The sequence below is a fragment of the Crotalus tigris genome, unplaced genomic scaffold (genome assembly GCF_016545835.1).
Source record: "Crotalus tigris isolate CLP2741 ecotype Arizona unplaced genomic scaffold, ASM1654583v1 scf7180000019173.45859301935:6455823, whole genome shotgun sequence".
Lineage (NCBI taxonomy): Eukaryota > Metazoa > Chordata > Lepidosauria > Squamata > Viperidae > Crotalus > Crotalus tigris.
Genome location: NW_024097414.1, coordinates 592,800 through 714,789, shown reverse-complemented (window position 1 = coordinate 714,789; position 121,990 = coordinate 592,800). Strand labels below are relative to the sequence as shown.

The 121,990-nt window shown below is 42.8% G+C and overlaps 5 protein-coding genes across 14 annotated transcripts; all 5 read right to left on the bottom strand.

The window, feature by feature from the left end:
* Positions 1-875: 875 nt before the first annotated feature.
* LOC120315798 lies at positions 876-24,052 on the bottom strand. 6 transcript variants are annotated; one of them, XM_039360732.1, is made up of 15 exons: positions 21,166-24,052; positions 18,732-18,837; positions 15,851-16,782; positions 13,999-14,230; positions 12,804-12,961; positions 12,316-12,417; positions 11,546-11,746; positions 10,014-10,573; positions 8,215-8,518; positions 6,911-7,100; positions 6,229-6,359; positions 4,942-5,052; positions 3,770-3,967; positions 3,253-3,346; positions 876-2,885 (listed from the first exon to the last, which is right to left on the bottom strand). In XM_039360732.1, the coding sequence occupies exons 3-15, from the start codon at positions 16,719-16,721 to the stop codon at positions 2,825-2,827; spliced, it is 3,213 nt and encodes a 1,070-aa protein (XP_039216666.1). In that variant the 5' UTR covers positions 16,722-16,782; positions 18,732-18,837; positions 21,166-24,052; the 3' UTR covers positions 876-2,824. The 6 variants fall into 6 exon arrangements, 4 of the variants coding, with proteins under 4 accessions (XP_039216666.1, XP_039216668.1, XP_039216667.1 ...); XM_039360734.1 differs by having other exon boundaries at positions 21,245-24,052; XM_039360733.1 differs by lacking the exon at positions 21,166-24,052 and adding an exon at positions 19,332-20,199.
* Positions 24,053-39,411: 15,359 nt separating this feature from the next.
* Positions 39,412-51,726, bottom strand: LOC120315760. Of its 2 annotated transcripts, none has more exons than XM_039360627.1 (9): positions 51,556-51,726; positions 48,095-48,152; positions 47,749-47,839; positions 47,147-47,284; positions 45,143-45,664; positions 44,269-44,432; positions 43,457-43,544; positions 41,172-41,318; positions 39,412-39,809 (listed from the first exon to the last, which is right to left on the bottom strand). In XM_039360627.1, exons 2-9 carry the CDS (start codon positions 48,101-48,103, stop codon positions 39,601-39,603), a joined length of 1,368 nt encoding a protein of 455 aa, XP_039216561.1. In that variant the 5' UTR covers positions 48,104-48,152; positions 51,556-51,726; the 3' UTR covers positions 39,412-39,600. The 2 variants fall into 2 exon arrangements, with proteins under 2 accessions (XP_039216561.1, XP_039216560.1); XM_039360626.1 differs by lacking the exon at positions 51,556-51,726 and adding an exon at positions 49,860-50,002.
* On the bottom strand, positions 51,200-61,485 carry AMDHD2 (amidohydrolase domain containing 2). The gene is made up of 12 exons (XM_039360628.1): positions 61,409-61,485; positions 59,386-59,492; positions 58,882-59,018; positions 57,781-57,920; positions 56,702-56,756; positions 56,033-56,245; positions 54,861-54,949; positions 54,030-54,174; positions 53,511-53,618; positions 53,228-53,296; positions 52,761-52,862; positions 51,200-51,851 (listed from the first exon to the last, which is right to left on the bottom strand). The coding sequence occupies exons 2-12, from the start codon at positions 59,466-59,468 to the stop codon at positions 51,763-51,765; spliced, it is 1,230 nt and encodes a 409-aa protein (XP_039216562.1). The 5' UTR covers positions 59,469-59,492; positions 61,409-61,485; the 3' UTR covers positions 51,200-51,762.
* A 5,908-nt stretch (positions 61,486-67,393) lies between these two features.
* On the bottom strand, positions 67,394-83,309 carry ATP6V0C (ATPase H+ transporting V0 subunit c). Its single transcript, XM_039360568.1, has 3 exons — positions 82,943-83,309; positions 70,174-70,357; positions 67,394-68,312 (listed from the first exon to the last, which is right to left on the bottom strand). The coding sequence occupies exons 1-3, from the start codon at positions 83,019-83,021 to the stop codon at positions 68,105-68,107; spliced, it is 471 nt and encodes a 156-aa protein (XP_039216502.1). The 5' UTR covers positions 83,022-83,309; the 3' UTR covers positions 67,394-68,104.
* Positions 83,310-87,766: 4,457 nt separating this feature from the next.
* On the bottom strand, positions 87,767-115,452 carry TBC1D24 (TBC1 domain family member 24). 4 transcript variants are annotated; one of them, XM_039360838.1, is made up of 8 exons: positions 115,347-115,452; positions 109,729-110,768; positions 107,263-107,280; positions 104,589-104,747; positions 102,589-102,652; positions 101,960-102,055; positions 101,627-101,861; positions 98,693-100,217 (listed from the first exon to the last, which is right to left on the bottom strand). In XM_039360838.1, the coding sequence occupies exons 2-8, from the start codon at positions 110,691-110,693 to the stop codon at positions 100,063-100,065; spliced, it is 1,692 nt and encodes a 563-aa protein (XP_039216772.1). In that variant the 5' UTR covers positions 110,694-110,768; positions 115,347-115,452; the 3' UTR covers positions 98,693-100,062. The 4 variants fall into 4 exon arrangements, with proteins under 4 accessions (XP_039216770.1, XP_039216771.1, XP_039216772.1 ...); XM_039360836.1 differs by lacking the exons at positions 98,693-100,217; positions 107,263-107,280 and adding an exon at positions 87,767-88,016; XM_039360837.1 differs by lacking the exons at positions 98,693-100,217; positions 107,263-107,280 and adding an exon at positions 87,767-88,016 and having other exon boundaries at positions 115,262-115,386.
* Between the last annotated feature and the right edge of the window lie 6,538 nt (positions 115,453-121,990).

Sequence of the window (121,990 nt, the reverse complement as noted above, 5' to 3'; positions counted from 1 at the left end):
ATGCTAGCATCACAGCAGGTTCCAGATGTTGCAGAAAATCTAGCTAGAAATCTGGGTAGAAGCCTTGCAATTGCAACCTGGAGAAACGACTTGCTTCACAGCCTTGATTGGACTGGATGGCATTATATCTTATGGTGAATGTTGATATTAAGAGGTTACGAAATACACAGATGGATCATGCATCAAATTTCTCTCCAGCTGCCTTGATGGGATGTAGGGCTATCCTAACATTGTGGGCAAAGCTGAACAAATTTTAACCATAAAATTTTTGGAAGTGGTTGGCCCTCGCTTTCTTCTTCCTAGGGTTGAGAGATGGACGGGCTCCAAGTCACACCCAACTGGCTTCATGCCTAAAGCAGGACTAGAACCTACAGTCACCTGGTTTCTAGCCTGGTGCTTTAACCACTACCCCAAACTGGCTTTTATTCACATATGATTGTTATCATATTATTACTTTGTGATGAAGCATGTTGTGTGAACCCCACCCCTTGCTTACTGGCCATAAGTCACTTTTTTCAGTGCCATTGTAATTCTGAATGGCTGCTAAACAAATTGTTGTCAGTCAAGGACTTGTAGTGCAGGATGAACATTGGTCTCTTCTGTCGGCCACACAAATGTGCTTCTACTTAACAGCTTCCTAATGCTGAAGGTCTCCATTGCTTAGCATAACTAGAAAGGCAAAGAGAAGGGATTTCCCAATTTGTAGACGATCCTTGCTTTAATTGTGACAGGGAGAGTTGTAAGCCAAGCCATCCATTTTCCAAAGAAAGATGAAAAACAGAAAAAGTGAGAGGGAAAAAAGCTCTAAAGAATTGCCAGGAAGAGAACCTTCAGATCCTTTGACAGGTCTCATAACTGAAAATCAATCAGTAAGCTGCGTTCCAATTTTTTATTTTATTTTTCAGTCCATTCGTATGCCACCCAGTCATTCTGACTCACTGTGGCTCACAACAGAATAAAATACAATCAACCATAAATAAATTTCCAGCCTAGGGACAGCAAAAACAACATAAGATCTCCATGATCAGAGGAAAAAGAACGAATTAGCAATTAAACATTTATTTCACAACTCCCCGAATGCCAGAACTGGAAAAACCAAGAGAACAGTATGATTTTTAAAAATGGAAAAAAATGTAAGATGGTGGTGGGCAAAACTACGGCTCAAACCGCCACAGCTGAGACCATCTCCTCCAGCATCGTCAAGCCACTGAGTCACCACATCTTTGCTGTCAAGTTCATCTTCCTTATTTCTATAGAAGGAAATTGCTGGTTTTGGAGACCCCTATTCTACAGGATCAGAAAGTACTGTATTTGGATGGGCAATTTAATTAGTAATTGCTGCAATGCTAGCGGATCAGCAGAGGGCAGTAGCTGATTAAAAGTTAATCAGAAAAATTAAAATTAAAATTGCAGCTTCTACAAGCCCAGTTAAATCAAGTGTACCTGAAAGCAAATGTCACACCTACTCTTTGGATTAAGTTTCATTACCGAACTAAGTAACATCATTCATGCTATAGGAGCAAACCCCAATTCCTTCTAGCACTGATGATGCTACCTAGCTGGGTAACGAAACAGCTGCAAGAATACAATCAAGTTCAGAGAGCACTAAGGACCCCCTATTCACTTCTATAGAGGCATGAGAAGCTGGTTCTGGGACAGCACATTTCCGGAGATACTGAATTTATTTATTTATTTTTATTTATTTAATTTTATTTATATGCCGCCCAATCCCAAAGGACTCAGGGCGGCATATAAATTTGGCCTTTGCCCCATGGAAGATTGCCTTCACAATTTATACCACCTTCTCTTTGTGGCATTGTTTTATAAAAATAACATATTTTAATTTTAGCTGTGGTCTTCTTGCAGTGAGCAAGACATTCAAGTCTGCAGAGTTGGTAGCTAGGTGAGCAAGGTGACGGCTACAGTCAACTTTTTACTATACAAATTCCTGAGTTTCATTCTGGGGAAAATGGAATGTTTGGACAAGGCTGACCTCTTTTTATTTTTAATTTCTTTTGCTTACATACTGACTTTTATTGCTTAGGAAATGGGAGGTAAGCCTCGGAACCTGCCTGGCGTCCAGTTGCCTCCTTGCCCACAGCTTAAAATGTCACCTGAACCAACGGCTTCGTGACAATGTTTGCCTGGACTGATCTTTTCCTGTTTCCTGAACTAGGAAATGAACCTAAGATTTTCTCTGCATGGAAAGAGGCAAGCTCTCCTGAACGAAGTCCCCTAAAAAGACAAACAGTATTTGAGGCACGCATTGTCAGTGGCAACACACATCACAACTAAGACGGTCCATTGCTTAGGGGGAGTGAAGCCACCATAGACCTGATTAACAATCCATCAAGGTCAGCTAATTTCAAACAGATCTCTCTCATCAGGGTGAGCTAATCTCTCTCTCTCTCTCTCTCTCTCTCTCTCTCTCTCTCTCTCTCTCTCTCTCTCTCTCTCTCTTTCTCTCTCTCTCTCTCTCTCTCTCTCTCTCCCCCCCCTCTCTCTGATTGTGGTGGGCAAAGCACTTTACTCCCACTGATAAATTATGGGGAGAAAATAATCACATTTTTTTCATGGTGGGTGGGGAAAATATCATGGCACCCCACCAATTTTTCACACAAGCTGGCAGTGAGAGATGCCTGTAGGAACAAAGGTTTCTCACACTCCATGGGGGAACAGAAAAAACGTCACCCTCAAAATAAATACTCCAGGAATTTGACCCGTTTACACTGTGCTCGGTGGGCCGGAACGGTCTTCTGAGATTTACCTCTTCATTACATCCCAAAATAGTTTTTTTTCTTTACGGAGGCTCTTCCTGGTAGAATCAGATGTCTGATATGATCTCACAGCGATCATTCAGTTCAATGTTGTTGTAGTTCTGCGGTCTGGAAAACCCAGAAGGAAATAGGTTAGGAGAGTAGCATGAGTTTTATTTGCTTAATGAGATGAGGCTGTTTCTGCTCTGTTTCTCCTAACAGAAAGAACAGAGATGGTTGCGGAATCTAAGCAACATCCTAGAATAGTGTTTCTCTAAACCTTGGCAACTAACTTCAACTTCAACTCCCAGAATCCCCCAGGGACATGAGCACATACAATAGCTGCCCAGCACATTAGGTGGGTACCAGGTTGGGCAAAGGTACACATACAGGATAATGGAGACAGGTTCATACTGGATCAATGTTGTAGGTTCATGTTTTCGTTGCTAGCTTTGGCTTCAGCACAAATCCCAATAGCAGCTCTTATTTCTTTTACCTTTTTATACAGTAGAAAGTTCCACCGATTAACAGCAGTATAAGCAAAATGGAACCCAAGACCAAAAAAGCAATTTCCCAGCCTTCAAGTGAAGCTGTGGAAAAAAAGAGAAAAAGGTATTATTAATATAAAGGCTAGAGGCATCCGTGCTTTCTTTTCATGGTTTATTTATGGAATCAGTCACAATGCAAAAATTATGGAGAGAAAGAAAGAAAGAAAGAAAGAGAGAGAGAGAGAGAGAGAGAGAGAGAGAGAGAGAGAGAGAGAGAAAGGAAGGAAGGAAGAAAGAAAAGAAAGAAAAAAGGAAGAAAGGAAAGAAAGAAAAAAAAAGAAAGAAAAGAGAAAGGAAGGAAGAAAGAAAAAGAATGAAGGAAGAAAGGAAAGAAAAAAGAAAGAAAAAGAAAAAGAGAAGAAAGAAGAAAGAAAATTTTTTCCTTGAAGAATCTGGGGTCACCTGTGTCACTTTCATTCCTCCTCCTCTCCCCACATATCTTTGGTCACCACCTGATCGCCTCACCTTTAGCTATTGGTACCACCTCACTGGAAGATGCACAGGGTGCATTAGTTCGGAGGAATATCCCATCCACAGAAAATAGATTGGAACTTAGGGAGAATTTCTGTTGCCACTGGATAAGGAGCTGCCGCTCTTCCGGTGACGTGGCCAGCAACCGACCGGACAGTTTCAGTGTGGTACCAGAGCAGGTGAAATTCAGTTCTGTGGAAAGACAAGAAAGATGGATTAGCTATTCAGGCTTGAAAGACCAGGTCCACACATGAAGGTCCATTTAAACTGATTTATTATGTGATGGATTACAGACGCTGCGTTTGTCACCTGGAAGTTGACAGCCCGGGTTCAAGACCCAAATGCCACACGATGAGGTGAGCTCCCATTACTTGCCCCAGTTCCTGCCCACCTAGCAGTTCCAACGCATGCAAATGTGAGTAGATAAATAGGTACCACTTTGGTGGGATGCTGGCCACATAACCACAGTAGCCTCTTTGGACAACAAGGGCTCCCTCTGGGAAAGCAGAGATGAGCACCGTGTCCTAGAGTTGGACACAACTGACAGGGAAATCTTTACCCTTGTTGCTAAATTGCTAGACAATTGCTAGACAATTTAAGCCGAGGTGGCGCAGCAGTTAGAGTGCAGTACTGCAGGCCACTTTAGCTGACTGTGTTCAGCAGGTCAGCGGTTCAAATCTCACCAGCTCAAGGTTGACTCAGCCTTCCATCCTTCCGGGGTAGGTAAAATGAGGACCCAGATTGTTGGGGGCAATGTAAATATATATATATATATACATTGCTTACTGGTGTACACCGCTTAGAGAGTGCTTGCACTTAAAAGCGGTATATAAGTCTCATAAATAAATAAATAATAAATAAATTTAACACTGAATGAAAAACACAGGCAATACTGTTATTCCCCACACAGAGAATAATTTCTCCTTTCTCATTAAAAATTGCAAAACGTGATAGTGGGCAATTTTTATAGGAGCTCTCTGTACCACATTCTAGGCAGGTTTGGGTAGACCAGCTTCTGCATCCCTGCTTGAAACCAAGAGTGGAGGAACATTATTTACACTGGCTGTGCCTTTTCTGACACGAATATATTGTCCCTAGCAATGTTTTCAAGAAGCAATATCAATCGATACTATGCTATTTTTTTAAAAGACACGTTGGGCACAAACCTTGCAGAGCACAGAGAGAGATAGCACATAAGCAGCTATTTTCCATGGACCTCACTAGTATCTGCTGGAAGTGAGCTTCTAACTGTGGATTTTGAAGCCAGAAGGAACAGTCTATCAAGAGAAGAATAGCTATCTTAAGCACCTGATTCTGGGCAACGTTACAACATTTATATATAAAAATAAAGAACAATGTAAAGGTCATACATCCAAACATATAAAACATATTAAAAAGATTTGGTATAGTGGTGAAGGCATCAGGCCAGAGACTGGAAGACCATGAGTTCTAGACTAGTCCCACCTTAGTATGAAGCTGGGTGACTTTGAGCCAGTCACTCTTCCTCAACCCCAAGAAGAAGGCAAGGGCAAACCAGTTTTGAAAAACCTTGCCAAGAAAACTGCAAGGACTAGCCCATGCAGTTGCTAGAAGTAAAAAAAAAAAAGCTGACTAAACTGATGATGTTTACCTACTTTGGGTAATGAAACATCTGCAAGAAAATAAGCAAGCTCAAAGAGCACCAAGGACTCCTCAAAAACTGACTTAAAGCAAAAAGAAAAAAATCCACCCCACAAAAATTAGTGTATGTTTTGCATTGTCCAATGATACAAAAGCCTCTCTCTTTTTTGGTTGTGTCTACAGCAGGTTTAGCATCATGCCCCTTTCTGGGGGAAAAAACAGGGTATCAAGCCCCAAACCAAGAATGAGAATGTGCAGTTCTTCTAAGTTGAGTTCCTTATTGTTTCATCTTTATAGACAGAAGTCTTCCATGCTGAGAACTCTATTATCTGTATTGAAAATGTAGTTTAGGAACTATGAGGGACGGGTGGTCTTCACCCTCTTTCTCTCACTCATATCTAGGCTGAGTTGCCTCTTAGTCCTCTGGAATCCATTCCCCCCCCCCCTTTCCTGGAAACCCAGTTCCTCCCTACATTCTATCACATCATGTGTGGACTTCAAGTCCCAGAATTCCTCAGTCACCATGGGTCAGGCCCTAAACCAGGAATAACATGTGGTGATTCTTCCAGGCTGAGTTCTTTATTGTTTCGCACCCATAGACAAAATCTTGCCAGACTGAAGATTCTACTGTCTGCATCTACAATATACTCTGGGAACTATTGAGGAGACATTATCTTCACTCTCTTTCTCTCACACAGGATATCTGGACTGCATTGCCTCTTCTGAACCGCAGTCCTCCCTCCTCAGGATCTGCCTTCTCACCACCTTCCATCACACAAGGGATGACATCATTCTCTCCAGTTGCCCGCAAGAAAGAAAAAAAGACCACTTACTAGGTGTCCATAGGCACATTCCAAGATCCAAGGACAGAGACTCTTGAGGACAGCTATTCTCCATGCCTGGGGTGGGGTTGGAGATGAGAAAGGTTTCCTTGCAAAAAGGGCAATAACTCAAAGACCAGATTCTGCAAGGACACAAAAAGCAAGCCCAGAACATTTGTAGCAAGCAAAACATTACACGGGGAACCAAAACACTTACAGGCAAATATCACAACAATGGTTATAGGAAAGGATTTCAATAAATGCAGTTAAGACACAGTTGGGTTGTAGACCAGAAGGTTGGTAGTTTGAGACCCAAGCACCATGTGATGGACCCAACCCCTGCCCACCTAGCAGTTTGAAAGCATGCAAATGTAAGTAGATAAATAGGTACCACTTTGGTGGGAAGATCGCCTTAGTATATAGTGCTGGCTACATGACCACGGAACTATCTTCGGACAATGCTGGATGGGGGAAACCTTTATCTTACCTTTACCTTTAATGGGATGTGAGAATGATCTTGGGAGAAGGAGGAAATGTGGCAGACTAGACAACACTTGCATAAGAGACAATTGAGCCTACAGAAGAAATGTGGGCGTGGCAAATTCTCAGAAGGGACCCTCCTTAGTTTTTACAGAAAAAAAATGCAGAATAAGAGTGGAAAGGACAAGGCACTGTAGGAATACAAGATGCTCACCTTTCTCTTTTCCCAGATACAAAGGGTATTTGAGAGATCATCCCAGGATTCCACGTCACAAGGTATTCTATTTTCTCGGCAATATTTAGAGTACCGTAAGGAAGCCGCAGCTTTCGGCTGAATAGCGCCACCGTCAGGTTCTCCTGCTTTGGGAAAGAATGATTCCAGAGAATGGGCATCATCAACTGCTCTGGAAAGAAACGGGATCAAGTTAATGAAGGACCAGCATTTTTTTTTAAAAAAAGCCATAAAGTATTTATTTAAGAAAATTTATATTAGTGCCCAACTTATTCTCAGTGACTCCGGGCAGCTTACAAAGATTAAAAAAAAAACCTCATATAAAAACAATAAAAAGTAACTGCTGATTAAGAGAACGCAGGCAAATTGGACCGACAACCTGTTGCCAAACAGCTTCAAACTGAACTGATTTAAAATTTTCCCCTCTCAACAACTGTGTGATTTTTGCTAACTTTTTACACATTCTTGGTACTGGTTACTCACTTCTGTATTCATCCATGTCCATTTTGCGCCCCTAATTATCTTGTTCTCTCTCACACACACACTTTTAAAGTACCTAATTAATATACTTTTCACAATTGTCACTTCTTCACTGGCACAGTATTTCAATTTTTAAACATTTCTCACTAGCTACTCTTTTCCTTGTTTTAGCTCAGTAAAATGTAAAGCCTTGATTTAACGGGCCCTGGAAACAATGGACAAAAATCTTTGCAAGTACAATATACTTCTGTGAATTGGGGAAAAAAAAAACAACCCACCCACTGCTTTACACACTGATAACATGGCCCCAAATATGTAAAACGTTTTTATGCATGACAAAAATATGCCAGGCAATTCCCATTCCAAAGCACAAATACAGGTAGTCCTTGACTTACGGCCACAACTGAGCCCAAAATGTCTATTACTAAGCGAGACAGGTGTTAAGCAAATTTTGCCCCATTTCACAACCTTTCTTGCCACCGTGAATCACTATAGTTGTTAACTTAAGCAACAGAGTTGTTAAGTGAATCCGGCTTCCCCATTAACGTTGATTGTCAGAAGGTTGCAAAAGGGGATCACATGACCCCAGGGGGGCATTGCAACCGTCATAAGTACATGCCAGTTGCCAAGCATCTGAATTTTGATCACGTGACCACAGAGATGCTACAAGGGTTGTAAGTGTGAAAAACGGTCCTGAGTCACTTTTTCCAGCGCCGCTGTAACTTCAGATGGCCACTGAATGCATGGTTGTAAGTCAAGGACTACCAGGACACAAACAGAACAGTTTATTAGGACCAGCGACATACCATTAGGCTTAACACTCTGGAACATTTGTCCTGGCATGACGACAAAGAGACCCTCACTCCCAAATCTGCCTTGCAGGTGGATGCTGGTGTACGGCCGGTTATGGTTCCCGAAGAAGAAGTGCAGTGTGTATTTTTTTAAGCTGTCCCCGGGCTTCCCCTTCAGTTCTATGAACTTGTACAGTAATGAGTCATTGGCCAGGCCCACTTCGTTGATGACAGTGGAAGAATTATGGAGCACCTCTTTGGTGAGAGTCCAGCTGAGAGACACACAAGAGTTTTCCTGAAGTGGCGTTGTTTCAGTCACCTGGGAGATGGGCGGGAGAAGGCACCCAAAAGGTATTATGAGTCTGCAATGTTCTTTTTTTTTAAAGGGCATTTTCAAATTTCTAATGGCTCTCCCCAACTGAAGGCTCCTTATAGTCACTCTTATTTTCAGAACTTAGCCCTGGAGAAAAACATCTAAGGGCAGGGACTGATTGTATTTAATTATCCAGTTTCAAGGCCAACCAACTCTTTGGGAATTCCGGAGAACTTAAGAGATAAAAAGGGAAACAATATATAGAAAAAGAAATTGTGACTGAGCAGAAGAACAAACCTCCCAGTTATAATCCAAGCATAATTAAAATGGGCTTCAAAACTATGCTGTTCCAGGCCTGGGAGAGAACAAACATGTTTCCTGAATGTTGTAACAGTGGGAGATGCATGAATATTGGGAAGAATATTGTCTAATGGTTAAAGCACCAGGCTAGGAAATAGGAGACCATGAGTTCAAGTCTTGTCTTAGCCATGAAAGCCAGCTGGCCGACTTTGGGCTAATCATTAGGAGACAGTGAGTTCTAGTCCTGCTTTAGGCATGAAAGACAGCTGGGTGACTTTGGGCCAATCACCAGGAGATGGTGAGTTCTAGTCCTGCCTTAGCCATGAAAGCCAAATGGGTGACGTTGGGCCAATCACCAGGAGACGGTGAGTTCTATTCCTGCCTTAGGCATGAAAGCCAACTGGGTGACTTTGGGCCAGTCCCTCTCTCTTAGCCCAACCCACCTCACAGAGTTGTTGTGAGGAACATAGGAGGAAGATGTGTTGGATACGTTCAATGCCTTGGATTGTTTGTAAAAAATAATAGAAGTGAGATACAAATAAAACATGAACAGATGAGGCCAACATGTCTCCCAGTATCTTCCTTCTATCAGCATTCAGCCAGATGTTTGTGTGATAAGCATCCCATTTACCTAATTCTCAGAACTGGTGACACATTATTTCTGAACAGTCAACACAATCAGAACCCTAATGGAATAAACTCAAAGTCTAATTCAGTCCACATCCTGTTTCCTTCTGGAAAGCCCCTCAATTATCTCTTTATAAGCTTGTCCCACCTCCATCAACTGTGGTTCAAGTTGATAAGATGACTTGATTGCGCTAGATGCTGATGCAGCAGGCTGGAGTTGAGAGGGTTATCAGACGTTGCACAAAGCTGTCATATGGCTGTAGCTAACCCCTCCGTGAGCTGCTAATATGATTTGCAGCAGGGGTCTCCAACCTTGGCAACTTTAAGATTGGTGCGCCAATTCCCGGAATTCCCCAGCCAGAATTCTGGGAGCTGAAGTCCACAAGTCTTAAAAGTTGCCGAGTTTGGAGACTCCTGGTTTACAGCATAACATTAGCACCGTCAATTATGCTAACGCAAATTAGGGCTTGGCGTGTTAGATAAACATAACCAAGATGGCGTAAACAAGAAACACAAGCTAAAATGGAGTCTTGGCTGATCTCTGCGGCTCCTCTTAAACCTTCAGCCATGTTACCTGGAAACTCGTGGAATCTCTGGGCTTCAGGCTGAGGCATCGGCTGATGGACTCGTCTTCAGTGCTATGGGAATCATTTTCATGGAGGACATTTTGTCCAGGAGTGAGAAGAGCCACAAGCTTCTCTGCTTTATCCGTACCCCGGGCTCTGTATACCACAGCATCAACCAGCCCATCCACAGTCACCTGCATGTCGGTTTTATAGACAGGGTTGGGGTGGCGGTAGAGCGCCACGGCGTCTACACCATTTTGGATGGTGGCATCTGGCAAAAGAAATGAGGGCTTGGGGGTCACTCCAGCACTCCCTACAAGGAAGTAGCCCCACTCGTTGGTGGAGTAGCCTGTCAGGTTCAAGACTTTGTAAGCCAAGTTGTTCTTGCCGTTGTACAGAACAAGCCAGTAATTCTTGAGTGAAAACGGTGCTTGTCCTGGGTAGAAGAGCTCAATGTATTCTGTATCTTCTCGAGATCCAGGATTGTCTGCGTTTACTTCGTTGATAAGCAACTCCAGGGCTGGAATCGGAGGTGCTTCGGTTGTCCTCGGTTCTTCCGAAGTTAAATCTACAATGAACCAAATCTTGTCACTTCAGACTGAACATACAAACATTTTATTCTAGGGCAGTGGTTCTCAACCTTTTTAATGCCGCGACCCCCAGCCGGTCGTAAGTCGAGGACTACTCAACTGGTGCAGCACCGTTTGCAGAATGGGACTTTTGGCGGGCTCAGCAGGGCAGAGACAGCCTGGACAATTCCTATTGGCTTTTGAAAGCCAATAGAATTAGACTCTATTCAAGAGAGTCTATTCTATTGGCTTTCAAAAGCCAATAGAATAAAAGGGAGTAGCACAGCTAAGGAAAAGGGGGGAAAAAATGGCGGACTGCGTTGTTTGGCGACCCCCGTGTAATGGTCGTTCGACCCCAAATGGGGTCCCGACCCACAGGTTGAGAACCACTGTTCTAGGATGACTAGCTAATCTTTCTTTCCTGACCCCTGAAGAGAAGAAGGGGGTTACAGTTAGTCAACTTAGAAAGCTCTCCAAGCATTGCAACCAATTATTTAAAAATTATGGGCATCCTCCAGAAACAAAATCAAATCTATAAAATATAATCTAGCTCTTCAACGTGTCGTGGTTCAATTTACCATTCCACCTCAAAAGTTTTTCTCCTGAAAAGAGGATTGCCTGCCTTTGTTCACTTTGTTAGTGAAGTTTGATTAGCAACCGTTCAAAGTTACAACAGCAACAAGTCTTCACACTTACGACCGTTGCAGCATCCCTGCAGTCACATGATCCACCAGGCACATATTTACAACAGTTGCAGTATCTCGTGGTCATATGATCGCCAGGGAATTCTGGGTGTTGAAGTCCACCCATCTTCAAACTGTCAAACTGCCAAACACTGGCTTATCATAAGGCCAAGCAATTCTTGTGTTCCACACAATGGTGAATGGTGAATGCTTGTGCTGGGGGGGGGGGAGCTAAAAATCCTGGAAGCTGCATTCTGTTGTGTTCTCCCCTCCATCGCACTACTGTACCTGGAGGTGTGTGTGTCCCATCTGCATTGCTTGAACAATTCTTAATGGCTATGCTGTGGTTCTGATTTCCAAAATATAACAGTTCCTCAGTCTTCTCCAAGATTGAGAGGGCTTGCAACTCACGGTCCAGCTGTTCTGTTGACCGGGCACTCAAGAGGGCAGTGAAAACCAGTTCTCTGCCTTCACATGTTAAAACAGGATCTGTGCCGAGAGGAGTAAAATGAAAATGTCATTGTTGGTCTCAATCTGTACAAATTTCTTTCCAAGTACTGTCATTACCTATTTTAATATTAGCACTGATATGAATCTCTTTTAAATTTCACTTCATTTCCATTTTACAGTTTGTTACTTATATACTCAACACGCGCTAGAAGAGCAGGGAGTAAATCAAACCGTATTTATGACTATATCCTGGTTTGATTTACCCAAACGCAAATGGCTGCTTCATCATCACCTGAACTATTATATTCAGACTGTTGGTTTACACCATTTAAGGAACCAGCCAACCGAATCGTCTTTCCTGCCACAGATTACGCCACGAAAGAACAAGATTTCCTTCCTTTGGTTTCAGTCATTGCATGAGGACATTTCCCACAAATAAACTTATCCAGTGATGTCTTAGCCTCTTTCGTGAGGTGGTTAAGGATCTTACTGGAAGGTTTTGCAAAAACCTGGAACCATCGTCTTTGTTGGTTATTTCAGCCAGCTTTGTTGGTTCATTCGACACAGGGGTTGAAACACTCCAAGAGAAAGACCACACAGCTTTTTACCTTTGAAATACGCCGGGGAAAAACTGCAGTTGCATTGTTGCTCCAGAGACTGGGCCAAAACTCTCTGAATTGTGCTTTCATCCTGAGGTTTTTGTTGGCAATCTTAAGGTACAGAAGACACAGAAGGAAGATTAGCAGAAGAGACAGAGAAGATATTTGTATCTCCACTTAGTTTGCTTAATGCATTTACATCCTCCCTGTCAGGTGGAAAGGATCGGGACCACACATTATGTTGCAGTTAACAGAATCTCACAGGTTTGAAAGGACAAATCTTCCACGGTCTCTTTTAAAGCCTGAGAAACTACGAAGGGCTTCTTCTTCTTGCCCCAACCATTATTCAGCTGAGGGCTATGCTGTCCCTTACCTGACTCTTCCCTTGGCCTATTTCCCTGAGGTCTTTCCCACAAACCATTATACTGTAGTATGTTTGGTGCAATCCCATGCTTCAGTTCACAGGTCCCCCACTGTCTCCAGCAGGCAGCACTTACCTGCTATTTGAAAACAAAAGGAAACTTTTTGGCTAAAGCGCTTCTTCGGGCAGTCGTTGAACTGCAAAGGTGTGGGCTTGCCAAGGGCGTAAGAGGACGAATCGCGGGAGACGGAGCAGCAGACGCACCGGCTCACGGATGCACCATTCTGCTGGGATCTGATGAAAATTAAGAAAGGGGAAGAGAAAGGTCCATAAATAATCAGAGGGAAAGGCCGAAAGAGAATGTGAGAAGTAGAAAAATGGCTGAAATGATTTTAATAGTTTATCTTCTGCAAAATGGGCGAGGGAGATGCTTTGCTAAATGGAATGAGCTATTTTTTGAGAGCCCTTCTAACATGTTCACATTGTGGTTGATTTACAACCACAATGCAAGGCAGCTGTTAAATGAATCATGCCCTTTTTTGCCATGGCTGTTAAATTAATCACTGCAGCAGTTAGCAATAGTACTTAGCACTTAGACTTATATACCGCTTCACAGTGCTTTACAGCCCTCTCTAAGTGGTTTACAAAGTCAACCTATTTTCCCCAACAATCTGGGTCCTCAGTTTACCAACCTCAGAAAGATGGAAAGCTGAGTCAACCATGAGCCAGTCAGGGAAGGAAGGAAGGAAGGAAGGAAGGAAGGAAGGAAGGAAGGAAGGAAGGAAGGAAGGAAGGGAGGGAGGGAGGGAGGGAGGAAGGAAGGAAGGAAGGAAGGAAGGAAGGAAAATAGCAATAGCAGACTTCTATACTGCTCCACAGTGCTTTACAGCCCTCTCTAAGTGGTTTACAGAGTCAGCCTGTTGCCCCAAATAATCTGGATCTTCATTTTACCGACCTCAGAAGGAGGGAAAGCTGAATCAATCTTGAGCCGGTGAGGATCGAACTCGTGGCAGTTGGCAGAGTCAGCCTGCAGTACTGCATTCTAACCCCTGTGCCACCAGGGCTGATATGCTTTCGAAGGAAGGCATTCAACCGACAGGTAAATCAGACTGCAAAGTAAATCAAACTAATAGCACAACCTCCCTCGTGGTTGTTCCAGATTGCCGTGCTTTGCCATAAATGCATATTTTGGCTCCAGCAAAGTAGCACTTTTCACCTTTCTGTCTGCCCCTCATTCTCAAGTCCTAGAATTTGGGAATCTGTTTCGGCACGAGCAGGCTTCCTTTTGCAAGGATTAGCAGAACATTTCTGCTGGCATTCAGCTTCCTTACTGTTCGCTCACGTAGAAGAGAGTCTTCCTGGGGCTCAAGAGGTCCCGCAGCTGCGAATCCGGCTGTCCCACTGTTGTGTACACCAAGGCATCCAGAAGGCCTGATATCGGTGGGACACCGGAGCCCACCACAAAGTGGCTGATGGTCCCGCTGTACAGGGCAATGGCATTGGTGCCTGTTTTGAGGAGGGAGGTGCTGGAATTCTGGAGGGGCTGCGAGTGAGCTGCACCGCCTGAAAGAAAGAGAACTTTATGTGGCCTCTACAGGTAGTTGGGCAGGCAAGATGCTCAACAGACGAATCTGAGAGTCAAGCACGCCTTCCGAGAGAGAAGGCATCTTCTGGCAAGGTCAAGTGTCTATTTACATAGCTTTCTCCTCCTAGGAGAAAGGATTACAGCTTCTCAAACAAGTGCTAGATTCTCGCAAGGTGCTAAAATAAAGTCGCTTGCGTCTTGCACAGAGGAGGGCGCGCCGTGCCTGTAAATGGCAGCGTTCGCCTTAGCAACTGTAATTTTGTGCAGAAGCACATTGTTTTTAACACAGGGGTAAGCAACCTTGGTGCTTTTAGGACTCATGGACTTCAACTCCCAGCATGGAATTCTGGGAGTTGAAGTCCGTGAGTCGTAAAAAAGCCGAGGTTGCCTACCCCTGGTTTAACACGTCACGTGAACACAGTCATCGTTTCTGATCATGCTGCTTGGCTAAGCCAGAGCTTCCTAAAGGCAGGGAGTCCTCGACTTATGACCATAACTGAGCCCAAAATTTCCATCGCTAAGCGAGACAGTTGTTAAGTGAGTTGGCCCCCATTTTACATTCTCTCTTCCCACATGTGTTAAGTGAATTCCTGCGGTGGTTAAGTTAGCAACATGGCTGTGAAGCAAATCTGGCCTCCCCGTTGACTCTGTTTGTCAGAAGGTTGCAAAAGGGGATCACGTGACCCCCAGGGGACACGGCGACCGTCATAAATGTGAGTTGCCAAGCGTCCGAATTTTGATCATGTGACCCTGGGGAATGCCACAATTGTCGTAAGTGTGAAAAATGGTCATAACTCACATTTTTCACTGCTGTTGTAACTTTGAACAGTCGCTAAACGAACTGTTGTAGGTCAAGGACTTCAGGTATGCCTCAACTTACAACCACCTTTGGGGTCAGAATTTCCTAGTGTGATATATAATAATAATAATGATGATGATGATGATGATGATGATGATAAAGTTGGAAGGGACCTTGGAGGTCCTCTAGTCCCACCCCCTGCTCAGGCAGGAAATCCTATACCATCTCGGACAAATGGCTGTCCAGTCTCTTCTTAAAAACTTCCAGTGTTGGAACATTCACCGCTTCTGGAGGCAGGTTGTTCCTGACAGTTAGAACAGTTAATTGTTCTAACTGTCAGGAAGTTTCTCCTTAGTTCTAGGTTGGTTCTCTCCTTGATTAGTTTCCATCCGTTGCTTCTTGTCCTGCCTTCAGGCACCTTGGAAAATAGCTTTGTGGCAGCCCCTGAGATATTGGAACACTGCTATCATGTCCCCCCTGGTCCTTCTCTTCATTAAACTAGACATACCCCATTCCAGCAGCTGTTCCTCATATGCTTTAGCCTCCAGTCCCCTAATCATCTTTGTTGCTCTTCTCTGCATTCTTTCTAGAGTCTCAACATCTTTTTTACATCGTGGTAACCAAAACTGGATGCAGTATTCCAAGTGTGGCCTTACCAAGGCATTGTAAAGTGGTATTAATACTTCACGTGATCTTGATTCTATCCCTCTGATCTAGCCAATGGCTACTGATTGTGCTGGCCAATGGATCCTGGGTCAAAAACCGGACAAACAGACATACAGAAAGTATTTAGCCCTACCTGGAATTTCGGACAGTCCTGACCCCAACAGAAGTAACCCATCAGGAGAAGTTTCACCCTTGACCTCCATGACAGAGTAGATCTGTTGGGTGCTTCCTTCAATCAGCACCATAATCAAGTCCTTTACCACTTGGGAAGGGGGACCTTGGAGCTCCACAAACTCAGCGTCCCCAGCAGAGGATGCCAACTTAACCTCACTGATCAGCACCAAAGAGGCGTTCAACTGTGAGAAAGGGATGCAGTGGTTGTCTGAGCCTGGGGTCGGCGCTCCCACTTGGAAGAAGCTCTGAGAATCCGCCCCTTGGCATCTCTCCAGAGACTCATCATCGGTGGTCCGGAATAACGGGTCTTCCAAGAAAGGTTCCGTGCCAGGGGTCAGCACACGAACCAACTCGTCTGCGTTGTCCTTTTTCTTAGATTTATGCACCAAAGCATCCACCAGGCCTTTGTTGTCTACAGGCATGCCTTCGTACAAGTCCGATCGCCCAAAGTAGAGAGCAATTGCATCCGGTCCATTCTGGATTGTGCTCTTTGGGAGGATGATAGCTGGCCTTGGGACAAGGCTGCCAGACCCAATCAGGAGAAAACCCTGGTCATCTGTGGAGAAGCCACCAAGATCTATGACTTTGTAGGCCTTGTTTCCCTTTCCGTTGTAGAGGACTAAATGATATCCGTTCAAAGCCACTCTTTGTCCATTGACATGATAGAGTTCCAAATACTCCATGGTGTCTTCTCCGGGATTATCTGCATTGACTTCATTAATCAGGAGTGCTGGCTTCATTTTTTGGTCCATGAGGAGGTTCTGTGAATTCCCTTCACGTAACCAGATGCATAGAAGGAACACCGATGCACCAATCAAGCCAGATCCCATGACTGCCAAGACGAGCTGTTTCCCTAGGAGTCTAACAATCAGGTCCACTTTCCAACAAGATCTGGACAAAACAGAAGAGAAAATAGCTGGGAAAAACAGCAAACAGGATTCAAAGCGATAAAACTATTCCATCATCACAACCTGCGACGATGGATGCACAGAGATACAGACACCTCAAATCCAAACAGCAGTGACAAGCAAGTCTAAGGTTCTCCTGCAGTTATGTTCATTATAATTTCCCTTTTGTAATCTTATCCTTTCCATTAGGAAAACAGAAGAAATTAAAAAAGCCACAGGTTTCTTGTAAATCATTTCCAACCTGGCCATAACCAGGATTGAACCAAAACGATAGCAGATTTCCTTATCTTGGAAAGGACACGTATCTTGGAAACGGCAAGAAATATTGGATACCAATAAACTATAATACGTGTTTTTTCCTTTTCAACCTTCTTCTTATTTCTCCTTCCAAAGAGAAGATTGTAACTCCATGACCACTGGAGAGGGAATAACATCAATTCCAAATTAAAATGGAGACTGGAATAAAATTGCCAGTCCATGACCATTGGAGAGAGAGGAATTGTTTAGGGGAAAAAATACTTCTGAAAAAAAAATGCAAATGTGAGGAATCTCCATACTTGGATTCTCATATAGGGGGTCCTCGACTTACAACTTCAACTGAGCCTAAAATTCCTGTTGCTAAGTGAAACCATTGTGAATTTTGCCCTTCAGCTCTTGAATCCGTGCAGCTCTTAAGTTAGCAATTTAAGTGAATTCGGCTTCCCCATTGACTTCCTTTGTCAAAAGGTCACCAAAGGGGATCACGTGCAACTGTCATAAATATAAGTCAGTCGCCAAGCATCTGGATTTTGATCACATGACCGTGAGGATTCTGCCATCCGTTGCAAGTGTGAAAAACGATCATAAATCTTTTTTTTCCACTGCCGTTGCAACTTTGAACAGTCACTTAATGAACTGTTGTAAGCCAAGGACTGCTTCTATAGATGTCACTTGGAAGGTATTTTTATTCCATTCTATTTATTCCATTTTATTCCATTCAAATTTATACCACTAAATTTAACAGAGTCCTGTCCTTACAGCTGATTCGTATCGTATCATTTTCCCATGTTAATCTTATACTTTACAGGGATTATGTATAAGGTTATCTCTTAGACTATACGATGGGTCAATATTGGTATAACGCTAAAATATTAATAGATGAATTTTTATTGCCTCAAGTTATCTGTTATTTCCGTTCACTTAATAAAGCACAATAAACCCCTTTCAGCTTAGCTGGCCAAACAGACTTCTCTTCCACATTACATCAAAATATTTACTTAACCATGGTTGGTAATAAGCCATAATTGGCAAGACCACACCTAGTAAGCCATACGCTGCCATTCCCAAACCTAATTCCCCAAAGGACAAATAAACACGTTTACGATGATGTACGGGATAAAATAACTGATTTTGTCGTTGTTTAAACGGGTTTTACTATTAGAAAATGAATCTCGCCAGCAAAATGTGGGCGAGTTTCCTGCTCTTTTTTAAAAAATCTACCATAGAAACTGTGGTTTACACACAAAAGATTGTATCTCGTCCCCTTTGACCGCAGCTTGGATAAGCTCATATCCTGTTATTGGTGACAATAACTTTTAAATTAAGAATCTGTTTGTGTACAAATGAGTCAGAGAGGAAAAACATTGTACAAAATGCAATTCTAGCAGCTTGTCGCATTACCGTTCTTTGCTGCTAACACCTCCCACTAAAGTTAATTGCAAGAGCCCTCTTTTTCCCCAGTAAGTGCACACTTCAGCTTCTTCGAAGTTATCTCTAGGCGTAATTTTCTCAACAGATTAGATTTCTGTTACTTTTGGGTGTTTTTAAAATGTAGAGCATCTGAGCTATTAATGAGGAAGTTGACATTTCAAGTTTTATTCTGCCTTGGATAACCTTTGCTTTCTCCAATCTTGGCTCTGTGAAAACCAGGGGAACAATACAGTATTTACCTACCTGTCAAGTTAATTGGAGGGTTGAAAAGACTGTAATATTAAAAACAGAGGCGGATCCACCATGATACCAGAAATATGCCACTGCAGACACTGTAGGTATTCATCTCCTGGAACAGCAAAGAACAGAAAATAAAGAAGGACTGCTAAGCTGGGCAGAGATTACTTTGCACTAATACAGAAGAGTGATTATCATATTGATTAAAGTGTCAGCTTAGAAGATATAGTTCACATCTGCACTTGGTTACCCACTATACCACTACAGTCTGCACCGCTGAGCTTAACAAATATTTTTAACAAATCTTGGATAGGATAGGATAGGATAGGATAGGATAGAATAGGATAGGATAGGATAGGACAGGACAGGATAGGTGGAGTGGAGTGGAATGGAGTGGAAGAATGGAATGGAATGGAGTGGAGTGGAGTGGAGTGGAGTGGAGTGGAGTAGAGTAGAGTAGAGTAGAGTAGAGTAGAGTAGAGTAGAGTAGAGTAGAGTAGAGTAGAGTAGAATGAGTGGAATGCAATAGAATAGAATAGAATAGAATAGAATAGAATAGAATAGAATAGAATAGAATAGAATAGAATAGAATTGAATAGAAATTACCAATCTACCACCGTCTGCAGCACTGATCTTAACAAATCTTGCAAGACTGTTATACCAATCCTCTAGACATCGTTGTGAGAGAAAGAACAAACTCAGCAAGCCGAAGTAGGTTTGGTACCACGTCACTTGGCACACAGCACTTGTGGGAAGCCGCTATTATCTTCAAAGACCTATGAGTCAAAGCACTGCCAGTCAACAAAGCCGCTGTGTTTTATTAACTCAAGGCGAGGGTGAAGCTTGACAATCCACCCTGGTTGGCTTTCAGGATGGGTTGAAAAAGCCCGATTCCTATGGCCAAGCTATTGTAAAATGATTTATAGCTGGGATTTTCACTTGAAAGTTTAAATCATGGTATTCTTAAACAGCTGGGGTCAAGCCACAGCAAAGCAAAGCAAAGCACACAATGGCTTAGCCTAACATTTAAATATAGCCACGCTTTCCCATTCTAAGCTTCTGGGAGAACGTGAGTGGGTTATATTTTTTATTTATTAGATTGCTATTCAGCCTTTATTATTTTTTTTAAATAACCCCAGGCAATGAACATACTTCATACTCCTTCTTCCCCCTATTTTCCCCACTACGACAACCCTGTAAGGTGGGTTGGGATGAGAGAGAACGACTGGCCCAAAGCCACCCAATTGGCTTTCATGACTAAGATGGGGGGGAGGGCGCTAGAACTCACAGTCTCCTGGTGCTTGGGCCAAAGTCACTTAACCAGCTTTCATGCCTAAGGTAGGACTAGAACTCACCACCGGTTTCTAGCCTAGCGCTTTAACCACTAGATCAGACTGCCTTCCTTTATCCTGAGCACAACCAATAAATAATAATAATAGTAATAAAAAATAAATAAAGATAAGCAACCCGAACAAAACAAAAAACTAAAGGACACCTTTCTCAACCTTGACAATTTTAAGGCATGTGGACTTCAACTCCCAGAATTCCACAGCCAGCGATGCTGGCTGTGGAATTCTGGGAGTTGAAGTCCACATGCCTTAAAATTGTCAAGGTTGAGAAACACTGCAAGTTTAGTTCTTACATCAAGAGGAAAAAAAGCGACTGTTCCATTTCCACCCATCACTGCCCAGCTATGAAACAGAAGATTTCGTTTGCATCACAACCAAGCAACTTGGTTTGCTTAACTGCGATTTAAAGAAGCCCCCATTTATTGAGTTCACCCAGCATCCTGGCCCGCCACCAGAGCTGGCGTTTCAGAAGCGAAAGCCCCAGAGGAGCCGCTTAACGCAACGGCATCGCCCGTCCGGCGTGTGAAAACAAGAAACTTGACATTTCAACAGCTTCTGTTTTCTCCCCGGTTCGGCTTCCCTTCTCCTTTCCAGAAGTGGGAGCTCTGCCCAGCCAAAGGCAGCCCAGGAGAGAGCGCTCCCTTGGGGGCTCCAAGGAGGAGAACGCCCCCCCTGAGCCGAGCCGAGCGCAGGACCGCGAGTGCAAAGGCTGCTCGGAGGAAGTCCTTCCCATTCGCCGGCCTTGGGAAAGAGGAAACGTGGAAGGGAAAAAAGGAAGGTGCTTCCTTTCCTTCCTTTTCCTTCCCTTCCCTCTTCCTCTTCTTCTTTCCTTTCCTTTCCTCTTCCTCCTTCCTTTCATTCCCTCTTCCTCTTTCCTTCCCTTCCCTCTTCCTCCTTCCTTTCATTCCCTTTTCCCCTTCTTCCTTCCTTTCCTCTCCTTTCCTTCCCTCTTCCTCCTTCCTTCCTTTCATTCCCTCTTCCTCTTTCCTCTCCTCCCCTCTTCCTTCTTCCTTTCCTTTCACTCTTCCTCCCTTCCTTCTCCTTCCTTCCTCCCTCCCTCCATCTATCCTTTCCCTTTCCCTCCTTCTTACCTTTCCTTTCTTTTTCGAAAGGAAAAAAAGAGAGATTGAGGGAAAGCGCGCAGTCAATGAAAGAAGAACCGTCTCCAACCTCCACGGTGAAGGGAAGGGCGGCCAGGCGTCCCGGGGCGCATCTCGCTCGGGCTTCCAGTGCGCGCCCTGCCCACCTCCGCTCCGCCTCCGCCCCCGGCCAGCTCATCCCACTCGCGGCTGGCAGATCCACGCCGAAAAGCTTCCACCCCAAGCGGGGCCCGGGCAAAGCTCGGGGGTGCCTGCCTGCCTGGCAGCCCGTCCTCACAGCTCCGAGGGTCTCCGGCTGCAAGCGCCAAGAGCCCGGCCTTAGAAACGCGTTTGGGGAGGTTGGGGGGGGGGAGAGGAGGCGCCTTGATCCCCCCCCTTTTTCAAAATCCGGAGCTGGGAGGGCTTAGCCGGGATTTTCCTTGAGGATTAAATCATAGGGTATTTTTTTTTCCCTGTTTTTTTTCTTAGCTTGGCCCTGATAATGAAAATGCATTTTTGGAATGTTTCCTTCTGCCCGTGGAGGAGCTCCGCGTAAAATGCGTGGCGGTCCCGTTAATTGCACCGCCAACACGCGGATTCCTCCTTAATGCACTGCATTGTACGTTGATGGGACTGGAAGAAGCAAAAATGGCCATTAGGGGGCAGCCAAGAGCAGGCAGCCCTCTTTACGTATTGCAAAGAATTATGTTCTGCTTGGGTGGAACTGGACTCCGCAGTGGAACAAGTGCATGCCCAAACAGGCCTCTAGTGCCTGCATGACGCTGGTGGTGGTGCTAGCGCACCCACATATGTGCAAACAAGGCTGCTAGCCTCTGTGCGGCGGCATTACTGCAAGTGGGGGAAGCCTTGCCAGCTATTCCCATGGCCCGATGGCCAACAGGCCACAGCCTGGTACTGGGCCACGGACCATAGGTTGGGGACCCCTGTGGTATAGCATTTGTCAAGCGCTGGGGAAATCAGGAGAGTCAGGCAGTTCAAATGAGTATAAAGATTTATTGCAGGCTTAAGCTCTCTATAAGAATCTGAACTACTAATGGCCAAGGGAAATTAGCAGGATATAAGAAAGGAATTCAGTGGGGCTGGATTTAGATCTCTTGTGGGTGTGCAGACTCATGACTGATGACATGTTTGACTCCTCCCTCAGGCTCAGCCCGGTCATCTCCTACATGATGTTTGGGATGGAACTTTGAGTCAAGTGTCTTTCATTATGTCTTGCCCTTGGCAATTTTTTAAGGACACAAGTCTTCTTTGGACCAATTATTCTCTTCTCTCCACTAATATTCTTCATCAGCTGAATAGTAACAGGAGAACCCATGGCCTGCTTAAGACTGCCAAATTGGAGCTACTGAAAATCATAATTCAAGATTTTCTAGAGTCAATGGATCCTCATCTGATCCACAGAAATAAATAGAGCATCCAAAATTGGAGGGTTTTATTTGGAGGGGGGGTGTTGAAAGAGAGAGAGGAAGCTTCTTAAATATATCAGGGACCTATTTTGACTAGGATTCCAGTTAAGGATAGCACTGATTTCTCCATCTTTAAATTTCATATTGTTGGAAGCCAATTTGGTGGCGTGGTTAAGGCACCAGCTTAAAAACCAGGAGACTGTGAGTTCTAGTCCTGCCTTATATCCAAAGCCAATTGGGTGACCTTGGTGACTCTGACCAGGCAGTGGCCAGGAATCAACAGTGAACTGAATGCATTCAAAAAATTAAAATAAAATAATAAAATATAAAATGAAATAAAATTGTTGTGACCATCTGGGAAGATTTTTTTCTCCCCGATGTCGCTCAAATGTCAGCATTTTCAGATAGACATCAGGGTTAACTTGCCAATCTTTTGAATGTGAAATCTTTCAAGGCTTTTGAAATGTTGCTGGAAAGGATAAATGTTTTGCGGTTTCTTATGAAGCAATGTTGGGGTTTTTAATCAGAAAAATGGTATTTTTTGCAAAGGAGAGGAACTTAGCCCCTTAGCAGAACTGTCCTTCACTGACTTGGGGCATTCCAGATGTGAGTGCAGCTGCCAGGCAACTAACTGTAGGTTGTCATTCATCTTCTCTGCAGGGCCTGAGTTCCCCCACATGGGAATGGATTGAGCTAAATATATCAGTGGTGTATCCCGTACTTAGAGTATAGAAGCATAGGGCTGGAAGGGAACTTAAGAGATATCCAGTCCAACCCCCTGCTCAAGTAGGAGACCCTTATACCATTCTGGATAAATGGCTGTCCAATCTCTGAATCGTTGCAGGATGTAAGCCGTTCCATGTAAAGCTGCCTTTTGCAATTGACTGGTGAGGATTTTGTCAATGGTGGAAGCCTCTGAATTCTTTGGCCATGATTTTAAGCAACTCAGTTTGTAGGTTTTTGTTTCAAATACAGTTGCAGGAACTATCTGCCTCTCAGAGCTGAAAAAAAAAATACAGTCCAGCTGGAATTCTGCACCTGGAATGTGGAAGAGGGCATCACCCACCGATCTCCAGCAGCAAAATGTCTTCTGCCATCCTTGTCTGTATCTCCAATCATCTTTCCCTTCCATGAACTTAGGAATTCTTTTTCTTTCTTTCTTTCTTTCTTTCTTTCTTTCTTTCTTTCTTTCTTTCTTTCTTTCTTTCTTTCTTTCTTTCTTTCTTTCTTTCTTTCTTTCTTTTTCTTTCCTGTCTTTTTTTCTTCCTTTTCTTCCTTCTTTCCTTTCTTTCTTCTCTTTTTCTTATTGAACTAAAATTCAACCCTAACCCTTCCGTGAACTTAGGATTTCTTTCTCTTTCTTTCTTTCTTTCTTTCTTTCTTTCTTTCTTTCTTTCTTTCTTTCTTTCTTTCTTTCTTTCTTTTTTCTCCTTCTGTCCTTCCTTCCTTTTCTTTTTTTGTCTTTCTGTCTTTCTTTTTCTTTCTTCTTCCTCTTCCTTTTCTCTTCCTTTCTTTCCTTTCCTCCCTTCCCTCTCTTTCTCTCTTCCTTCACCTTCCTCCCTTCCCTTATCCCCCCCCCCTTTCTCTCTGTGTCTCCCCCCCCACATACACACAGAGGAAGGCCTCAAGGGGCTTAGCAAAGAAGGCTTGAGTCAGGCACTTTGCTTGGTGTGCAACTTTTAAGCAGGCCAGGAAGGAAATGCTGCTAAATAGATTTTCAAGGAGCTGCTGGGGAGGGAGAGAGCAAAAAGGCCAGCCCAGGTCCTGCAGAAACCCTGCACAGAAGCTTCAAAGGGGGGGGGGGTTGTGCAGATGAGTGGGGAAAGTGACATCTGAAAGCCCTCCTGCAATTGGATGCAACTCTTCTCAGGATCGCTGCCTCCATCACGTTCTCCCCATTCTGAACTTTTTTCCAAAAACCTTGCCAACAGCCAGAGGGATGCAAGTGGGGGTTTCTATTGGGGGTGGGAGGGAAGCACCCCGTGTTGCAGGAGGCACTGTTGGGGGGGGACCCAGGCGTTCAGTCTGCAGCTGTGGAAACAGAAGGAGCAAAGGATTGAAGGAGCAGCGAGCACAGCTCTCATCAGCATTAAAAAAAAACTCTCAAGCAAAGTTGACCAGTTGTGTCAAAAAAACATTTTTTGCAGCGGGTGCGAACGGGAAAACAAAAAAAATTCCCCCCTTTTTTTTTCTTAAAAAAAAAAAAAGGAAGTCTTTTTTTTCTTTCTACTAAGGAAGTAGGTGTCAACGTCTACTGCTTAGGCTGGGAAAGGAACAAGCAGAATATTCTTTGGAGATTGACTGAATGGGAAGTGAGAAAATGTCAAGCTGGTGAGAATGGCCCACTGGGGATTTAACAGAACAGCAGAGTTGGAAGAGACCTTGGAGGTCATCTAGTCCGACCCCCTGCTCAGGCAGGAAACCCTATAGCATTTCAGACAAGTGGCTGTCCAATCTCTTTTCTTAAAAACTTCCAGTGTTGGAACATTCATAACTTCTGGAGGCAGGTTGTTCCACTGATTAATTGTTCTAACAGTCAGGAAATTTTCTTCTTAGTTCTAGGTTGCGTCTCTCCTTGATGAGTTTCCATCCGTTGTTTCTTGTCCTGCCTTCAGGTGCTCTGGAGAATAGGTTGACCCCTCCCTCTTCTTTGTGGCAACCCCTCAAATATTGGAAGACTGCTATCATGTCACCCCTAGTTCTTTTCACCAGACTAGACATACCCAATTCCTGCAACCGTTCTTTATATGCTTTAGCCTCCAGTCCCCTAATCATCTTTGTTGCTCTTCTCTGCACTCTTTCTAGAGTCTCAGCGTCTTTTTGAATATCGTATTTGGCTTGGTAGACACTCTATTTATGCTCAGTGGTCTTTGGGAAGTCTTCTCCTTGGAAACCAAAGAGAGGACCCTGCTTTTTTAAAAGGCAGCTGGACTTTCTTTGTTTTTCCTTGAAGATGTTTCGCTTTTCATCCTAGAAACTCCTTCGGTTCTGAACTGAAGAATTGAAGAAGCTTTTTGGATGAGAAGTGAAATATCTTCAAGCAAAACCAAGAAAAGTCCAGTTGCCTTTTGAAAAAACACCTTTGGGTCAACCATGACTCGGATGACTGAGACTCTCCATAGATAAAGAGAGGACCTTTGCCTTTGATTAAAATCAGGGTCTCCAGATTAGAAAAGGACTATTTTCTGATATTTACTGTACTTTGGCAGTTAGTGAACCGATCATGAGGTGGCCTGGGGGTCAAACCACCACGCTCTTGCAATTTAAACCAAGTCCTACGAAATTCTACCATTTCTTTTTTTGAGGCAAGAGCAGTGGAATCTTGCAAAATTTGAGGGACCTTGTGAAATGTTAGCAAATTCAGATATTTCTGAAGTAAATCACTGTTTCCTGTGCTCTGGTAACTTCGTAAGCTCGCTAAACGAACGCTGGTTAAGTCAAGGACTAACTCGTAGGAAGGAAAATGGCGAGGAGGAAAAAGCGTGGGGAGGTATAATGGAAAATACCTTTGAGAAAATGGCTGTTTGAGGATTTTATACATTAAAACTTTGAATAACGCATTAGACCTCAGAGAGCATCATACCAAAGGCAGAAAAACCTACTCACCAGCACTCTAAGTCTAGAATTTGCCAGTGGTTCCAAATCTGCAAGAAAAAAAGAAAAAAATAGGAAGGGAAATAAAACAAGAAATTCTTACTGGGCAGTATCTGCAAAGCTCCATATCTAGAAATGTACCAGTATTTTAAAACTGAGGGGTCCTTAATGCTCTCTGAGCTTGGTTGTTTTCTTACAAACATTTCATTACCTAAACTAGGTAACATCATCCGTGGAAGATCATGAACAGAGCACTGATGATGTTACCTAGTTTGGTAATGAAACGTCTGCAAGAAAAAAACTAAGCTCAGAGCGTCGAGGGCCCCTCATTAAAACCCTGAAACTACAAATATTCTCCTTTACTCTGTTTCATTTTAAAGCTGATCTGCTAACATGTCTCTCAAAACCTGACGGCTGTTACATCTTTAAAGATATTATAGATACGGTTGTCCAAATTAGATCTCAGACACGATTGTTCTTACTTTAAGGATAAGCCGTAGTTTGGACAGGTTTGAAAACTGCGTATCTGTGGTTTAGCAGTCTGGTTTTCAGTTTCAAAAATCTATTTAGATAGTTCTACAAGAATTATTACTAAATCACCCCGCAACCTTCGTTCCATCGCCTTCAAAGAAATATAAACAAATATACATCAGGCATAGCATAGTGTCTCCTCTTTTGGCTTGAGATGAGGTATCGGTTAGATTTAGAACATAGGACATAAAATAATAAAGTTGGAAAGGACCTTGGAGGTCATCTAGTCCAACCCCCTGCTCAGGCAGGATACCCTATATCATTTTGGACAAATGGCTGTCCAGTCTCTTCTTAATTGTTCTAACTGTCAGGATCCTTCCTGTGATTCATCGGCTTCCTATTTTCTTTACCACTGAGTCTCCTCATGAAGCTGCTTGGGAACAGGCGGCTGTGGTCGTCTCCTCACATACACTTCCGTGTCAGCAGTCTCCTGCACAGCTTGCTCTGTAGGACAATGGGGGAGGGGGGGGAGAAAACCAAACCAAAAGGTTAATTCACACTCCAGCATCTCAATAACACAAGATCCACAGGTTAACACCCTACATACTGCATCCAGTTTTGGTCACCACGATGTAAAAAAGATGTTGAGACTCTAGAAAGAGTACAGAGAAGAGCAACAAAGATGATTAGGAGACTGGAGGCTAAAACATATAAGGAACGGTGGCTGGAATTGGGCATGTCTAGTTTAACGAAGAGAAGGACGAGAGGGGACATGATAGCAGCATTCCAGTATCTCAGGGGCTGCCACAAAGAAGAGGGAGTCAAGCTATTTTCCAAAGCACCTGGAGGCAGGACAAGACGCAACAGATGGAAACTAACTAAGGAAAGAAGCAACCTAGAACTAAGAAAAAACTTCCTGACAGTTAGAACAATTAACCAGTGGAACAACCTGCCTCCAGAAGTGGTGAATGCTCCAACACTGGAAGTTTTTAGGAAGAGACTGGACAGCCATTTGTCCGAAATGGTACTATAGGGTTTCCTGCCTGAGCAGGGGGTTGGACTAGAATAAGGCACCAGGCTAGTAACCAGGAGACGGTAAGTTCTAGTCCTGCCTGAGGCATGAAAGCTGGCTGGGCCGAGTTTGGGCCAATCACCCAGAGACTGCGAGTTCTAGTCCTGCTTCAGGAATGAAAACCGGCTGGTGACTTTGAGCCAATCACCAGGAGATGGTGAGTTCTAGTCCTGCCTTACTGGATGACTTTGGATCCGTCCCTCTCTCTCAGCCCAACCCACCTCAGAGGATTGTTGTTATGGGGAAAATAAGAGGAGGAAAGAGTATAAAGTAATAAAGGTGGGATAAACATCTGATCAGTAAATAAAATAAATGCAGCTTTCGTCACCAGATCACTGGCTTGGTTACCCACTACTATAATTCCACCATCATCAAAAGATGTGTGAAGGTAACACAGATGGGCACAAGATGGAAGGGGCATCCATAAGGTACTTGGTGAAAATGGATGAACTGATCCAGAGATACTTCCTTTGGTCCCCTTCCATATCCCCAGTTACTAGACACTCCATGTTATTCCAGTCCATTTTTTTTTTTTTTGTCTATAGTCTGTTCACATGTGCCTCTGCTTCCAAGGTCTTTCTATTATGTAGTTCCAACAAATAATGCATTCCTTCTATTATGAGCTTCAGTCAAAACCCCCGTCCCAAACAATGATGGGAAAGTTTACACCGTATTTTAAAACAAATGGTCATTTTTTTTCACATGAAGAAAAACCAGGAAGTAGCAGGCAAAGTTCAACCAGAATGAAAAATGAATGATTGTGGAGCAAGCTGCTGGCCAACATCCTCCTCAAAACTGATGGATCTAGAGCAGTGGTTCTCAACCTTTCTAATGCCGCAACCCCATAATACAGTTCCCCATGTTGTGGTGACCCCCAATCACTTATACATCACCGGGTGCCAGGGGCGTGGCCAAAGAAAAGGGGGAAAAATGGCGGACAGCCTTGTTTGGCGACCCCCGTGAAATGGTCGTTCGACCCCAAATGGGGTCCCGACCCACAGGTTGAGAACCACTGCTCTAGAGAGTGACGAAGTGAGGCCATTGTTGAAAATGGCCTTGAGATTAAGAAGGGGCCAACATATCACTGGTTATTTACACCAGATCAGAATTAGCTGACTCTGTAGGTAGATTTAAATTCTGGTTAATCCTGTAATCATTTATAGGGAGAATTGTTGCATAAATCATAATAAGAAGCTAGCTCAAGTGTGCATGCTTGCTGTGTGTTTAAAGACTAGCCAAGTCTCACAAACACACCTTCTTTCAATAACCTACTCCTGAATCCAGGGTAGGAGATTTGTTTAATACATAAATATTTTTCCCCAGCCAGATGCTGTTTCCAGATGTGATGGCTTCCCCATAATATAATCCACCATTGGCTATGCAGTTCAAATCTCACGCTTTGGGAAAATCAGGTAAAATAACGCAAACATCACTTTCCCCGAGCCCAGCGACCTCTCGCCTTGTCTTGGATTCAGCCACTTTTCTAGCCACAGTGGCTGAGAAGAATGATATCATAGTCCAAAAACAGGAGGGAGCCAAGCAGGGCAAAAAACACACTTTCTAGATATGCAAACACGCTCAACGATTCTGTGAGCACCTATGAAATTTGTGATGCCAACAGGGACTTACCAATTTCATCCAAGATATTCTGCGGAGCAGTATGGTGAGCTTTCTCCTGTTCATTTAAAAAGAGAAGGTGGGAAAGAGAAAAAAAAAAGACACACATTAATTGGAAGCTTTAGTTAGAAGATAGAATCATAGAGCTGGAAGAGAGCTTGGAGGTCTTCTAGTCCAACCCCTCTGCTCAGAGCAGGAGCCTTACGCCATCCCAGTCAAATGGTTGTCCGGTTTATTTTTGAAAACCTCCAGGGATGGAACACCCTCAGCTCCAAGATGCAAGCTGTTCCACTGATTAATTGTTCTCACTGTCAGCAAATTGCTCCTTACTTCCAGGTTGGATCTCTCTTTAACAAGCTTCCACCCATTACTTGATGTCCTGCTGTCTCTCAGTTAGGTTGCCAACAGGATGAACTTTCAACCAACACAAATAGCAACTGAAATATTAGTCCTATATTTCTGCAGGGCATCATGTTTGGGGGGGGGGGGGAACCTAGTTTATACCTTCTGAGACGGCTAGCTTTTTCTAACCACGGCTTAGGTGAAGTCTGAACTATTTCATCTTCAGACTATACCCGCCCTGTTGAAGTTGTTAAAAGGAGAGGGAAATGCAAAAAGCCGGTAAGCATTTTTTTTTTCTTTCTAGAAGCCTGTCTGGTGCTAAATACATGGCAGCGACTCTACTTTGACCTGCTTCAGGCTGGGGCTTTTAAAGGAATGGCTGCTATGCTGTGTTGAATATTGGATCTGCCTGCAGGAGGCCAGCCTGACATTCTTGCAGAAGGTTAACTGAAATTTAATGCCGGCAAACGAACTGCTCCCTTGCTAGACCTCTTCACTTATGCTGTCTCATCTATCTATTGTGAGGTTTCCGGGCAAATTGAGAAATATAGAGATCTTTTGTGGAGACCAAACAGTCAATCAGAAGGATAGCTAACCCATGGGAAAAGAGAGAATAACTATTCACATAGATTACAAGTAGTCCTTGACTTATGACCACAACTGAGCCCAAAACTTTGGTTGCTAAGCGAGACATTTATTGAGTTTTGCCCCACTTTACGACCTGTTAAGTGAATCACTGCAGTTGTTAATAACATGGTTGTTAAGTGAATCTGGCTTCCCCACTGACTTTGTTTGCCAGAAGGTCACAAAAAGGGATCACGTGATCCCAGGGCGCTGCAACGGTCATAAACACGAGTCAGTTGCCAAGGGTCTGGATTTTGATCATGTGACCATTAGGGGTGCTGCAACAGTTTTAAGTGTGAAGTGTGATCATCAGTCACTTTTTTCAGCGATGTGGTACTTTTAAGGGGTCGTTAAACAAACTGATGTAAATCGAGGATTATCTGTATAAGCAAATGGGAAACAGGATCGCTTTGCTGGGATGCATGGAAGAAAGAGAATTTGGCTTTCTAGGTTAGGAGGGGGAGATTAATACTGCATCCAGTTTTGCTCACCATGATGTAAAAAAGAGGTTGAGATTCTAGAAAGAGTACAGAGAAGAGCCACAAAGATGACCAGGGGACTGGAGGCTAAAACATATCAAGAACGGTTGCTGGAATTGGGTATGTCTAGTTTAATGAAGAGAAGGACGAGGGTGGACATGATAGCAGTGTTTCAATATCTCAGGGGCTGCCCCAAAGAAGAGGGAGTCAAGCTATTCTCCAAAGGGCCTGAAGGCAGGACAAGAAGCAACGGATGGAAACTAATCAAGGAGAGAAGCAACCTAGAACTAAAGAGAAACTTCCTGATAGAACAATGGAATAGCTTGTCTTCTGTAGTTGCACTGGAAAGAGTCCAGAGAAGAGCAACAAAGAGGATCAGGGGACTGGAGGCTAAAACATATAAGGAACGGCTGCTGGGTATGTCTAGTTTAACGAAGAGAAGGACGAGGGGGGACATGATAGCAGTGTTCCAATATCTCAGGGGCTGCCCCAAAGAAGAGGGAGTCAAGCTTTCTCCAAAGCGCCTGAAGGCAGGACAAGAAGCAACGGATGGAAACTAATCAAGGAGCGAAGCAACCTAGAACTAAGGAGAAACTTCCTGACAGTTAGAACAATTAACCAGTGGAACAACCTGCCTCCAGAAGCGGTGAATGCACCAACACTGGAAGTTTTTAAGAAGAGACTGGACAGCCATTTGTCCGAAATGGTGTAGGGTTTCCTGCCTGAGCATGGGGTTGGACTCGATGACCTCCAAGGTCCCTCCCAACTTTATTATTATTATTATTATTATTATTATCATCATCATCATCATCATCATCATCATCATCATATCACAGCCATCCAGATCAACGGAACTCAGTCAGTTTCCAGTCAGACTATAACAGAAGTAAGCTTTGATTAAGGGAAAGTGGAAACATAAAGTTAATTTTTATCTTGAGGAGGGAGCAAAGTCTATCTATTGCCTAGGGTGTTGCTAAACTATTTGTGTGATGTTTGAATTGCTGGGATTATTCTGCATGCATTTAATACCTTTAGTGTTGTTATTTGATATCGTCTGATTTGATCTCACTCCACTCACCAAGAGTTTCTTTTTATACCAGCAACTTCCATCTTGGTGTTCGGTGGCTGTCTTGGGACTCTTGCTCCCACTAGCACGTCTTTCACACATGGCCACTTTAAGATGGATGGATTCCAACTCCCAGAATCCGCCAGCCAGCATGCAGATCTTAAAATGGACAAGTTTGTTTCTGGCTGGGGAATTCTGGGATTTGAAGTTCACCCATCTTAAAGTGGCCACATTCGAAAAACACTGTGCTAGCCCTACCATTGCTGTTGACCTATTTCATTTTATTTCAACCCCCGTTACAACATTATACAGTATTGTGCAAAAACCATTTGAAAATGATTGTGTTGGGTTGATCTTTCCTATTTCTCCACTTACTTTCCCGCCCCCACCCCCAATCCATGATGGATGGATGGAATCTATAAATCTTCCTCTTTTTTCCCCAATTAGCACTTAGCTCTTGCTGGTGGATTTAGCTGTGTGGAGTGAGTAAACAGAGGCATTCAGAACTGGAAGTAGAAGGAATTATTAACTCGATATGACACCATTTCTGCAAACATTACTAGCCACTCTGAAAGGTGTCATCTGAAAAGTCAAGTTCTAATTGGAGTAAAGGAGAGAGAAAAATCTTTCAAGGGTTAAAGAAAGAACTCTACCCTGCTGTAAATATGCCTCCATTTTCTTCCTGTTGGAAATATATAATCTGACCGATGGGTTAATGATTATAGGTAATGAAACAGCGCAAGTCTTTACAGGAGACCAAAACAGGAACAATTCGATAGTGCAAGCATTCAGTAACAGCATCCAGGGATATGTGATTTTTCCCCCATTTTTTTTTATTAAACCCTAGAAACATGATTTTTTAATTAAAAAAAAAACCATAATCCGGCTTAAGAGAACTCTGTCTGTCCTATGGTTGAACCTGAAATGCATCCATGACCTTGATTCGATACATAAATGCACTGGAGGTTTTTAAGAAGAGAGTGGACAGCCCTTTGTCTGAAATGGTATAGGGTCTCCTAATTGAGCAGGGGCTGGACTAGAAGACCTTCAAGGTCCCTTCCAAGTCTGTTATTCTCTTCTGTTCTGTTCGTAAGTCAGGTGAGAGGAGTAGATTTTTCATAACAAAGGAAGAAACACATGCCCGTTTATATGGGAATTACCCTCTAGTTTACCAATTCCGGATGATCTCTGTCATGGAAAAAACAAAATTTCATATTGATGGGAGAGTTAAGATACCTTCATGTTAAGATCTGGCATGTTTAGCTGTGGCTTGTGAAATAAGCCACATCAAGTGGATTCATAGAACACATGAAGCCATAAGCCACAATTGACAAACCACATTTGAGTCCATAATGTACTTCGATTGGTTTCTGCCCTGCAGATCACAGAGCCTTTAGCCAGACCTAAGCTGTTCAGTGAGTTAGTGGTCTTCCTTCTTGTGCCAGGAGGGATCAGAAGGTGTATTAATGGGTCACGCTGAAACAGATATGGAGGGCGTGATAAATATTCCATGCCCAACTCTATAATCTGGATGTCCATTTTAGGAGAACATGGCTTGACGGCCATTTATGTTGGGCTGAACTTCAAATAGTCTCTTTGGGATTTGTTCAAGACAGGCAGGATAGGATTTGTACTAGATCAGACAGTAGATTTGCAAATAAGCAAGCAGTTAGTTAAATAGCAGGAGTAATTTCTACAATCTTCTCTCTTGTTAAATATATATATATGGATAGGCTATGAGATGCAGTTGCGTTAATGAATCATCTTGCAGCAACCCAAGCCGGTTATAGATAGGGTTTACACATTGTGATAAGACGCAATTTATCTAATCATGGTTTACTGGTTAGGTTCACACAATCTGCTAAATCCGATGAACAAATACACAGCCCAGGTTAGCAACGCACAGTTCTGTCTTCATTGGATATCCTATGCCCAAACAAAAAAGCTTATATGATGGCTTAAAAATGAGAAGTCATCATATAAAAAGGAAGTGTCTAGGTCAGGGGTAGGCAACCTTGGCTCTTCCATGCTGGCTCAGGAATTCTGGGAGTTGAAATCCACGAGTCATAAAAGAGCCAAGGTTGCCTACCTCTGGTCTAGGTGTTTCACCATCTGTTGGAGCACAAATAGCCTCAACCCAGAATTTGCCTAGATACTTGTGGCCAGGGCCATAGTTTTCTCCATGCTAATATAAGGTACTGAAAGCTAGGGCATCAGAAAACATGAATGAAACCACCTGGATGCTTTGGAATTGCGATGTTGGAGAAAATAGTTGAGAAAAATCAAAATGCTTGCTGGAAATCTAGTAATGAAGCTAAAGCTTAAATATTTTAGACACCTTGTGGGAAATTGACAGTAACTGAAGAAGACCCGGATGCTTGGAAAAATCGCAGGCACTCGGAAAAGAAGTCAGCAGAACACCTAATACCACCAGCCTGAATTTATGAAATCTCATAGGCAGTTATGGATGACAGTTCTGGAGAAAAGGACAGCCTTCAACCCATGAAAATTCAAAAACAGTTGAATGACAGAATAACAAAAAAAAAATGCAAGATGTGACTCAATCTATGCAGTTACCCCAAAGGTGGGTAAGTAGATTGGAGAAGGTATCCCCAGTCTGAATGACCTTGTTGTTGGTTACACCTTGAAGGCTGAGGACCTCAGAGATTCCATAAAACTGAAGTCCACCCCCTCTGTTACACTTTATCTCATTTTATCTAGTCTGGACAAACTAGAACACTGGGCGCTATCTAACAAAATGAAATTCAGTGGTGAAAAAAGTAAGGTTCTACATTTAGGCAAGAAAAACCAAATGTACAGGTATAGTACAGGGGGTACCTTGCTCAATAGTAGTAACTGTGAGAGGGATCTTGGAGTCCTAGTGGACAATCATTTAAATATGAGCCAGCAGTGTGCTGCAGCTGCCAAAAAAGCCAACACAGTGCTAGGCTGCATTAACAGAGGGACAGAATCAAGATCACGTGAAGTATTAATACCACTTTACAATGCCTTGGTAAGGCCACACTTGGAATACTGCATCCAGTTTTGGTCACCATGATGTAAAAAAGATGTTGAGACTCTAGAAAGAGTACAGAGAAGAGCAACAAAGATAATTAGGGGACTGGAGGCTAAAACATATAAGGAATGATTGCTGGAATTGGGGATGTCTAGTTTAACGAAGAGAAGTACAAGGGGGACATGATAGTAGTGTTCCAGTATCTCAGGGGCTGCCCCAAAGAAGAGGGAGTCAAGCTATTCTCCAAAGCGCCTGAAGGCAGGACAAGAAGCAACGGATGGAAACTGATCAAGGAGAGAAGCAACCTAGAACTAAGGAGAAACTTCCTGACAGTGAGAACAATTAACCAGTGGAACAATCTGCCTCCAGAAGTTGGGAATGCTCCAGCACTGGAGGTTTTTAAGAAGAGACTGGACAGCCATTTGTCTGAAATGGTACCATAGGGTTTCCTGCCTGAGCAGGGGGTTGGACTAGATGACCTCCAAGGTCCCTTCCAACTTTATCATTATTATTATTATCTGGATTTTATCGTGGCTCACCTGATGCTCTTTTCCTGCAGATTCCGTATGGTGGGCTCTGTGATCAGAGTGAGGATGCTTCGTGTGGGTATCTGGGCTAAACAAAAGACCGCTTAGCTTCTGCATGGAGGCCTCCAGCTCTTCTTCTGTGTATTCCAGAACTCTTCCGGCACCGCTGACCAACTGACTATAGGAGGTTGAAGGCTTCTCATTATCTGGGTTTCTCTTGATCTCATCATCTGGCTTCTGCTTCATCAGTATAAATATTAAGACAAACAAAATTATGCACAGGTAGACAACCCAGACCTCTTCCATTCTAGCAGATTCAGGAACCCAACTTCAGCCAGAACTTTGAATATTGCTGCAGCAAACAGCAAAATTGGTGCTGGGTTGAGCAACTTTTCACGATTCTTTAGTGGGGGGGGGGAAGCTTACAATACTCCAAATTAAGAGCTCAAATAAATCTGTTCCAGCGGATATTTTGGGAAATTGAAGTTAGAACTTCCTTGCTTAAAGAACTTTTGTCCACCTTAGATGTTCTCCACCAGCAAACACAACTGAACCTTAAATCGTATGCAAGTTACAGAAGGACCCCCTTTTTCTTAGATTCTGAGATGGTTTGTTAATGAATTAAAAAAAAAAAGCTTGTTTCCATGTTCTCATAAAGCTGGTTTGCCGTTGCTGCTTCCCTGCTCGCTGGTGAATGCTAGGTGATTCTTCAGACCAGCGGGATCCGTTCCCCAGCCAAAAATATCAATCAGGTTCAGGAATGGTTTCCCACAATTGTCCAAAGCTCCTTTGATATTTCAAATATACAAGTCCTACAATGTTTAAATAGCCTTGTGTTTTATTTTCAAAATCCAAGATGTTAAGCTGTGATGATCGTGATCAGGTCCGGAATACTTTTGATTTTGTTCATACGACTTGTAAATCAATTAACCAAAGGATGCTTATTCAAAAATGTTCTCCTTTAAATATATATATATATATATATATATATGCAGAATCGAACATATAAGCCAAAGCTACTTTTAAAAATGATTTGCCAGGCTAGAAGACCCAGCCTTTTGAATTGTAAGCACCACCAGAAATTAGAAATCTTGAAATCTCTTCAATTTATCTCCAAGGATATTTTGCTTGTCAGGAAGTGGACGTCAGTTGCTTTATATGGCTGTTGAAGTCAAGCTCTTTCTCCTACGACTCCTTTTTCAAGACCCCTCCATTAGCTATTCCATAGGAATCTAGTCAATGGGCCAATTAAAAGATGGCACCCACCCCCATCTTTAGCCAATCCAGGAAGAGGGTCACTATCTATCGTTCATCATTGCAAAGTCGGTCTCAAGGGCCAAAAAGTGAATGAGAAGGGCTGGCTGGAGGAGACGAATCTTGCAAGCCAAACTTGCAAGCAGTTATGAGGGCATAGCTGAGTTCCTGCCAGACGTTTTTGGTTACTGTTGAGAGAACGCCAGAGCTATAAGGAGGAAAAGCGACATCGAGATACTGTCTATATTTTCTTTTATACCTGACTTGCTGACCACTCAGTCACAGCTTTTAAAATAGCCTGTTCCTACAACCAAACTTTTTTTCCTTACCACCTAAACGCTTTAAGAGATGCAGAAAGATCACCAAGCGTGTACGGGGCTTGGAAGCAATTCAAGGTACAGGCAGTCCTCGGCTCGCGACCAAATTGAGCCCAAGATTTTTGTTGCTCAGCGAGAGATTGAAGTGAGTTTCGCCCTATTTTACGACCTTTCTCGCCACAGTTGTGAAGTGAATCACTGCAGTGGTTAAGTTAGTAACGTGGTTGGGTAAGTGAATCTGGCTTTCCCATTGACTTAGGAGGTCGCAAAAGGGGATCACGTGACGCCGGGACACTGCAACCGTCATAAATATGAGTCCGTTGCCAAGCATGTCAATTTTGATCACGTGACCACAGGGATGCTGTAACCGTTCTGTGTGGAAAATGATGTCGCTGATTTCAGTATTGTTGTGACTTTGAACGGTCACTAAATAAACTGTAAGTCACATCTTTCTAGAGGATTGAAAGCATTTAAGGTACTACGACTTTAGAGAATGAACTTACCAACTAAGGCAGTGGTGGTGAACCTATGGCACAGGTGCCAGAGGCGGCACTCTGAGCCCTCTCTGTGGGCACACGCACCATCGTCCCAGTCCTAGGCCTTCAGCTGGGTTTTATAAAACCTTTTCGCTTTAGGCCTCCGCCGCAGTGTGCAAGAAAAAAAAAAGGTTCAATCAATCAGTCAATTTCAATTTCTTGCAGGGAAAAAAAAAGATCTTGCAAAGTTGGAATTGATTGATTGAACTTTTTAGTCCCACCTAGTCTGCCGTTACCACCGCAGCCACGCCCACCCAATGGGCCACACCCAGCCAATGGGCCACACTCACCCATCACCCAACGATGCATAAGTGGGTTTTGCGTTGCAGCTGGGCACTCGGACTCTAAAAGGTTCACCATCAGCTGCATATTAGAAGTCCTTTTTTTGGGACCCCTTGGGATAAATTAACAATGAAAATATGGCACCTGTGATTTATCACTTGTTGCTTGTATACTGAGAGCTTCTGCACTGGAAACAAATTCCTTGTGTATCCAACCTCACTTGGCCAATAAAGAATTCAATTCAATTCAATTCAATTCTCATTCCATTCCAATCCAATCCAATATTCCATTCCAATATTCTATTCTATTCCAATATTCTATTCCATTCCATTCCAATATTCTATTCTATTCCAATATTCTATTCTATTCTATTCCATTCCAATTCTATTCTATTTCATTCTTACTCTACATTCTATTCTATTCTAATTCTATTTCATTCCATTCCAATATTCTATTCTAATTCTATTCTATTAAAATAAGAAATACCTTGTTCCTCCCAACAGTTTTTTTAGAAGAAAATTTCTGAAGGTATTGATTTGAAGGCTGCTAGCTGATGAAGTCTGGTTTGTTCTTATTTCCTCAGGAAGATAAAAGATAATTGAGTGGTTGATCTCTCTCTCTCTCAGAATTCCTAAATAGCCACAACTGCCTAACCAAAGACTGATTTTCTGTAGACAATGGTTGGGTTCATACATCAGGCTAAGTGATTAACTATGGAGTATGCATTATAATGGCTAGATTCATCCAACGTGCCACTTGATTTAAGAATAGATTTGCTCCAAATCTCATTAATATCAAGCACTCAAATTTTGAGCACGTGATTGTGGGGATGCTACAATGGTTGTTAAGTGTTAAGGACTGGTTTTGTAAGTCACAGTTGCTAAACAAACAGTTGCAAGCTGAGAACGACCTATTCTGCTCCAGAAATGAGTTTTCAAAAAAAAAGAAAAAAAAAAGCCAAGAGCCTGGATCTGTTTATTTGAATTTTGATTCAATGGAAACAATACCTTGATCTGCTCAGGAGCTTGCTATGCTCCGTTGCTGAGAGAAAAATCAAACAAAGTTTTAAGTCATGCATAGTTTGCACAGACAGATTGGATTCCCTGATCTTAGCGCAGGTCGTGGGAATCTCCCAAGAAACAGCTCCATTGTTTCAAAATGATAAATGCAGTGGCCAAGATCCAAATGCTCTCACAAAGCTTGGTGAATCAAGAGTAGGCAATCCTTTTTGAAATCCAGATTTTGTTAAAGTGCCTAAGTTACGCGAAAGTTAAATCAGCTGTGCTTCCGAGCATTGGCATACAGGAATGAGTGGCGAAGCCCTAATTCTCTCCATGCCAGGAAAATCTATTTCTGCATAGAAAGTTTGCAGATCAAGGTATTTGTTTAAAGGCTGAGAAATTGAACTTGGTTATTGTCAATCAGCTGACAATCACTGGCACGCATAAGCTTGGGCTTTCATCTAAAAAATTTGAAGAATTTAAAGAATGGAGTATCCAAAAAGCCATGATAATTTTCACGTCTTCGTGCCTGATTTTCCATCTGCTTGCAGGTTGTGTGTGTGTGTGTGTGTGTGTGTGTGTGTGTGAGAGAGAGAGAGAGAGAGAGAGAGAGAGAAAGAAAGAAAGCATATATGCTATTATCTTGTTCATTTATTTACTTACTTATAAAATTTATAAGCCACCCATCTCACTGTCAGGCGACTCTTAACTCTCAATCACTTGCACCCGTTAGTAAACCGTTTGCATAGAAAAATACGTCAAATCAGGTATGCCTGTGCTGCATAAAATTTACCACGGAATTCATAAAATTCATAGGGTTGCTTAGAAAAAGTTGAAGCAGAATTCCTCCTGCGATGGCCTGAATGTAAAAGCGGAAGGGTCTGTTGATCTGAGACAAGCTGGGGGTTGATGGCAAGAAGGTTCTTGGAGGTTCTGGAAGGTTCTGACCCCTTCTGCGGACTTCCTGAACACCTGGCTTCTCTTCTTCCGAGTCTCTTCGTTCACTTCTGCGATGTGAGCTGCTTTTGAAGCTTAAAGGGGTGGAAGGATAGAGATGAAAGATTAACTAAAACACTTCAGAAGGCTGACATTCGCTACTCTCTCTGTGCCTTTTATTTTCCAGAATTCTCTTGCTAGCTCAAGCAAGGCAAGCTGCTTGAAACCATAGTGGCATCTTGACTTTCCATCTTGAACGATCTACTGATAAACATAAATTACTGCAGAGACTTAATGGGAGGGCAGATGAATGCTCCTGCATCACTGATTATCACAACCAATCCTTAACTCAGGGGTCTTCAAACGTGGCCCTTTTGTGACTTGTGGACTTCAACTCCCAGAAGATGAAAACAGGCTGGAAATCAGCCTCTATGTTTACTTTGTTTCTGGAAACATCGTACTACTAAAAACTAGACCTAATGAGCAACTAGTTTGCCATACTGGAGTGCTCTGTAATTTGATGGATGTTGTCTTCCATATATTAACCCTTAGGAAGACAGCCAGTTGGGTCTAATGGTTAAGGCACCAAGCTAGAAAATGGGAGAGGTGAGTTCTAGATCTTAGGGATGAAAGCCACTTAGGTGACTATGGCCCCATCACCAGGAGACCGGTGAGTTCTAGTCCCACCTTGGCCACGAAAGCCAACTGGGTGACTTTGGGCCCATCACCAGGAGATGGTGAGTTCTAGTCCCACCTTGGCCACAAAAGCCAACTGGGTGACTTTGGACCCATCACCAGGAGATGGTGAGTTCTAGTCCCACCTTGGCCACGAAAGCCAACTGGGTGACTTTGGGCCCATCACCAGGAGATGGTGAGTTCTAGTCCCACCTTGGCCACGAAAGCCAACTGGGTGGCTATGGGCCAATCATCAGGAGACCAGTGAGTTCTAGTCCTACCTTGGCCATGAAAGCCAACTGGGTGACTTTGGGCCCATCACCAGGAGATGGTGAGTTCTAGTCCCACCTTGGCCACGAAAGCCAACTGGGTGACTATGGGCCCATCACCAGGAGATGGTGAGTTCTAGTCCCACCTTGGCCACGAAAGCCAACTGGGTGACTATGGGCCAATCATCAGGAGACCAGTGAGTTCTAGTCACACCTTAAGGCATCCAGGCTGGCTGGGTGAGTTTGGGTCAGTCCCTCTCTCTCAGCCCAGCCCACCTCAGAGAGTTGCTGTTGTGGGGAAAACAGGAGGAGGAAAGTGTGTTGGATACGTTCGTCGCCTTGAGTTGTTTGCGAAAATAATAAGGTGGGATACAAATGAATGAATGAATGAATACAATATTTATATTCCAATGCTGTTTCTCGATTGCAGCCTGGTCCCTGCCTGTAAAGTAATAAAATTGGGATTTTAAAAAGTCTAATAAATAAATAAATAAATAACTCCTTTCTCCCTACCTGCTTGCAAGAGCTTCAACTGCTTCTGCCTTTCCTCGGCCATTTTCGCTCTGTAGTCGCCCAGCATCAGCCTCATCACTTGGAGCTTCTTCGCCAGCACGGCTTTCTTGCTGCGCAGTGTCTTGATGGCGCGGAGAGCTTCCTCCGCTGTGGAAGAAGTCAAGGACGTCAAGAGCTGGGGGGCATCTCAGCAGGACGTGCAGCAAAAATATGCACACTCCTTCAGAGGCCACGCGGCGACTTTCCATCAATTAGCCCTCAACTTACGAGCCCCAAATTTCCCTATTTGTTAAGTGACTTTTTGCCCCATTTTACGATCTTTCTCGCCCCGGTTGTTAAGTGAATCGCTGCAGGGGTTGAGTTAGTAACCTGGTTGTTAAGTGAATCTGGCTTTCCTCATCGACTTTTGCATGTCAGAAAGTCGCAAAACGTGTGTGTGTGTGTGTGTGTGTGTTTGTGTCACGTGACCCAAGGCCACTGCAACCATTATAAATGTGAGTCGGTTGTCAAGGTATCTGAACGTAAATCAAGTGAGGATGGGGAAGCTGCAACGGTCATAAGTGTGAAAAATGGTCCTAAGTCACTTTTTTTAGCGCTGTTGCGACTTTGAATGGTCACTAAGTGAACTATTGTAAATCAAGGACTATGCATTTAGGGTGGTGGAAAATTAAATACGACACACACTTTAAAAAACCTGCTAAATGAATAAATGCAGCGAATCTGTTTTCTCCCCAAGGTAAAATTCAGAAGGGAATAAGTTTGGTTAAGTTCTCACTGGTTGCTGTCTGCTTCTGAAACTGTCATTCGATATCTCCAACGTCGTGATATTGTTGGAATACACCCTGCATTTTTTAAGTCTTCTTGACAGGATGTTGACAGTCCTGGAAGGAGCATCCTCGAAATAAGAAATGAACCAGGACTGTTCCATTGTTCAATCAAGGTCAGTGACAGGATGAGAGTAAGCGATTGGGAAAGGCCACAACTGCAGAACAGGAAAGACTGCGATAACAAAAAGTGCCTACATAACAGAATCACAGAGTTGGAAGGGACCTTGAAGAGCCTCTAGTCCACCCCCCCCTGCTCAAGCAGTAAACTCTATACCATTTCAGACAAATGGCTGTCCAATCTCTTCTTACAAACCTCCAGTGATGGAGCACCCACAACTTCTGGAGGCAAGCAGTTCCACTGGTTATTTTTTCTTACTGTCAGGAAAGATGCTTATTGCTTTTTTCTTTCTGAGTAGGAATTCCCAGACTCTAGGACAAGTTTAGGAACTGCGACCTTCCATACATTGTTAAAACAGATTATGTTTGAGTAAAATCTCATATCTAGTTTCATATACTCCACCAACATGGCCAATGTTTAAGGCTGATGGAACTTGGAGGACCCAGGGACCTTATCCTTACTGAAGATGAGAAATGACATCCACAAAATTCTGCCTTTTTCTTCTCCTCAGCTCCAAAGTATCAGGAGTGGAAAAGGTCTGGCTTGGACAGCCGATCAAGAAAAAGGTAAAGTCCCCATCAAGTCAGATTTGACTCTTGGTGGCTAATGTAGCTTTCTTTCTGGCATCAGTATGGATGCGACTGGCTGTTGCCATGATATAATATGTTGTTGTTTTTTTATTTTCCCAGTCTAACCTGGAGATTCTTCCATCTAAATGCTGCTTGTCTTTGTTTGAAATAATTCAAGGTTTGCTGACTGCTGCAAGATTCTTTGCTATGGAGAATCATTCACCATCGTAGTAAAAACTATTTATCTCTTTTTGATCACCACTGCCTTGAAATCCACTTGACCTCCCACCCTGTTGGCGGTCCCTAAAATCCTAAAGACTTGTTTGTTCTCTCGGGCCTCAGGTTGAGATGGATGAGACACCTTGCTGGGTATGTCCTTGTTATTTCTGTGTCCATCTGCATAGATTAGAATAGAATAGAATACAGCTGGAAGGGACCTTGGAGGTCTTCTAGTCCAGCCCCCTGCTCAAGCAGGAGAACCTATACCGTCTCAGACAGATGGCTGTCCAGTCTCTTCTTAAAAACTTCCAGCGATGGGTAAGCTGTTCCACTGGTTGATTGTCCTCACTGTCAGGAAGTTTCTCCTTAATTCCAGGTTGCTTCTCTCTTTGATCAAGATCCAACGAACCCAATCTTGTTTTGGCTTCTATTGGATTTTTTTTTTTTAGGGTAATCTATTGTGATCTGCCCAGAGTTAGTTGGAGGTGGAAGGTATGCTTAAGTTGAATTAAATAAATAAGCAAACAATTGATTCCAAGCAAGCCAACTCACTCTGTTTTGGGGTGGATTTCTGAGTCTTCAGGCCGAGTTCCAGCTGTTCCACACACCAGTCTATCTCTCTCTTCAATTGATCATCTGGCTGTTCAGGGGGAGGGGAAACAAAAATTAGTTGAGCACGGCATTGGAAGGTAAACTACTTCTACCATCTTGTTTCTCTAAGTTACAGTATCTCACTAGAGTTGTCTAACTCAGTGGTTCCCAAACTGAGCAACTTTAAGGTGTGTGGAATCCCAGAATTCCCTAGGTTTGGTAGCTACATTTCAAGTCAGAGGTACAGACTTGGTTCTGGCGCCATGCTAAACCCTCGTTTTTTAACTGCATTATAGAATGTGAAATCTTAATTTATAACTCAGAGTGACTGAGTTCACACAACTCCCTCCTCTAAAACCCAAAAAACCCACGATGGCTTGTTGCCCACTGAATTCAAACAGGGGAAGAGGTCAGATGGAAGATCTGAAGACCCTTCAGGCAAGCTACTTTGAAACGCAACCATAGTGGCCCCTTGACTTTCCATCTTGAACGATCTACTGATAAACATAAATTACTGCAGAGACTTAATGGGAGGGCAAATGAATGCTCCTGCATCACTGATTATCACAACCAATCCTTAACTCAGGGGTCTTCAAACGTGGCCCTTTTATGACTTGTGGACTTCAACTCCCAGAATTCCTCAGCCAGGCACGTGTGCCTGGCTGAGGAATTCTGGGAGTTGAAGTCCACAAGTCATTAAAGGGCCATGTTGGAAGACCCCTGCCTTAACTTACTCACATTCTTATCCCACATTCAACTTGGTCTTTACATGCCTGTAACATCTCAGCTTGATCAGACGCTCCTTGCCCACCAAGCTTGTTGTCTCCATGTCCTTTGTCAACCTGGGCTACTTTTGACGGTGTGGGCTTCTTCTTCTTTCTCTTGGATGGTCCACCAGCTGCCACCATCAATTTCTTTTCTGCAACCTCTGCTGAAGCTGCGTACCAATGATTTTTTAAAACCTTAATCATTTGCTATTTTTAATCAGTAACAATAGATTGATATTACTCTGCATATCTTTCACTTACCTGAAAACTCAGGGAGGGACGGAGAAGTATCTCCCATTTTGTGAAATTATTGTTGTATAATTAATGGATTACAGATAGTCGGATGATCACTGGCTCAGCTACTGTTCAAAGTTATGACTGTGCTGAACTAAGGGATTTACGAGGATCCTCCTAGCTGCAGCTCTCACAGCGCCTCCATGATTATGTGATCACGATTTGGGCGCTTGGCAATTGGCTCACAATTCTAGTGTCATGGCATTCTGCGGTAATGTGATTGCCATTTATGCTCTTCACTGCTGGATTCCAACAAGCAAAGCTGGGGGGGGGGGGAGAGCAGGCCACAAATGGCGTTTACACACCTGCAGAATGCTGTTAATTGCATAGGATTTCCTAACAACTGCTGTCATAAGCTGGTGCGGTCATGTGACATTGCACTTTGCAACCGCATTGCCCAGCAATAGTTGCTGATCCCAATTGTCAGAGATAAATGAGGACTGCCTGTTTTAAACTCTGTAACCCAGAGATAAAAGCCAATTCTACTAACAAATGGATTCGCATTGGAATTAGTCGCCAATTTGTATAAGATCAATAGGTACATATTTCCTTCCAAGGCTTAATAAAACTTAGTGGTCCCCCGTACCTACTTGGGTGCCTTCCAACCTTGGTACCTCTTCTTTAGGATGTTCTTCACTGCGTCTGCTTCCACAGTCCATCCCATCAGCTCTATCGGGTTGTGAAGAAGCTGGTTTCTCTGTTGTCACCATAGCTTCCTTGGATGGGATGTCCATCTCTGGAGCTGCTTCTGTTGAAGCTCCAGAGCCAGGATCTGTGGCCTCAGCTGAAGTTGAAGAAGCATCTGGGATGATGAAGTTGAAAGCAAAGCCAGGCTGCCCTGTTCCAGTGGAGAAGTCCAGTATCCTAGAGGGACCGTTACCAGTAAACTGTTCTCTAGAGTCCCCCAACTCATGTTCTTCTGCTGTGGTTCTATCAGTTTCTTCTGCGGTTCTTTCAGGTAGATCAAAGTTAAACTGAAAGCTATTATCGGAGGATGCAAATAAGGAAGTTGACACTGCAGACGGACAGTTGGATTGCTTCCTGTACACCACACTGCCCAAAGGAAGAACATTTCCTTGCTGAATTTCTACCTGCACAGGCCTCACACCTACAGGGCAGAAACAGAAACATGGGCACGCCCATTAAATTACCAAAGCACACTCCACCCAATGCACCAAACTACGTAACCTGTCAACAAATAAACACCACATTTTATATGTCATATATAGTATACAAAGCATTAAATCAAATGTTGTGGAATTTGGCTTGAGATTACAGAAGTGACCAAGCCTAACTGGGTGTATAGTACTGTAGAGAAGAGGCTGCACTTGTAACAGCCTCCTGATAAAGGTCTCCTCTCTTCCTGTTTGGTTGATGAGTTGGCTACAGGTTGTCCTTGACATATGACTGGCCGCTTAGGGATTATTCAAAGTTATGCCAGACCCCCAAAAGGGGATTTACGACCAAGATTTATAATGTTGGGCCATCTCCGCAGTCACACAACTGAACTTCAGGTGAACAGCAAGATGGTAAACTCCATTACTGTCATATGTTGAGGACTACCTGTATTTGCCTGCTTCTCTAATGGAAGATCAAGCTCAAGCTGTTAAAAGTAGCAAAAACAAGCATCCCGAGGCATCTGCAGATAGAAAAAACAGGCAACAGCCTTACAGAAAAAGGGATATTCCTGCCATATTATCAATGTCTGAGGCTTTCCCCAAAGTTTCCTCCTCTGGTTCCTTATCTGTCTGTCATGTTCACATGAGCTGACCGCCTCCGGTTTTTCTGGCCACATCCTTAGCTGCTAGTGTAATGGCTGGATCTGAGAGAAAACAGGGCTGGATCTCAGATAAAGCAAGTAGAATGGATATTTCATCAAAAGAAAAATGAAGGGCTCACTTTGACTGAAGTAATTTTCATCCGTTTCTTTCCCAGCAGTCTCACCAATATCCATCTTTGCTTCCTAATGTTCATTAAAGGAGCAGAATTTTACACTCGTCTTCTGCAATTGGCTACTTTTGCTTCATCTTGTCCAGACCTAGTACATTTCCAGTTGCTAAGATCCCTCATCAGCTGCCAGCATGGCCAATAGGCAGCAAAAACGAAAGCTGTAAATCATAATAACTGGAACTCTTCAAGTTACAGAAGGCTGTTCTGGCTGACTCTGCAGCAGCTGCTAGTGACTTTTAAGTATCATGATAAACGGGATGACAGCATCTCGGGATGTGAATGTTTCATTCTATAACTTGGTGTCTTTGTTTAGGAACAAGGTTGCTTGGATCTAGGAAAAAGGTGAGCAACTTTCAGACAACCCCACCTTCTACCTGCAGAGATCCTGTACGAGGGATCTGTCCTCAAGCCAAACCAACTTTTCTTTGCCCTCACAGCAAACCATAGAAAAAGGAGGGAGAGCAAAAGAAAACAAAACTTTTTTAAGGGAAGGATTATTGACATGCAGAAGGCAGGACACATACATTCAAGTGGTGGCTAGAGCAGGAAAGATCCAAAAGACATATTCATCAGGATGGAAGAATTGGGAGAAGTAGAATGAGTGAGTGACTGACACAAAAAACAGGACCTGACAGCTCACCAGCTTTTGCTGCCCTGTCGTTCTCTTCAGCCATTTTGAGACGGTAATCTCCAAAGGCGTGGTGCATCATTTGCCGCTTCTTCACAAGGGGAGCTTTACGGGAGCGCAATACCTTAAGGATGTGGCGTGTTTCATCAGCTGCTCTCAGGAACCAGAGATGAAGAATGTTAACAGTTACTCATGAAACCCTGGCGTTATAGATAGTCCTATGACTGGTTGCCTAGCAATTGTTTAACATTACAGATCTCCCCAGAGCTACTTACAACCCAGTTCTGAAGTTCCAATGGTTGTCCCCCACAGTCATGTGACTGCATTTGGAGCTCTTGACTAGTTTGCATTTATGGCCATTTGCAGTGTCCCACTATCATATGACCATAATTTACAGTTTTGGCCAGAAATCGGCATTAACTTCCGTCCCTGTGCTCTACAGCAGGTTTTTTCAACCTCAGCAACTTAGGTGTAGACTTCAACTCCCAGAATTCCCCAGCCAGCATACTCGTTAAGAGAATTCTGGGTGTTGAAGTCACATATCTTAAGAAATGCTGAGATTGAGATATCTCTGTTTCAAATGGATCTACTAGGTTTTATTGTTTCCAACCTACCTTGTTTTGGAGTTGGGTTGAGACGCAAAAGGCCAGTCTCCAGTTGAGTAATGCACCATTCCAGTTCATCCTGAAATGTTGGTTTGGGAGCCTGGATCAATGGGAAATGTACATGCATTAAGGGCTGGCATTTTTTTTAAAAAAGGTGTTTGCACATGCCTGTCTGTGAAACTCAAATAATCTTTAAATCCCGGTGGCATTGGTTGTGACAAAATTGCAATGCTTGCTAATATTCCCTTCTCCTACACAGTAATTAAAATTGCAGGACTCTTAATGTTTAGTTAGCTATTCTGGGTCTTTTATATTGCTTCAATCTTAAGCAATTTACCAGGAACACATGTCTTACCTCTTCCATTAAGAAACTTTGCACTAAGCGTTCTTCAGATATTTTCTCGCCTGTTCATCTAATAATGGAAGGGGACACAAAAAACATTTACCGTGAAATCTAGGACATCTTTTTTTTCAAAGGCCTAACTATGTTTGCTACATAACTGATAAGCATTTGTAAGAATGACATTTTCTATATTGTGTAGATTATCTTGTTCTCTTCTTTGCAGATTTTCTTCTTTTATTCCATTTTTCTTTTACGTTAGTAATAACTTTATAGTATGTTATTGTGACCAAAACATTAAAGCTCTCAGGTGCTTAGTTCAAGGATTCTTTAAAATTTGTTTTCTCCGCCAGCCTTCTTCATTGGTGTAAAAGATTTAAACTATATATTTTTGTATTTTTTAGTGCATTGTGAGTTGCCCAGTCACTGGAGCCAGGAGGCATCAAACCAAACCAAACTATAAACAAGCAAATGATAGGACGGCCCAGAATGACTCTGGAGTCATTGGAACAGCAGAAAACAAGCAATAAGAAACAAAGGAATCTACCTGTCTTCAGATACTCAAGTTTATTTAGAATATATAGAATTTTGAGAGTCAGTTTGGTGCAGTAGTGAAGATGCAGGTCTAGAAACAAGAACACTGTGAGTTCTAGTCAGGCCTTAGGCATAAAAATCTAGTTGGGTGACTTTGGGCCAAGTCACCTCACAATTTGTTCTTCTAGAGCAGCGGTTCTCAACCTATGGGTCGCGACCCCATTTGGGGTCGATCGACCATTTTTCGGGGGTCGCCAAAGGTGGCGAACCGCCATTTTTCGCGGCGGTGTGCACGGGCGCTGCGCACGGGGGCACCGCCACGCGCCGCGCATGGGGGCGCCGCCGCGCACGGGCGCTGCCGTGCACGGGCGCCGCCGTGCACGCGCGCCACGCATGGGGGCCGTCACGCATGCGCGTCGCACATGGGGGCGCCGTGCATGTGCACCGCGCATTGGGGCCCCCGCCCCCATGCGCCGTGCATGCGCAGAACGTTTGTGTGACGGGGTCGCCGTCACACAAACATTGAGAAGCACTGTTCTAGAGAAAATAGGTGTACTGGATGTTAGCAGCCTTGAGCTAACTAAAATATATTTAAATCTACACATATAAATGTATATATAAATATATGAAAAACTATTTCTTTTGTATATTTATATTTGTATATAATACACATATTTATATATTTGTATATAAATATATTTGTATATTTATATTTGGTTTGGTATATTGTACACTGCCAGACTCTATGAGATGGCCGGTCTGTGAATTTGATAAGTAATAATAAACAAATTACATACACACACACACACACACACACACTTTTTTTTTCCGCAAGAGAACGGTGCTTATCCTTAACTCAAATACATTTTGCTCCTGGGTAACATCATACCACTATTTACAGTTCTCTTTCGGGTCATTAAAAATACAAAACCAACCCGTGCTCTATTTTAAAATTAAACAGGATTTGCAATTAGAATTCCTAACCACCCCCAAAAAACAATAATAGGAATTAGTACGTAGCCAAGGCTAACCGTGGGAGGACGGAGAAATAAAACATTAGTGGGTTGTTAATATAAACCAAAAGCTCAAATCATGCATCTCCTGCAACGAGGCAGAGAACCGGCCCGGCTGGCTCTTAATAATGTTGCATTGGAAACTGAAATTAAAAGTAGGCAATTGCTTCCCGACTCCAGGTCTCGTGCCCGACCAGGCCGCGCCAAGTCCCCCCTTCTCCCCTTAAATTTACACGGATTCCTCCTCCTTCGCTCTAATCCGGATCAATCCACTCCGAAAGATACTGAAGCCGAAATCCAGCTCCGTTACACTTTTATGTGCGTTACTCCATCGGGATCCCACCGCAAGCACGAGCAAGGCGGGACCGGTCCGTCGCTGGACCACTTCCCCTCCTCGCTCCGGAAAATTCAGTTCCGCCTGGAAGCCGTTCCGATTGGCTGGGAAGTCCGTTGTTTTGTCCCACTCAAAAGAATCTGTAAAGAGTTGGAATAGGACTTCAGGGGGCTTGGACTACGATTCCTATTCTTCTCGCCAGCCTGGGAATGTTTTGCCTAAAGCACCCAAGCTGTCTCTCAAAAATCTGGAAGCAAACACTTTGAAGAGTTGGTTCTTGCGGACCAGTCATTTTTTCTTAACTTGTGAAAGGGTGGTAGAGTTTTGCATTCACATCTGTCATAAATGATCCAGTGGGGGAATTTTTTTCCTTTATTTTTTCCTCTAATGCTGGGAAAGGTGGAAGGAAAGTGAGGATCAGCAGCAAGGGGGATGCGCTCAGTTACACTAGGCATTGTTGGAAGCCCTGAAGGACTAGATCAGACACTGATCATCCAGTAGGAAAGCTACCTATGTGGTTGTTAGGAGTAGAAAAATGACTTAATGGCACATAATTGATCAATCATCCCAGCTAAAAGATTTGCTAAATGTGAACATCCACCACAATCTCCCTCTGCTGGAGAAACAACATAGCTGTGGACTGAACATTTTATTATCCTTTATAAAAGATATGCTTTTAAAAAACATTTCCCAAATAATCAGATGAAATTGCTACATGGCTGGAATCACAATGCCTGAAAATTTAAATTCGCAGCATGTCAAAAAGAAGAAAAAAATGTAATGCAACCAGGCCAAAAAAACCCACTTTGCAAAATAATGATAATGATGTTGGAAGGAACCTTGGAGGTCTTCTAGTCCAACCCCTGCTCAGGCAGGAAACCCTATACCATTTCAGACAAACGGCTGTCCAGTCTCTTCTTCAAAACCTTCAGTGTTAGCGCATTCACGGCTTCTGGAAGCAGGTTGTTCCACTGATTGTTCTGTCAGGAAATTTCTCCTTAGTTCCAGGTTGCTTCCTTCTTTGGTTAGTTTCCATCAGTTGCTTCTTGTCCTGCCTTCAGGGGCTTTGGAGAACAGCTTGACTCCCTCTTCTTTGTGGCAACCCCTGAGATATTGGAACATGTCACCTCTCATCCTTCTTTTCATTAAATAAGGCCTTGGACTTGAAGATCTCATAAGTCCCTTTCAACTTATTCTGTATATTTGACTTTTCCAACTCAAAATGAAATAAACCCATACTACAGATTTCAACAATTGTAATCAGAAATGGCTCCGAGGCTGTCAAACAAATGATTTTTGCGGGATGCACCTTACCTTGGGGTTTAATGTCACCCCAGATTTTTAGATCAGCTGCTTAGGCAAATCCAGTCAATTTAACAGTATTGTATAGCGTTAGCTTTCAGTGGGACCATAGCAGATGCCTCCTCCCCAAAACTTCATCCAAATATTAAAGAGGTTGCACTGAAAGTCAAAGAATGAAGCACTCTGGGGGGGGGAGGGGGCTGCTGTTTCCCAGTAACAGTAAGTCTCTTGATTTACAGCGAGAAAGGTCCCTGTCAAACTCCGGAAGGAGTTTGTGTCTGTGGGACAGCTACCTGGATCAAGTCGAGAAGAAAAGTTCGATCATCCTCCACAGGAAGGAGGGCAGCCAATGCTTCAGTTTAAGCAGGACCTTTAGAAGAGAATCTCTGGAGAAAAATGAGGCAAACCAGAAGGCTTTTGGGAAAAAAAATGGAGCTATGGGTCACTCCAGGCCCTCCTCTGCCTTCAGTCTGAAGCACTGCCCATCCAGCAATGCAGTTTCAGAGGGTGAAGTTGTCTTGTCTCCAGACCTCTTCGCCGGCAATATAAGTGGCCCGTACATGGAGATTCTCATCCAGCAGCACAAAATCTGTAGGAAATAGAAAATGATGCCTTGGTTGCTCTCGGTAGGCATTTCAGGCACTACGATATAGGAGAGATGGACCTAACTATCCCAAAGATAACTTCCTTGTTTTTCTTTGAAGACGTTTCGCTTCTCATCCAAGAAGCTTCTTCAGCTCTGACTGGATGGTGGGGGAGTCAGAGCTGAAGAAACTTCTTGGATGAGAAGCGAAACGTCTTCAAAGAAAAACAAAGAAGTCCAGTCACCTCGTGAAAAAGCACCTTTGGGATAACTATGACCTGGATGACTGAGAATCTCCATCGACAGATGGACATAGCTGTTTCAGCCAACGCCAACTGAAATTCACACAATCGGTTCAACTACATCTCTCATAATTCTTCATTCAGCAGAGAAGGATGAGGCAGATGAGCCTCTCCAGGGAGAGAATTCCATGAATACCACAGGCAGGGAGGTTGCAATCCTTGCAACACACCTAACATCTAAAGCAGGGGTAGGCAACCTTGGCTCTTTTATGACTCGTGGACTTCAACTCCCAGAATTCCTGAGCCAGCCACGCTGAGGGGAAAAGGAGGTTTCCATGCTGAGCCATGCTGGCTCAGGAATTCTGGGAGTTGAAGTCCACCAGTCATAAAAGAGCCAAGGTTGCCTACTCCTGATCCAAAGGATGGAAGGTAGAACAAGAGGATAAGAGATTTGTGGTGTGGATTCCCAACCTTTGAAGTAGTAATGAAGGTACTGCTGGACCAGAACCAGGGAGAACAAGATCCAATCACCCTTCAGCCCCAGAAGATCTCTGGGTGACTTTAGCCCAGCCCTTTATTTTCAGCTCAGCCTATCTGACAGGATTCTCAATGGATTCCATGCTGAACTGGAAACAGTGTGATCCAAATTCAATCTTTACAAGAGCAAAAATACCTGCGTCGGTGTCATAACTCAAGGTTCCCTTTTGGTCCTCGATATTTAAGAGCTGAGCAGGGTGCAGAGAGGCAGCCTCCAGGGCTGTTTCTAATGAACAAGCTGCAAAACAGAAAGGGGAGTTGTTTCTTAGTTAGCATCAAGAGTTCTTCACTTAGACAATGAAACCCTTGTCCATTCTATATCACTTCTGAACAGGCAGGAGAATCTATGACTGACAGTGTGTCTAGGCCATGGCTTCTCAACGCTGGGGATTTGAAGATGTGTGGACTTCAATCCTAAAATTCCCCAACCAGAGAATTCCTGTGTGGGAATTGAACCTTCACTTGAGGACCTGAACTTTCGCACCTGACATGGAGTCGTTACAAGGGCCACCTTTTGGGGGGGGGGGTAGAAATAAATCCTCAGCAGATCTGGTTCCCCAGCAGATGGCAACTCTCTGTCCTAGTAAGACAGACTCTCCTTACCAGTGGCATCCCTGAAATGTCGGACACAGGTGTCCATGGTGGAGATGCTTCCACTCAGTATTTTGGTACCTGGAAAGAAGAGGAGGAGGAGGAGGAGGAGGAGAAAGAAGATGATGATCAGCTTTACATGCAAAGACAGTTGGATAGGGGATGATGGGAACTATAGTGCATCTCACAGGTTCTCACAAGACCCTTCTGGGTCTTGGGGAAGAGCTTAGGGAAAAATCAGCCCATCCACCTATTTGAGTGGCCAACTGAGATTTCAGCCCAGGAGTGCCCTTACCTGCAATGTAGGATTTTGCACCTTCTACCTCTACCACCAGCTGGCCCAGAGTGTGTCTGCCAGGGGGAAGTCCCATTGCTGGGATGGCATCTGTCACCAGGACCAGACCTAAGAAGGGATAATTTGGACCTCTTAATTCCACCTGAAAATCACTTCAGTAATTGCCAACATATGGTTAATCTGGCTTTCAGGCACCCCAATGAATGGACCCAATCATTTGCAGCTTATGTAAAATATGTAAACGTGATCACATTAAGTGTGATGGTATAGGGTTTCCTGCCTGAGCAGGGGGTTGGACTAGATGACCTCCAAGGTCCCTTCCAACATTATTATTATTATTATTATTATGTCTTCAAACCAATGTTAAAACAAACCATGGCTTACTTTGAGTGAACTGAACTGTACTCTCTTTGGTGTCCTCCATCTTTTTTACCAAAACCCTCCCAACAGTGGACCAAGCTGACTAAAAAGATGCCCCTTCTCATCTCGGGGGGAAGGGTCTTCCTTGTGGAGACAGACCTTGAGGGTGAGCCCGGTGTGCGATTCGCAGAGCGGCAGGATTTGTGTGGATCCCATCTGAGATCATGCCGTAAAACACTTGCTGATTGGGAGGGATCTTGTCGCTTGTGAGAAGCCCCACGATCCCAGGGTCTCGATGGTGGAACTGCACAAGGAATGTTAGGACACAAGGCAGTAAGTCCATGGATTAGGAAGAAGGACTACAAAACCTACTGTTCCATTTCTTGGCTAGACTGGAATTGGTTATGTCTAGTTTAATGAAGGATGAGAGGTGACATGATAGCAGTGTTCCAGTATCTCAGGAGCTGCCCCAAAGAAGAGGCGGTCAAGCTATTCTCCAAAGCACCTGAAGGCAGGACAGGAAACAAGGGATGGAAACTGATCAAGAAGAGAAGCAATCTAGAACTAAGAAGAAACGTCCTGACAGTGAGAACAATTAATCAGTAGAACAGCTTACCTCCAGAGGTTGTGGGTGCTCCAGAACTGGAGGTTTTTAAAACGAGATTGGACAATCATCTGTTTGAAATGGTATAGGGTTTCCTGCCTGAGCAGGGGGTTGGACTAGATGACCTCCAAGATCCCTTCCATCATCATCATCATCATCATTATTATTATTATTACCATATGACCTGGGCAGTCTCTTCAGAGGAGAAATCACAACCCAGAATTTTGTGGAACAGTGGCTTTTCCAAACCCCAGGAGTGAATTCTGTCCTCAATTTACAAACCATTTGTTTAGCAGCCGACTGAAGTTACAACAGTGCTGAAAAAAGTAACTGGCAACCACTCGGTTAGGATGCTGGAAATGGAAACTTGCCTAGGTACTACTCACAGGTAACATGGCATTGAAGAGGTGAGTAATGAAGGTAGCTCCCTGACAAACAGCCTCTTCAGCCTGAGATAAATTAGCCACAGAATGACCTAGAAAGAAATGGAGAGAACTGTACATCATGTTCCTTTGGGGTCTTTTCTGGCGTATTGAATCATCTAGAAGAGAGTTTTTCAAACTTTCAAAGCAGGCTGGCTAGGGAATGAGAAAGAAAATGCAAACTTTTTGCTAGTTTTGCCCAACTGGGTGACCTGCTATGACTAACAGGATCTAACCTGACCTGACATTTGATGGACTGAATAAAACAGATCCACTTTCGGGATTATTACTTCCAAACTAAATATTCCTTCTAGCCACATAGGGGATATTGTTAACATTCCCATTGTGGCTGCTGTCTTTAGGGAGGTCAAAAATGACACATGCAGGATAACATCACTATGAAAGTGCCACAGCTTCTATCCTGAGGCAAGTATGGAAGTGCACACTGTAGTACTGTGATAATGAAACAGGATGATCACCTTGGTGACCTTGTGATTTGCTGGGAATGTACCTATGCCTCCCCCGGCATGGTGTCCCGGCTGAACTTCTGAATCCTAAACCTCAATCCTTCAGTACTGAGGGGAACATGACATGGATTTTGTAAATTGCTAGCTAACATAATTCCCTCTTTTAAAATGATGTTCAGGTTTACTAGCTTTTAACATTCCTAAACTGATAAACAGGCTGGAGACCAGCTCCGGATAAGAAAAAAGTTTGTTAGTACAAATCAGGGGTCTGGTTTCTCTCTTTTGTGAACTCCAAACAACCTTTTTCCTTACAATGTACACCCCTTCTGACATCAACCTCCTTTTAATGAATATGTGTGATATTATGGGATGCAAACATGTAACACGTTTGACTACATGTAACTGATTTCCTATGCAAAAGGGAGGTTACTTTTATCCTGTCCAATCAACTTTCCTCTTGGATGTTTCTTCGTTTTGTGTGAACTATGAAAAGGAATGAAACCTGGGGCTCAAGCTTCTCTCCTTTTTCATACAGAGATCCCATTTTTTTAGGGTGCCCTAATAAACGACTTTTAAATGACCTTCCGACTTGGTTGCTTATTGGGAAGGTAAACTGAGGCAGAACCTAGGACCAGATTTGGCTATCAGTCCCCAGGGACAAAAGTTTACCCAATGATACGCAGATGCCTCTTTTGGTCAGCTCCCGGATCACTTCACTGCTACGTTTCATCTCAGGTGCTAAGGTGATAATCCGGACACAGTCCAGGCTCCCATACGTGGCGAGTAAATCTTTAAAGGCTCCCGACTCAAAAGTACGGAGGTAATTTTCCGGATGAGCCCCCTTCTTCTCTTTGCTGATGAATGGACCCTCCAGATGAATCCCTGCCAAAGGAGAAAGACATCCAAAGCTCTGGAACAAGATGAGGCAAGCTTCTATGGACAGCCGGACCACTGAAGGATATTATATGGGGGCAGGAGACCTACGACAAACTCCAACTGAAGATCTGTAGCAAATTTTCAAAATTCCAGGCCCTTAGCCATGATGGTCTAGAGCAGGGGTAGGCAACCTTGGCTCTTTTGTGACTCGTGGGCTTCAACTCCCAGAATTCCTGAGCCAGCCATGCTGAGGGGAAAGGGAGACTGAGCCATGCTGGCTCAGGAATTCTGGGAGTTGAAGTCCACGAGTCATAAAAGAGCCAAGGTTGCATACCCCTGGTCTAGAAGGTGCTGACCCCCCCCCCCCGAAAGGCACCAGATTAGAGAAAGGTGCAAAGGATCTTTTATCTTTCTTACCTCATCAAAAGATACAACTATTAAAGATGAATGACTTTGACTCACCTAGCACACCAGCTCCATGAGGTCCTCCATTTTGTACACGGATCTGAGGCAGAACCTGTTAGGAGAGGAGACACTGAGACCCTTGTTACCGAATCACACGTTTGGGTGTTTGGCTATAAAATATAGAGGTAGTCCTTGGCTTACAACAACTTGTTTAGTGGCCATTCGAAGTTACAACGGCACTGAAAAAAGTGACTTATGAACGTTTCCACACTTATGACCACTGCAGCATCCCCATGGTCACGTGATCAATATTCAGTCACTTGGCAACTGATTCATATTTATGATGATTGCAGTGACCCTGGGTCACGTGATCCCCTTTTGCGACCTTCTGCCAAGCCAACTCAATGGGGAGGCCAGATTCACTTCACAATCGTGTTATTAATTTAACAACTGCAGTCTTCTTTCTTTGCTGAATTCAATTCTTCAGCAACGCCGTTTTATAAAACCAGATCAAAAAGGACCAGTAGGGGAGATGGAGCAGGCCCCTCTTGACCCGCTAACAAAAGGAAGGGGTCAGGATGAAAGAAAAGTGGGGAAAACTAAGCCAGAGTTAACTAGGGTTAATCACAAGTGTAGATAACTTTGGGGAAAAAAACAAGCCCTATTGTGGTGTAGGGCGTTGTCTGAATCAAGTCCATATTCAATTTACTAATCCCAGATCTCTGATTATTTCTGTAATTATTTCTATTCTAGTTGGCTCATAGAGGCTCATTTCTGCAACCCCAGACCACAGGAAACAGAAATCCAACAGGTTCTGATAGGTTGTCCATACGCAACTAACGCAGTAGAATAATGATCTGATTTAGTAATTGGACTTACATCACATAAAGCCATTGCTTGATCTGGATTTCCTGGCTAATCTAAAATTAATTCTTTACCAGACAGAGTTAGACTTCATGTTTTCTCCAGGTGCTCAATGTGTTGCATACAACACTTGTTCTGTTTTTCTCCCAACCAGCTAACTTCATGCAGCCACCTCAACCATCCACCTTGGTTGACCAACTATGATATAGAGGCCAGGTTTACACAATCCCTCGAATCAAAACAACCCATGTTACAGCTTTGGATCTCCTCACCTTGTGATAGACCGAGGATGGTGAGGTCACCATGGTTGGGCAAAATGAAGTCACTCCGCTGGACAGTATCTTCTGGCCAACCAGTGAAATTCCTGCTTGCACATCATCTGTAGCCAGGGAAAAATCTACTCCGAAACCTCCTGAGAAGACAGAAGGAGACGCCCATCCTTGCTATTTAGGTTATCCAGTGACTTGCCTCTGTGCAAATCATGGTTATACACCTGGATAATATACTCCGCAGATGGAGGGATTAACTTATCTTTGGTTCCCAGTGGCAAAGTATCTTTGGAAATGGAACTGTCCTTTCCCTATCCATTCTGACTGAGGCTGGTTACAGCATACTCCTCAGACTGCTTCCTTGCAAGTAGGTTGAACTGTATCTTCCATTAATCAAGATGGTTAGAGCTGTTGGTAGTTGTTGATTGTAAACATTTCCCGGGGAGATGTCACCTTGTAGTGAGATGAGTGGCAAATACATTTAACAAATACATCTCTCTGTCTTTTTTTGCAATCCCATTTTACAGCAAGGCCATGAAGATTCAGATTCCAACATGGTCCAAGCAAATAAAATATGCAAGCAGATATTTCTGTAGGGGATGACCAGGCTGAGCCCGAGGGAGGGGTCAAACACATCATCAGTCTGGAGTCCCTTTGTGTTCACAGGAGATCTAAATCCAGCCCATCTTGAATTCTGTTTACTCTTATCTATTGCCAATTTGCTTTGACTGTTAGCAGTTCAGATTCTTGTAGAGTTTAAGATTGCAATAAACCTATATATTCATTTGAACTTCCTGGATTCCTGATTTCCAGTACTTGATTATCTAGCTCTATCTATCTATCTATCTATCTATCTATCTATCTATCTATCTATCTATCTATCTATCTATCTATCTATCTATCTATCATCTAAGTCCAGCCCACCTCGAATTCTGTTGACTCTTATTTACCGCCAATTAGCTTTGACTGTTAGTAATTCAGATTCTTGTAGAGAGTTTTAGCGTATGATAAACCTATATGCCTGGATTTCCCGATTTCCCATGCTTGACAATTTCTGCATCACCTGGATTGGGGCCCTTTTCAGCAGTAGTTGCAATCCCTTACCATTGATTTGTACATCAATGAAGCCCGGTGCCAAGATGCTGCCTTTGCAGTCCAGTTGGATATCTGCAGACTTTTTCTCATCAAAGAACACCTTCTCTGGGTTTAAGATCTTCCCGGCTCTTATCCACAGATCCTCTCTGAAAACAGAATGAGCTAGTCATCCAATTCTTAGATAAAAGTTCCACTTGATCTCTCCTTTGGCCAGTCAACCAAAGGCAGTTCTCTGCTGGAATCCTATCTATAATTTATTCTGTAGTGAAGAGAGTTTTATTCTCCAGCCAGAGAGTTTGGTTCTATCAAGTTTTATTGATAGTAAACAGGTGATGAAAGAGAGGGCTAGTGGGTGCTGCCTTTTAAGGGAGCCTTCTCTTGACTTATGAAGTGGTCTGATCTTCCAGTTTTCCCTTCTGGGAGTTGAAGTCCATGAGTCATAAAAGAGCCAAGGTTGCCTACCCCTGATCTAAACCATTAGAACAAGATGGAAGACTAAAATAAAGTCCTCACCTTTGCAGGACATGATCCTTTAGAATCCGGCAGTTGGTAAATTGAAGGATTGGTGCATCCACAGTGGATTTATGGCATGGCATCCTTCAGGCAGACGTGTGAGGCAACTATCAGAAACAGCATGGAGAGAACATGAAGGAAGCCATATTTAAGCCATATTTATTCATCTATTATGTAAGCCTTGATTTGTTTAGTCATGATTTACTGAATCAGAAAACAAAACTGTTGAATAGGTTAAAAGCAATATGGGAACATGATCTATTGAAGCCCCTTTGCATCTTATTTTATTTAATTATTCAATTTTTTATTGAATACTCAAGGCAGCGAACTGTACCTTGAAACTTGAGTTGATAGCTTTCTTACAGATTGCAGCAAGAACTTGGCAAACGTGTTTCTGTGTGCTGGCAAACATGTGGAAATAATGGAATACAATAATGGAAAAAGTGATTCTCCCTCTCCCTCCAAGGATCTCATATTATTATTATTATTATTATTATTATTATTATTATTATTATTACTACTACTACTACTACTACTACTACTACTACTTTGGATATAATATAGAATTAGAAAACTGGCAAAAGTTATGGGAAAGAAATGCTAAATTAACGAAAGCAGTGGCATATAAAGAAAACTTATATAAAATGTTTTACAGATGGCATATGACACCAATGAGATTAGCAAAAATGTTTAAAAATACTTCAAACAAGTATTGGAAATGCAAACAAAGACCAGGTACTTATTACCATATCTGGTGGACATGCCCTAAAGCAAAAAGATTTTGGTTAAAAATACATTTATGGAGAAAATGACTAAAAAACAAATTATTTAAGCCACAATTATTTTTGTTAGGAATAATAGGAGCAAATTATGAGAAAGACTGTATATATTTAATTCTACATGTACTAACTGCAGCAGGAATTGTATTTGCCTAACATTGGAAAAATGAAAATTTACCAAACGAAGAATTAAGAAAATTTTAGAGTGCGCAGAAATGGACAGATTTGACTTTAAAGATTAAAGAGAAAGAAGCCTCAATGTATTTTAGAACATGGAATAATTTTTATCAATGGCTAGAAAAAACGAGTTAGAGAGAACGGAATGTGATGTCATTTTGAATATATATTAGCAAGAAGACCATCGGGCAATTAATTATATTGTTTATGATAACTACTACTCATTGTTTTTTTTAAATACATGAACCCAGACATTATGCTGTTTGCTAAATATTGAGAATGTTATTTAAAAAAAAACCCTATATATATATTATAAAATTACACTGACTCACAACCCAGATTTCGGTTTTACGGTTCCCTCTGTTCCAAAGAGAGTATGTTTACCAGCACCTCAAGAGCAAAAGACACGTGAAGCTGTTCCCTTTTCTAGGCGCAATTCGGAGCACCTTTGGTGGCTCATGAAAGAGACCCCCAAAAGTGGTGCTCAGCCTCTCTCCCCCCCCTTCCCCATATAAACTGCCGTACCGGAGGGTCCAAATTTAAGGATTTGTTCTTGCTGCAACTTCCCCCCCCCCCGGCTTTTCCAGCAAACTTAGTGCCGCAATCTTCCTGCAGTTTAGGAGGGCAAAATCTTGCAAAAATCACCTCCACCACCCCACCTCGCGGCTTCTCTTTCGTGGTGGCGGGGGCGGCTAGGAATCGAAAACGACCTGATGGCAAATCCAATCAATCAATCAATTAATCAATTTGATTGATTGGATTTGCCATTTTTAAACCGACCTGACCGCCCTTCCTTTGGCCAGCCCGTTCTCCAGAACGCCCCAGGAGATCCACCCAGGGTCCATCTGGGATCCTGTCCGCGGGAGGGGGGCGGCGGGGGGGGCACTGAAACCGCCTGTCCATCATTGCAGAGGGAGGAGCCCCCGCCGCCCCCCACCCCACCTGCCGGTGCCTCAAAGCCAGCCGGAGAGGCAGCGGAGGCTTCCCCGGCGCTGGGAACCCTTCTCCGGGGGAAGAGAGGAGCAGCCGGCCGCTGCCCGCCCGACCAGAAGCCGCCCCGGGCTTACCCGGCGCTCGCCGAGCCTTTTCCCCGCCCGGTGCCAACTTCGCTCCGTCGGGGCTGCCTGCAAGTCTCCCGGTCCCGGTCACGTGATGGGCAAGGAGGTCGGGGAGAGTCACGTGAGCGGCGGCGAGGAGCCGCCATGATGGGAAGGGGAGGGGGGAGGAGCGGCTTGGCCGGCCGCCGCCATCTTGGTGAGGTCGTAGCGATGCAGAGCGCTCCGGGATGCGATGCGATAGGCTCGGGCGGTGGACTACACGCCCCATCATCCGGGATGGCATCGATGTGTGTGGCGCCTGCAAGACAGTGGCCTTGCGAGGGGAACCTCTTCGGCAGATTATAATGGGTTTTGAGTGATTTTGTGTATGTGTGCGTGCGTGGCATCAAAGGAAAGGGTGTTTGGATCAACAACTTAAGATGTGCTGAGGATACAGTGCTGCTGGCCAGTAAGCATGAAGACCTTCAGCTCCTCATCAACAGGGTCACAGAAATATCTGAAAAATACGGCTTGAAGCTTAACACCTCAAAAGCCAAGATCATGGCAGCCAGCAAACAACCCGTTAATTTACCACCCATAAACTCAGAAGAAATGCCACTAGAAAAAGTTGACAGGATCAAGCACCTCGGTTCTAATTTACATGAAAGCTGGGACATGATCATTGAAGTAAAGAGAAGGATAGAGAAAGCCTGAACAGCATTCTTCAAAATGAAAAAGGTTTTCTGCAGTCACAACATTAGTCTAAGATTGAAAATCATGCTTGTCAGATGCTATATTTTTTCTATCCAACTCTATGGAGTAGAGAGTTGGTCTCGGACAGAAGGCCACCTGAAGAGACTAGAAGCATTTGAAATGTGAATTTACAGGCGGCTGTTACGTATAAGCTGGGCTGACAAGATCAGAAATGAGGAGGTGATCAGCCGCCTGGGAAAGCCCAGGGAAATCATCAAAACAATTAAAAAACAAAAATTAGAATATTTCGGACAGGTGATGCGACACCCAGAAAAATATGGCATACTCCATTTAATCCTCCAACAAAAGATGGAAGGCAAACAAGGTCCAGGCAGAAGAAGAACATTGTGGCTTCAAAATCTAAGGGACTGATTTAGAGAAAACTCAGCAGCACTTTTTCGTGCGGCTGCTGATAAAAACAGGATCGCCAACATGATCGCCAATGTCCGATATCGGATATGGCACAAGAAGAAGTGTGTGTGTGTGTCTGTTTAACGTTTTGGATTACAGGTAGTCCTTGACTTACAACTGTTCATTTAGCGACTGTTCAAAGTTACAACAGCACTGGGAAAAAAGTGACTAAGGACCGGTTTTCACACTTACGACCGCTGCAGCATCCTCATGATCACCTGATTTACATGCAGGTCCTTAGAAACTTGATTCATATTTATGACGGTTGCCGTGTCCCGGGGTCACGTGAGCCCCTTTTGCAACCTTCTGACAAGCAAAGTCAAGGGGGAAACCAGATTCACTTAACAACCCTGTTACTAATTTAACAACTGCAGTGATTCACTTAACAACAGTGGCAAGAAAGGTCGTAAAATGGGGCAAAAATCGCTTAACAACTGTCTCACTTAGCCAGGGAAATTTTGAGCTCAATTATGGTCGTAAGTTGAGGACTACCTGCATTGTGTTTTTATTCAAGGCTTTTCCATCATTTTTGTGGTTATAACCTGGCTCCCATCCAAAGCTGAACATCATCAGTAAGAGAACAAGCTATGTTCGCATCACATATTAAACCTGGTTCCTAAATTAACTCATTAAGCTAGCCTAGGACAGCGGTTTTTGTGGTTACCTTTTGGGCTATTTTGTTGTGTGGTTTTTGTGTTTTTTCTTTAAATACTTTCCCATCGGTTTTGTCATTAAGCTTTTTGATGAGTTGCGTCATTTTGGTTTTTTTTTTTTTTAAAAAAAAATCTCCATAGACACCCAAGCAGGGCAGTTTTGTGCTTGCCAGGGAATTCTGGGAGTTGAAGTCCACAGGTCTTAAAAGTTGCCAGGGTTGGACACGCCTGTCCTAGGCTAATGGGTTAATCTAGGAACCAGATTAAATATGTGATGCAAACATAGCTTGTTCTTTTTTACTGATGATGTTCAGCTTTGGATGGGGGCCAGGTTATATTTTAATAAAATACACTCATAAGAAAAGCTGTTGTTTTTTTTTGTTTTGAGCAGAGCCCATAGGCATAAATGCTTATGCTTATGGTCATCTGCCTTTGTGCTCTCCAATCCTTGAGATGGGAGAAAAAGTGGAAGAACAATTAGGAACTGGTTCAAAGACAATGAATGTCAAAAGCCAACATGCTTCTGGTGTTCTTTGCATCTTGTCCCAGATGCAGCTATCATTCTGCAGGTCTTATCGATTTATTCACATCCTTACTCAGAAAATGTATGCGTCATCCATTTCCTTCCCAATAATATTGGTTAGATTTTAAGCTGTAATTTAAAAATCCATAAAAACATTTTACGTAGGGATGTAAGTTATCGGTTGCATTTCTATCCCCTGGCAATCAATTGGATCCTCAGTTGCTGAAATTGTAATGAAGTACAAAAACAGCAGTGGTAAATAAAGTTTTTTGAGTTCCTCCTAAACTGTATGAGAGCTTCTTTTAATTTGGAATCCTGTAATATGTAATACATTATGCAACGTGCATGTGTAGAAACAGATTGTGCTGCTTTTACTGTCATTCTTCTGAAGACCCTGTTAATATGCAAGATGAATGTTTCTGTCCATTAAGAATCTATTCCTAGCAATTAAGGTGCAGAATAGGTACTGAAAATGTTTTTTTTCAAAGTGATGCTGTTTTATACATCATATATCATGTCTTGATTCACAGAGAACACTAAATCTTTACAGATGTGGTCACACATCATACTAAGCCAACATTAGTGAGACTGCAGTATTTCTTAATAGGAATTCAGCCCAAGGATCTTGGAATCTAAATGTGGGCATTTATAACAGTCAGTGTAGGGTGTGGCATGTTAACTACATGAAATTATCTTGTTTTGTATTGTTTCATGGTGGCTGAGTCTAGTATGTGCATGCACAGCCCGCAGAACCCTAAAATGCTGTTTGAAGTACACCTATCCATTTCACTTCTTCCCTCCCCGTGGTGGATAAAAGTAGAACAGATAATGCAGAAGTAAAACATGAAACGGGGATAAATCAATTTAGTGGTATGAAACTAGACTTACATTTGGGAGAGAAAGGAAGAGATAGAGAGAACACACAGCCGTGTGGGTTTAACAACCCCTTAATTTATTCTTCAGGAAAGTATGTCCATTTTAATGTCAGGCAGCTCCATCTCAAAGACAGATTTTGCAGGGGAGTTTTGAAGGAGAAAACCACCACGAAGCATCAAGGGCACATAACAGAATAATAATACATGCCAGAGTTTCCCACTGCAGCAGTCTGAAATGACCAGCAAAAGCAATTGCTCTGGGTTGCTTAAGAACTCGGTCTCCATCCTCAAAGGGTTTCCTAACCGTAGACCAGCATATTAATCAAAGCTTCTGACATCCTTGTGACGAAGGCAGCAAAGACAGGAGCCACGGCTGACTCAGGCAGAAGCTGCAAACCAAGCAGCGTGCTAATTGGGTTTAGAGCCTCATGGCCACATTTTCTTTCGTTTTTTTTTTTTCTTCTTTTGCTTCAACTGAGCATTTTGAGGGAAATGAAACCATACCAACCCATCTCCTTTTCTTGCAAAGCAAAACAGGAAAATCTCCAGAACCCTTCTCAGATTTGCTTGAAAGGGTTGTTGGGATGATAACCCAGATGGTTTGCTGCTGGCTAAGCTTTATTATCGTTCGCTGTTTTGCTTAGACTCGCCATCTTCAGAGAAAAACATACTTGGGCTAAGAAAGGAGATAAATCTCTCTGCCTCAGGATTCTTATTTTCCAAAAGTAAAAAAGCGCAGGATTGCTCTTTGCTTTATGCTAATCCACCCAGCCTGTTTGCAAATACATCCTTGCCTTCCTTCCGGCTAGGACAGGCAGATCAGGAGATCACACAAGCCAATCTCTTGGCCTGACTCCAAGTCACGAGGCCCAACGTGAATCATTCAGCAACAAGGAACAGCTCTGGACGCCTACTGATAAGAGACTGTTGATTCCGTTTTTTTGTCTTTTTTTGCCCTGGCCTCGGGGGCTCTCTCACACCCCAGACCAAGAATGGGCGTCCCAGAATGAGCAAACGTTGGAAAACACACCCCACTTCCGCAAAAGCCACATCAAAACACGGAACTAGATCTAGAGTGGAGCAGGCGGCTGTATGAAAGCAAGGCCGACTATCACTTGATACGTCCTTCCTGGCCTAAAATACTTTGCAGGTAGTGGGAATATGGAGAAATGCATTAGAATAGGTCCTGTTTTCTTGCATAGGTAAATCTTGTGAATTATGTCCCATGTGGATCTGGGATTTAACTCCCTGAAAGACCAGGGGGTTAAAAAAAAGTCCAACAACTATCCTGGAGAAAAGACTATTTTAAGTTTTCTTCCCAAGCAGTTAGGTGGCCTTGTGGATGAGGTTTTATTTCTCTTTCTTGCTGCTGCTTTGTTCCCCCTTTCTCCTGCCCTCCCCTTCTTCTCTGCAGGGCTGACTCACTCTGCAGCAGACATTCTCTGGTGTAAAATCAAAACTGGAAGGTTTGTTGAGAGCGTCTTCTCTTTTTTTTTTTTTTTTATCTCCTGCAGATCCCTCTGCCCGTGCCTTTTTCTTAAATGGACAAAGGCGAAGAGTCACTGAGAGGGGCAGGACGGGACAGAAATGGGATGAAGGAATAAATAATAAGCTGTAATCCCCATCCTCCCAAAAGCGTTTCTTTGGCCAGTGGAGGGTGGTGCTCAATCTATTTCCATCTGTGAAGCTTGCAAAGCTGAGGGAAAACCGGGAATGAGTCACTGGGTTGTCCGTGACTTGAAAATCCGGGAAATACCAAGAATATACATAATGCAGGGATTCGATTCCTCCTTTGGGGGGCTGCGTGGCTAGCCTTACCGGGGGACTCGCCATCACCTGGTGATTGGCCCAAAGTCACCCAGTCAGCTTTCATGCCTAAGGCAGGACTAGAATTCACAGTCTCCCGGTTTGTAACCTGGTGCCTTCACCACTATACCCAACGGACTTATATAAGCCTTATGAAGTGCTACATTTTTTCCACACCTCCTTCCACCTCGTCCACCAGAAAAATTCCTGCACAAGTATACAGAAAGAAAACTAGATCTGATTATTTAGGTATAGATCTGTTTATTCAGATATAGATCTGAATAAGCAAAAGGGGGGGAAAAAAAGCAAAATACTGTATTCTCCACACTGTTCTTAGCATTGAAGTAAGAGAGGCATTTATTTCTTGTAATTCAAACCCCCCCCCCCGTTTTCCAAATTAGACTTCATGGGTTGAGACCCAACCCTTTATATACAACTGGCTTGCCCTACCTGTACTGACACTGACCGTACAAGTCACTTGTATATAAACAGAGAGCATACTCCACTCCCTTCTAATACTGATGTTACCTAGCTGGGTAATGAAACATCTGCAAGAAAACCACCAAGCTCAGAGAGCACTAAGGATCCCACATTAAAAGTATTAGAAGAGGCTGGAAGCTAAGCCTTCGTGAGCTTTTTATTTCCTAGTTTGATTTTCAGAACCTAGTTAGCCCTACTAAGGATTTACTCCAATTGCTGGGTTTGTTCAATACCACCCACTCCAAATTAACCCAGTGGGCTGGAATGACACAACCCATTAATGTCCCACTATATTTAAGGCTAAAACTAATCAAGGTTCCCCAGCTCTGAGATTTCTGACTGACCTGGTTCATAAAAGCTGGACGACTTCTTCCCTCCCCTGTTTATTAGTTAAGATCCAGGCATTCACAAGTACAGGATAGGAGGGGAAGGATGGCTGTGCTGGATGGCATCAGGGTTTGGAGAACCCGCCTCTCGAGACAACTCACAACAAGACACACTGTGCGACCAATGGTATAATGGAGGAATTTTTTTATTACCTGGAAATGTATTACTGCAAAATCCAACATTGGCTGCACAACGTTTTGATGCCAGAGCATACAGTTTTCACTACTTGGGAACACACAGGAGTGTCTCAGACGTTTTTTTTTGCTGTTATCTGTATAAACACAAACGGCCTCACACTCCGATACCAGGACACGACAGCAATCATTGAGAATCAAATTACATCCAAAGATTTCTCTGCACTTACAGTTAACCCCACAGTGTAGTAATCTATCTATGCATGAGATTAATATACATATATATATATATGTGTGTGTGTGTGTGGGTGGGTGGGTGTAGAGAGAGAAGAGCATGGAAAATTGAAAACTCTTGTTCCATTATGTGTGAACATGTCAAGTCTTATAAATAAAACATCCAATGGAGAGAGGGAAAAGTTACCGTTTTCTAGTTTATATTTATACATAAAGGGCTCTAATGGCAAAGATGGATGGAAAAGGGCAAAGGCGCTTCCCCCAGGCCTTGTGGGAAAGGCTTGTGGCAGGCCCTCCTGCTTTTCATGTTGAAGTACACAGAGGACAGACAAGTCACATACATTGCGCATTTACAAGAGATCAACTACCAAACTGATGACAACTGTACACCTTTCTGGAGAGACCTTTCCCCCCCCCTCCAAATTCTGGAACTTAGTTTGTTTTTGTTTTCCACCAACACTCTGCGCCGATTACCCTTTTGTGGAAAGGATAAGGCCAACGATGAGGCCGTACAGCCCCAAGACTTCGGCGAAGATCAAGATCAGGATCATGCCCACAAATAACCTCGGCTGCTGTGCCGTCCCCCGGACACCTGCGTCACCCACAATGCCAATGGCGAAGCCGGCGGCCAAACCGCTGAGGCCGACGCTCAGTCCAGCGCCCAGCTGAAGGAAGCTCCTGTAAGGGAAGGGAAGGAAGACAAGCTGAATGGCGTGTTGGAAATAACCCGCTTCAACCAGGGAAGCCTGACTGTTTTCTGGAGGAGAAGTGAAAGAATCTGACTTCCTCTCTGGAAGTTAACTTCCTACCCCAGGCCTGTGCTCTCCAACAAGGTATCTTGGAAAGCAGCGTCCAGGCGCCGAAGATCCTGTTGAAAAAAGGATCCAGCTTGGAACGGCTTTTTTCCTAAAAAGCTGGGTGGCTTTCACCAAGGCCAGCCTCAAACCTCCCTGCAGAGTGGGCTCCTGTTTGCTCTCCTGTGACAGAGTGCTGGTAATTAAAAGCACCTCACATCTATGTAACTGTGCTCAGTAGAAGCCCAGAGTACGAAAGATAGGCTGATGCAGGGTTTCCGGTTATGAAGAATTACATGGCGAGAGGAAGATTGACAGAATATTCAAAGCTCCTTAAAGAGCAAACGACAAAGCAAAACACATTTCAGAGATTGTCACAGCAGGACACATCTCATAAATGTTAGGACTGTCTGCTGACTTATGTCACTGCATTTACTCACTAGTTCCTCTGCAAACTAGTTGCCAATTCATTGCTGCTTTGGATTTGCTGCTGGGAGAACAGGTGCACTTGCAGCTGAACCTCTGTACGCAAACACGGTTGCTATAGCGCTACTCAATGGTTTGTCGAAGAAGCCACCATTAGGCTTACAAAGAATGTACGTCATGAACTAACTGAGCCACATGATGGTTTTGTATCTAAGGGAGGTTGAAAAAGGTGAAACAAATAAATAAATATTGGGTGGACCTCTGCTGGGCTCTTCCTGAAGCAACAGGAATGACAATGGCAGCTGGAGCCATCCTGGCACAGTGGTTACAATGAAGTATTGCAGGATAATTCTGCCAACTCTCAGCAGTTCAATTCTCACTAGCTCAAGGTTGACTCAGCCTTCCATCTTTCCCAGGTCAATAAAATGAGGACCCAGATTGTTGGGGGGCAACAGGCTGACTCTGTAAACTGCTTAGAGAGGGCTGTAAAGCACTGTGAAGAGGTATATAAGTCTAAGTGCTACCGCTATCTCATATTCGAATCTGGCAAATTTTATACCATTGGCCAAGTCTCATTTGTCAGGAATAAAACACTTTGTTCCTTCAAGTTCACGGCAAACTGTTCTTAAGCTTTCCTCCAATGACACTACCAACCATCCGGTTTTGCACTCATGTTTATTTTTTCTCAACCTTTCTAATTAATCTTATCTTTTTTTGTGACCTCTAGAAGAGAGACTGAAAGCTACAGAAAGCAATACAGTTATTCCTGAAGGGACAGGCATGAGTGGGTTCCCCTAGTCAACTACAGCAACTCATGAAAATTTAAAGCCGATTGTGTTTCAGCCCATTTTAAGCACACCTGGAAACTTCTGGGCATGTCTAATGTAGCAGCAAGAGGATTAGTTTACCAACATGTTTCAATTAAGCATCTCTGAATAATTAAATGCTGAAGTGTTGTATTAGTTATCATTTATTTAGTTTTAAAGGATTTTGCTTCATGAATGAAAGAAGCAAGAAAAGACACCAGAGTCAGACTCAAGTCAAAAGTCAGTTCTGGAAATAAATCCAAGTTTTAGATCCCTAATGCTGGGCCTACTAACACTTCAGGTCTCAAATGATACCCTAAAAGGTGACGAAAAGTCTTTCTAGGGGGATGGACCCTTTGTTTGTCACTTTGCACAATGTTAAGAACACAACACCCAATGCTGTACTGGGAGTCCTCGACTTATAACCACAATTCTAGTATTTTTCCATCGAGAGTCAAATGATCCCTCAGCCTGCAAGGAACCTCTGCAGCCCTGCTTCTCCGAGGAACTTACTTGAATAGCGAGATGTCATGCACGAGATTGCTGGCAATCAGGACTGCCACGACCAAGCCATAGATTGCTATGATCCCCGCCATGACCACTGGGATGATGGACTTCATGATCAGTTCTGGCCTCATGACCGACATGGCAGCAATACCTGTGCCGCTCTTCGCTGTGCCGTAAGCGGCGCCCAAGGCTGCAAGAGAGGAGAGACAGGTGAGTCCTAGCAAAGGCCCAGACGAAGGTACAAACTAAGCCTCTAATCCAGGGGTCTTCAAACGTGGCCCTTTGATGACTTGTGGACTTCAACTCCCAGAGTTGCTGGCTGAGGAATTCTGGGAGTTGAAGTCCACAAGTCATCAAAGGGCCACGTTTGAAGACCCCTGCTCTAATCAAACACTAAGACACCTGCTCAGGTGAGAGCTTCTCTATCGTGTCCCTTTTGTTAAATTATGGTCAGGTCATTTATATATACAAATCTATGCTTGAAATTTCCTTCCTTCCTTCCTTCCTTCCTTCCTTCCTTCCTTCCTTCCTTCCTTCCTTCCTTCCTTCCTTCCTTCCTTCAATTTTTATGACCACCCATCTCAGTCAAAGACTCTGGGCAGCTAGAAGGTGATCCTAAGGAGAACATATTTATCCCCTTCAAATGTAATAATGCCCAAGCTTAGTCCAATTAATATTCCTTTACTATTTGATGGTGGTATGGATGCAACTGTTTCCCTTTAGCTTTACAAAGGTAGGAGTTTGCAACGAGCAACATGGGAAGGTTTTTCTCACAAAGGGAGGCGAAGTTGGGATTTTTTGATCCTGGCCAACGTTAGGAATTTCTTTTGAAATGATATTAAGAATATAGTTTACATAGCACTTACATCCCATTTTCCAAAAGCCAAGAAACCACATTACTATACTTTTTTAGAAATTCTGGCGGGGGCTGCAAAAATGATCCCGCCCCTGCTTCATTCACTGAGCAACAGCGTAATTTCAAAATACATTATGAGATCAAACTCTTTTTCAAAACAAAAAAGGGGAAAATCAATGTCGTCATGTGGGAAAGAGGCAGAAATTTGCCTGCTTACATAACCAACTCAACTCGCTGAGCTTGTTTTCTCTACCTTCAATAAGTCAAAGTCTACCCAAGCACAAGCCAACGTGTGCTCTTGTGTCCCAACCTCATCCACAACATTTTGCAACAGCAATTAGACTTATGTACCGCTTCACAGTGCTTTACAGCCCTCTCTAAGCAGTTTACAGAGTCAGCATATGGCCCCCAATCTGGATCCCCCTTTTACCGACCTCAGAAGGATGGGAGGCTGAATCGACCTCAAGCCGGTGTGAATCGAACTCCTGGCAGTGAGCAGAGTTAGCCTGCAATGCTGCATTCTAACCCCTTGCGCCACCACGCCTCATTTAAAGAAAAAGTGTGTGATCTAATACCATCCTTCATTGTGGCTCTCAAAATGCCAGTTTCAGTTTTGGAAGCTGGAATAGGGCAATCACAAACAAGAAACTCAGAAGAGTTGTTGTCTCCGACTTTGCCTCCTCCACCCATTTCTTGCAGTTAAGTTCTCACTAAAGACAACAATAGAAAGGCTACGGGAGGCTTTGGGACACCCTGCCCCACCAGGGCATTTTGGTTGTTAAAGCATGCTAGGACCATCGTTAGAAATTAGAAATAAGCCATCTTTGGGGGAGGGGGGAGGAGGGAAGAGTCCTGTCTGAGGTTCTTCAACACTCTTAGTACACTAACTAGGTATACTGCAGGTTCTCCATAGTTGAGGCTGTGTGCTACAGAAACCAGACTGAAAGCAGGGACATAAACACATTGCTAAAGGGGCACAGGATTCCAGTCATGCTTCTTTTCTAGAAATGTGGCTTGTTATCATCTGCTCTTCTGTGTAAACAGTCCCAGAAAGGAGCAAAGTTCTCCCAGCTGAGAGTAGCCAAGTTGTAAGACCATCAGTTTTTTTTTCTGTCGTTCAGCTTTTATTAATGTCTCTAATCCTGAGCGAATCCTCGACTTAGCCATGAATATGTTTACACCTTCCAGCTTCCTAGGACAGGGCTACTATTTGTAAAATCAAAGCCCCGTCAGAAAAGGCCTTTTTAAGCAAACTTGCTTCTAATACAACTATTCTGGAAACAGCTCGGAAATTACTGCATGGGCGTCTTTTCGAGAGACTCTGCATTTGCAGTCTGGTTCACTGGTCAAGGTCATGTTTCATTTCTGCTTTCACATACTAAAGAAGTGTTTAAGTACAAAGATGTGCTAATACCAAAAGATATTTCGCCCTCTTTTTTTCCAGGTATGTCCATGCTACAATGTCCCAAACACCCAGCCATTTTGATGGTTTCAATTCTTGAAGCTGCAGTGCCAATACGTGTAGAGGCTGTGTTACTGTAGGTAATCAATACACACAGAAATTTGCTAGGCACAATTCTAAATACAGAGTTGATCATTCACTGCCTTTTGTTTTCGAAGCCTGCAGGCCGTCTCAGGCCCTATCACCTGAGGCTTTGCAAGCTAGAAGTCTCTTACCTGTTTGCCCAGCAAGTGACAGACACTTGCTAGTCCACTTCTTCCTTGGCTATGTAGCTGTTCAACTAAATCGGGTGTAATTGCTACAAAACCAGGTCCATGTCTACAAAAGACGGTTGAGACTGTCTCCTTGTTTCTATGAGCATCACATGGAACTCAACCTGTACCCCTTTTCAATTCCGAACTGAAAGTAAGAACTACATTTCCCGCTTAATTGAATCTATATCAAGCACGCACAAATAATTTTGATAGGTGCTTCCTGATGAACTACCATAGAGATATCCATCTGATGGTGCCTTGCTTAGATTAAATGCTAAGCAAATAGTTGGGTATAGAGATAAAATGTCCTGTGTCCGTCTTTCACAAGATACTTTAAACTGGGTGGCAGGGGTCAGAGTTTTCATCTCCTGTGAATGACTCGGGCACACAAGATCTTCCAAATATTCCTCCAAATAAAAATGGCACTAGAGACTGGTACTGCCACTTCATCCTCCCTTTTCAATGGACACTGCAGGAAATACATTGAGGGCATCATCCTGGGGAACTGAGATCTAACTTCACTTGATTATTATACCCAGCTTATAAAAGATGGAATATATCTACCCTAATTCCAACTAAAAACCTCTCTCTGGACATCAACCAGTAAGAAGTGAAGTCCAAGACATTTGATGTGTAGCACATAGGAACATTCCGTTTAAGTCCTAATCAAGCTTACAAATCCTTGCACAACTGTAGTGAGGAACCGAATGGTTTCAGTTCACATAACTTCATTCTAGATCTTACCTATACGGCTTGACAACATTCTTAAAAACTATTTTTGAAGACATGTGAAACAATCTAATTGTTCATTTGGCCACTAAGATTTGGTTGATTACAGTAGGATAAACACAAAATATAAATTCTTTTTTTTAAAAAAAAAAAATGTGGCCGCTCTAAAAGTTTTAATATGCCTGGGCGGATTTTGCCTTTTTATCCTGTGAATGAAATGTTCTTCCGTATCACAACTTCACACTGCTGCACACAGTGCCCAAGCCCTCTTTAAGCATGAGGAACTAGAGATGGCTCTATCAACTACTTGCATTTAAATCTCAGTGAAAGTGAAAGTCATCCAACTGGATGATCAGGATTATCTGCTATGCTAGATGGGCCCAGTATTCAGCTGTCAGATAGCAATAGCACTTAACTTCTATACCGCTTCACAATGCTTTACATCCCTCTCTAAGCGGTTTACAGAGTCAGCATTCTTGGTCCTACTTTTATTGACCTGAAGGATGGAAGGCCGAGTCAACCTGTCAGGATTGAACTCCTGGCAGTGGGCAGTGTCAGCCTGAAATACTGCATTGTAACCACTGCGCCACGACAGATCTTGGTACAAAGGGAGCAGTTTTATATTCATTTTTTTAATGACAAGACAAGTGCATATTGACCATCCCTACTAAAGGCCAATTACAGGGACCAGTAGACCAAAGGAGGTCAAAAGATTTTAGCTGCCTTCAAGCGTTCACTTGACAACTATATGAAAACTTGATAGCAGCACAACTTAAGTTTCCACTTCCCAATTCAGATGCAAAGCAGCACTGGTTAGGTAGGCACCTGCCAGACCTGTGGCCTGCTGAGTAATATGAATAATAAATACATAAGAAAAATAAATACAGACTTCCTCTTGGTGAATTGGTAGAGACAAAATCAATTTTGGAAGTTGGTCAAGATTCATAACGTACGACGCTTTCAAAGCACAAAAGAAAACTAGCTGCAATCTGACTGAGGGAACCACAATTTCACAGGAAGTTCAAAGGGGCAAGATTTCAAATCTTTAAGACAAGTCACTAGAGAGTATATTTTGTAAGTGATATTCCAGCAGAGATCACGTTTGTGCTACCTATAGAGCTTTCACAGGCTAACTTCAGAAATGAACATCTCCTAGTTCATCAGTAGCTGAAGGATCTACAACAAGACTCCATGCTTAACATTTCTCTTAAATTTCTTTTACTAGGGTTATCAACAATGCTACTATGGATAGGGAAGAGTATCAAAGGGAAGTCTATTTATTTTCATAGGAAACCTGACACAGCCAAGCCTGTTCTTATTCAACGGTACAAGGCGGTATGCAAAAAAGCAATTTCTAGCCAGGTTGTCACATAAGCAGACTGTGAATAAAAAAAGCCACAGGCAGTTTTAAGGATGGATACCTTAGGCAAGCAGTCTTCAAACCTGGCCCTTTTATGACTTGGGGACTTCCAGAATTCCTCAGCCAGCACGCCTGGCTGAGGAATTCTGGGAGTTGAAGTCCCCAAGTTATAAAAGGGCCAAGTTTGAAGACCTCTGCCTTAGGCATACACCTGATTCCTCAACCCCACAGGAAAGGACAACACATATCCAATTCCTAGCTGCATTTATTCATTCTGTTCAAATTCTAACCAGCCTGCCTTCTTTTTAAAGAGGGAAATTACATAAATATCTATTTTTATTCTTTGAAACTGGTGAATCAGTAACAATGCTTTTCCAAATGTTGCCATACAGTACTGTATGTACTGTAGGAGTACTGTTTCAATTTGCATATTAATCTGGGAAGTGCTATTTTAGACAGCATGTGTAATTGTCGATCAAATCAACTGTGGTCTAGCTTTGCATACTATTCTACCAGCTAAGGCAGAATTTCAAATGCTCCTCTCTCTAAACTGGGATGAGCAGGAATTTAAGAAAGGGGAGTAAACTGTTTATTTGAAAACTGGTGCTTATAAGATGTTCGTATTTTTACTATTGTACTCAAGAAAAATAGAACGAAGACGTTCCACAGAAAATAATATAAAGCAGGAATACAACATCAAAATGCTGACGTGGTCATGGCAATGAAGATTTTAAAATGACACTCCTATTAAATATTGGTGGTTTAAAAATAAATCTCGATTATCTGAAATCATTTTGGTCTAATCTTCCATTATAATGACAAACCATCGATTCCATCTAGGATTTCAAATCCAGAGTAGCAATTTCTTTCCAAAGAAGAAAATGTTTATACTTCATGCTAGCTAAACCTAAAGCTCTTCCTAAACTGATAGTTTCCAAGTTTTTGGTATCACATTTTATTGAAACTTTGTCTCTCCTCTGAAAATCACAACAAACTTGAGTTAGTCTCGAAGAAAACATATGTAACATTCTTTCAAAAACAGCCAATTCATAAAACTAGGATATTTCAATTTTTTATTCCAACTTTCTTGCAATGATCAATATCTTGCTGGTATCAGGTCCAAATTCTAAACTCAAAAAACGTTTTAACTAAATAAATTGCCATTCGGCTCTTTAAAATAACAGCAGGCATGGTTTTCCACTCTCCTTCTGTGGATGCAGAAAAGAGACCCATTTCCTTAATGACTTTTTCTCTGCAAACTTATTAGCAGGAATGATAAATGGGGTGTCAATACAGAAATCAACTGTTCCCTTATACAAATAGGAAGCATCTTAAGATCCAATTCGTTCAAGATGGGAATCTGGAAGGTGTGATAAAAGTCAATAATTTTTGCAGAAATATATAGTAGGGTAGGGTAGCCTTTATTCGTAGCCCATTAAGAGATGAAAAACTGGGGCAAATATTTCACACATGGCTGAATAGTGGTGTATATTTAGTTGGTGCAGACAGAGTTTGTGTTTTAGCAAAGAACGTATGCCAAATCGTAAGAATGTTTTGGCCGTATGCCCAACCTCAGCAGCCGAGTCGTTACACAAAATGTAACATTTTAAAAAAAATAATATAGCACAATGCTATCTGTTCTTGGAACAATACTGGTTTCATTAGTATGGCTGACAAGCATGAAAGATGTGGAGAAGTGTTTCAGCCATTATAGTGACTCTGCTTAAAATTAAGACAATATAGCTTATTTCAGATATGAAATGAATCACGGTTTATACAGTATTCTTTTCCGTGATCCAGTAGTTTAGTCAGTATGTTCTTGCTCAGAAGCTGCCACGATATTTACATCGGGTTTGTGGGACACTCATTGGAAAAACAGACAATGGAACTCATGCAGGTTGTACAATAAGCAAGCTATGCCGATACACAGAGTATTAAGAAACAGTACCATCAGATTACTATGTATTCCTGTCTATAGCGATAGTGGGTAGCAATTTCTTTTATCAAGTGCAGTGCAATCCTATTTTAAAAACGCCTTCAAAACTAATACATCTGAGAGAGTAAAAAGTGAAATATATAAATATTTTAAGATGTCAGAAGATTCAACGGAATCCTTGCTTCAATTCTCCCTCTGGACTCTGTGGGAACGCTCAAACAGAAGAGCAGTGACTATTTATAGTCAATGATAAGCTTCAGGTATGATGTTAAGTCATGCTTGTTTAAGCTGTTTTCTTGAGCTTCATTCCTAAATATCAGCCTGAAAGGAAATCTTGATTGAATTTCCCTCTGATGCAAATTATCCCACATAGGATTGCACATCTGAGAAAAGGCAATTGACTCAACTACAGAGACCATCTTTATCTGCTAAAATGCAGAATCCCTGCACTTTGTGATTGTACCCCACCCAGACTGTCCACAATACTAACTAGAACTGCAGGCTGTTGAGGGAGAAGGGTTAATACCCAACCCATACTTCCAGGAATGAATGAATGAATGAATGAATGAATGAATGAATGAATAAATAAATAAATACATACATACATACATACATATATATATATATATATATATATATTGCTTCTTGTAGCACAATATTTTTTGTCACATATTACAATTTAAAACTCTTTAGAATAATTTTTGGGATCACAGAATGCTGCTTAATAAATACATCTTGGTCCTAAAAGGAAAAAGCACCAATAGCATTGTTGTTCTTGGCAGCTACTCCCCCCCCCCAAAAAAAATGGTACTTTGAACTAAACAACAATCCTGTCAGCATAGTCTGCAGCAAAGGCATTCATTTGAATAAGAATGTATTCAATAGAATAAGTTCTACTAAGTTTCATTCTCAGTCACTGGATTCCAAAAGATTCTTAGAGAAAAGTTTGATTATGAATAAGCTACAATCATCCAGCAGGTTTCATTAACCATCTTCCCACACCTAGCTGTTTCTAAGCTATCTTTGTGAAGAAATGTTGAGTCTACAGTTAAATTAGGCAGTTTTGTAACCCAGAAAGACAGTTGGGGTCATACATTCCCTTAAGGCAGGGGTAGGCAACCTTGGCTCTTTTATGACTCGTGGACTTCAACTCCCAGAATTCCTGAGCCAGCTGGCCATGCTGGCTCAGGAATTCTGGGAGTTGAAGTCCACGAGTCATAAAAGAGCCAAGCTTGCCTACCCCTGCCCTTAAGGCATAATTCTTCTAAACAAGGTTTGTGGAATGAACCATAGCTGGCTGAATTCATGCAATTTTTTAAATGACATTTCCCTGGCTAGATACAGGCACAGAATCACCATGACGTAAACCACATCATGGCCTAATGTAGTTTGTAGATCTAGGCAATTTATTGACAAGCTGACATACGATCCAAAATGGAAAATACTGTAGTAACTTTCTTTGGCAATTCACATACAGAAACGGCACTAATAAATCACAAGATAATCACAAGGTTAGAACCCTACGATGAGCCTAGTTTCCCAATATCCAACTTTCTAAAACAGAAAGACAAGCCACCATGCTAGCTAACAGATGGTTCCAGGGCATGTGAATTATCCCAGGCACATGTACTTTCCAAAATGCTCTTCTGCGCAGAAAGTCACTTTAATCATAACTGCTAAAGCTGATGACACAATCACTATTTTGAGAGAGAGACGAAAATTCTAATGTGAGTCCTAAAATAAGCAAATCACAATTAAAACCAAAGGACCCATTTCAAGTCCATTTTTGTTCATGAGAGACGGGCCCACCAAATCTGTGACTCCCAATTTCCCCACTCTGCAAAACTGCCAATGTTTTATACAGCTCTGTCACAAATCATGATTTGTAAACCAAAATGCTTATTGGGTTCACGCAACAAAGGTGAAACCAAACACACCATCTATGGTTTAGCACGGGAGGGGGGGGCTTCAAACTTGGCAACTTTAAGACTGTGGACTTTCACCCCTGACCTAACACAATATACAAGTTCAATTGTCGGGCCACTGCAAGAACCATACGTAGCAAAAGTAGGAGACATGATGGGGATAGGGCCATGTTACTCCTTGGAAATTTGTCACCATTTCCTTCTGCAATGAGAAACGTTTTAGTTAGCCATGTTGCATGGAAAAATTAAATAAGAGCATCACTCAGTGGCATTTGACCATCCGTGCTATACTTAACGAAACGGGAAAAAATATCACATTATCCCTTGAGGTTAGAGATCAATCTCCACTGCAGTGTCAATCGCCTGAAGGTCACCAGTGAAGCAATTAGCCATCACAAGATTAGCCAGCGGTAACTAGAATGGTTTCTATGAGATGTTTACTATCATCAACAATTAGGGCGTATGGAACCAAGATGAGGGTGTTTATACAACACGATTTCTGCATCCAGCCTGCTTGCACGGAACAAGACTTGGATCTGCTAGCAGCCAGCTAAGTCTTCAATAAGTCATTAAGACCTATAATAGACAAACTCCTTTTCTCTTCCTTATGGCCTTCCATGGCAGCACTCAATGACATTCCTATCTATGTTATTCACACCTCAGGATTCTCCAGTTGGGATACCTGCCACAAGCAGATTAGCTTCTGGCTTGTTGCAAGCAAAGCATCCATTTCATTGAAGAAAGTACTAACTAGGCAACTTGGAAGCACTAAGAGTTGCCTAACACAAGTTGCATCAGAAAAAGCTTGCAACAGTAGATACAATGAACTACTGGCAATCCTCGACTTACCCCAGCTCGTTTACTGACTATTTGAAGTCACAATAGCGCTGAAAAAAGTGGCTTATGATCATTTTTCATACTTACGATGGTTACAGCATCCCCATGGTCACATGATCAAAATTTGGACGCTGGGCAACTGACTCACATTTATGACAGCTGCAGTATCCCGGGGTCATACGATCCCCTTTTCCAACCTTCTAACAAGCAAATTCCTTGGATTCTCTTAACAACCATGTTACTAACTTAACTGCAGTGATTCTCTTAACAGTCAAAAAGCTTGTAAAAAGGGTGAAAATTCACTTGACAATTAACATAACGGAAATGTTTGGCTCAATTGTGGTTATAAGTCGAGGACTAGCTGTACTCCACTGTGCTTTATATCAGAGGTCCCTAACCTTTTAGGCACCAGAGACCGGTCCATGGAGAATGGTTTTTCCATGGACCGGAGGGGGTGTGTGGTTTTGTGTGCTGCCTGCATCCCACAGATGGGGCTTCGCTTGTTTGTGCGGACCGGTTGCTGGCATGCCGTGGCCTGGTACTGGTCCACGGATCGGGGGTTGGGGACCCCTGCTTTATATCAAATGCATACAACTATCTCCGTGGATAGAGTCCACCTTCCAGTAAAAAAATCAAAAGGTATTTAGAACTTAGCTATTTCTGCATTGGGGATTTTCTGAGGGTGGAGGGGCAGCACCAGAGCCAAGTAGTAGACAGATGTTCTAGTCTTTAGAAGTGGTATCAGTATGAGTAGCCTGTTGCCTTGGGGCAGGGCCAATGGTTTCAGTTCAAGGATGCAAGCTGCTACCATCAACTCATTAAAGTCGATCCATAAACTGCAAAGGTCAACCTGATGTTTTACTGCTTTGCAAAGTATTTCTGTCAGGTATATTAAGTTGCATGAAAAAGGCAGCAAAAGGGCTTAAAGAAGTTGCATGGCATAAATAGCTTAAAGCTTGCCTTTTTTTTTTCACCCTTGCTCATTCCTTTTTCAACCACTACAAGAAAATCAATTATGCTGGTTTGAACAGCTATGGCCAACACAAAAGACAGCCTGGCTTCAATGAGGGCAGCTCTCATTTCCATTCAGTCACAATGAACACAGGGATGCCTCAGGCTAGCCCCTCTCACAACTAATTTATCCTCACAACACCCCTAACAGAGGAAAGAAAAATAAAAAATGATATTCAAGGATGATTCTCGTGCACATTAAGCTTTTCAGGGAAAGAGATTCTCCCGAGACGCTATCAATTGAATTTTATTTAAAATATAACCAAAAAAAGAAAATGACAAGGCACAATTTGTACAGTACCTTCAGAATGAAAAAGCCACAAGTTCTACAATTATATCTCAGGGACAAGTATACTTCAAAATTACATAATCATTTTTTAGAAACTTGGCTGTTTATTCTAAGACTGCCATGTTTGTAAATATAAGTGCATTCATTTTAAGGAAACGGTTTAAATTTTGTATTAATACTGACAAACTGGCATAATGTGGTTTGAGCTTAGCATGGTACTGTATATCAACACAGCCAATTCTGATTTAATAAAGCCAAGGTTAAACTGGCTTAACAGGGTAGGTGAAGCCAGCTGCCAAGTTTGTTTTTTTAACCTGAAGCAATAATTTAAAATAGTATCCACCAATCAGTGTTATAACACGGCAGGCAATTGTAACGTTATTCTAACACATCTGGATGTTGACAAGACTGGAAAGGCTTATTTTAATCAGGCTTCAAGGAAATTTACAAGTTGTGTACCAACATCTGCACCATTCCTATCACCCTAAAAAGATACAGGTCAAAGATGTGTCTCCGGGTCCTAATTCTGGATGAGCCCCCGTTCTGTACAGTGAAGTGAGCCTAAACATAGAATCAAGTCAGGCTGCAGCAGCAGGGCCATTAGTTTCATTAAATCAGCCACTTCGGACTCTTTTCATCAAGCAGCCATAAAATCAAGACTGAATTTCACAGTATTGTTCCAAGATCTGCAAGCTTCAGGTACAGACCATTCTTGTGGAGCCTGGCCTACTTCCGGCTGTGTCAGTTCTGAGAAGCCAGCCTTCACAACGAAGGAAGGAGATACCGAAAGGAAAATTCTGTTCTTTACAGCTCCTCCTTAATTTGGAAACCAGTTTCTCAAGCCTCACTGAACTTTCAAAGATCACAGAAAGGCAGGTGACCTGGACGGACAGTAATGCTCCAGAGGGTCAGAGTGCATTGCAAGCTTAGCTGAATTCACGCATATGGGGAAGCAGCAGAGGCCTCTAAAGGTCCCTCTTTCTCTCCCCTCCCCACAGTCATATGGCCAGTCAGGGTTCCTCGTCAGCTGGTATTATGACATCACCCCCATTTGCCTTTCCCAAGCAACCTGCCTATCTCTGTTTCTTCCCGATAAGAGCAAAGGACCCTCCCCAAAGCAGCCCCCCCCCAGACCAAAACCAGAAGGCAGGACGGTTGGCATAAGAGAAGCAGCAGGCAGGCCTTGTCTGGCTCTAGCCAGACGGGGGTTCCACCCTTTACCTGGGTAGGAACATCCCTGCAGCCACTTGAGCCAGAAGAGGCCAGCTGGCCGCTTTTAAATGATTGGGGGGGAAGGGGGAGCAGGCTGGCACAAAAGATAGACCCCCCCCTTCCTCTTTTTACCCTGGAGAAAAGCAGGCAGATGTAACACAGATGCTGCTGGCCGGGTGGCAATGAAGGGAAAAAGCTTAAAAAAGATCAACATTAAGGGCACCCACACGCATCGCCCTCCAAGCCCAGGGCACCCAATTCCCCATGGGATCTGCGGGGAGGGGTGGGGGGGCTTCCAAAGCCAGGGAAGGGTGTGTGTGGGGGGAATGAATCTACTGGATCCTTCCAGCAGGGTGGGGCTTCCAGGCAGCAGCCAGAGGAGACGACATCGCCAGCCTTGCCCTTCCCAATGCGCCAACCTCACCACCACCAGGACGGGGGTGGCATTCCCGACCACGGCGTAACCCCGACTCTTTATTGGGGGGGGGAAGAGAGAGAGAGGGGGGGGAGACGGGCGTCTCATAAAAAAACAGAGATCAAAGCAGTCTTTCCCAGCGGGGCAGCGGACTCCAGCTCCCATCTTCCCCAGCCTGGCAGGCTGCCACCCGCCCTCGAAGGGCGAGGGAAAAAACAGAAGCCCAGCCATCCTCTCTGCGCTTTCCCAAAAGTGATACCCTCCCCACGGGGTATCCCGTCCACACGACCCCCTCGCCCTCCTTTGGAGACCCCCCCCAATTCAATGAGCTGGTGGGTGTAAGGGGAGGCCTGGGCTGGAGGAGGGGGGAGAGAGAGGGAGGGGGAGGGAAGGAGAGAGGGCGGGGCGGGGGGCGCCGTCCCCATGGCAACAGACCCCCCCCAAGAGGTTTCCTCCCTTCCCCCCCCCGCGGTGCTCCCGGGGCCTCACCGCTGAAGATCATGGCGGCCGAGGCGCCCATGACGGCGAAGAAGGAGGAGTACTCGGGACCGGCCGGAGCAGTACTCATGGCGGAACCGGGTGAGGGGCGAGGAAGAGGAGGGAGACGGCGGCGGCGGCGGCGGCTGCTGCTGCGGAGGTCGGGCAGCTGAGGGAGGTGGGGGGCCGGGGGCGGCTTCGCCTTCTACTTCGGCTTCTCCTCCGCCCTCGCTGCGCCGCCCGGGAACGAGGCAAGATGGCGGGGCGGCGGCGGGGGTGGTGTCGACACGACGGTGGTCCTGCGCGGACGATCCTCCGCTGCGCCCGCCGCTGGCTCTAAATACCCAGCCGCCGCAGAACAAAATGGCGGGGGAGCCCTGCGTCACGTGGCTCGCCCCTGGTTCCGCCCCCTGCTCCTCCTCCTGCTTTTCCTTCTCTTCCGCTTCTCGGCTGCTTTTTTTTTTTTTTTTTTGGAAACACGGGATATACCAAGTGAGGCGAGGGGGGGGAACACGTCGATGGGAAACGGGGACGGCCTCTCTTGCAAGCGCGGGCGGTGATTTTTTTTTTCCCCCTACACTGTATCATATAAGGGAAGGAATAAATGTCATTGCGCTGTCGTCTGAGCGCTGAAGCGTTCTCGGCTCCCCTTTCGCTACATGGGTGGTTTCGCCCCGTCAAGGCTGGTCGGGATCGAGCCTGAGCGCGTTAGGGGATGTTTTTTTTTTCAGATGATTCAGCGCTGATTAGCATTAGGGGCGGGGCTAGTGAGAGAAGGCCGCTCCTCTTTTCCTGATCCTCTTTTGGGGGGGGGGGGCGGTTGAAAGGTGCCTGGATAATCCGGATGTATCAATCGGGATTTAATCGGCATTTATATCATTTATTTCTCTTGGAGCAACTACAGGAAGGAGATTCTGCAAAAAAAAAAACACCTTCCTGGAATCCTGTTACCTTCCAGATTGTATTTGGGCTGCAGTTGCCATAACTTCCTAGCCTGCGCATCTGGGTTAGGAAAAGACTGATTTAAAAAGTTAAAGCCATTTATTTGGTCAGAAACATGGGGTGGCTTTGCTTCATTATATTTCCAAATGAGCAATGCAAGAAAATATGAAGCTCTAAAATACTTCCAGAACAGATGTTGGTTCTACGGAAAACATGGACTTTAAATAAATATAGCATATCAAAAAAGGTCCTTGATTTATGACTGTTTTTAACGATGGTTTGAATTTATGGTAGCCTCGGAAAAAGTGACTTATGAGCCATTCTTCAGGTGTGAGCGTTGCACCGCTCCCTATTCACATGTCGCAAATCAGATGCTTGAGACCAAATTGCATTTATGATGGCTGGGGTGTCTTGCAGTTGTTAATCATAATTTGCAGTCTCCCAGCTGCCTTTTGACAAAAGCAGTTGGGGATGTCGGATTCACTTAATAACCATGGTAAAAAGTGACTGTAAAATTGGGTCCCAGCACATGATGACTTGCATAACAGCCACATCATTAACGACTGAGATATCAGTTCCAGTTGTGGTTATAAGTTGAGGACTACCTGTACGTCCTTCTGAATGGATGTACATTGAGAAAAGGTTAGAACGAAGGTCATGCCCTCTTCCTCCATGAACCCTGGACTGGCCTTGATCTGAGGAGGTGTTGGGAGTATCACTTCTATTCTGATTTTAATGTTGAATTTTATTGATGATACTGTACACCGCCCAGGGCCCCTCTCCAAGGAAGGTGGGCGGTTAAGAAATATTAGGTTGCAATCAGATTAGGTTGCTCATCCAACTGTGCCAAATAATAAGATACAATTTTCTTCTAGTGGTAGGTGAAAAGAAGAAACAGGGGAGACATGATAGCAGTGTTCCAGTATCTGAGGGGCTGCCACAAGGCAGAGGGGGCCAGGTTGTTACCAAAGCACCAGAGGGAAGGACGAGAAACAATGGTTGGAAACTGATCAAAGAGAGAAGCAACCTGGAATTAAGGAGAAACTTCCTGACAGTGAGGACAATCAACCAGTGGAACAGCTTGCCTCCAGAAATCGTGGGCGCTCCATTACTGGAGATATTTAAGAAGAGACTGGATAGTCGCTTGTCTGAACTGGTATAGGTTCTCCTGCTTGAGCAGGGGGCTGGACTAGAAGACCTCCAAGGTCCCTTCCAGATTTCTATTCTATTCTATTCTATTCTATTCTATTCTATTCTATTCTATTCTATTCTATTCTATTCTTTGCTATCTTTTAAAATATATCTGTCCCAGAGTTAAATTTTTATTATAGAGACTCCTTGTTGGGTTAGTACTTTATCTCATTTGATTTTACATCTGTGCTGTGTATTTTAAAATTTCGCTAGAACATAATCATAGGCACTCTACTATTTCTTACAGCAATGGCGTTTGGTTCCCAGCCAGACTGCTTGGGGTTTATGTTGTACAGTCAAAAATCTATGTAAAGGAAGGTAAAGGTAGCTAGTTGGAAGCAGCCTGGGGGAGCTTGATGCAGCTTCAAAGCCAATAAACCTGGGCATGTGTAAATAAAAACAGAGGTTTAAGAAAACAACACACCAGGAGCATGTTGTCTGTTCCTATGTGGTGGGTTACTATATAGAGAGAGTGTTGACAGAATAGGCGAGTTATATTTCAAAAAATGAAAGTCTGCCACTATATGAGTAGATCAGCATGAGGACTGCAACATTCCAAATGATCAATAAACAATAGCAAAAAAATTGAATTTGGACTCTCCTTGCTAAAATCTGATGGTTCCCCAAATATGATAGTGATTATTTCAGAATTGTGCCACTTCAAGTCTGCATCAGTGTATCAATCTCAGCGAATTGAAGAGGGGTAGACTTCAACGTCTCCAGCCAGCATACTGGGGGATTGAAGTCGACTGTCTGAAAAGCCAGAGAATTCTGGAGACTAAAGTCCACAAATATTAAAGCAGCCTGGCTAGGGAAGTCTGGGATTTGAAGTCCATGCCTGTTATACAAGGATGGGCAATTAATTTTCTCCAGAGGTCCCATCAAAAATTGGGACTCTTGTGGAGGGCTGAACCAGTAATGCTGTGAAGGTACGTAGGCATGAACATTTTTTTTAAAAAAAGTTGCTTTCAAAATATAAGCAATCCTTGCATGACGGACAGGGACAACCAAAACATCAGATGTGGGTCAGGGGCTGCCAAATGCCTGGGTCTGCTCTTAGAATAGCATGCTGGCTGGGGAATTCTGGGAGTCGAAGTCCACACCTCTTAAATAAATTTGCCAAGGTTGAGAAACACTAATCTGCAGCATTGCATTGCTGTTTGTATGGCATTAAGCTGCCCCTTCGTGGCTGACTGTCTTGCAGTTCAGATTTGGTTCTTAGCGTCTCCGTGTTCATATCACCTGTTTTGTGGATTGGCTTTGTTGTTGTTGTTAATTGCGAAGTCGTGTCTGACCATCGCGACCCCATGGACAACATTCCTGCAGGTCTTCCTGTCCTCTACCATCTTCTGGAGTCCATTTAAGTTCACATCTACTGCTTCAGTGACTCTATCCAGCTACCTCATTCTCTGTCGTCCCCTTCTTCTATTGCCCTCCATCTTTCCCAGCATTAGGCCCTTCTCCAGTGAGTCCTTCCTTCTCATTAGGTGGCCAAAGTATTTGAGTTTCAACTTCAGGATCTGGCCTTTTAAAGAGCAGTCGGGGTTGACCAGTTTGAACGCCTTGCAGTCCAAGGGACTCGCAGGAGACTTCTCCAGCACCATAGTTCAAAGGCCTCAATTCTTTGGCGCTCAGCCTTTCTTATGGTCCAACTTTCACAGCCATACATTGCAACTTCACTATAAAACTGGAAGAGATGCTTTCCCCGCTCCATTTAGCTTGGCTTCTGTATTTCTCCTTTCCGTTTTGCATTGGCCACAGATTTTTTCCCAGGCTGTGCTACAGCGAAAGCTCCCGTCTATTCTTAATCCATTGCTGGCAGCAGGCAAGCTGCTTTTAATATTTAGCGGATTGGATGTTACCATTCTCTACTGTAATCGGTGGATCATTCAGACGCATTGCATGAGAGGCTGACTGCCAATTATGGGCAGTCGGGGTGGGGAACCCCTCTTTTGGATTGTGTAATGTGGTTTTAAAATACAATGTCATTGTGAGGGGTTTGCAAAGCCATGCTTCCCAACCATTGCCCCTGCTTTCTTTGCATGTGCTAAATGTAAGTTTTAAAATGGACATATATTATGTCTCTATCGTGACCTGGATTGTCCCCGTTACGTAGACCAAGGCTTTCGATCTTACCAATTTTAAGAGGGGTGGACCATGCTGGGTGAGGAATTCTGGGAGTTGAAGTCCACACACTGAGGTGTTTTTCCATCTTACCAATTTTAAGAGGGGTGGACCATGCTGGTTGAGGAATTATGGGAGTTGAAATCCACACACTGAGGTGTTTTTTGACCTTACCAATTTTAAGAGGGGTGGACCATGCTGGCTGGGGAATTCTGGGCGTTGAAGTCCACACATCTTAAAGTAGTCAAGGCTGAGAAACGCTGCTGTCCTTCATAATAGAAGGAAGCAGCATCTCAAATCACATTTTCTTTCTAGCCAAGCAAATAACCATTCGGGAATAAGCAATGAACAGAGGCTGTGAAATCTCAGAACTGTCCACAATCACTCCTTCCTTTCTTAGCTGGATGATTGGAGGACATTTAAAGGTCATCAGAGGTTTTCCCACAGGAAAAGAAGCAATGGATATGTGGAGACAGGATTTTGTACAAACTATCTTGCAGAGATTTGGATTTTTTTTAAAGAGCTGAGCCCTGGATTTCCTCAACACAAAAGCAGATCTCAAAGTGCAGAGATCAGTTCTTTTTTTTTTTTATTGCTCCAGTTGGTGTAAGACTGGCATTTCAGTCAAAGATTGACATATGTAGAAGAACAGAAGCTAGATAAAAGGCTGGATATGTTACTGACACATTTTCTTTTTTTACTCTTTGCAATTGTTTTTCGTGTCTAATGCTACTGAATCTTGATTGCTTTAATGCATGGCAGTATTCAGTTGCTCGAAGTTTTGATGCAGGACATCCAAAGTTGTTTAGATCGGGCTGTTCTATAGGTTCTGTCAAAGAAATACATGAATGAAATCAAGGGGGAGAAGAACCAGAAATAATTGGCTGAAAAATCAGTGAAAATAGGTTGTTTTGGAACCCATTTCATGCGATGTCCCGATTTTTCAAAGCCAACTTTCAAATTTGTGAACTTTGTCAACGTAAAGTATGATTTATTTATTTATGTATATCCCACCTTTATTATGTTAACTCAAGGCAGCAAGCATATCCAACACACCTTCCTCTTCCTATTTTTCCCACAACAATCCTGTGAGGTGAGTTGGGCTGAAAGAGATTGACTCAAGGTCACCTAGCTGGCTTTCATGCCTAAAGCAGGACTAGGAAATGATGGGATCTTGGCTTATATTTTAACAAATCCTTGTAGGTAGAATCGAAATATCCAAAGCTTGAGATTTCCTTTGATATTCAAATGCTCATGACTCCTTAGTCATAGTTTTGGTGGTGCCTGGTCAAGAGCTTGACAATGTCTAAGTTAGAGATATTCAGGCAAGCTATCTTGATCAACCGTGGAGGCTTATCTCTTTAAAACAAACAAAGGAATGAATAGATTACAGCAAGCTTTCCTGCTGTCCTTCCAATGCTGGCTTTAAAAACCTGAGATATGGGCGTTAGAACAATCTGAAATGGGGACAAATCTGACGTAATACTAAAACATCTGGAATTGCCATATGTTTCCACGGTACGGTAATTTAAAAGTATGTTACAAGGTTGAGATACTGTAGTTCTCTATTAATATTATACGGATCCCTTCTTTCTTCAGTTTCAGGTCATTATCTTCACTAGGGTTTATTAATTTATTTTTTTACTGAATATTCACTATGTTATGGTTCATCACACAGCCAGCCAGATGTTCAGACTAGATTTTTGGCATTGTGATGGTCGGTTGCACAGTCAGCCAGATGTTTAGACTGGATTTGGCATTTTTGTCCACCTACTGAGTCCTTCCCAAGGACCTGGGATAGGCAGATGTGGCTGTTTGATGTGTTAAAGGTATCAAGGCAAGATGTAACCTCTTCCAAGTCCAGATGCCTTTTTTGCAATTGACGGGTCGTGATTTTGTCAACGGTTATTATTTTCTCCTCGGTTCATTACACGTGGGTTGTTATATTTGACCAGGGCTGCCACGTTGTGCAATGTTATTTTTGTTACAGCGTAGAGAAAGGTAGAGGGATTAATTCAACTCTCTTGCCGAAGTCCCAGCACAAGTTTGTTGCTGCTGTTGATGCACTGAGGGGGAAGGAAGAGAATGAAGTACTTGGGCGAGCATTTTGTGAAAAGAGCCGTGCGGTGCCACACTTTCTTTTTTTTCTTTTTGCATGTCGCATTTGTCAGCTCTGATTTCTCAGCAGCAAACAGACAGTACAGCTCATCTTTCTGGCTGCTTCCTCATTCTGCTACCCAAAGATGTGGTTTTTCTGAAATCACATGATCGTTCAAATTAGAGCCAACAGGCCTCCCTGGGCTATAATTTGGGACCCGGGATGTCTGCAAATAATCTTTTCCCCTTTAGCTCTAATTTTGGAGTTCTAGTGGACACTTTAATATGAGCCGGCAGTGTGCTGCAGCTGCCAAAAAAGCCAACGCAGTCCTAAGCTGCATCAACAGAGGGATAGAATCAAGACCAAGTGAAGTACTAGTACTGCTTTATAATGCCTTGGTAAGACCCCACTTGGAATATTGCATCCAGTTTTGGTCACCATGATATAAAATAGATGTTGAGACTGTGGAAAGAGTGCAGAAAAGAGCAACAAAGATGACTACGGCAGGACTGGAAGCTAAAATGTATGAAGAACGGTTGCAGAAATTGAGTATGTCTAGTTTAATGAAAAGAAGGACTAGAGGTGACATGATAGCAGTGTTCCAATATTTGAGGGACTGCCACAAAGAAGAGGGGGGTCCATTTGTCTGAAATGGTATAGGACAGTGATGGCGAACCTTTTAGAGACCGAGTGCCCAAACTGCAATCCAAAACCCACTTATGCATCGTCGGGTGCTGGGTGGGTGTGGCCCATTGGGTGGGTGTGGCCCATTGGGTGGGCATGGCTGCGGTGATAACGGCAGACTGGGTGGGACTAAAAAGTTCAATCAATCAATTCTAACTTTGTAAGATCTTTTTTTTTCCCGTGAGAAGTTGAAATTGACTGATTGATTGAACCTTTTTTTTTTTTTGCACACGGCGGGGGAGGCCTAAAGTGAAAAAGTTTTATAAAACCCAGCTGAAGGCCTAGGACTGGGGCGATGACACGTGTGCTCACAGAGAGGGCTCTGAGTGCCGCCTCTGGCACCCGTGCCATAGGTTCGCCATCACTGGTATAGGATTTCCTGCTTGAGCAGGGGGCTGGACTAGAAGACCTCTAAGGTCCCTTCCAACTCTGTTATTCAGTTATCTATTATTCTGGGTCAATCTATTTTTCAAAAGCAACAGAAGGCAAGACAAGAAACAATGTATGGAAACTAACCAAGGAAGAGAAGCAACCTAGAACGAAGGAGAATTTCTGAACAGTGAGAACAATTAATCAGTGGAACGACTTGCCTCCAGAAGTTGTGGGTGCTCCAACACTGGAGATTTTTAAGAAGAGAGTGGGCAACCATTTGTCTGAAATGGTGTAGAGTTGAACTAGAAGACCTCCCAGGTCCCTTCTAATTCTGTTATTCTATTAATTTAAGTGGAAATTTCCTTTTAAAACTGCAGACGGCCATTCTGCAATGCATTTGTTCTCTGACTCTCTGAAGATGACATCCCACACTTTCAATTTTGCAGCAGCCTGGAATAGTACAACTGGGAGCTGAATGTTTCTTTGATTGGAGCTTGGATATTTCAGGCAACATTTTTCCTCTCCTTAATCAAATAAGCCAGTCTTCTGCTAAAAACTGGGGTGGTGTATGGAACAATCAGTGCCCCCCTCGCGCCATTAAATCAAGCAAAACCTCAGAGCCACTGTTCTGTGTCGCCTCCCTGTAAAATAACACATTTCTTCTTAGCCTTCTTGTTAATTCCTCTGTGTGAATAATTTGGAGGAAACTGGAACGCTGCTAGCATTTGAGTAATGAGCAGTGTGATTTTTCTGGGTGGCTTCAGAATAGTTTTCTTCAGAATATTCCATTCCAGTTAGAATAAGTCATGCAGGAAGCATATTTTCATTCCCATTTTGTGTATGCCCGTTCAAATTCTTGCCACATTTGCTTGCTGGTTTGATTTTATTTACTTTTTACATTTATATCCTGTCTTCTCTCAAGGGATTCAGGGAGGGGATCCCAGCACGTTGTCCCCCAATGTTCTCCCATCACCAGCATCACAGCAGATGACATTGTAGATCTATAGATCACATTGTGACGGGCTGTAAGATGAGGATATATAACGGTCCAGTGTCTGATTTTTTTTTTTCACATAAGCAATGCTGCACTTCAGTGGTTAGATGGCCTAGACGTTGGTATCTGAATATAAATCATTTTAACATTACTGTGTTTTTAATCTAGGTGAAATACTAATATATATTGCAAGTCCCTGTATGGTGTGCCACGTGCTAAATAAATGGAACATAGAATAAAAGGATTGGGAGGGACCTTGGAGGTCTTCTAGTCCAACCCGCTCCTCATGGTAGGAGATCCTATACCATTCCGGACTTTCTTTGGGGTTGATGGGATCATAGAAATAATAGAATAACAAAATAGAATAATAGAATTATTTTATTTTATATTTTACTTTATTTTGTTTTATTTTATTTTATTCTCCCTGGATGTCCTCCAGTCCAACCTCCCACCCAGACAGGAGGCCCTACTGGAGAATAAAATAAAACAATAAAATAATTAAATTAAATTAAAATAATAAAAGAAATAAAATAATAAAAGAAATAAAATAATAAAAATAAAAAATAAATTAAAAATAAAAAATAAAACAAAAACAAAAAATAAAGTAAAATAAAATATAAAATAAAATAAAAATAAAAAATAAAATAAAATAAATAAAATAATAATAAAATAAAATATAAAATAAAATAAAAAATATAAAAAATAAAATAAAAAATAAAATAAAAATATAAAATTATAAAATAAAATAAAATAAAAATATAAAATAAAATAATAAAATAAAATAAAAAATATAAAAAATAAAAAATATAAAATTATAAAATAAAATAATAAAATAAAAATATAAAATAAAATAATAAAATAAAAAATATAAAATAAAATAAAATAAAATAAATAAAAATTGGAAATAAAATAAACCACCACAGCTGGGGATGTGGGCTGAGCTGAGAGAAACTGACTGGCCCAAAGTCAATTTTTATGGGTGAGGGGGACTCAGATCTCGGTCTCCCCAGCCCTTCCCCAACCCCTGAACCCCTACATCACACTGGTTCTCCAGTAGCAACCCGCATCAGTGTGTTTGGTGGAGCTTCTGAGAGTGAGGAACAAAAAACACCCAAGTTTACAGTGGAAACATTGCGCAGCACATTCCAGTCTATTTGACCTGGGTGGCACCTGGCAACCAGCCCTCATCCAGGAGATAAATAGCATGAGGCACAGAGTGTATTCTTCCATCAGAGAGAGTTGACAGGGTAAACACTGGACATCCCCATCCATTCACAGCAATGGGTAATAGCAGGAGTTGCAAAAATTCCTGCCTTGTACACCGGACCACCATATCCTCCATACAGGTAGTCCTCGGCTTATGGCCACAATTGGGATCAGAATCTCCATTGCTAAGCAAGACCGTTGTTAATGCCTGATATTACAAACCCTTAATGCTGTGGTTGTTAAGTCAATCAATGCAGGGATTCACTTCGTAACAGTGGCAACAAATATCGGAAAGTGGGGCAAATCCCACTTGACAAACGTCTCACTTAGCAACATATATTTTGGGCTCAGCTGTGGTCATAAGGCAAGAACTACCTGTAGTTCACTAGTCTTTTTGTACTGAGACACATTTTTCTGGATTTCTAATTTTTTGTTTGTTTGTTTCTCCAAAAGACCAGGGCAGAGAGATTAAGGCAGGGCAAGCTAAATTAGCAATCCTGCAAGACTGGCACGAGCAAAACCAGTTAGGAATCTCTGTGGGATTAAACAGAAACCAGGTCTTTATCCCATCTGAACTCCTGTGCTGTGGATTAGGAGTTAGGGCCCCCATCCCTGGTCTAGTGTCTTAACAAAGATTTTACAACAGGCGTGGAAACAATGTCTATGGCAGGGGTTCTCAACCTTGGCAACTTTAAGACTTTAAGCGCTGGCTGAGGAATTCTGGGAGTTGAAGTCCACAAGTCTTAAAGTTGCCAAGGTTGAGAACCCCTGGTCTATGGGGATTCTCAGTCATCCAGGTCCTGGTTGTCCCAAATATGCTTTTCCACAAGGCCACTGGACTTCCTTGTTTTTCTTTGAAGACGTTTCGCTTCTCATCCAAGAAGCTTCTTCAGCTCTGACTGGATGGTGGGGAATGGAAGGATTCATACTCCTTGCAGACTTCTTTTAGTGAGTGCAAATGACCAGCTGTCTGCGAGGAGTATAAATCCTTCCATTCCTTTTTTCACCATCCAGTCAGAGCTGAAGAAGCTTCTTGGATGAGAAGTGAAATGTCTTTAAGAAAAACCATGAAAGTCCAGTTGCCTCGTGGAAAAAAGCACCTTTGGAGCATGGAAATAATGGAATTCAGCCTCAGCGGGTAGGAGATTTATGAATATGACTCTTTTCTAGACTTTGGCAGCAGATAGCTTGAGAATATCCATAAGCTGTCGTTGCCATGGTTATTTGCTGAGCTGAATCCAGCAGACACTCTGCTAGATCTCTCAGAGGTGAGTTAACCAAGTCTACCTGTTGATTATTTAACTGCTAAAGTTGACAAATAAATCTAATAACAAATACAATTAAAAAGTAAAATCAGGGGTGACTCACCATAACCGCCTTGCTTAGCAAAAGAAATTGTGATTGTTAAGTTGAAGACGGTCTACAAGACCCTCTTGGATATCAACTTCAAAAGAAGATGGTGCCCTGAGTTAGAAACCAAACTATAATTGTAGCCCAAGGCTCTCTCTGATATTCACGGCTCTTCTAAATCAGGGCAGATTTACTATTTTCTGCACTAAGAATGACACGCGTCCATTCTCAGCTCAAAGACTTCCCCACAAAAAAACACCAGAAATTTTGGGCCACAGATCTCCTGAAGTCTGTTGGTAACATTCAGCGTGCAGGTTTCGAAGAGGAAATACTAGTGAAAATTTCGACACAGAATCCTGCTAAGGAAACCCAAAGGGAGAGGTTTATTGCATTATATACTTTTTTTTTTTTAAGGCTCTTTTGGTGGAGTCAGGCCTGAGGATGTTTTGGGTTGCTCTTCATTTGTGGACATGGAAAGCAAATACCCACCCATTTCAGGCTATCTCTAGTTGCATCTGGCTTTGACATATCGGCTGTGGTACATCATGCTCTCCTATTCTGTTTGCTTGGATGATTTTGCTGAGTGGCTTTACTGACAATAATTTGGCCTTCATCTTGAAATGCATCCGGAAAAGAAGCTATTGAAGACATTGGCTGTGTAGTTTCCAGCTGACGGATTTTGTAGAAAAACTAAACTGGCTAATGACTCTTTTGACTAGTTTTTTTTTTAACTAGTTCCCACTGTCCCTGTCTCTTACTTTATTTTAATAAATTCAATTTATTGAGTTGCCCATGCAGCATACAACTCATGGTGACATAATTGCAATAGGAGCCACAATTACAGGTAGTCTTCAACAACCACAGTTGCGCCCAAAATTTCCCTTGCTAAGCAAGACAGTTGTTCAGTGAGTTTTGCCCTATTGTGCGACCTTTCTTACCACAGTTGTTAAGTGAATCATTGCAGTTGTTAAGTTAATAACACAGTTGTTAAGTGAATCTGGCTTCCCTATTGATTTTGCTCGTCAGAAGGTCGCAAGAGGCAATCACGTGACTCCAGGACACTGCAACGGTTGTAAGTGTGAAAAACGGTCGTAAGTCACTTTTTTCAGTGCTGTTGCAACTTCAGTCACTAACTGAATGGTTTGTACATCAAGGCCTCCCAGTATTAATATGCTGGTGATTGTCTCCCTAATTGTAATCTTTTTGGACAAGACCAGTTGTATTGCTGTCTGTGGAGGGACAAAATATCCTCTCCTCAAATCGGATATTCAGCTGAGCAGGTTCATGTTGGGAGCTTGGGGTAAACACAGCTAAAGGGACAGTGTCCTCCATGGACTCTGAAGGTCTCAGCCAACAGGCCAACTGTAGCTCTCCAGTTTTCCCACATCGCGTTTTGCTCACTTTGCACAATGCCTTGCTCTGTCTCATGAGACCCCACCCATATTGCCCAGTTTGCAGCCATTGTTGTGTTATACTTCCAAGCTGTATTTTGTGCCTCTGACAATAACGATATGGTGGTATGGAGACCAACCAACCAATCTAAATAAACCTCCTAAAACTCCAGAAATTCTGAGTTCTCCATGACTGGAGGTCTTCAAGAAGAGAGTGGACAACCGTTTGTCTGAAATGGTATAGGGTCTGCTGCTTCAGCAAAAGGTTGGTCTTGAAGACCTCCAAGGCCCCTCCCTTATTTTTCTTGTTTCATTTTAGCAGCAGAGCTTCTCCGAGGACCCAGTCTTCTCAGAATCTTTCCTTATAAGTATCCTCTGCCATCTCTAGTCATTCCATGATTCATCACGTGAAGAATTTCCACAGTGTCTTTTTCCTGCTTGCGGTTTTCACTTCCCCATTTTTTTCTTCTTTGCTTTTCTAGCAGGATGTTTCCATGATAGATCTGTTGCAATCAGGGGCAAAATAGCCACCCATTTTGCTAAGGAGGAAGGCTTTGCACGACTTAAAGCAATGCCATTCGAATCCCAAAGTAAGAAGTCAGCGCCTGTATTCCTTTACCTGTTTTGGACAGAGATAGATGACAGAGATAGAGACAGAGATAGATAGGTAGGTAGGTAGGTAGGTAGGTAGGTAGATAGATAGATAGATAGATAGATATGGACAGAGACAGACAGACAGACATGGGCGGGCGGGCAGATAGATAGATAGATAGATAGATAGATAGACAGATAGATGATGGGTGAGTAGATAGGTAGGTAGGTAGGTAGGTAGATAGATAGATAGATAGATGGGTGGGTGGGTGGATGGGTAGGTAGGTAGGTAGATAGACAGACAGATAGGTGGGTGGGTAGGTAGATGGGTGGATGGGTAGGTAGGTAGATAGGTAGATAAGATAGATAGATAGATAGATAGATAGATAGATAGATAGATAGATAGATAGATAGATAGATAGATAGATAGATAGATAGATAGATATGGACAGACAGATGGATAGACAGATAGATATAGATTTGAGACAGATACCCCAAAGCTTAACAAATTCTTAATAGAAATATTCCATTTCTATTAATATCCTTTAAGGTGACAACATATGGGATGTTTTTCTAAATAAAGTGAACAGATGCCAATGAAGGCTCAGAAATCATTGTGAATAGGAGCAACTTGCCTTAACTATACTTTTTCTGATTTTCTATCTGTCCAAGGCTTTGGAGTGATGTGCCCTCAAGTTCCCATATCTTTTGCCTTCATTAGCATTAGTGTACTTAAAAATAAGTACAACAGTGATGATGATTAAGGATCTCCATTAGTATCAATTTCAATTACAAATGGTTTCCCATGAGTCAGGAATAATGAAGCTTCTGCATATGTTTAAACCACTAAAGCAAGATAGGTGAGAACATCTTTATTTTTGGAATTGGACCAGAAAGCAATATTGTCTAGACAGAAAAGTCCTTTTTCATAAACACTGCAAGTTGCAAGGCTTTATATGGAAAGCATAGGTTGGAAACAAAATAACAGAATATCAGAGATGGAAGGGACCTTGGGAGGTCTTCTAGTCCAACCCCCTGCTCAAGGCAGACGTCCTATAACATTCTGGACAAATGACTATTCAACCTTTTCTTAACAACTTCCAGTGATGGAGAACCCAAACTTCTGGAGGCAAGCCGTTGCTCTGATTAATTGTTCTCACCTTCAGGAAATTTCTCCTTAATTCTAAGCTGGATCTTTGCAGAGATACCTTTTTGAAAAATGCTTAGGGAACTGTACCTGTGAAGCGTAGCAACATTATTTATTACACATACCCTGAAATTCAGAATGATGGAATTGGGACCTTAAAGATCATCCAGTCCCATCTCGGCAAAGTGTAGGAGAACCACATCATCCATCCTCAAGAGATTCTACCTTTCTGCCAAATCTTTAGAAGGACTGTCTTTTTTTTTTTTTTTTACCAGAGGCAATACAAAAAACTTCTCCAATGTTGTTATTAGAATACTTATTAGAGTAACAATGTTGTTATTAGAATACTGCGTCCAGTTTTGGTCACCACATTACAAAAAAGATGTTGAGACTTTGGAAAAAGTGCAAAGAAGAGCAACTAAGTCCTGGAGACTAAAACATATGAAGAACAGTTGGAGGATTTGGGTTTGGCCAAGAGAAAATAAGGACTAGGGGGGTCATGATAGCAGTATTCCAGTATTTGAGAGGCTATCACATAGAAGAGGGGGTCAATTTATTTTCCAAAGCATTAGAAGGCAGGAGAAGAAACAATGGATGGAAACTAATCAAGGAGAGAAGCAACCAAGAATTAAGTACAAACTTCCTAACAGTGAGGACAATTAACCAGTGGAACAGATTGCCGTCAGAAGTCGTGGGTGCTTCATCACTGGAGATTTTTAAGAAGAGACTGGACAGCCACCTGTCTGAAATGGTATAGGGTCTCCTGCTTGAACAGGGGGTTGGACTAGAAGACCTCCAAGGTCCCTTCCAGCTCTATTCTGATTGAGTTGTTTTATCACCAGTCCCGCTATGCGCCTGGCAAATAATTAACTCTACTGCTCAACTAAATTGTACATGAAGTGACCACTGCCATCTAGAGGACTATATGGGCAATGCTACCTGACTCCCGTTCCTTTTTCAAGAAGTGTCTGAACATACTGTACACTTGAAAAACATCAATTTAACCCTCCCACAATTACAACCTATGAAATGGCATTGCTTGCTAGAGATCCTAGGAATCAAAGCCCTAATTAATAAGTGAAGGATATCAGTTTGGGAAAACCGTGCAATAACATTTTGGCAAGGCACGCAAAACACCCCAACTACATTTCCAAGAAAGCAGTTTGGATTTTCCACGTCCTGGATATCCTTTGACTTACAACTATTTATTTAATAACCATTCACAGTTAACAATAGCACTGAAAAAAAAGGGATTTACACACCTACAACTATTAACCACGTGATTTACTTCAGTGATTTGCTTAACAGCCATAGCAAAAAAAAAAAAACAAAATGTCGTAAGTTGGGCATGACTCACTTAACAAGCTCCTTACTTAGTGACGGAAACCCTGGTCTCAATTGTGGACATATGTCAAGGGCTAACACATGTGGTCAGATATGATTTGAAAGAAACTTTACAATGACCTTACTCTTTGGGTTTATCTGAACAGAAACAATGAAAGATGCTTAAGACAATGAAAGATGCTTAAGAATCAAGCCACGATGTTAGGGGAAATTTTCCCCTTTCCCAAATCTCAGAATCTTAGCAGCCAAACAAACTTGTTTCCCGTTCCTGGGAGCAACCTTAGATGCGGAAAAACTCAACTGCAGGCCCCAATAATTATGAAGCTGCTTTGAAAAATGAAGTCATACTCAGTTTATTTTTACAATAGAATCAATTGGATTGCTGGACAGTCACAGACTCACACACTTTAGACGGACGTAGGCCATGACAACTTGAAGAAGAGGCGATATAAATTATGAAGTGGGGAAAGGTACGGGGGCCAGAAAGTCACAAATGTCTCTGGATGGAGGGGAGGGGGAAACCCCACCATCAGAAATAAAATCTGCACATTCACACATATTCAGTACACCGGGTTTGAAAATCAAGACGCACAGCACCAAAACAAAGATAAAGAGGCAGTCATGTTACTGAAAACATTGCAGGTCCCATACCAGTCAACTATAGCTTTACTCTGCACTGAATATTTCAGGTCAGATGGCTAATACTGCTTTGGAAATACTGTTTCTCTAAGCACAAATGCAGAGGGATAGTCTAGGAAAGGACGAAGGGACGAAGGGAATATTTCTGTGCACAATGTATATTGCGTTGGACTTCAGCGGTCTGAAGCTATTACCTAAAATAAGTATATTGCCGATATGCGGCGCCGGGAATGTAAACAGAAAAATATGATGATGTAAGGGGTTCCCTTAACATCTACAAATCAGTGCCACTGCAGAATTAAAACTAATTAAGACTCCTGTAATATATTTTCCCACATATTGGTATTATGAGTAAAGTTAGCAATTGGGACAGCAGCCAGGTACGCCAATGTTACACACACACACAAAGCAGAGGTTAAATAGATTTAAGGAACTAAGTCCCTAAAAATAATGGGCTGGATCTGAAGGTCCTTGTGTGCTATGCAATAAAATCTTTCCATCTACTGTAGCTCGATGGGGATCAGGAAATCCCTAGAAGGGCGTAATACACAGAGGGCGAGAAGAAAGGAAAACTGAAAGAAACTAGCAACATAATCCATTGATTACATACAGTTCTCTTTGGATGGAAGCTCAAATTTATAAGGAATGAGACTTACAGATTGCATCAGCTGCTGATCCACATCTGTCAAGATCTGGGAAAAAAAAATCTGAATGCCTCCAGGGGACCGCAATGGATCCACTGAGTTATGGATACACTGAGAGGTTGATGTAAGATCACCCCTTTCCACCAAAAAGTATCAGGCTGTGCATCAAACTCAATAGAGCAGAAAGAGGCTGAGTTGGAATCACTTAAGACTACACGGAATTACGTAAAAAGTCACAGTGACTAAACAAAGAGGTCCCAGATTTATCTGAGATCCTCAAATCAGCTGTTCACAAAGTACAAAGAAGCTTAATTTTTGTGGCTTCAAAGGGAAGCTTGGTTCCTGCAACTGGAAATGGGCCACAGAAACCTGAAATACTTCATGGGCTAATTATTTTTTGAAGGAGGCAACCTTCTCAGCTATTCATAGTGTCCTTGAACCCCCAAACTTCCATGATAGCTATCTGGAAATGTTCAGAGCACAGCGGCTGATTGTTGAAAGTATTGCAATGACCCGTTCTTCCGTGATTCAAGTCTGCATCAAAGTACAGGGCTTGGCCATCACCACCACCTGCAAACAAGAGAGCCGTTGCGTCATTTTGGAATGTCTACATCAGGGGTCTTCAAACTTGGCCCTTTGATGAGTTGTGGACTTCAACTTCCAGAATTCCTCAGCCAGGCACATGTCTACATCTTGATGCTATCTCACATATGATTCTTGTATTATAGGTAGCCCTTGACTTATGTCAGTCAAGAACCTGAATTTCTGCCGTAAGTCACGACAGACACAAGCTGAGGCACCCATGTGACCGCCCCCAATTTTACAACATTTTTTTTTTTTTTTTGCTGATCATTAAGCAAATGCCAGGGCTGCTAAGTAAACACAGCCGTTGTTAAACTGGGTAGTTATTAAAACAAGTCCTGTATTCCTGGGGGATGTCTTTTTGCTCAAAACTGTCAGAAAAGCTAGAAACCTGTAAAATGTTGTTACCTTACAGTCAGATGACTGCAGAATGCTGCAATCGGCTGTAAAAATTATACTGGCTGCCTGAAATGCAGTCATGTGACTGTGATGTGTATGTGTGTATGTACCGGTAGCTGTCGGAACTCCGGAATCAGGTTGTAAGTAACTTTGGATGGGGGCTGGGTGGGCATTATAACATTGAACAGTTGGTGTGTGACTGGTCATTAAGCAGGGACTACCGATACTTTTGTGATGGAAGAGAAACACTCATGTCTTCATATACATCAAATAGCTGCCTCCAGTTCTTTTAACCAGGCAGCTTTGGAATTAAAAGACTATGACTGTCAAAATCAATGAAGGAGAATATTTGTAGCTCAAGGTTGAAATGAAATGAAGTCTCTGAGCATCACTGATGTTACCTAGTCTGAGTAATGAAAGGTCTGCAAGAAAAGCATCAAGCTCAGAGAGTGCCAAGGACCCCACAATTCTCCTCCACCTCCTTCTCTCCTTCCTCCTCTCTGCAAACCCGACACCCTTCTAGCACTGATGCTGTTACCTAGTCTGGGTAATGAAACGTCTGCAAGAAAACAACCAACCTCAGAGAGAGCACCAAAATCTATCAAAATCTAACACGAGCATAATACTTGAGGAATAAGGTATCCATTAAGTCTCAATTTACGTAATTGATCTAACTGGTATCCTTTCCATAATTATGACGTTTTATCTGTGAATCACTCAACGCCAACGAGGTAAATTTTAGTGTCACTTGCTAGACTTTCGACATAGGCTGGCTGCTTTTTAAAACAGGTATAATCTTTTTAGAATATGGTAACCGTGGCATTTTGCACGTTCATTTCCATTCTGACCCACATTCCCAGAGGCTTTAGGCTGTTCATAAATAAAAGTGTCGAAGCAGCTACAGCAAGTGCTAACAGAGAGCCTGGAACATAAAACTCACTTCTCTGTAGAAATGCAAGCAGCCGTTTTGAGAGGAAGTTAAAAAACGGGAGACCTACCTATGATGATGCATTCAGTGCTACCGGCCATAAACATGGACGCTGCTTTGGAAGGCAGGTTGAAGTGCCGGGCTGAAAGGAAAGGGGAGAGGCGACTGGAAGGATCTGAGGGGAGATTGGTGGAGGATGGGGAGTCAGAAACAGCCGAAGAATTGTTATCTTGTTTGGAGCCAGTCATGGCGAGTTCGGGGTGCTTAATTATAACCCACTCGTATCGTTCCACTTCGGGCACCAGCTGCAAAAAGAACAGGAGATTGAAGTTCAAAAGCCAGTGCGCTCAAGCCAGAACTGAATGCTGAAGCCCTCCAGAAGAAAGTCACAATGGTTTCTTACCCTGAACACAAAACATTCTCCCGTCCCAAAGAAACTTAGCTTGCCTCCTCCTCGTTTGCGTTCGCTCCAGTCTGTCGATAAATAAGCCCCACAGACCTAGAAGGGAAACAGACCCTGTTTTAGGAAGCGGCTATCTTCAGTAAGTCAATAGCTGTAGTGGAATGTAGTCTGGATTCCCAGCAGGAAGGTGCTACTTTCCAGAGGACAGCGGGAGCTTGCAATGTCTGATAGGCAGGTGATGTCTGATACCCTAGCGGTGTATCTATAGTTATCTTTAGTCTGGCAAGATTCTGTCTGTGGGTGAAGAACAGTACAGGAAACTGTTTTTAAGTCATGCCATGTGTCATTCTTGGGCCTGACAACAGCTGCTGTTTCAGTTGACAACTCAACCCCGGCAGATTAAAAGCCAAGTGTGTTAAACATCTGAGTGTGCCTCTGATGAATCTTGGGTTGTAAATGCAACAAACAGGAGCATCAAACAAGTCCAGGGGACTTTTATTGAGAAGAAAGCGACAATGGAAATCTCTGTTTTTATTTAGGGGAAGAAAACCTTAGACATTGCTTCCATCAAGCTTATGAAATTCATTGGGGGATCCTCTAACCAGGCTGTTCTTTACCCTCTCACTTACCTCTTGCATAGTTGTTTTAATCAAAAGGAGAGTTGGTTCCTGTCCCTCACAATGGGAATAAAACCTAATGCACAAACACAGATATAAAAAGATGTCTGTATTAATTCAACTTCTACTGAAACATTAATTTACCTTCTACTAATTGAATACATTCCCCTAAGACTTGGCAGAGTCACACATACCAACGTATAGCATAACTATGAAGTAGGGGTATTATGTATGGTGAAGACGCTTGCCTCCCACTTGGAAGGTTGAGAGTTCAATCCTAGATAGCGGCAGATGTTTCTCTCCAAGGTGCGAAGAAAAAAATATCTACTGCAAACTCCATATAGGCGTTAGGAAGGGCATCCAGCCAGTAAATGCTCAGCTCTATATGACTCTACCCTGAATTAATGGATTTTGGGGTTGTAAAAAGGGAGTTATATATGATATAACTTGATATATATATATATCAAGATGGGATAAAAATACCGTCAATGCAGTTCAACATTTTTTGAACATTCAGATAAGTTTAATCCCATAGGAACTAAAAAGCTCCATCAATCAAAAAACACACTGTACTTGACGTGACGGCTCATAAACAATTAATCAAGTTACAGTAATGGTACACCTATCAAACAGAGGCATAGAATCAAGATCACGCGAAGTACTAGTACTGCTTTACAAAGCCCACACCTGGAATACTGCAGCCAATTTTGGTCACCATATCACAAAAAAGATGTTGAGAGTTTGGAAAAAATTCAGAGAAGAGCAACTAAGATGATTGAAGGCCTGGAGGCTAAAACATATGAAGAACACTTGGGGGGACTTGGGGTTGGATAGTCTAAAGAAAAGTAGAAATAGGGGAGACGTGATAGCAGTGTTCCAGTATCTGAGGGGCTGCCACAAGGCAGAAGGGGCCCAGGTTGTTCACCAAAGCACCAGATTGGGAAGGACGAGAAACAATGATTGGAAACTGACCAAAGAGAGAAGCAACCTGGAATTAAAGAGAAACTTCCCGACAGTGAGGACAATCAACCAGTGGAACAGCTTGCCTTCAGAAATTGTGGGCACTCCATCACTGGAGGTTTTTAAGAAAAGACTAGACAATCACCTGTCCGAGATGATGTAGGTTCTCCTGTTTGAGCAGGGAGCTGGACTAGAAGACCTCCAGCGCCCCTTCCAGCTCTGTTCTATTCTATATAGGTGATCATAAAAAGAATGGAGGTTTAAAGTCATTTATTGCTGAGCTTGGTGGTCTTTAAAGGCATGAAAGAAGTGAGAATAGTTTGACAACCCTCATCAGATCCTTAATCAAACTTCATACGCTAGTAGATTCAACGAGAGACAGAAACTGCCCCAAGAGACCTGGTGACCTTCAGAGTTGGGAAGAGATTTGAATCAGGCTCTCCACGGTCCTAATCCAACTTTTTAAAAATCATCCTGTTGGACAGTCGGTAGAAGCAAGGTGGGGACTGATTGTCCTAGAGCAGCGCTTCTCAACGTTTGTGTGACGGCGACCCCCGTCACACAAACGTTATGCGCATGCGTGGCACGGCGCGCATGCGCGGCGGCGCCCCCGGAGGCGCGGCGCTGCCCCATGCGCGGCGCGCAGCCTCCCCCGGAGGGGACAAAATGGCGGATCGCCGCCTTTGGCGACCCCCGAAAAGTGGTCGATCGACCCCAAATGGGGTCGCGACCCATAGGTTGAGAACCGCTGTCCTAGAGAAAATATACCTGTGCGGTTGCTAAAGGTCTACACCAGGGGTAGGCAACCTTGGCTCTTTTATGACTCGTGGACTTCATCTCCCAGAATTCCTGAGCCAGCTATGCTGAGGGGAAAGGGAGAGGTATCCAAGCTGAGCCATGCTGGCTCAGGAATTCTGGGAGTTGAAGTCCACAAGTCATAAAAGAGCCAAGGTTGCCTATCCCTGGTCTACACTGACTTCATGGCACACAACCAATGCAGGGGCAACATCAAATCCTTTTTTTTTTTTTTGAATGATGGAGTTAAGTACTACCTGTTTAGGCTGAAGCCATGCTCTGAGGTGGTAAACAGCAGCAGAGGCTGACAAAGGGCAAAGCGCTCAGGAATCCACGACCAGATGTCCCTCATCTTCTTCACGTCAACAATTTCAGACTTGAAGTTCTCAGCATGAACAGCCAGGTGGACATTCTGCCTGAGGAATCAACAACAACAAAAAAACAGGTTGAGAAAAGGCAACTGGCTTAAGCCAATTATACCTCTTTCAAATCTTAAACGGGAAGAGAATTATTACTAAAAGATAATAGCAGTAGCACTAGCACTTAGATGTATATTCTGTCCCACAGTACTCTACAGGGGTTTACAGAGTCAGCCTATTGCCCCCCCCCCAACAATCTGGGTCCTCATTTTACCAACCTCAGAAGGATGGAAGGCTGAGTCAACCTTGAGCCGGTCAGGATTGAACTCCTGGCAGTGAGCAGTGAGTTAACCAGCAATACTGCATTCTAACCACTGCGTCACCAGGGCTCTTGCATAAAAAGCATTGTTTACCCTTTCATTTACCTTTTTATTATATTGGAAGCCACTCGGGGTCACTGTGATAGTGAGATGGGTGACATTATAAATTAAATAAGTCAACTGGCTTATCTTTGGCGGATATGCCACAGGAGACTGTAATGTTGTGGGAAGGATGAGTTAAAAGAAATCACAAATGTCTTTGGTGACAATGAGAAATGTGAGACCAACACATAAAAAGGGAAGACCAAGGCACCGAGACATACAGCACACAAGCCAGCAACAAATCAACACAGCTGTTTCTTTCTTGCAACCAGGCTAGGTTAAGTGCAGTTTAAGTCAGATAAAATGCAGGGGTTGCGTAATGGGAGTTTTATGCCGAGTAAGTTTTGAGTATGTTATTCTACATGCCAGGAAGATTTGAAGTTCAAGAGAATGGTTAAAGACACCTTATTCTTTCTTCCACTTTAACATATGCTTATGTACTACAGCCCTTGAGAAAACATCTGTAATTACATCAGCAAATCTCACCGTACCAATAAAGGAGAATATTTGTAATTCGGGGTGGAAATGAGGGGTCCTTGGTGCTCTCTGAGCTTGTTTTCTTGCAGATGTTTCATTACCCAACTAGGTAACATCATCAGTGCTAGCGGATTAGATTAGCATTGATGATATTACTTAGTTTGGGTAATGAAACATCTGCAAGAAAACAACCAAGCTCAGAGAACACCAAAGATTCCTCACAACTCAGGCTTTCATGATGCAACTTTTGAATGTACAAAATATTTAGTCGGGGTTGAAGAATTGTATTGTCAAAATTCCAAAATTGTATGATCAAGATGCAGGTGCTTGGCAACTGACTCGTATTAATGACGGTTGCAGTGTCCCGGGGTCGTTTTGATCTCCTTTGGTGACCATCTGACAAGCAAAGCCAGATGGGGAAGCCAGATCCACTTCACAACTGTGTTACTAACTTAACAACCGCAGCTATTCACTGAACTGTGGCAAGGAAGGTCATAAAATGGGACACAAAACTCACTTAACAAACCAGAAATTTTGGGCTCAATGGTATTTGTTAAGTCGAGGACTATCTGTATTACTTTTGCTCTGCCCAAGGCTGTAACCTCAGTTCTCTCCTGGGGAAGACAAAGATCAGCTGGTAAGGTTTACTGGCTGATTTAGTGTGTACAATGCCTCCCTAGATAAGTAGGTGACACTACAAAAAGCATGAAATTGGATTAAGAGCTATTTTTGGAACAGCTTGGAGAACGTACAATCAATACATTTTCCCTTATAAGTCAGAAGACACCAAGTCCCAAGAGTGGAAAACTGTAGTGAAGTGTATGGTTAGCTATTATTTTCAGAACAATTTTTATATACTTAGAGGATTTTCATGTTTAACCTCACCTTCTCCCTACTGGTTAGCTACCATTTTCAAAACAATTTTTATATATTTAGAGGAGTTTCATATTTACTCTCACCTTCTCACTACAGTACGTGGTTCTTAAGAGTTAGTTTTGTATAAACTATTCTGGTAGCTTCCTGCAACTGCTGAGCACCAAAAAACTGGATAAAACAAATGCACCATACTGAAGTGCAAAGTTCAATTCCTGGTAGAGGCTCTAAACCCCAAGGATTAACATCTGTCTAGTCATGGTGGCGCAGAGGTTAGAATGCAGTACTGCAGGCTAACTTTGCCCACCGCCTGGAGTTCGATTCTGACCAGCTCAAGGTTGACTCAGCCTTCCATCCTTCCAAGGTGGGTAAAATGAGGACCCAGATTGTTGTGGGCAATATATCGATTCTGCAAACCGCTTAGAGAGGACTGTAAGGCACTATGAAGTGGTATATGTCTTATTGCTACCTATATCTGATTAGTTCCCCAAAAGATGGAAGTGATCATGTGGTGCCCCTGATAGTCAATGGAACTAGATTCCTGTAGATTCTGGCTATGCCAATGAAATCTATGAGCTTTATAATAGCAAAGAGAAACAAAGCTGGCCTAGAATACAAACACAGCATGCTCAATTTGACCGCAGCAAATATGCAATCTTCAGAAAGACTTGAATTTTACCGCACTGCTATCGATGCACATAAACTTTACTGTTGCCATAACCTTAGTGCAGCCACAGCCATTTGGAAGCCAAATCAAATTAAGAGTAGCAGAGCATGGAGATTCAAACATTCACACCTACCTTTTGGGGGATGCGCTGCTGCAAAGCAATGCAGCAGATATGGAATTGACAGAAAAGAAGGCATGAGAAGGGAGACAAAAACAAAAAAAAGGAGAAATCAAGAAAAGATCAGCAGTTTCATAGATCCCCACCAAGTGCATGGAAAAAGCCTACAGAGAAACGCAAAATAAGATTTGAGCAGACCAATGGTGAAATAAAGGACAGTTGAAAACTTTTTTTAAAAAAAAAAGTCAGTTCTCAATTCCTTCAATGGTTTTTTAAATTTTCTAGGACTAGGTCATTTTTTTTCCTAGTAATCTCCGTCGCAACATTTATGACTTCTAGTTCATTTATCTATGGCAGGGGTAGGCAACCGTAGCTCTTTTATGACTCGTGGACTTCAACTCGCAGAATTCCTGAGCCAGCATGGCTCAGCTTGGAAACCTCTCCTTTCCCCTCAGCACGGCTGGCTCAGGAATTCTGGGAGTTGAAGTCCACGAGTCATAAAAGAGCCAAGGTTGCCTACCCCTGATCTATGGAGATTCTCAGTCATCCAGATCATGGTTGTCCCAAAGGTGCTTTTTCAAAAGACAACTAGACTTTGTTTTTCTTCAGTTCTGAAGAAGCTCCTCGGATGAAGGAAAAACAAAGTCCCAGTTGCCATTTGAAAAAAGGACTTTTGAGTCGAATTCATTTACTTTTAATTTTACTTTTCTGCTGTTACTCCTCACTAGCTAGTGGATCCAGCAGCTGAGTCTGGGGAATCAGAGGAGGAGGAGGATGGTACTGGAGTGACATCAGAGTCAGAGTCAGCTCTGAGGAGCTCCAAGACTTACAGCCGGATGAGGAGCCTGGCCCCTCTACTCGCGCTCAGGCTGAGACACAGCTGTGCTGGGAGCCTGAATTGGACAGTGATGAGGAACAGCTGGGACAAATCCCAGATGCACGAATGCGCAGGCAAGAGAAGCGAGTAGGACAGAGGAATACAATGGGGCGGCTCCAAAGGCAAAGGAGAAGGCATTAGGAAGCCAACCTTGGCTGAATTATAAAAGGAAGGTGTGGGAGATGCTGGTGGCCGAAGGCAACTGTTTGTGTTGAGGAATTGAGTTTCTGTGAACTGTGTTTGTTTGCCTTGGACTGATTCAGATCTGTGAATAATAAAAGGGGATTCGTTTTTTCCTGCGGTTCCAGCCTGCTTGTTGGAAGAGGGGTTTCTCCTTGTGACCTTAACAAGGACTCACATAGGCTGGGACAGAACATTTTCCTGACTAACGTGCCTCAAGTTCACTTTTATCTTTGCTTTCCCCAAGACTTTAAAGACAAAGCATCAGCAATACATTTGCTATAACAAGATTATGTCTTACAATTTCAGTAGCAAGAGACTGCAGGATCCATTAGAAAGGAGTCTTAATAGCCATTTTTAGATTCCTATCCCTGCTACGTGAATCCAAATGTGTGAATGCAGCAAAGGTGTTATCTAAACCAAATGTTAAAAGCTCACATTCATTCTAGCATCAACTTTCACAAGCTCTTATCTTTTTCTTTTTTTAATCCAGGAATATGGAATTTATTACCTGGAGGATGCTGAACGGTAAGGCTTGTGGGAAACTGAATTCAAAAGCTACAGGGAACAGATTTATATGGCTTTAGAAATGATGCCCTTTATGTGCACGAAGTATTGATTTTGCTGCTAAATTACTTTAAGCTTTCTATTTTGAGTCAGTCAGCAGCTGGGAAACCTTCCTTCACTGAAGTTTCTATTTCAGATCCCTAAAAGGTAAACAGATAAAAGGGTAACTCTGCTCTTCAAAGTTCCAGAATGCAACACCCCAAAATCGTAATTCAAGATACCAGAAAGCAGATTTCAAATCCCCACTAGGAAATGTCTTGCAGCAGAGGAAAAGTTTGAAGAGGAATTTCTAACCAAAGAGGCATTAGGATCTCCTTCACTAGATAATAATCTGTCAGGAATGGTTTAACAGTTCATTTAGTGACCATTTGAAGTTACAGTGGCCCTGAAAAATCACTTAGGGCCCCTTTTCACACTTTCGACGGTGAATAGCATCCCCACAGTCATGTGACCAAAATCTGGATGCTTGGCATGTATTTATGATGATGTCCCAGGGTTACGTGATCACCTTTTGTGATCTTCTGACAAGAGAAGTCAATTAGAAGCCAGATTCCCTTAACAATCGTGTTATTAACTTAACCGCTGCGGTGATTCGCTTAATTATTGTGGCAAAGTCATAAAATGGGGCAAAACTCACTGAAAAACTATCTCACTTAGCAATAGAAATGTTGAGCTCAGCTATGGCGGTAAGCTGAGGATTACCTGCACTGATTGTATTTGAGGATGGATGCAAATTGAAGATGGATGCACAGATACACCCCATTTTACAGCAACATTTATTCCCCATAAAGCAAGAATTTTGTTGCCAGATTTAAAAAGCCTCTATATGGGGAGGCTTTTTAGGGAAATCCCACTACCTTTTCTGTTTCACTGTGATGCCTTTCTGCTGAAGAGCCTTCTCGTTGGCCATCTGCAAAAGCTGAATCTCTTTCCGCGAGAAGAGACGGATTGCAAAAGCCTTCTCCAGCAGTTTCTCGGGAGAAACCCACTTGGCGATGTCCCTCACAAACGCTCGGATGTCCTGCTGCACGTTTTCCGACTCCAGGCTCTGCCCAACTCTGAATTTGTGAAAGAATTTGAGGAGAGCCAGCGCGACGCGGTAGAGCACCTTGTAACCTTCTACCAGGAACACGTCAAAGACGCGGGCGATGTAGACGAGGGGCAGCTCCCCAAAAAGCCACCGGTGCCAATCCGAGTAGACCTCCAACACATCTTCAGAGATGGCTACTATAAGTTTGTGAGCTGCCTGGCAGTACTTGTTAACCAGGTCTCCGAAGGTCATGCAGGATGACTCAAAAGCCAAGAAGGTCTGATCGATGAAGCGCTTGGATGGATCGTTGCAGGCCAAGATGCGGCAAACTTTCTCAAAGCATTCAGCTTCATCCCTACTGTAGTGAAGGAGGAGGGCCACCACGGAAGGCAGAGCCGGGCAGAAGGAGATGTCTGGGAACTGGCTTCCGATGCAGGAAATGATTTTCCTGATGGCTCCGATGCCCTCAGCGTTCAGGCAATACGTGGGAACCAAGCTATTATCTACAAATTCCGGAAGGGGAAGCGTGCTGCTGTTTCGCTTGCCGACAATTTTCACCACAATGTCTCGGTAGACGTGGGCATCCGGTGTCACCGTGCGGCAAGGGATACAGCTGATCAATTTATCGTACACTTTGGCTCTTAAAGAGTGGCTCTTGGCCCAGTAACCTTGGCGAGCCAGTGGTTTCAGAATTTCAGTGTGAAATTCGGGGCTGGTCAGTTCCTTCCCATCTTGAGCTTGGATGGTAGCATCCATCTTGTCCCAATCTATAAACCTACTGTATTCACCCATAGTTGCCAAGACGTTCTTAAAGACAAGACATAAGGGATTTTGTTTTAGCAGTCCTTGGAAGGTTTATTCTGTTTCCTGCAAGAGAACAAAAGGTTATTTAAATATGGAAGTGTCAGGTTGCCCCCCTTTGTTGCTAATTGTATAGGAGTGAGGGTATGTTATCAGTTCAAGATAGCTTTTTTTTTAAAATGGAATTATGTAGGTAACAGCTTATATTTAATAACGTGTACAACCAATTAACTCACAAACCAATGCTTCTCTCAGGGGAAGATTTGAGGAGCTAAGAGACAATCTGTAATTGCATTAAGTACCTACAGAATAAATATGGAAGATCACGATAGATTATTATAAATGGCAGTCAATTGCCATCTCATACATAACAAAAGTTTAAGATAGTTTTTTGATAATAGAAACAGAATTTTCTAGAAGATCACACACTCCTAGATCTTCCTGCATGGCTTTGTAACTGCAAACTCACTGACCTAACAAAAGATCTCAGCAATTATAATCTAACAATAACGAACAGTAACTTATAGCACTTTAATACACAAAAGGCTACAGGATTTTCTTTTTACAAAAGCATATAAAAAAACACCATTCAATATACAATTTTAAGATCTCCCTCCATATTTCTCAACCTGGGCAACTTCCAGATATGCAGATCTGAGTTCCCAAAATTTCACTATGTTGATTGGGAAATTCTCAGAGTTGATGTCCCCTTATCCTTCTGCAGGCTGAGGAACACTGGATTAGAAACTCGCTTTTAGCATTGGTTTGATTAAACTAGCCAGTCCAACCATCTTGTATTTCCTAGTTCAGTGATGGCGAACCTTTTAGAGACCGAGTGCCCAAACTGTAACCCAAAACCCACTTATGCATCGTCCAGTGCCGGGTGGGTATGGCCCATTAGCTAGGTGTGGCCCATTGGGTGGGCATGGACCACTGGGTGGGCGTAGCTGCGGTGGTAACGGCAGACTGGGTGGGATTAAAAAGTTCAATCAATTCCAACTTTGCAAGATCTTTTTTTTCCTGCGAGAAGTTGAAATTGACTGATTGATGGAACCTTTTTTTTTTTTTTTGAACACGTCGGCGGAGGCCTAAAGCGAGAAGGTTTTATAAAACCCAGCTGAAGGCCTAGGACTGGGGCAACGGTGTGCGTGCCCACAGAGAGGGTTCTGAATGCCGCCTCTGGCATCCGTGCCATAGGTTCGCCATCACTGCCCTAGTTGAAAAACAATTTCCAGAATCCTCAACCATGATAAACTCTTGCTGGTTTAGAGAATGAATAAAACTTCTTTTTGTTTGTCTTGTGTGCTAATTAGTACAGTGGAGTAAGATTACAATTCCACTAATAGTTTCTCTGTATTTCTTACTGCAAATCACTATTTGTTCTTTTATCTATGAGCCAAGTTTTTTTTTTAAAAAAAATCTCAAACGTTCTGAAAAGAACTGATCAATAGTGAATATGTGACCACAGGAATATTTGAGCCCTGCCCAAATAATAGGTTTATACACTGTATAGGCTTGTGCAACGAAGTTCCTCGTTCTCTAGTCTAAACTCAGTTCTTGGAATTGTGGTTTACTTCTGAGGAAGGAAGTGGAAGCGGCTGAAGGGAAGAGATAAAGCTGTTGTCCTTCTCAACTGCCTGGCTTTGCAACCCAAGCACGTGACCAGTGGTATGTGCAAATTGGGTTCAAGGGTTGGTTTTTCTTGCAGTTCAGCAGTGGTACTCAAGAAGAAATGCCAAGCAAGCATTTACAGAAAGCTGGATACTTATTTCAGATTATATAATATATGACTAATACAGGCAACTAACAGTATTTCTCTAGAACAGCAGGCTGAGTTGGAAGGCGGGGTTAAACGTGTCATCAGTTTAAAGTCATTGCGTTGCCACAAGAGATCCACGTTCAGCCCACTGTGAATTCCATTGATCCTTGTCTAGCACCAATTTATGTTTGTGCATTTAAGCTTTGTGCATTTAAGCTTTCATTTCCTACCCCAATAAGCATGGCGTTAATAGCCATGATAACAGTGGTGATAAGCTTATAGAATTTCTATTAATTACCTGATTAATGCATCACTTTAAAGATATCATTGGTAGACCAAGAAAATGGACTATTTGTCACAGTCTTACATCACGGCTGCTAATATGAGCTGCTACCCAAAAGTTTTTAATTGCACAGATTCATTAACAAGGTGAAGGATGTACTACTAACTGCCAGAAGACTTCTAAGCAATTTGAAATTCGGTAGATGAGTTTACAAATAAGGGGGTAAGATTTCTCCAAATACAATGCTGTATTCCCTACCTGACAACTGAATAGTTGTCATTATCCAGAAAAACCAGGTCATTATGGCCTACAGTGACAAGGTTGTGTTCCCACAGCTTTCTAACCACATACTTGATAGGAGTCATCTGACACTTATACAAACAGACCTCACCTAAATTAGTTTTTTGTTCATTGTGTTCACAGCATTGAATTTGGTTTTATAACTCTCAAGAGCAATACTGTATTATAGTATTTTAGTAAAAAAAGAAAAAACACATTGTGAAGAAATAAGTATTTCTTCCGTAGAGAAAGATTATATCGTGTTTAAAGGTACAATTATTAAAACAGCTTTGCTGGAAAGAAGTTAACACAAAGCTGGATGTTAGTACATTATCACTGTTATTTATCCATGCTATTTATTTTTTTCATCATATTTTTATATATTTGACAGGTTAGGGATAGGAGAACAAGCTTATAGAACTGGTACATGCTTGAGACCAATTACAACCAGCCCTCACATTTATGACCGTTGCAACGTCAAAATTCAGATCCCAACAGTCCTAAATCGAGAATTAGAAATATGAACCTATAACTAAGTTATAATAACCTATAACTTGAAAATGGAAACAAATAACTGCAGCTTAGTCTAACAAAGCCTTTTTTAATCGTATAATTATGAAACCCCAACATTACTCCCTTTCTTACACATACTAAAAATGATCAAATGAACCTACAAACTCACAAATTCCTCTTGAGATTACACTTTTCTCAGTTGTTAAACTGAATCTATAGCCTTCAACTGAGAGAGACCAATAGATCTGAACTAAGCAGATTTGGTAAAAAAAAAAAAATCAGTACCAATGTTTATTTTCTTTCTAGAAGAGAAAAAAAAAAGCTTTTAAGCATCTAGCTTGCTGAATAGTTATACGAAATGCAAGAATTTGCAACTACTATAAAACTTCAGCTTGGCTAACCAAGATCTTTCCTCAGAAAAAGTACAAATGAGAATATAGCCAGGATGACCGAATATCTAATTCTCAGATTAAAAATCTAAGGTGTTGTCTGAAAATGTAAAAACTTACCTTTAAGAATGTGAAACTACTTCTAGTTGTGGTTAAACTGCTGCATTCCATTATTTTAAATGCTTTTTGATATCAATGTAGCCTTTCCCTCTCTCTAAATGGCTTTTCAATCAAAAGTCATGAGAAAAATGATAGCTTAATTGGTAACTCGTGGTTAAAATCAGTTCAATTATAATCTCTTGAACTTCTTGAAAAAAAATCTGGAAGCAAACATCTATGCTGTAGCTTTGCAGTACATACCTAATGTTTACTTCCTGAAGGCATAATTACTTTTATGAAGCACCAATTAAAACAGTATAAAAATGATAAACAAGGGCAATTTTCTCTTGTTTATTTAATCTGTAGGATATCGGCCATTTCAAGTTTACCAATTTAGTGCATTTGAACTTAGCATAATGTGAAGAGAGAAAAAAAAATATAAATAGGTGGTTAACATCTAGTGTTTATGCAACAACAGCTCTATAACTTTGATAATTTAGATTGTTTGAAGTATCAACATCCAGTCCAGCTGAGAAGAGGTAGCAACAATCATTTTAGACTGCTCATGTTTTGAGATACATCTTCCCTTTACTACTTACAATGCTCATACTAAAAAAGCATAAATCCATTCTACTTCTAATACGACTATTATATTTATTATTCAATTTATGATGGAAAGAGATTACAATGCTCTCTCTGGACGATGCAAAACTAAGCAGGGTGCAATGCAGGAAAACCCCAAAAGGCAATGCTTTGTGAAATCAGTTCTTAATTATACACATTTATTCTGTACCTAATATATTTGGTGGATGGACAAACAGCGATGGGTGCGCTGTTGGAAGACCTCAAAGACTAGATTAATGATCATGCAAAAAAAAAAAAAAAAACTATTTCTGTACTGGTTTAAAGCTGACACTGAATTGATGGGACATAATCATCCCATCTGATGCTGTGTAGGACCCTAAACACGGGCAGGGAGCTGGTTGCTGATGCTGAAGGCAGGCAGGCACTCTGATTATGCTCAAGGGCACTCTCGTCTTGCAGGCAACCATACGACGAACGGGAAGGTGGGACAAGGAGGGGGATAACGAGGAAGAGGATAACGAGGAGGGGGCCTCAAATGAATCCAGGTTCCTCCCCCGCAGCACCTTGCCCCCTCCATCCTCAAACTAAGCCCCCCTTCTTTCACCAAACCCCTGCCCCACTGCCTTTCCTGCGTGAAAACGCAGCCCCTTACCTTCGCCTCGCCTCCCCTCTCCGCAAGAAGCCCACGTGCACGCGCCTTGCCCGCCCTTTTCCCCAGGAATGCACTTCCGCCTCACCTGTAGCCTCCGCGTTCCAGGTAACCAGGCGCGAAGCCACCTGGACAGCCGGCGCAGGCGCAGTTGAGAGTCTCCGATCTCGCTCCGTCTTCCCTTTTCCGCGCAGGCGCTTCCTGTACTTATTCGCCGGGTCTGTGGCGCGCATGCGTAGTGAGGGCTCCAAGCCCGGTGCGCGCTCTCTCTCTCTCTCTCTCTCTCTCTCTCTCTCTCTCTCTCTCTCTCTCTCTCTCTGTGCGTGCGTGCGCGCGCGAGGCTGGAGGTGCAAAATGACTTTTTTAATTCTAGGGCGCGAGGGCTAGAATTAATCAGAATTAATTAATTCATTAATTTGGGAGGACTAGTTACAGCGATCGTTCTGTGAATGGGTCACTGTCAAGAATCAGAAAAGTCTACGGAGAAGAAAGTGAGGACCGTAACGTGGGAAAAGCAGAAACTTCGGCTGTCTCTCCTGCGAATGTTCTGTTTCCAGGTGAAGAGATCGGAAACGTTTGCAAGGAAGGAAGGAAGGAAAGAAAGAAGCAAGCAAACGAGGCAAGAGAGAGAGGGAGAGAAAGAAGGGAAGGAAGAAAGGAAAAAAGAAATAAAAGGAAGAAAAAAAGAAAGAAGGAATCAAAAAAGGAAAGGAAAGAGGAAAGAAAGGAAGGGAGGAAGGAAAAGAGAAGAAAGGAAGGAAGGAATAAAGGAAAGGAAGGAAAGAATTTTTTGATTTGCAAATCTCCATTTTCCCATTTCCTGGGGAACTGAGATGCATGGCAAAAAGGAGAAAGGGATTGCATTAACACACAGTGGAGTGAGAAGAAAGACATTTATCTTCCCCTGAATGCCCTGAACTTCTTGAACCCTAAAAAAGGCCCTTCTTAGTTCAGTCACACCCAAAATACCCTTAGAATGCTAACATTGACAGGATCTGCTGAAATACTTTAAACCACATAAGTGCTGCATAGCGTTCTTTGCACAAGGTAGATGCTTCCTTCACTCTTAAATCACCTGCCGACTGAGCAGGCTGGCAGGATCTGTTTTCTTCCAGTAACAGCCACAAAGCAGATGGAGTCAACCTATTCTCCAAAGCATCTGAAGGCAGAACAAGAAGCAAGGAATGGAAACTAATTAAGGAGAGAAACAGTCTAAAACTAAGGAGAAATTTCCTGACAACAATTAACCAGTGGAACAGCTTGCCTCCAGAGGTTGTGGGTGCTCCAATACTGGAGGCTTTTAAGAAGAGACTAGACAGCCATTTGCCTGAAATGGTATAGGGCAGAGGTGTCAAACCGCTGGCTTCCCGGCTGGATGCGTCATGCCGAAACCGTGCCCACCCCATTGCCGGCAATGGAAAAAAAGTTAACGATATGTTGTGACACGTCACGTGACATTACGAGTTTGACACCCCTGGTATAGAGTCTCCTGCTTGAGCAGGGGGTTGGACTAGAAGACCTCCAAGGTCCTTTCCATGTCTGTTATTCTGTTAAGTTCACTGTGCACTCCAAATCACAAGAGAATTCTTAACAACTAATCTCGGGGAAAAATAATTTTTGATTCAGGGCAGGGCTGAAGTTCAGACACCTAATAAAAATTAAAATAGGATCATTTCCCTTTTTTATTTTTTTTTGTCTTGTTTTTGCACCCTTTACTTTGGGCAGGGATAGCTGGTGAATATCCTCTCCTGGGTTGTTAAACAAGCCATCCTCCTGGAAAGGAAAAACTGTATGCAGGGGTGAGCACTGGGGCCAGGCTGTAGCCCCTCACCCTTACCATCCTCACGGCTTTCTGGGACGTGGAAGAGAGGCTTGGATTAGTATGAAAGGAAATACACATCTGGAAGTTTCTTCAGTTAATTGGGCAATTATTCATACTGCACTTGCTGGAAATAGCCTTGCTGAAAGTTGGCCAAAGCCAACAGTTGAATATGAAGAATGCCCCACCCATCCCTTCCCCAGTCATATAGGGAGCTGGAGGGGCAGACAGCCCTCTGGAGAAAAAGAAACGGTTCTGCAGAAAATTCGAAATAATTTTCATTCCAGATGTTGAAGTGGAGGGCAGTGACGATAAGGGGGGATTTGTGAGGTTGCAGTCTGTTTAGTTACAACTGAGGGTGCAAGCTATTCTTGTATATTGTAGATCGGTCTTTCTCAAACTTGGCAATTTTAAGATGAGCGGACTCGGAATTCCTGAGCCAGCATTGCTGGAAGTTAAGGACTATCTGTATGCGGAAAGGGGAAAAAAAGGATGCAATTTTGTGCCTGTTTTTCTGGTCATTAAAAACTTGGGGCCAGCTCCGCCTGGAGTTTCACCTACCAAGAAACCCCACTCCTCTTCCTAAAACAACTCACGTTTCATCAAAATGATATCTTAACATTTTTGGCAATGTTATCTGAATGGCCCAGCTGTAGGCAAGATGTTGGGAAGAAGCACCAGCTGGAATTGCTATCCCCCTTTTCTCTCATCCCTCCCATCCCCCCCCCTCATGTTTCCTGGAGGGCTGCAGCTTATCTCCCTGGCATTTATTCCTTAGTGCAAGTTTTGCACTCGCCTCCAAGGGAAGCTCCTGCCTCTTGATATCCCCGTTCCTTACCTTTGCACCTGAAACCATCTCTGGCGCTTAGTCCTTAAGTGCTCTCTTTTGCTTCGGAAATCTTTATGGAGGAACCACAAAGAGGAGGCGAAAAATCTGCCCAGAGGGGAAGGCGTGATAAAAGCCCTGGGGAAATACATTTGATCTCCAGCTGTTGAACACTTGGGACTTCTTCTTAAAGCACATCCAGCTCTCTCACATTACAAATTGCAATATCTCTGCTCCTTCCTCCAATGGATTTTTCTGCAATTTAATTACAGGGAGTCCTCGGCTACATGGTCATTTAGTGACCATTTGAAGTTACAACGACACTGCAAAAAAAAATGACTGATGACCATTTTTCACACTTAATGACCGTTGCAGCATCCCCAGGGTCATGTGATCAAAATTCAGATGCTTGGCAACTGACTCCCATTTATGATGGTTGCCATGTCCCTACAGTCACATGATCCTCTTTGTGACCTTCTGACCAGCAAAGTCAATGGGGAAGCCAGTTTCACTTAACAACCGTGGTACTAAACAGCTGCAGGGGTTCACTTAACAACCGGGGCAAGAAAAGTTGTAAAAAGGAGCAAAACTCACTTGTCTCACTTAGCAACATAAATTTAGGGCTTAATTGTGGTCGTAAATCGAGAACTACCTGTATGACTCTATCCATCCATCCATCCATCCACCCAAATATCTATCATCTATTATCTATTTATCTATCTGGTATTTTGTATATCATCCCAAATAAAATAAAAATGGGATGCTGGATTTGTATAAGGTCAACTTGGTTAATTGCACGTTTATTACTCTTGTTGGCACCGAGCAGATTAAAAACAATAAACTTGTAATTGCATTGTGAACAATAAACCGTGAAGTGTATACATATTTTATTATGATGGGCCTTCCCGCCCTGCTATAATAAACTGTTTTACTTAAACGAAACATTAAACAAAGAGATAATTAGATGAACGGATCGGCTTCTACAAAGTCACTTTTATATCTGATTTTCTTTCTGTTCCTAGTTGCCTTTTCTCAGCCAACAGCAGAGGGCAATCTTCCCTTTCTTAAATCTCACAAGTGAGATTTTTGCCCAATATCCAAATATTGTTTTGGTTGATAAAGGCCAAAGCAACAGTTTAAAAGGATGCCCTTTAAATGCCTATTTTAAAATAGGAAACATACTTTGAAGTACAGTTGCCAAAGCCAGGAATAAAAACAGACCAGTATCTTGATCTACTTGTTGAACTTCAGAAATCAGAATACTTCTGGGAATAAGATAGTTTTGCCATAGTTAACCTAAGCAGTGGGAAGTTAGCTTACCTACCTTCATACATCACATTAGGTTGAGTTATCTTGCATAGCATGTTAAGCAAATCCAGGCTGGTTAGGTATATCTATATGAATCTAGAAAATAGATGACAGTAATTTAATCACAAGGAGCGGTGCGAAAATTCCCCCCCTTTCCATCTCACTACTAATTTTAGAGCATATGCTAATTTCTGCCTGGATGGGTTGTAAGTAGGGGGAGAAAATAAATATTTATCCTGCTGGTTGGAATATGGATAATTTCTTGGTTTACCATCCTGGATCAAAGAAGAGATTGACCACGGTATAAAACTACCCGAAGTCACCATGTTTAATAAGTAAGTAGGTAAATAAATAAATACAAATAAATAAAACGAGGAGTCTGGTAGCATCTGAGCTATGGTGGCACAGTATTGTAGGCTAATTCTGCTGACTGCCGACTGCCAGCAGTTGGGCAATTTGAGTCTCACTGGCTCAAGGTTGACTCAGCCTTACATCCTTTTGAGGTTGGTAAAATGAGGACCCAGATTGCTGGGAAGGGGAGCAATATGCTGGCTCTGTAAATCACTCAGGGAGGGCTGTAAAGCACTGTGAAGTGATATATAAGTCTAAGTCAGTGGTTCTCCACCTGTGGGTCGGGACCCCATTTGGGGTCGAACGACCATTTCACGGGGGTCGCCAAACAAGGCTGTCCGCCATTTTTCCCCCTTTTCTTTGGCCATGCCCCTGGCACCTGGTGATGTATAACTGGTTGGGGGTCACCACAACATGGGGAACTGTATTATGGGGTTGCGGCATTAGAAAGGTTGAGAACCACTGGTCTAAGTGCTATTGCTATTTATCTATCTGTCTGTCTGTCTGTCTGTCTACCTACCTACCTACCTACCTACCTATCTATCATCTATCTATCCATGGTGGCACAGTGGTTAGAAGGCAGTATGGCAGGCTAGCTCTGCCCACAGCCTGGAGTTTGATTCTGACTGGCTCAAGGTTGACTCAGCCTTCCATCCTTCTGAGGTTGGTAAAAGGAGGACCCAGATTTCGGGGGGGGGGGCAATATGCTGACTCTCTAAACTGCTCAGAGAGGGCTGTAAAGCACTGTGAAGTGGTATATAAGTCTAAGTGCTATTGTTATTTTTTATGACTGAAAAATTGATGTCTTTTAATTCCATTTGCTTGTAAAAGATGCTACAGACTCTTGATTTTTTGACACTATAAATTAATGGAGCTTTTCTCCAGGTTTACAAGAACCAACCTGCCTACCTGTCTATATGTCTATCTGTCTGTCTGTCTGTCTATCTGTGATCTATCATCACATTTCTAAAGCTGCCATCTCACTAGAAGTGATTCTGGGTGGCAGAAAATAATCGTATAAAACTACAACACCAAAACAGTCATTATAAAAACAATCATGATAAATACAGAGACATCTGGGAGTTGGTTCACATATCTTAAAGTTGTTGAGGTTGAGACCGTTGAATTAGAAGAGCACAGAAAAGAAAACAAGATATGAAGAAAAATATAAAAGACATAAAAAGTACAATTGTGCTTATATAGCTTTTTCTTAATTTTTATTCATATATATATATATATATATATATATATATATATATATATAAAAATATAATTTTTCTAATTGTTTTTTAATTAAGCCTATATTCTGCTCTGGGAAGCTGGGGGGGGGGAGAGGGGGGGTGTTTGGGGGAGGTTGGGGGAGGGAGGGTTTGTTGTGTAATGTTTAGTTTTTCCTTGTATATGTTTTTTGTCTTTGTATTGTTTGGTTTTTTCCTTTTTTTTGTAAAACTTAAAAAACTTTTAATAAAAAAAAAAAGTACAATTGTGCACCAGCACTGAACATGTAATTGCTAAAACGTATATAAACATTTGTTAAAATCTGAAACAGGAAAAAAAAGGTTAAAGACTGTATGATAAAGTGGGCTAAGATGGTTTTTTAAATAATTCTTGGTATGTCAACCAATTGTCTTTGCTTGCTTTTTTTTTTTTGCTGAGATCCAGAGAGGTGTTTTGGGGCACAAGCTGCACATACTGTGTATCTACTGATAGAAGCATCACTTATCATAATTTGACATGTGGGCTAGTTAAAGGAAAAGGTCCATCAAATCGCAATCACCTCATGGTATCTTCATGAACATATTCATGGAGTGGTCTTGTTACAGAAGCGGTGCACCATTGCATTCTGGATTTTTTTTTTAAAAAAACTTTCCACTGTAGTCCAAACTTGTGGGATTACCTTGTGGTCTCTCATCCCAGTGCTAACCGTGCCTCACTCTTTGATCCCTTGGGAATCATTAGCCACCTGTTGTAGCTAAAAACCAGGTCAAGCTCAGCTCCTGGTGATTCATGGACATCGCTTTGCAGATTTCTTGGCAATGAGAGAGACGTTATATGCCCTTCCGGATGTGTTTTCAGCTCTTCAGCCTAGCCTACAATGCTGGATTTCTGCTTGGTCTCCGATCCAAAGAGAAATCTGCTTTGCTTTTTAGGATCAGCTGCCATCTGCTACTGTATATACTCTGATTCTTTGTCTCCTTCTAAATCCAGCCATTTTTAAATTCACCAACCATCGTTTTAAACCGCTAAAGCGGGCCTGTTTCTTTTTGCATCCCATCACTCTAGCACTTGCAGCCAGAATAATCACAGGCATGGATCCTAACCAGTGTGGCCCAATTTGGCATGGAACACAAAGAGGGATTTAAAAAAGAATAAGAATTAGGGGTCCTGGTCTCTCTCGGCAATGATCAGAGCTGTTGAAGAGAGAAAG

Excerpts from the sequence above, each read along its gene's own strand:
- AMDHD2 (XM_039360628.1), bottom strand. The coding sequence starts at position 59,468 with ATGCCATGCCATAAATCCACTGTGGATGCACCAATCCTTCAATTTACC. Across the intron at positions 57,921-58,881 it reads CATTGATGTACAAATCAATG|GAGGTTTCGGAGTAGATTTT; the intron begins GTAAGGGATTGC and ends CTGTCTTCTCAG. Across the intron at positions 52,863-53,227 it reads ACATTTCAGGGATGCCACTG|CTTGTTCATTAGAAACAGCC; the intron begins GTAAGGAGAGTC and ends TCTGTTTTGCAG.
- LOC120315798 (XM_039360732.1), bottom strand. The coding sequence starts at position 16,721 with ATGGGATCTGGCTTGATTGGTGCATCGGTGTTCCTTCTATGCATCTGG. Across the intron at positions 5,053-6,228 it reads AATGTGCCTATGGACACCTA|ACTGTTCCTTCTGGCTTCAA; the intron begins GTAAGTGGTCTT and ends TTCTCTTGATAG. Across the intron at positions 3,968-4,941 it reads CTCTCTCTGTGCTCTGCAAG|AACTGAATTTCACCTGCTCT; the intron begins GTTTGTGCCCAA and ends GTCTTTCCACAG.
- TBC1D24 (XM_039360836.1), bottom strand. The coding sequence starts at position 110,693 with ATGGGTGAATACAGTAGGTTTATAGATTGGGACAAGATGGATGCTACC. Across the intron at positions 104,748-109,728 it reads ATCACAGTGAAACAGAAAAG|GCAGAATGTCCACCTGGCTG; the intron begins GTAGTGGGATTT and ends TTGATTCCTCAG. Across the intron at positions 102,653-104,588 it reads CATGGCTTCAGCCTAAACAG|GTTTTATTCCCATTGTGAGG; the intron begins GTAGTACTTAAC and ends TTTGTGCATTAG.
- ATP6V0C (XM_039360568.1), bottom strand. The coding sequence starts at position 83,021 with ATGAGTACTGCTCCGGCCGGTCCCGAGTACTCCTCCTTCTTCGCCGTC. Across the intron at positions 70,358-82,942 it reads GGCCGCCATGATCTTCAGCG|CCTTGGGCGCCGCTTACGGC; the intron begins GTGAGGCCCCGG and ends CCTCTCTTGCAG. Across the intron at positions 68,313-70,173 it reads CATGACATCTCGCTATTCAA|GAGCTTCCTTCAGCTGGGCG; the intron begins GTAAGTTCCTCG and ends CTTCCCTTACAG.
- LOC120315760 (XM_039360627.1), bottom strand. Across the intron at positions 44,433-45,142 it reads GTTGGAAGGCACCCAAGTAG|CTTCAGCAGAGGTTGCAGAA; the intron begins GTACGGGGGACC and ends ATTGGTACGCAG. Across the intron at positions 41,319-43,456 it reads GAAATCCACCCCAAAACAGA|CGGAGGAAGCTCTCCGCGCC; the intron begins GTGAGTTGGCTT and ends CTTCTTCCACAG.